The sequence below is a fragment of the Lithobates pipiens genome, unplaced genomic scaffold (assembly GCF_037356315.1).
Source record: "Lithobates pipiens isolate NorthernLeopardFrog02 unplaced genomic scaffold, aLitPip1_a1.2 Scaffold_16, whole genome shotgun sequence".
Taxonomy (NCBI): Eukaryota; Metazoa; Chordata; class Amphibia; order Anura; family Ranidae; genus Lithobates; species Lithobates pipiens.
Genome location: NW_027507748.1, coordinates 392,823,666 through 392,967,844, shown reverse-complemented (window position 1 = coordinate 392,967,844; position 144,179 = coordinate 392,823,666). Strand labels below are relative to the sequence as shown.

General features: G+C 42.7%; 2 protein-coding genes across 2 annotated transcripts in view; one reads left to right on the top strand and one right to left on the bottom strand.

Moving 5' to 3' along the window:
• Positions 1–10,064, top strand: part of GEMIN4 (gem nuclear organelle associated protein 4) — a 20,728-nt gene extending 10,664 nt beyond the window's left edge. Inside the window, exon 3 of the mRNA XM_077482294.1 lies at positions 6,349–10,064. Coding sequence (XP_077338420.1) covers positions 6,349–9,539 — 3,191 coding nt within the window. The 3' untranslated portion in view covers positions 9,540–10,064. The remainder of the gene's footprint in view (positions 1–6,348) is intronic.
• A 27,004-nt stretch (positions 10,065–37,068) lies between these two features.
• TLCD3A (TLC domain containing 3A) lies at positions 37,069–121,021 on the bottom strand. The gene is made up of 5 exons (XM_077482293.1): positions 120,819–121,021; positions 73,237–73,320; positions 52,277–52,493; positions 43,597–43,692; positions 37,069–38,620 (listed from the first exon to the last, which is right to left on the bottom strand). Exons 1-5 carry the CDS (start codon positions 120,938–120,940, stop codon positions 38,351–38,353), a joined length of 789 nt encoding a protein of 262 aa, XP_077338419.1. The 5' UTR covers positions 120,941–121,021; the 3' UTR covers positions 37,069–38,350.
• Between the last annotated feature and the right edge of the window lie 23,158 nt (positions 121,022–144,179).

The following is a 144,179-nucleotide window of genomic DNA, read 5'->3' as shown; positions in this document are numbered from 1 at the left end:
TCTGAACATAAATCTATTCCTTTTCGCATCCCCCTGAGGCAAAGCCCTCCAAGAAGGGACAGTAGCTCAATTGAGTATTAAGGCCTGGTGATAGGGTAGCATTAAGCTCAGCAATCCACCATTCTTCACGTTGGAGTAGAACTTTGTTCCAGTCACCGCTTCTGTTGTCTCGATGTACCCGATCCAAGATGGTAAAATGTACACGGGGAGATATGCCCTGATGGCAATCTCTCACGTGTCATCCAAGAGGGAGGTCGGGATTGGCACAAGTCATGCTGATGATGTGTCTTGTAGCCCTTCTCTAAAATTCGAGTTTTTTGTTTTGCCTATATAAAAACATTGGCATGTCAATAGACGACCCCTGCAGTTTTTCAATTTGCGTAATGTTTGGGTTTGTTTGTGGATTTTGATCTTTCAATGAATGGGCTATATGTATGTAATGGCTGGGGTTGTAGATATATGTTTAAAGTTGGATCAATCTGTAGCAAATGCTTATGGCTTTGTGTTGGTATAAGTTGTGATTAATCATGTAGTTTTGTGTTTTGGTATCTCATTTTTTATTGGAAAAGAGCAAGTCCTGTCGTAAATGTCCACGTGCTTGTCGAAAAGCCTTTTTAAGGCATGTCGCAATGTAGCCTCGATCAAGGAGTCTGTCTCTCTGAGTGAATTTGCCTCACAACGAAACGAATCAGTAGAACAGTTCCTGCTCGGATTCAAATACTGACTATATAGAATTGATATTCGTGATCGAGGATGCAAGCTAGATGCATGCAGGATGGTATTCCCAGCAGTTGGCTTGCTATACAGGCTGCTGGAAAGAGACCCATCCTGCAGCTTAGAGATGGTTACATCAATCACTTTTTTTTTTTTTTTTTTTTTTTTTTTTTAGATGTATCACTAAAATTCATTGTGAAATGTAGGATGGAAATCTTGTTATTCATGACCTGAACGAATGCGTGCAGGGCCTCAGACGTGCCATCTCATATCATTAAAATATAATCGATATATCTAAACCATGAAACGACATGGGTCGTGAAAGATGCCAAGTCATCTCTTAATAGAAGACAACATTCCCACTCCCCCAGGTACAGGTTGGTGTAAGATGGGGCACAGCAAGTCCCCATCCCCACCCCCTGCACCTGGAGGTAGTGGGACCCATCAAAGGAAAAGACGTGTGTTAAAATTAAATCAAGAGCCTCTATTATAAAGGTATTGAATTTGCGGTCATCTTTGTGATATGTCATGTTTTACAGAAAGAAGACCGAGGTTGTGAGGAATCCTATATCGTATAGCTCCATTCCTCACGACCTCTGTGCAGGCCAGTCAAGTTCCTCCACCCAAAACATGCTCATCCATGTCTTTATGGACCTTGATTTGTGCACTGGTCCAAATCATTTGGTGAAGGAGGGATTATGGCGTTGTTTGTTTTTTCAGGGGTTGGGCTGGACCCCTTAAATCCAGTGAAGGGAACTCTTAAGGCGTCAGCTTACCAAGACATTTTGGACAATTTCATGCTCCCAACTTTGTGAGAACAGTTTGGGGGTGGCCCCTTCCTGTTCCAACATGACTGCCCACCAGTGCACAAACAAGGCCCATAAAGACATGGATGAGTGAGTTTGGGGTGAAGGAACTTGACTGGCTTGCACAGAGTCCTGACCTCAAACCGATTGAGAACACCTTTGGGATGAATTGGAGTGGAGACTTGAGCCAGGCCTCACAAATGCGCTTCTGGAAGAATGGTCAAACATTCCCATAGACGCACTCCTAAACCTTGTGGACAGCGTTTTCAGAAGAGTTGAAGCTGTTATAGCTGCAAAGGGTGGGCCAACTCAATATTGAACCCTACGGACTAAGACTGGGATACCATTAAAGTTATGTGTAAAGACAGGCATCCTAATACTTTTGATAATATAGGGCAGTGATGGCGAACCTTGGCACTCCAGATGTTTTGGAACTACATTTCCCATGATGCTCAAGTACACTGCAGCGTGGATGAGCATCATGGGAAATGTAGTTCCAAAACATCTGGGGTGCCAAGGTTCGCCATCACTGATATAGTGTGTCTCAAATGCAGTTGGTATTTGAGATCATGTGGAGCTATGCTTTTCAAGTAATCCCCAAGGAAATTCATAAAATACAGTTCCCAAAAGAGGCAAATGGCCAGGTCATTGTAGCCTCTGCCCTTCAAAACGGGTACATGGTAATCAAACAAAAATAATTTTATTTACAGAACAGGGGCAACACGTGCATTAAGGGTACACAGGCACCACCCCCTCTATCCTCGCCACCCCCCTATATGCATAATGGATAGATTCATGCATTGCGTGAATCTAACCATGGCCGCCGCTGCCTCCCCCTATTCAGACGTCCAGCCCCTTTTCGGATGCCTGAATTACAGCAGTGTTTTTTTTTTTTTTTTAAGCACCTGATTTGCACCATAGGCTCTAATAGGCTTCAAAATAAGGTGGACTCGGAGCGCAGAGCATTCTCGGAGTCCACCCAGATGTGAAAAGCAAATGAAGTCCAGGTTGCACAGATTCCTTGGGACTACCATTGGACTTCACGTACATTACAGCTCCTAAACTTGTGTTTAGGAGCTTTTTAGTGTTTTTTTTGCTGAAGCTCCTAAACTCAACATCCTAAAAGCCTATGTGACTATGAACACATAGGGTTTAGGATCGTTTAGGAGCTGCTGCAGTTAGGGGAGGTTGAACCTCCCTCTCCTGAACGCAGAAGAATTGCGTTCAGGATAGGAACGTTTGGACTGCGATTTTGCAGTTTTTTTGCATTTTTTTTATAGCCGGTGGTAATGCAAGGTTATGTGTACATGAAGCCTTACTTATAATAGTTCCTCTGCTTATTTGTTACTTTAATCACTTTGTATTGTTTAGTGCATTTCTATTTCATATAACGGTGAAAGAGGCGATTGGATGTTATAAAGACAGCATGGTGCACATTACTTATAATATTAGCATTTTTGTCTTTTTTTAGACAGTCGTACATTTAGCTCTACTCTTACAACTACTGTCCCTGACAGTAGTGCCAGCTTGTCATCCAGTATTCCTCTGTCATACCGTTTGACTTCAAACTGGATAAAACTGTTGCATGGTCTGTATATCACTAATCCTAACTGCTGCTGCTGATTCTGAGGAATGTCTGTTGGGGGGAGGACAGGAGTAAGTATCATGTTTTATGTTCTAGGTCAGGGTGTCCAAACTTTTTTCAAAGAGGGCCAGATTTGATGAAGTGAACATGCATGAGGGCCGACCATTTCGCCTGACATTCTTTAACCATTAAAATTCGGTCTAAGTGTGTTTGTTTGAGGAGTTATACACTGCCCAGCAAGAATTCTCTTGCCTTTGTGGCTTTGTATGGTGAAGAGATGAACTCATGTGTATTATTTGGATATACCGTATTTATTGGTGTATAGCACGCACATTCACTTTAAGAGGGAAGTTTCAGGAAAAAAACGTAAAATTTTAAATAAAGAACTGTGAATCAAAATAAGGGTCAGTGCCCACCTGCAGCACCCACCATTGCCAGGAATGCAGCGCCCACCATTGCCAGGAATGCACTCACCATTACCATCAGTGCAGACTTGGAGGGAACATGGAGGGGGCAGGACGAGCGCCAAAGATATCCTACAGAAGAATCTCCTGTTTACACAGCGGCCTCTTTAAGAGAAAGTCCCGCCTCCTTTGATGGACAGTACAGTTGTCCAATGGCAGCGCCAGAGATGGGACTTCCTATTACAGAGGCTGCCGTGTAAACAGGAAATACTCCTCCTCTGTGCGCGGCACTCGTGCCGCCTCCTCCCTCCCAGGCAGCCAGCTTGTATATCTTTTTTGTGGCCCCGACGCTGGGAGATCGTCGGGGGCCACAAAGATATACATGTTTAACCACTTCAGATCCGCGCTATTGCCAAATGACGGCATTAGCGCGGACCTACATTTCCGGGACTACGTCTATTGACGTCGTCCCGGTTACGAGCGGCCTGCGCGCCCCCTGAGGGGCGCGCGCGGCGCGCTCTGTGATCGGCGAGTCCGTGAGACTCGCCTGATCACCGATCCGTGTAAGGGGTCGATCCCGACCCCTTATCACGTGATCAGCTGTCAGCCAATGACAGCTGATCATGTGATAGAACGGAGCCGGTAATCGGCTATTATTCCTCCTCGCGCTGACAGCGCGAGGAGAGAAAAAAAAAGCCGATCACCGGCGGCCGTGATCGGGACATCAGTCCCGATCACGGCCATCAATACAAGGGACCACCTGCCACCTGCCTGTGCCCACCTGCCTCCCGCAGTGCCATCCTGAAGTAAAATAAAAGCAAAAGTAAGTGCCCCCCGTCAGTGCCCCCTGTCAGTGCCCATAGTGCCCACAGTGCCACCCCACAGTGCCACCCACAGTGCCACCCAATCTGCCTCAAAGGTGCTGCACCCCAGTGCCGCCCAGCAGTGCCGCCCATCAGTGCCCAGCAGTGCCGCCCATCAGTGCCCAGCAGTGCCACCTATCAGAGCCACCTATCAGTGCCCATCAGTCCCATCTATCTGTGGTACCTATCCGTGCCACTTATCCGTGCCACCCATCCGTGCCATCTTATCTGTGCCCATCTTTGCCCATCAGTGCCGCCTTATCTGTGCCCATCGGTGCCACCTTAACTATGCCTTTCAGTGCCCACCAGTGCAGCCTATCAGTGCCCACCAATGCAGCCCATCAGTGCCCACCAATGCAGACCATCAGTGCCCACCAATGCAGCCCATCAGTGCCGCCTAATCAGCGCACTTCAATGAAGGAGAAAAATGACCCGTTTGCAAAATTTTATAACAAACTATTAAAACATGATTTTTTTTTTTTTTTTTTTTTGCATCTTTTTTTGTTTGTTTAGCAAAAAATAAAACTCCGAGCTGTAACTAAATACCACCAAAAGAAAGCTCTATTTGTGGGAAAAAAATGATAAAAATTTCATTTGGGTACAGTGTTGTATGCCCGCGCAATTGTCATTCAAAGTGCATCAGTGCCGAAAGCTGAAAATTGGTCTGGGACTGAGGGGGGTTTAAGTGCCCAGTAAGCAAGTGGTTAAATAACCAGGCGGGCCATTCAAAACCGGGCTGTGATTGGCCCGCGGGCCAGACTTTGGACATGCCTGTTCTAGGTGGATCGTCATGTCCCATAATAGTGCAGAGATAAGGTTAGCACAGTGGACCACAGTTCACACTCCTTGATCAAAAATGTCACTTATCTTGCATTCAGCTGCCATCCTTGAGTATGGGCTTATCAAGCTTTGCTCCATATTTTCTCATTTATTCATTAATGGAAACATTACCTGAATGAAACATGGTGGCAACCATTGGTGATTTCCTTCTGAAAGTGCTAGTTGCCTAATGACTCCACAGGCTTTAATACTTTTGGGTGGCTATACCAGAACAATTACTGTAAGTTGACCAGGAAAGTCAGATTAGTCAGATGTTCCAGGTCTGCAACACAGATTATTGAAGTGGAGGGTCAGCAATGGCAGCCGCCACGTTTCCCTAGAAATGTCTCCTTTAACCACTTCACCGTTTTCTGGTGATCAGGGGTTTTTTTTCTTTGGGATTGCTTGTTACAGTGATGAACACTGTAACGGGAATCATTTGAACTGTCATGAACGGCTTTCATTCATGACTCATTGTTTGCAATTGTGATGCTGTGATTGGCCCACAGTTATCACTGTACAAGGTGCTGTGATTGGTCACCAGTGATCATATGGTACCTGGGCCAATCACAGATCACATACAGAAGTAAAAAATGATGTCATTCCATTAATGGCTGTTGTCCCGTGACTTTTGGGTACATTGTGGTGCCTGGGGGAGATGCTAGCAGTAAGCAGTAAATGTACTGTTGGTGGTCGGCAAGTGGTTAAAGCAAACCTGTCAGTTGTTTTCCATTCTCTAACCAATACTTCATTACGGGAAGTGGAAAAAATCTGAAAGAGGCTGTGGCATTAGAATAGAGCTATGGTAAGACAAGCCGACTGAGTCCTATATCGGTGAACTCTCATTTCAGTTTTAAGTAACCTGATCTTAGGTTTTCATGTTTTCTTCTCAGTACTTCTGTTTCCCCCTTTAGGTGTTCCCTCTGTCCTTATACCTACTCCCACTAACTCCCATAAAGTAACCATGTCTATTCATGAATATTTCGTATTCTTTCTTTTGAGTCTAGCAGATGTTCTGAGATGGGCTCTGATTATGTAACATGCAGTTAAACAGGTTCTTCCATGTTTATTCATTGTCTATTAAGTATAGACTTGTATAGAAATAATATAAACATTATCTGTGGTAAGTAAATCACTATGTGTGTTTTATTATACAGGATATTGGAATGTATGTGAACAAACCGTTGTTCTCCAAGGAGCACTGCTTCTAGCAGAGAAACTTGCTGTACACAAATCATTACTGGAATTTAAGAAGCCTGACTGGCCTCTCATTGAGAAGCCAATAACTGATGCTCTAAGGGAAATCAGCTCAGGTACCTGGTCACAAAGCCATGGATGGAGGAAAAGAGCCATTGCTATATTTTGGGCCAAAATCATTTCTTGCCAGTCACAGCTGTCCCAGGATGCCGAACTGGACATCGAGAGGAAGTGGAAAGAGGATGTTTTCTTTCCAGTGGGAAACATGATGCCAAAAATAAATAATGCATTTCTGTATGAACTGCTGAAAGCTACAAAAGCAGCAGATATATTTGCAGAGCTGCTCTTGGCACTGCCAGCAGATTTTTGGGTGAATGAACTATCCTTGTTGCTAGACCATCTTTGTGATGAAACCTCTATAGAGGATGTGACTTTCTTTTTGGATGTTTGGTGGGAACTAATGAAAGGTTATAAGCACAGACAGGATGAGACTGTTAGGTTATTTTCAGCTGTTACATATCAATACTTGTCTAAAACAAATGATGAACTTTTGCCAAGCTCAAAGAGATTTAAACCTGACCCTGAGCAAGTTTTACCTCCAGATAGTAGTTTCCTTGCAGAAATTCTGGATAGACTTCATAAAATTAGGCCATACATCGCTAATGCCAAGCTGAAGTGCTACACGATTGCTAACTTAGCAGACATGTTATGCTCCTCTGCATTCCTGGAGAAAGAGTCCGGGCATCTTCCCGTAAGGCAGTATTTGGAGAAACTGGTTGCTGTTCTTTGTTTTTGTAATGCTGGAACCAAAAACCTCCATCCCCAAAGCTACCTCCCAAAAATGATAAGGGAAGCAGAGAGGGTTGTTCAGAGTGGAAACATAGCTTCCAAATTTAGATTAACAAAAGAGGCTCAGCACTTTAGTTTAAATTTACTCCAAGATCTGCTTCTTCAGTGGGGAGAAGAACTGCACAATTATATTAATAACAATGAAGATATTGGGTACGAGTGTTACAGGATGAACAGCAGCCTAGCATCCTTGCAGAAAATTCTGTTTGCATCGGAATGTCCAGAGCAAAAGGAGAATGGTTTAGAAATGGCAAAGTATATCACCAGCCTACAGGAGAAGACTGCAATGGGTCAAATAAAATACACAAGAAATGACGCTGATGCAATGGCAGCCGTTGCCATGAACATAATTAAGGATAAGATGGACCGCTATGAAGAAGTTTGCGACTTATTTGCTTCCGAAGTTGCCTGGGCATTTACTAATTACTGGTTCGATTGCCTTAACAAGAACAAGGAACTGTTTCGGGATGCAGACCTGATTTTTAAATTACTGGAAACTGTGGATAAAGCTACATCGACGCAAATCAATCAAAATATCAAGCAAATTGAAAAGTGTGCCAGTATTGTTTTAGATCTGTACTGTGATCTCCCTTTAGAAAAGATGAATAATGTGCTTCTAAAAGTGTTATGTAGATGGGGAAAGAAAGGGCTGTCTCATTGTATGATGGCATTTACAGATCACTTCCAGGAAGAGCTCAACATGACATTCAATCAGATCTCCCAGAAAGTAACAAATGACAACCCGGTTGCTAGAGTGGCCAGACTGGCTTTGTTGCACCCTGAACAAGTGGTCAGCAAAGCATGTCACATTGCTGTAACCAACCTTGGTGCTCATGTCTTTTTATCAAAGATACTGATTTCACTTCCTGCCTTAGGTTTTAGGAATTCTAATAACACAGAGGTGTCTGACTCATTAATATGCCAGTGCTTGATGGAAACCTGCTGGGGCAAACTTTCTTCAGATAAGGAAGAAAGTCAATTTTTATACTTGCTGACTTATTTAATGGGATCTTCTGAAAATGCAGAGAATAACACAGCATCTCTACTGCAGCCAGCAGAAGTGGTAAGGACATTTGTTCTTCCATACCTACTTGATGAATGTGTTCATTTGAAGTCCTGTTTACATATTCTTCAAAAGGCACTTGCTGTAGAGAATCCAATAGATACCTCTGGCAAGCACTGGGTTCTCTCCTGCTCACCATTTCCACTTATGATGTCTCTATGTAAACTCCTCAATAGCTATAGTAGGTGCTGGCAGCATTCTGATCAACCATATTGCCTTACGTTGGAATCCAAAGAGTTAATCATTGAAATTCTTACTCAGCTATATATTGTGATCTTGCCAGAGGCTAATAATAGTACAGAAACCTGGAATAAGTCACTCTTCTGGCTACACAGAAAAATGGAGCACTTAGATTGGGTTGTACGGTTGAGAATGAAGCCAATATTTGGAAAGCACTTCAAGTATGAAGTCCCAGCTTCTTTGTTTGAGGTTTGCAAACTTTCAGAGGATGAGTGGACGACACTTCATCTTCCAGAGTATGGACTGGGAACAGGTCTTTTGGCTTGGATGGAATGCTGTTGTATATCAAGAGATATGAAAGACCAAATGCTGTCCCTTTTGTGTGTTAACATAGAGGACCCAGAGGAGGTAAATTTCTTTAGCAAGGGGTTCTTGGTGGCCATGGTTCAAGTCCTTCCTTGGTGCAGTTCAACTGAATGCAAGCTTCTCAGTGAAGTTGTGAGGACTCTCCTGGAAAAACAACTTCTCCATGTGCCATATACTCTTGAATATGTGCAGTACATGCCTCTTCTTAACCTCCGGCCATTTGCCTACCATCTGCAGTACTCTGTCCTCCTCTTACGAGTTTTCCAGCTCCTCTGCAGCTCTAGCTGTTCTAATTGGCTTACCCTTGATGGCCAAAAGCATATCGCAAGGCTTTACAGCGGCTGCGTCTCAGATATATTAGATGGGGTTAAAAAGCAGTTGTTGGACTGTAGTCTTCAGTTGCAGAAGGAACAGAAAGAAGCAGAATATGTTCAGGAGGTTTTGTTCATTTATAGTCAAGTATTCTGCCATGTCCTCCATATTATAGCAATGATGTTGGAAAACACATGTGAACCTCTTTTCTTTTTGTCCCTTGAAATTCTTTCCTTGTATGAGACCCTAAGAGCTAGTGATACTTCTAAAAACAGCTTGCTGAGAAAAGCAAATGATAGACACTTCTTAAAGTCCATCACTGCAGGCGTGAGTAATGAGCACCATCGGGCCACTCTGATGCAGAAAATTAACAAACTTTAAACAGCAGGTGATTGAAAAGGATCTGTAAGTGTACAAGCTAAGAACTATTACACAGACCAGTTTAAATCAGCCATAGAAAATAAGTCATAACATTTGTTACCTCATTTAGCATATGCACATTACAACTCATGACATGGTTTATACTCCTAATGCAAGCAATCAAACCAGTGTCTGATTTAAATACTACATTATAACATCCATTTGAATAAGTATGCAAGTTAGAAGCCCTGACTTATGCTTTGCATAAGCATTTTCAAATATTGCGGCTACAAACAGCCAGTCAGCTAGAATTAAGAAGTTAAGCATAGGTTAAACCCATATTTCTGTCTTTTGGCTCCTTAGTTTTAACATTTTACTTAATTAATTTTGCTTGCCACAAGTAAGTGTCCACTAGCAAATTATTTGAATCAAAAGGTGTTTTTTTTTTTTGTTTTGTTTTTTTGTTACTATGAATGACTTTGTTTTGAATACCATGCACTGTTTATATCAACTTGTTTGACTAAATAAAATATTGATAACTGTGAATGTCGTTATTCAAAATTACAACATTCATTTTATTTGTAGTATTTAATTTTAAAGTGGACCTTTGCCTTCTTTCACTAAATCACACATCAGCAGACAGCTCGGCATGCTGATATGAAATCATCTTACATTCATTAAACATTTTTTCATTTTACTTACAATTACTGTTTCATGCTTTCTGGTTGAGTGAGGCGATGGTGATATATGCAGGTCCTCAAAGATGCATCCTTGGAAGGCTTCATGACCAGTGCCTTCCCCCTTGAGAGGGATCAAGATCAGGCTCGGGTAAGTGTAAAGTGGGGCTACATGCAGAAGGTTTTTTACTTTAATGCAGAGAATGCATTAAGGTTAAAAAAAAAAAAAAAAAAAAAATATTCTGTTTTTAGAACAACTTTAAGTATACATGTTATCAAGCTATAGGGGGATTATTGAGGGGAAACTTTTTTTTTTTTAAACGAAAGTGTGTTTCTGCACTTTAGTGTAATGAGTTAAAGAGCTGCACCTATATATCACCCAAATACCAAAAGTTAAGTGAAAACATGTACTGTAGCTCACAAAAGTGCGTACAACCCTCACATTTAAAAAAAAAAAAAAAAAAATTGTATTCTATCTTTTCATGTGACAACACTGAAAAAATGACACTTTGCTACAATGTAAAGTAGTGAGTGTACAGCTTGTATAACAGTGTAAATTTGTTGTCCCCCCAAAATAACGCAACACACAGCCAATAATGTTTAAACCACTGGCAACAAAAAAAAGTACATCCCTAAGTGAAAGTGTCCAAATTGGGCCCAAAGTGTCAATATTTTGTGTGGCCACCATTATTCACAAGAGCTTCACAGGTTGCCACTGGAGTCCTTTTCCACTCCTCTATGATGACGACACAGAGCTGGTGGATGTTTGAGACCTTGCGTTCCTCCATCTTCCGTTTTTTTTGAGGATGACCCACAGATGCTCAATAGGGTTTAGGTATGGAGACATGCTTGCCAGTCCATCACCTTTACCCTCAGCTTCTTTAGCAATACAGTGGTCATCTTGGAGGTGTGTTTGAGGTAATTAGAATACTGCCCTCCCCTACTCCTGCTTCAGTATGTCTCAGTAAATGTTTGCATTCATACTGTTGGCATTCATAGTTCCCTCAATGAACTGTAGCTTCCCAGTGCTGGCAGTCCCAGACCATGAGGCTCCCACCACCATCCTTGACTGTAGGCAAGACACACTTGTCTTTGTACACCTCACCTGGTTTCCTGCCACACATGCTTTACACCATCTGAACCAAATACATTTATCTTGGTCTCATCAGACCACAGGACATGGTTCCAGTAATCCATGTCCTTTGCTTGTCTTCAGCAAACTGTGTTGCGGCCTTTCTTGTGCGTCATCTTTAGAAGAGGCTTCCTTCTGGGAAGATAGCCATGCAGATCAATTTGATGCAGTGTGTGACGTATGGTGACCCCCACCCTTTCAACCAATGCAGCAATGCTGGCAGCACTCGTACATCTATTTCCCAAAGGCAACCTCTGGATATGATGTTAAGCAAGTGCACTCAACTTCTTTGGTCGACCAAGGCGAGGCCTGTTCTGAGTGGAACCTGCACTTGTAAACTGCTGTCTTGGTCACCATGCTGCAGCTCAGTTTCAGAGTCTTGGCAATCTTCTTGTAGCCTAGGCCAGGGGTCGACAAACTTTCCAAGCAGATGGTCATTTACTGTCCGCCAGGCTTTAGGAGGGCAGACTGTGATCAGTGGGTGTAGAAAATACCCCGGCATCAGTGCCTCCATCAGTTTTAATGGAAGGAAAAGTGCTCCATTGTTGATATCATTGAGGAGAATAGTACCCCTTTGATGGTGTCGGTAGGGAGAATGGTGCCCCTTCATTGATATCAGTTGTTGAAATAGTGTCCCAAGGGCCAGATCCGGTCCCCGGGCCACATTTTGGAGACCACTGGCCTAGGCCATCTTTATGTAGAGCAACAATTCTTTACACCTGAGACTTTGTAACACTAACAAGTCACGTGACACGGGAGGGAAAATGGCTAATTGGGCCCAATTTGGACATTTTCACTTAGGGGTGTACTCACTTTTGTTGCCAGCAGTTTTTGACATTAATGGCCGTGTATTGAGTTATTTTGAGGGGACAGCAAATTTACACTGTTATTTAAGTTGTACACCCACTACATTACAGTACAGCAAAGTGTAATTTCTTCAGTGTTATCACATGAAAAGATATAATAAAATATTTACAAAAATGTGAGTGTTGTACTCACTTTTGTGAGATACTGTACATTAAAACCTTGGAGTGCGAGTAACTTGGTCTTACAAGACAAGCAACATTTTTTTAAATAAACGAGCGAGGGCTTGCAATTCGAGCAGCGTCAAGTCACAATTCAGTATAATAGAGAAGAGAAATCCCATTTTAATCAATCAGAGTTGTCTTTAACCACTTGAGACCCGCGCTATAGCCAAATGACGGCTACAGCGCGGACATCCTTTGCCGGGACTATGTCTATTGACGTCGTCCCGTGCACGAGCGGCCTGCGCACCCCCTGAGGGGCGCGCGCGGCGCGCTCTGTGATCGTCGAGTCTATGAGACTCACCTGATCACGGATCCGAGCAAGGGGTCGATCCCGACCCCCCTTACCACGTGATCAGCTGTCAGCCAATGACAACTGATCATGTGATACAACGGAGCTGGTAATCGGCTATTATTCCTCCTCGCGCTGATAGCGCGAGGAGAAAAAAAAAGAGCCGATCACATCAGTCCCGATCACGGCCAGCTTACTAGTGCCCACCTGCCCCCCTCAGGAATAAATAAGTGCCACCCCACAGTGCCACCCATTAGTGCCGCCCACAGTGCCACCCATTAGTGCCGCCCACAGTGCCACCCACAATCTGCCTCAACAACGGTGCTGCACCCCTGTGCCACATATCCGTGCCCATCAGTGTCATCTACCAGTGCCCAGCAGTGCCACCTATCAGTGGTACCTATCCGTGCCATCTTATCTGTGCCCATCAGTACTGCCTTATCTGTGCTTATAGGTGCCACCTTATCTGTGCCTATTAGTGCCGCCTTAACTATGCCTATCAGTGCGCCTCATCCGCGCACTTCAATGAAGGAGAAAAATTACCTGTTTGCAAAATTTTATAACAAACTATTAAACATGATTTTATTTTATTTTTTATTTTGCATCTTTTTTTTGTTTAGCAAAAAATAAAACTCCCAGCTGTAATTAAATACCACCAAAAGAAAGCTCTATTTGTGGGAAAAAAATGATAAAAATGTAATTTGGGTACAGTGTTGTATGACCGCGCAATTGTCATTCAAAGTGCATCAGCGCTGAAAGCTGAAAATTGGTCTGGGCAGGAGGGGGGTTTAGGTGCCCAGTAAGCAAGTGGTTAAAGAGGCGTTCCAGCCAAAAGTGGAACTTCTCTGCTTTAAGGTATCTTTCTCTGCTCCTGTTTGTGAAACAGAGCTTTTGAGGAAGAGGGGGGTAGCAGGTACCTGCTCTCACTTTCGTTCCGGTTGCCTAGGTGAACGGAAGCAGAAGCTTTCCCTCCCTAACGCCCCGTACACACGGTTGGAAATTCAGACGAAAAAGGTCCAATCGGATTATATTGTCTGAAAATCCTATCGTGTGTGGGCTCCATTGGAGTTTTTCAGTCAGTCATTTTGGCTGAAAAAAATTGAGCGCAGGATCTCAAATTTTCCAACAACAAAATCCGATCAGACTTTTTCCGATCGTTTGTAGAGAATTTCCGATCAAAGTGCCACGCATGCTCAGATTAAAGTACAAGAGCAAAGCTATTGGCTACTAGCCTGAACGTAGTCCCATCGTAACTAACGTCATCACGATTAGATTTTCCGACATTTTGGAAAAAATCAGACGGAATTGGAATTTCTGACCGTGTGTACGGGGGCTAAGTCTTCTGGGACATATGACAGGTCCTAGAAGACTTTGGGGCCAGTAACAGACCACAGCGCAGTGGGCACCAGGCTGTGAAGCAAGCTGTCACAGCTGGATGCCCATAGTAGAGATTCCAGAGCCGCCGAGGGCAGATACTGGGTGAACACGGCTGCAGGGTGAGTACACCGCTGGATCGCGGGACAGGTGAGTGGCTGTTTATTGAAAGTCAGCAGCTAAACTTTTTATAGCTGCTTACTTTTGATAAACAAACAAATGACTGGAATTCCACTTTAATTAGCACTACTGAAGTCGCTCCGACTTTAGAAGTTTCCTGTACTACTTCAAGGTGACTTCTATCTGACTTGTGCCCATAGACTTTAATGAGGATTTGTGGGAAAGAAAAAAAAAAAACGCCTATGCTCAAAGAAGCTCAATAAAAAAAAGCACAAAACTGCACAAGCTAATTCAAGCTAAACTAAAAGCTCAAATATCTGTAAAAGCAGCTTCTTCTTTTTTTGAGCTGCAGTGTGCACGAGTCCCAAGTCGGATCCTCATCTTAATTGATGTGATTTGGATCCAACATTACAGGAATATTACCAAGGCATTCCCTGAAGTTGACTCAAACTCGCATTGCTATAATCTTTTTATATGGCTTATAGACTGAAGGACTTATGAATAAATGGTTGTGGAACGAATAATCTGACTTTCCATTATTTCTTATGGGAACATTTGCTTTAATATGCGAGTGCTGTGGATTACAAGCATGGTTCTGGAACGAATTATGCTTGCAATTCAAGGTTTTACTGTATATACATCTAATAGTGCACTTCTGGTAACAATGCATGAAATTAAATACTGAAAATTTATCAATATACAATAGGGGTGCGCTGGTCTCACAATTTGATTCTGATTTTTCTGTGCACGATTAGATTAGATTCCGCTATGCATCACGATTACTGCACAAATGCGCATGGTTAAAAATGGTTTATTCAAAAATTCAAGCAGTCAGAAAAACTAAACTTTTCTCCAGTGGCAGAGGGGTGGTTGCGATCAGTGGCAAGAGGGATGGTTGGGATCAGGCAGGGGTAATGACAATGGAGGGATGGGAGCAGTGACACTGGTACTCACTTGCCCTGTCAGTCGATTCTCCCTCCTCCTCCGCTCAGTGTATCTACCCCCTTTCCGGTGCCTCCAGTGAAGCTTCTCCTGGTGTTGGGTATTCTCGAGCTACTCCCCCTGCACTGTACTAGTTTCAGCTCATCAGATGACTTTCTGGTTCAGTGAAGGGGAGGGTTTTTTTTTTTCCATCGGGCAGGCTCTGCCTCTGTGTTTCTCCTGGAGTGGCAGAGCACTGCATGGAGAAACAGATGATGTCACCAGACATCTATTTGTCCGAGGCACAGCCCTCATGTACGTCTGAATTGTGATGCATCAATGCTGCGATTAAATTCAACACCCCCAATATACCAAATATCAAATAGTGAATCGAATAGTCCATAAGGTTCAATATGGAAACAAGTCCATGTACCAATAGCAATGAAAGCTTATAGTGGAATGAAGGTGTACCTAATTATTCTCAAGATAATGATATATCCCACTGGCTGGCAAACCACATGAATTGTTAAGGGATTCCACCATGCACACATGCCCTCCACCGTAATCAAGCCTCTTACCAGATGGTTGTGATCTCCAATTACAGAGATCAAACACACATGGGAAATAATGGACCCCTTCGGGTGTCTCTAAATAGGATCAGTCTGATCCACTGGGTTTCAACATATGATGTTGTCCAATACCAACACCACAACTTCGGACCCAACTCTGACAGCCACCACAGAGGAAGAGGAACAGAGGAACAAGAAACTCACATAATTCAGGACAATAAAAAACATCCAAACAGCATTGAGCCTCGCTGACAGCCGGCATCAGCAGATGTGAAGGACGTCACGTGTTTGTGGCAACACCAAAATCAGGAAAAAAAATGGCGTGGGGTCCCACCCAAGATCTCATACCAAACCCTTAGGTCTGGTATGGATTTTAAGGGGAACCCCATGCCAAAATGTAAAAAAAAAATTGTGGTGTTCCCCTCCCACAATCTGTAACAGACCCATATCCAAACATGCAGCTCAGCAGGCCAGGAAAGGGGGGGGGGAGCAAGACCACATGCCCTCAATATGGGGTCCCCATTTTAATGAGGATAAGGGCCTCTTCCCCACAACCCTGGCCTGGCCTCCCATTCCCTATGCGGTTATGGGATACATTATACCCCTACTCATTCAATCAAAAAGTGCAAAGTAAATATAAACAACAGTTTTTGGGAAAAAAAAGTCCCTCGAAGTAGTTCCACTTCATGATTTTGATTGACGTGATCATGATTCGTCAATCGTGATTGACATTTGATCTACTTGGGGGTACATTGATTTATTTTTTAACCACTTGCCTACTGGGCACTTATACTCCCTTCCGGCCCAGGCCAATTTTCATCCTTGAGCGCTGTTGCACTTTCACAATTGTGCAGTCATGCAACACTGCACCCACTTTCACACAAATAGAGCTTTTTTTTGGTGGTATTTAATAACTACTCGGTTTTTTATTTTTTGATAAAGAAAAAAAAAGATTTCAGTTTGTTATAAAATTTCGCAAACAGGTAATTTTTCTCCTGCACTGATAGACACCGAGGCGGCACTGATGAGGCTGCACTGATGGGCACTGACAGGTGACACTGATGGTGAGGCACTGATTGGCGGCACTTATAGGTGGCATTGATAGACACTGATTAGCTGCACAGGCGGGCACCGAGGCAATGACCAATGTCCCTGTAACAGAAGCCGGTTACCGGCTTTCTGCTTCTTTCCTCACACTGATCGTGAGGAGAAAAAAAGCTGATAACCGGCTTGTTTACTTCTGTAATCAGCTGTCATTGGCTAACAGCTGATCATGTGGTAAAAGGCCCGCTGTGATTGGCCCTTTACCCTGTTCTATGGTCAGCCGAGTCGGAAGGACTCGGCAATCACAGAGCAGCGCGATCATGGGAAAACCTCTATTGGCGTCCTCCCAGCACTGGAAGCATGCACTGTAGCCATAATTCGGTTATAGCGTGGGCAGAAAGTGGTTAATAAAGAACTTGTCAAAAACTTGCTGTGTTTTTATATACTTTTTCCATTTTCCGATAAGTCTTCCCCACAACCACCGGGCCAGGGTTGTGGGTAAGAGGCCCTTGTCCTCATCAACATGGGGCCTTTGGCTCAGATCAGGGTATGGTATGGATTTAAGGGGGCTCCGTACATTTTTTAAATTTTGGCATTGGGTTCCCCTAAAAATCCATGCCAGATCCAAAGTGCCTGATATAGGCCCCCGCAATTCTCTTATTTTTTAATTTGAGGCCAGTTCCGTTTACATTCGTCTGTCAGCGGGTAACCCACTGCTTTTATCTTGTAAACAAAATTGTTAGGAAATGGTTAAAAATAAAATTAAAATGGCTCAAAGTCACACTGATATGGACACAGGCATGACTTCAGTGTGATTTACATTACAGTCTATGAGATATAAATCGCATTGAAGTCGGGAAAAAGTAATACATGAAAAGGAACTGCAAAAAATGCTAATAAAATGCAAATGCTCCTAAACGCTACAAAAAAACACTATTACTACTGTTTTTCGTCCAGATTTTTTTTAGCTTAATTCACGTGAGCGCTGGGAGACGCTCTGATATGAAGTATAATCATATTTTTTTTTTATACAGCACAGGCACTCATCACGTTATTTAACGGAGGGGATGGCATGCTTATACCATGGTGGGTTAACAACCACTTTAAGTTCAACTTTTCACAACTTCAGCAGGTTGTAGGGGTCTCTAAACTTTCTAAACAAATTGCTAGTTTACTGTCTTCCAGAACTTAGGGGGCTAGACTGTGGCAATTGCAAGTAGAAATTATCCTGGCGTCAGTGGGAGTAAACAATGCATCTTTGGAATTAGGGGGAGAAATGGTGCCCTATCAGTGGAAGTAATAGTGCCCTATCACTGGTGTCAGTAGGAGGAATAGTGCCCTATCATTGGTGTCGGTGGGAGGAATAATGCCCCCATTGATGGTGTCATTGGGAGAAATAGTGCCCCATTGTTGGTGTCAGTGGGAGAAATAGTGCCCCATTGTTGGTGCCAGTGGGAGAAGTAGTGCCCCATCGTTGGTGTCAGTGGCAGAAATAGTGCCCCATCGTTGGTGTCAGTGGGAGGAATAGTGCCCTATTATTGGTGTCACTGGGAATAATACTGCCCCACTGTTGATGTCAGTTTGAGGAATAGTGCCCCATCATTGGCGTCAATGGGAGAAATAGTGCCCCATTGTTGGTCTCAGTGGGAGAAATAGTGCCCCATTGTAGATATCAGTGGAAGGAATAGTGTCTGGTATCAGTGGAAAGAAAAGTGTCCCAAGGGCCGGATAAAGGCAAGCAAAGGGCCACATCCAGCCCCTGGCCCGTGGTTTGGAGACCCCTGGTCTAGAGGAAGACAAAACAGTAATCCTAGGGAAAAGAAAATGTAACGTCTTCCTAACCCCTAGGAACAGTTGGATCAACTCCCTGGGTCCATATATTTCCTTTTTTTAATAGTTTGTTATAACTTTAGTTGTTATTGCAAGAACACAATTTTATTTTATTTTTTATTCTAATTTCCGTTGTTGTTTTGGCCATTAATGTGGTAAAGCTTTCTGGAGCATAACTATGCGTGTATAGACGCTTTTTTTCTGGACCGATGGGGAAAGCATTTTATATGTATTATATATGTATATTTTCCATATTGAACTGATGCTCAGCTGTCAATGTGCAAGATACATTGTTCATTTACTGTGATTGAATGTCACTGCAAAGAGCTTATTCACACTTGTTCATTGTAGAAAAGTGAATTAAAATGTGCATTACCAAGCTTTCCCACAATACACCAGCTCTATGTGCAGCATTTCGGTGTGTGTATTTTTTTTTATCTGTTGTAGGGTATTGGCAGCTCATTCATAATGAAGCAATACAGGCACAGGAAGGCTAATTAGCAGTGTCACAGGCAGCAATATAGCTCAGCAGAGGATAAGTACAGAGTCGCAGGGAAAGTGTTCCGGACACAGCAACGTTAAGCAGGGCTTTGAACAAATCTGGCATAGCAAAGAATACAACACAAAGCTACAAGGATTCACAATACAAATGTCTGGCAGTCCCTGGGTAGCTGGCTGAGTTGGCTTGGCGAAAGGTGATTCAGGCAGGATGATCAGCAGCATGAGGGGCTTTCAGAGTCCTTCCAGAAGGGGGAATAGTTTGGTGCTGGGAGAGACCAAAATCTGGGTAGTCTGAGCTGCAGCTTTAGGTCCAACGGGCAGAAAGGTGGCACAGGATGCAGAGGACAGAACCCAGCTTGGGGTCTCCTTAGGCAGCAAGCAGCACTGGACACAGTGGGGCTTTTTTTCCCCTGCTAACCCTTGTACGGGGTGCAATCCTGCTATCATATTGTCTGTCTCTGCCACAGCATGGGATGAAGAGTGTACTGTGCCTGCTGGGAATCCACGTACTGAATGAAGGTAGTGTGGGGTGGCAGGAGCTGTTTGTAAGGCACTGGGGAAGGATTGGTGGCTCTGTCTGGCAAGTTTTCCTATACATGAGACGTAGGATAAGAGACATGCAGGGACCTTCTGGCATAACCTAATAAATGCACGTATATTTGTATGACAGGCCATGCATCATGCGGGGCAGACATGGGCTAGCATGAGGGGAATGCTGCTGCTTGTTTCTTTGCAGGTTTGCTATTGGTCACAAATGGTTGGGAGCAGCGCCCGATTGGATGATTTGGCCGGCAGGGAAAAGCCTGCAGAACAGGAGGTTTTATAAAGGGTCCGTCCGCCCGTTACCATCAGTCTGCCGCCACAAGACCGGGATTCCCATCCCCCCCCCCCTTTTTTCTTCACATGTAGTCTTGGTGTTATTTAGTGGGGGATTAGTCGTCCAGCATTGTCTGGATGGACAACATATAAAAGATATTTGGGTTGTTGTGTTATAGCTTTATATTATTTGAATTTTCATACCTTAATTTATTAGGTTACCCCTTGAACAACACCAGGGCCAGAAAATATTTACCAAACGAAGAAATGCTTGTTAAAAGAAATGCAATGTGTCTGTCAATTTGTTATTACGTTATGTTAATGACTCCTTGGTGCTAGCGAGAGTCACATTAATGAAAATCACACTCAGAATTAGGAAAGACCATTTTATTAGGTGTTGCACACAAAGATGGAGCTTCATAAACATATACTCAAATGTAATGTCCACCACAACTTTACTTAGGTATATTAATTATAAAATGGCAACAAATCTACAAAGTACAATGTGTATATCCTAAGTATCACACTGCAGATAAATGCACATTATTAAGAAATGTATCCATCAATAATATCAAATACACAAGTAAATATTTCTTAGTTACTAGCCCTATAACAGGCTTCGTAACCTCACAGTGACTGACTGAATTAAATGATGCTAAAGGCATAAAAATTCCATAGGATTTCACCACTTCCCCACCTTCCCCTCCTGAGTGCACACCACATGGCATTTTAGGTCCACCAGCCTCAACAGGAAAAGAAGAAATTCAGCAACACGTCCTTGTTTATGACAGTTTATTGTGATAGCTGATCCTGTATTCTGCTGAAAACTCCAACTCACCAAAATCTCCAACCGCGCCACTTCTCTGACTCTCAAGCAGCAATAATTGCAGATTTCCACGAGTTGGATGTTTTCACAAAACACCGGCAGGTACACAATAATGAGTCAACATCGCTAGTCTTCTGGTAGTAACCAACAACATGGCCGCCTCTAAGGCGGCGACATCTTTTTTTTTCCTCCTTAACCGGTGTTCTGTCCAAACAGCCAACTCGTTGCACACCGTAGTGTATAAGCTGCTGGTGTTCTGTGAAAACAGCCAACTCGTGGAAATCTCCAATTATTGCTGCTGCAGGGTCACCGGAAGTGATGTGGTTGGAGATTTTGGCGAGTTGGAGTTTTCAGCAGAACACCTGCACCAATCTGGCTCCTCTCTCTAATGCATTTTATAAAGGCCCATTCACATCAGTGCTCTCCAGTGCTCCGCGCACGTTACCACCACGCACAGTAACACTAACCTGTTTAGTGAGCTGCATTTCATTTATTATGAATGGCACCCCAAGGTACCCTTCACTGCACTTTTGAAAATGCAAGCAGATTTATGTCCAATGTAGCACTACCTTCATCAAAGAGTGCAATGGCACAGGAGGACTCTTTACACACTCATGTTATAGTTCTCTGATTACATAAAAATTATATTGTCTAACAGTCTTATGAACTTTTATTTATTTTTTTTATCCATGGAGAAACCCTTCAAAAAAAGTTTCAGATCTCGGGGAATCCCTGAAATAATTTAAAATTTTCAGGTCACAGTATGTTTTTTTTTTTTTTTTTTTTTTTTTTTTTTTTTTTTTTTTTTTTTTTTTGCCACATCAGCGAATCTTTACCTGAGACTATGAATCAACTTAACGTTCATTGTTGTCTCTTAGAATTAATCTTCACATCATTGTGGCTGTTTTCTTGTTGCTTACTTGTATAATTAAATGTAAAAACATTTATCCAACTTTTATTTCATATTTCTTAAAACAATTCTTATATCTTACTCCCAATATTTCACTGAAATTATATTAAAGTTATACTACCCCCCCCCCCCCCTCCCCTTTCCCCTTGTCAGTAGTGTCCCTGCTCCTGATATTCTGGTCTTTATGGTCTTAGTTGTGCGGAGAAACTCCAATCCCACTTAAATTGTTTCCAACCTCTCCATTTTTTTAGAAATATTACCCTTTCCTCTTCTTCTCTCAAACACAGGCTTTCCATATTATATATTTCTTCTACCGCATCTACCCACTCCCATGTTGTTGGGCACTCTACCTCTCGCCATTTTTTAGGGATCAGTTTTTTCGCAGCGTTTAATAGATGCGGGATGATTGTGTCTTGGTATTGTTTAACCCCAACCTCCGTGCCGTGAAAGAGTACTACCCAGGGGTCTGATTTCAATGCTGTTTGAGTTATTTCCTTAATCATTTGAAGGATCTTTTCCCAGTATAGTTTAATTTTAGCGCACTCCCACCAAATGTGTGTCATGGTACCTGTTTTCCCACAGCCCCGCCAGCACTCGGCGGTCCCGCCTAGCTGGAATTTAGATACCTTATCCGGGGTGTTATACCATCGGGAGATAAGTTTGTAGTTCATCTCAGCTGTTTTATTGTCCCTTGCCGAGCGGTGTGTCATTTTCAAAATTTTATTTATTGTTTCTTTACCTTTTTGTGATCCCAATTCCCTTTCCCATTTATTTATATATGGCGGCGTATCTTTCCAGCTGGTCCGCATCAATAGCCCATATAGCTTTGATATTATACCCTTTGTACTATCAGCCGTACAAAGTTGTTCCACCCCTGTCAAATCCTTTTCAGACCTAATCGGCTGGGGAAGTTTTTCTATGAAACGGGTCAGCTGGAGATATCGCCACCTATCCCTTCTCATAAATCCCATGTGCACTAACTCTTCATGTGAAAGAAGTTTCCCTTTTTTAATTATATCTTTTATTTGTGACCCCTCTAATCTTATCCAGTTCCCTCCTATCACCCCTCTACCCGGTGGGAAATATTCGTTATCTTTTAAGGTTATCAGTGGCGAATTATAGTGTCCATTTAATCTTTTATATTCCTTATCCCATATCTTCAGTGCAGTCTGTGTTAACTTATTTGTGTCTATATCTAGTACCCTGTATTTTGGGGGATTCCATATTATCTTATTTAATTGTGCTTTACTGTATGTATATTCTAAATTAACCCATCTTTTTTCCTCTTTTTTTTTCCCTTTTACCCATTCTACAATTCTTGATAAGACCACCGCCTGATAATAATATTGTAAATCAGGGACCGCTAATCCTCCCCTCCCTTTTTCTTGTTTTAATACTCCATAGGAGATCCTAGGTTTTTTGTTATTCCATATAAATTTGCTCATTATTGCTTTTAATTTTTGGAAATAGCTGGATGGGATTTCAACTGGCAACATCTGGAATTTATATACAATTTTTGGAAGAATAAACATTTTATACACGTTTATTCGACCTATCCACGAGATCGATCTATTACTTGCTCTTCTGAGTTCAGTTTTTATTTCATTCAATAAAGGGATATAATTTAGACGGTATATCTTATCCAGAGTGTTTGCCAATTTTACCCCCAGGTATTTCAGCTCTTTTGTCCATTTAAATTTACTTTGTTCTTGGATTAGTTGTACTTCCGTCGCACCTACATTTATATTAAGGATTTCAGATTTTGTTTGGTTAATTTTGAAGTTTGATAATTTCCCGTACTCATCCAGGGCCTTTGTTATCTTGGGCAGAGAATCTACTGGGTTACTTATATAAAACAACACGTCGTCTGCATATGCTGCAAGTTTATGTTCCTCTTGCTCAGCCTTAATTCCGCTTATTTCCGGGTTGTTTCTGATTGTCGCGAGTAGGGGTTCCAACGAAAGCACAAAAAGAAGAGGTGATAGTGGGCATCCCTGTCTGGTCCCATTTTCCATCTCAAAGGAAGAGGAGGGCAACCCGTTGATGTTTACAGTCGCTGTCGGGTGGTCATACATCGTTTTAATCCATCTGGCCATCCTAGGGCCTATGCCCATTTTGTCCATTGTCTGGAACATGAATCCCCAATCGACTCTATCAAAGGCCTTTTGGGCATCTATTGATAATAGTAGCGCCGGGGGTTCCGTCTTCTTCCTTTGAGATAGAATCAATAAAGTTCTCACTCCATTGTCCTTTCCCTCTCTCCCGGGGATAAACCCAGTCTGATCTGGATGTACTAGTATATTCATTACTTTTTTCATTCTATTTGCTAACACCTTAGCAAATAGTTTAGTATCCTCATTAAGGAGTGATATTGGTCTGTAACTTGCGCACTTGGTCTCGTCTTTTCCTTCTTTCCGTATGATCGTTATTGAGGCAGATAGCGCCTCTTTACTCATGGCGTACTCTGTCCCAATCCCGTTCATATATTTACAGAGTTTCGGTACTAGTATATTCTTAAACCTCTTGTAGTGACTAATTGTCAGACCGTCTGGTCCCGGGCTTTTCCCAGGAGCTGATTCCGCTAATACCTCGTTTATTTCTGCTTCCGTTATGGGGTTTTCTAAGTATTCTTTATCAATTTCACTGATCCTGGGGAGTCTCGCCTTATTTAAATATTTAACAGTTTCTTTTAGTTTACCTTCTTTATCTATCAAGTTGTTTTTTACCGCATATAATTTCCCGTAGTATGTTTTGAATGATTCGGCTATTTCTTTTGAAGCGTATACCATGTCCCCGGTTTCTGTTTGAATTTTCTCTATGTAGTTCGTAGCTTTTTTCTTTTGGAGCGTCCTGGCTAGATATTTAGTAGGTTTGTTTTCTTCTTGATACCTCACTTTATTGAGTTGATTAAAAAATTTTTTAGTTTCTTGTTCCATTAACCCACGTAGTTCTTCTCTCCTGGACGTTAATTTTTGATATAGCTTTTTATCTGTAAGCCCCCTTTTATGTTGTTGTTCAATTTTGAGGATTTCCTCTCTGAGTTTATTACCCCTCTCTATACGTTCTTTTTTTTTCTGCGAGCCTCGTGCAATCAAGATCCCCCGAATATACGCCTTATGGGCATCCCACAGGACCTGCCCAGAGATTCCTTCGGTCTCATTCATCAGAAAGTACTTCTCTAATTCCTTACTCACTACTTCCCCCCCCTCCTTATCAAGAATCAACGTGTCATTTAGTCGCCACCTAGAGAAACATTTACTTTGTCCGGGAATCTGCATTTTCATTTTTAAAGGCGCGTGATCTGACTGTGTTGTTATTTCTATACTTGTTTCTAGTACCATCTCTAGGGCTCTGTGTTCCACAAGAATATAATCAATCCTTGAGTACGACCCGTGTACTGGGGAGAAAAATGTGTAGTCCCTTATTTTGGGGTGTTGTGCCCTCCATACATCAACTAGTTGGTTTTTATTCAAGTTTTGAATTAACCTTTTTAATTGAGTGCTATTCCCTCCCAGTACCCGGGACGTACTGTCAAGTATGGGGTCTAGACAGAGATTCAGATCTCCCATTATAACTACATGGCCACTTTTAAATTCTTGTATTTTGGCCAGTATTCCCCTCAAGAAATTTATAGGGTTTTTATTTGGAGAGTAAATGTTAGCCAGTGTATACCTAATATTTCCTAATTTTCCTTTCAAAAATAGATATCTTCCTTCTGGGTCTGCTACTCTTCCTTCTACAGTGAATCGAATATCCTTACCGAATCCTATTGCTACTCCTCTTGCCCTTTTTGAGATCGTATCCCCATAGTACCATTTCGGGTGGTCTTTAGAGTAAAGCCTACTCCTTGACGTATGTGTTATATGTGTCTCCTGGAGAAAGATCACATCTGCCTCTAGTTGTTTTAATTCTACCAGGATTTTATGCCTCTTTTTTGCTGTGTTGAGCCCCCTAACATTATAAGATAGGAAGTTTAATTCCAGTTTCCTTTTATCCATATTCTCTGTCCTGACCATGTTTTCGTTTTTCTTTTCCTTCCCTCCTTTTTTCCCTCAGGGTTTCACTACTGACATCTTCTTCTCCTTCCTCCCTCCCCTTCCCCCTCTCCCCCATACCCCCCTCTCCCGCCCATCTCCCCATCCCCCTCCCCCCCCCCTGTTTTGGCCATCCTGCGGCCCTCGACTTATCAATTGGCCTCAAATCTCTGGCCATTTCTAAGTCTTAGTGCTCCGAGGTGGGGTTCGCCAGTTGCCTCCTTTCCCTCCCTACTTTGGTATATCTCCTCATAGGGATGGGAATGGGACTGCCCCACCCAACCGGTCCGACCACATACATCCCCCTACCTCTCCACCCCTCCCCCCCCCCCCCCCGTCTCCCCCATGATCCCAGTCTCTTCCACTTCTAATTTATCATTTAAGTTGGGTGGCATTTTAAGGTGATTCCTCTGACTCGTCTGTCCAGCCGGGTAAACTTGGAGTTGGAATCTCCAGTTTTTCACAAAATTCTCTTAACTCTTCAGGGAAACTTAATTTAGCTGTTATTCCATCTTTAAATGCCAACAGGCAAGCCGGGAAGCCCCATCTGTATCTAATGTTTCGTACTCTCATCTGTTCCAAGAGAGGTTTCAGGAGACGTCTTCTGGCTAGGGTCTCAAATGCTAGGTCCGGGAAGATTTGTATTTCTGTTTCCGCATACTTTAATGGGGGGTTTCCCCTTAATTTCCTCCAGATCTCCTCTTTATCTTCATAGTGTTCAAACCTTACGATAATATCGCGGAATCTTCCCCTTCCTGTTTCTTCCGATCCTATCCTCCCAACCCGATGCACCCTCTCTAACAAAGGGAGTACCCCCTCTGCATTGTCTAGTATGGGGCGAAATATATCTTTCAGAACCTCCCTTAAATCTTCTTTCTTGTTCTCTGGGACATTTCTTATTCTCAGATTTAGTCTTCTATTTCTATTTTCTTGGTCTTCGAGTCGGTAGAGAATTCTTCTCTGGTTCTGAGAAATTGATTTAACTTGCGTCTGTACTTTCTTTAACTTCTGTTCTTGATTCTCAGTTCTTTCTTCTACAGCTTCAACTCTCGCTAGCATATGACCAAGGTCACTTCTTAGGAGACTAATATCTGATCTTATAGAGTTCTCCAGTTTTTGGAGCATCTCCCTCATGAACCCTTTTGTTATTCCCAGGTCTTCCATCCTCTGATCCTCATTTTTACTTAGTTCTAATTCGCTTTCCGTTGTCAGTTCGTCTCTAGACTGATCCGGGGTCTCCCCTGCTGTTTTTTCCACTCCCCTTTTTCCTCCATGGTTTGTGGGTATCTTTTCCTTCCCTCCTCCTCTTGGGCTAGCTCCTTGGGTCATATATTGTTTTATGGTGCTTTCCGTGTTGGGATTTTTTGGGGTTTTAAGGCCCCCCTTAGTATTTTGCTTTGAGGCTCTGCTCATTTTGGTTTTTTTTGCTTCCCGTGGTCGTCGCCCCAGTTTGCTGGTCTTCTCACGTTCTCCTTCTATGGCTGGTGCTTTTTCTTCTGAGAATTCCCTCCAATCAGCCCCTTACAGTATCTACCAGGGTAGGATCCCTTGGTTATGGCTGAGCGGTTTTCCGCCCTAAGTTTGTCAGTCTGCTATAAGTGTTTCTCCCCCTTCTTTATGGTCGATCAAGGGCAGGTACTTTCAGTCCAAGCATTTATTCTTATTATCTCCTCTCTTTCTTCCTCCCTCCCTCCAACACAGGGAAAGGGGGTCCGGGAGAAAGAGGGAGAAGAAAGGGGTAACAAAAAAAAAAAAAAAGAGAAGACAGAAAGTAGAGAGAAAAAACCAGTGGCACCACAGTTAGCTTTATCTATTGAGCAATGACGTCTTCCGTCCCTATATCTTTAATAGACACCTGTAAGTCGCATGTCATAATTTCGTTATGCGTTAAATATGGGGTTTCTCCCCTTATTGTGCCTCTCCTGATATTTTACCTCTATATTAGCTGGTCATCGAATTCTATAGGGACGTGCGTACTATGTAAGGTTATGTTTACTCTTGAGAATTCTGCTGGGCTCCCAGGAAAGTATGCAGCTGCAAAATGGGATCGCTTTCCATGCGTGTACTGTCCTTCATGCAGTTTCCTACATGCTATGAATATATTACTCCACCGAGTTACATCACTGCTCATGCGTTTAGAAAATATGCGATTTTTGAGTAGCTAAGCAGGAGTGCCGTGGGGTTCTTTTCCAGGGGGTTACCTTATATTAACCATCTATCATTACATTTAAGGATCCGGATTGATTTTCTGAAAGCAGGCAGCTAAGGAGTTATTCGTTCATTCCATCTTGAGTGTCTTATATAATGCTTGTTTCATCCTCACTGGCCGCTTTCAGTCTGGTTAGTAATATTTCAGGCTATTTCTCTGGGCATTTCCCTCACTCCCACCTGGTATCTTATAATTTTTTTTTTTTTTTTTTTTTTTGCAGAGAATCTCAGCGACGAGTATAGTATTAATCTGAATTATATATCCCAGGGTAAAAGTATGTCATCATTCATACTATCTCTTTACTTTTACTCCAGTTTTAATGACCATGATAGTTTAAACATATTCTTATTTAAGACAGATGAGTTTTGCAGACATAAGTATCACTTATCTTATCTCTTATACTCGTTTATCTTCCTTAGTTCATCCCTTAGTGCGTCCCAGCTTACAAAGAAAAACTGCTGTTATGTTGCATCAGAGAGGTGAAGGGAAAAGTCTAATATCCTGCTGACCACTTCAGCGCATTTATAGTGTTCATACAAATTTTTCTAACACAATGCAGCCTGGTATCTTTATATCTTATATTTGTTTATGTATAGTTCCAGCAACCAGCGCAAAGCTGGTCTGAATTGTCTATCCCAGAAAGAGAAACACCTCATCATTCATGTTGTCCCATCATTGTTATTACAGTCCTTTCTATTCCCCTGGCAGTTTAGACATACGGTCATTTAAGACAGCTATGACTTGCACCGGGATATAGTACTTAGCTTATCTGTTGCTCTCCGTGATCATGCTCTCCTTTTATCTTCGAAATCCCGAGAGGTTGGGGGGGAGGGCGGCAGAGAGGAGGCGAGGTGGCAGCTGTTATTTATGGCCGGTAGGGTAGACAGGTTCCGGAGCGGCGTCTTGCGGCGGTGTCTTTCATTACTGGAGCCTCTCACCTTCCAGCATTATTCCGCTCTGCATTTCTCTTCCACACGCCGCACGCCTTCTCCTGCTCAGCCTCCTCGTAACCCCTCCCTTCCGTCGGAGCGTTCCTACGTCATCCCCCTGACCAGGTCACAGTATGTTAACACAATCAAGATGTGAATATAATAGATAACACAATACATAATAAAATGTAACACTTTAATGAGAATGTTGGGTTTGTTTTTTTTGTTGCAAAAATCTTTGTTTCAGTGTGAAAAACAGGTTGCATTTGTGTTTAGTGGCAAAATATACAACTGCATTGGTGTGCACTGCACTCCGTCTTGCACTGCTAATTATACCAGCACTATAGGAATATAGGCGTTAAATAATATTATTTCAGACACTGCCTATTCTTCCTATTGTGATGACAATGATCATGACAGTTATCACAGTTATAACAAAAACAATGATGGGAATAATACTGGCTACTTGCTGTACAGTAACCTCCTTTTGAGAAATTAATATTCTGTTTGGAAGGTACAGGTAGGGGTGTGCAGAGGACATTATATTTCCAAAAGTATTGTGGTACCTGCCTTTGCACGCACATGAACTTTAATGGCATCCCAGTCTTATGCTCTGTACACACAATAGAATTTTCCAATAACAAATGTTGGATGTGTTGTCAGAAAGTCCGACCCTGTGTATTCTCCATAGAACATTTGTTGTTGGCATTTCCGCCAACAAATGTTTGAGAGCAGGTTCTCAAATTTTCCGACAACAAGACTTGTTAGAAATTCAGAGCGCGTGTACACAGTTCTGATGCACAAAAGTCCACGCATGCTCAGAATCAAACAGAAGAGCCACACTGGCTATTGAACTTTTTTTTTCTCGGCTTGTCGTACGTGTTGTACATCACCGCGTTCTTGACATTCAGAATTTCCGACAACTTTGTTTGACCATGTGTATGCATGACATGTTTGAGCCAACATCCTTCGGAAAGAAATCCACGGTTTTGTTGTCGGAAAATCCTATTGTGTGTGCATAGCTTTAGTCAGTAGGGTTCAATATTGAGTTGGCCCACCCTTTGCAGCTATAACAGCTTCATCTCTTCTGGGCAGGTTGTCCACAAGGTTTAGGAGTGTGTCTATGGGAATGTTTGACTATTCTTGCAGAAGCGCATTTATGAGGTCAGGCTCTTATGTTGGACAAGAAGGTTAGGCTTCTAGTCTCCGCTCTAATTCATCCCAAAGGTGTTCTGTCGGGTTAAGGTCAGGACTCTGTGCAGGCCAGTCAAGTTCCTCCACCCCAAACTCGCTCATCCATGTCTTTATGGACCTTGCTTTGTGCACTGGTGCGCAGTCATGTTGGAACAGGAAGGGGCCACCCCCAAACTGTTCTCACAAAGTTGGGAAATTGTCCAAAATGTCTTGGTATAATAACATTTACGTAAGAGTTCCCTTTGCTGGAACTAAGGGGCCAAGCCCAACCCCTGAAAAACAAACCACACCATAATCCACACAATGATTTGGTGGAGGGGAGATTATGGACTAAGACTGAGATGCCATTAAAGTTCATGTGCATGTAAAGGCAAGCATCCCAATACTTTTGATAATTTAGTGTATAATGCAGCTCACAGAACAATGACCTGCACCACAGCTCCCTGCTTCACACTTTCAGGTCAAGCACACCAGTGATTTAAATGCTGATATCCAATACCAGGAACATGTCTCCAGTTATATGAACTCTGAAGACCAGGTCATGAATGGAAAATAAATATGTCCTCTGGGGAACAGCGCAAGCACAGTGCATGTATAAACTGCTAAGCTCATGTGCTTTGGCAGATCTACCTTCTGGAGAAGTCCCTGTTCTGGTTTCCAAGCACATTCAGCCCTGTGGACATATTTGAATGTGCTCAGCCAACACCAGTCCTGCTACTCCTTTCCTCCGAAGCACATTACAGCTTCTCCCTGACCCACTCTGCCACCTCCAGCAGTGGAACCCCGATAGAGAAAACCTGGTCTAACATTTAAACTTTTCCTCCAAAAATTATAATAACATTGCATGCGGTATTAAGGTGATCTGACACATTTTTCCCAAATGCCGCATTCAATGATGAAAATGTCAATTCACTATCCTTTTATGCCTTATTTACTGTACCTCAGAAAGCAAAAACGCTTGGTAAATACCACATAAGACCACGTTAAAGTGGTTGTAAACCCTTACAAACCACTTTGACCTACAGGTAAGCCTAGATTAAGGCTTACCTGTAGATCCAAGAAATATCTCCTAAACCGTGTAGGTTTAGGAGATATTTGCCAAGACACAGGCACCGCTGTCAACGGCGATATGCCGCGAGTGGCGGCTCCCGTGCGCATGCGCGGGAGGGACGTCATTGCGGCTTCATCAAATGACAGCACCGGAGCAGGCAGACCCATGAGAAGATGGAGGCTCCATACACAAGGGGACAGCGGTGACTTCGCTGGCTCCTGTGTCAGGTAAGTGATGCATAGTAGTCCATTATGCTTTACCTTTTCAGGGAATCAAAGAGGAAGTAAACCCATCAGGGTTTACTTCCTCTTTAAAGTCAATTTACTAAAGGAAATAAATAAATGCATGGGGTAAATAAGTAGTGGTCTAAGCATGCGATAGTTTAGGAATGTGTTTCATTTTGGCAGATTCTTAAGGAGCCAGCATCCTTTACAAGTAAATAGTTGGTTGTTAAGAAGTGGACAGCTGCCACGTCCTTAACAACCATAACTCATCTGACAGCAGAATGTAAACAAAAGAAGTGCTGACAATAAACATAAAAAATCCAATCCATACCAGGCCCAGGCCCAATCCATACCAGGCCCTGCAAGGAAATAATCTACAAGTGATGTAGATATAAAACAACTGCTGGTTTGATTAGGACTGGTTGGTCCAGCAAATTCAACCCAAAAGCTCACAATATGATGCTAATAGAAGTCTCCAAGAACCCCAAAATTTCATTGCAGCATGTACAGGTAGCCCTTGCAACTGTTGAGGTCAAAGTGCATACACCTACAAGCAGACACAGACTGAACCACTTCATTCTGCAAAAAGTTGTGTTAAAAAAAAGCCTTTGCTGTCCAAAAAGAACATTAGAGAAAGATTTGTTTGCCATTGAACATATAGGCAAATAGCCTTTTGGAACAATTTAGGTTTCTGTGATGTAAAAAATTGAAACAAAGATAAATAATTTCAGAACTTTTTCCACCTTTAATGCGACCTATAAACTGTACAACTCAATTGAAAAACAAACTGCAATCTTTTAGGAGGGGGAAGTAAAATTAAAAAACTGAAATGATGTGGTTGCATAAGTGTGCACACCCTTTCATAACTGGGGATGTAGCTGTGTTCAGAATTAAGCAATCACATTGAAACTGATGTTAAATAGGAGTCAGTACACACCTGTCATCATTAAAAGTGCCGCTGATTAACCCCAAATAAAGTTTAGCTGTTCTAGTAGGTCTTTCCTGACATTTTCTTAGTCGCATTCCTATAGCCAAAGCCATGGTCCACAGAGAGCTTCCAGCAGAGGGATCTAACTGCTAAAATGTATCAGTCAGGAGAAGAGAGAATTTTCAAGGAATTAGATATACCATGGAACACAGTGAAGACAGTCATCAAGTGGAGAACATATGGCACAACAGTGACATTACCAAGAATGTGACGTCCCTCCAGAATTGATGAAAAGACGAGAAGAAAACTGGTCAGGGAGGCTGCCAAGAGGCCTACAGCAACATTAAAGGAGCTGCAGTAATATCTGGCAAGTACTGGCTGTGTGGTACGTTTGACAACAACCTCCCATATTCTTCATATGTCTGGGTTATGGGGTAGAGGGGCAATACGGAAGCCTTTTCTTACCAATAAAAACATCAAAGCATGTGATATAATGTGTTATGGTCTGATGAAACCAAGGTTGAACTTTTTGGCCATAATTCCAAAAGATATGTGTGGCGCAAAAACACTGTGCATCACCAAAAGAACACCATACCCACAGTGAAGCATGGTGGTGGCAGCATCATGCTTTGAGGCTGTTTTTCTTCAGCTTGAACAGAGGCCTTAGTCAAGGAAGAGGGAATTGTGAACAGTTGCAAATACCAGTCAATATTGGCACAAAACCTTCAGGCTTCTGCTAGAAAAAGAGGAACTTCATCTTTCAGCATGACAACAACCCGAAGCATACATTCAAATCAACAAAAGAATGGATTTACAAGAAAAAGATTAAAGTTTTGGAATGGCCCAGCCATGTGGGATGATCTGAAGAGGGCTGTGCACAGGAGATGCCCTCGCAATCTGACAGATTTGGAGTGTTTTTGCAAAGAAGAGTGGGCAAATATTGCCAAGTCAAGATGTGCCATGCTGATTCAGACTCATACCCAAAAAGACTGAGTGCTGTAATAAAATCAAAAGATGCTTCAACAAGGTATTAGTTTAAGGGTGTGCATACTTATGCAACCATATTATTTTATTTATTTTTACTTACCTCCACCTTTCAGTTTGTTGGACAATTGAGTTGCACAGTTTTTAGGTCACATTAAAGGTGGAAAAAGTTCTTGTATCCACTGTGTGTGTGTATGTATGTGTGTGTATATATATATATATATATATATATATATATATATATATATATATATATATATATATATATATATATATATATATATATAATATTGGATATATATCTATTTATCTCATGGTGGGGAGAAAATAGTCCAAGGAAGTCCATAACCTGGGTGGTAACCACAGGAGATAAAGGCTGACACAGGAGAGGCAGCACGCTGAAGAGCAGGAGAGACTCTGGGATAAACACAATAAACAGACAAGCAGTGTCAGTCTAAGTGTAGCAATATTAGTAACACATTTAATTGAGCAGTAATACACTCATTAGAAGGTAGATTAAAGTAGGCACATCTTTGAGGCAGCAGATGGGTTTCAGGTATCCAGAGCGGTTTCCATGGAGCGCAGTGTCATTGTGCTCGGCAGCGCCAGTGGTTTCCGGTGTCCCGGGCTAAACAAGAAGGGCACAGAAGCAAGCCATCATACAGAAGGTCCTGGTCTCTGAGGGAGGAAGCTATGACATGCGCGTGTTCGGAGCATGCATGCTCCTTCATGGGCGTCAGGAATAAATTCAGTGAATACTGAAATAGTGAATGAAGAGAGAGAAATCGGAATTCCGGCTTTAGAAACTGGGATTGAAAGGCTGGAAATATCCCTAGATGAATTTGAGTTAAGAATCAAGGCAAGTCTGGACATCCTGGCCCCATTGACAACAGCAAATAGGCACCAAAACTTTCTAAGTCAAGCCCTGGGTACACCCCTAGTCTCAACTTACTTAAGGTCTATTGTTGAGGTAACACAAAGGCTGTAAAACACCATAAAAGATCCTATAACGATCAAATAATGCAAGCCTTAAACAAGCCTCTGAAATTATTCACATTGGTTAGGGACATATTTGAACCAAAAAAAATGTATTCTAAGATTGTCCTATCTATGGAATTATGCTCTGCGCTTCAGTCTTCCTTTGGGGAAAAAATTGAAAAAATCCATAACCAGGAAAAAATGTTGCCTGATGACTTTGACCCTCTGGCACTAATAAGAGCTCCTCCAGCTTTTAGCTCATTTGCATCCACCTCAGTGGCAGAGATATCAAATATTATGCCAAAGCTTAAACCGTCAAGTTTTCCGAATGACATCTGTCCCGCATGGTTTATGAAGAAAAATGCTGATACATTGGCCCCAGAAATTACAAAGATAGTGAACCTATCTTTAAAAACAGGGCCCGTTCCAACACTACTGAAGCATGCCATTGTCTCCCCCTTGTTGAAGAAGAGCACACTCCACCCTTCTTTGCTCACTAATTTTAGACCTATATCTCTTCTTCCCTTTCTGGCAAAGATCCTGGAGCAGGTCATCTTTCAACAAATGCAAAGCTTCTTCGAGGGTAACGACCTGTTCCATGACTCTCGCACTATATATACGCGAACACCTGTTAAAGGTAAAAGATGCGGGGGGAAGTCGGCAGCCTTGGTGCTGCTTGACCTCTCCGCAGCCTTTGACACTATCGATCATCAAATTCTGGGAGACCGCATGAAATACCTTTTTGGATGTAGTAGCACTGTCCTCCCTTGGATCAACTCCTTTTTCACGGACAGGTGCGGATGAACGCATGCAGCTCGCCAATTGAACCACTTCTCTATGGAGTCCCACAGGGCTTGGCATGGTCACCCCTGCTATTCAACTGCTATATGCTCCTACTCGCTGACATTATTGCTACACACAAACTAGCATGTCAGATCTACACAGATGACACGAAGATGGTTTCCAGATGCGTCAGAACAGACATCTCTCCCGTGCTGGAAAAACTGCACTGGCTTCCTATCGCCAAGCGAGTACCATTCAAGGCAATGTGCTATATGTATAGGGCACACCTCAAACTGGGCCCTATTTATCTGTCTGAATGGGCCTCTCACCATGTACCGTCCAGACCACTCCGATCGCCAACTTACTTCTCACAGAACCGATAATTAGCAGACTAAAATTTACTGGTAACAGATGCCTGGTTACAAAGGGCAATGAGCTTTGGAACTCCCTTCCAGTGTCTCTAAGGTCCTTACCCTCCCTCCTAAGTTTCAGGAAGGGTTTAAAAACCTTCCTCTTTATCCAGGTCTACGGATAATCTGATTAAGAATAGGAATCGTGAAAAATCATGGATTTTGTATGCTCTTTTTCCTCTCCCATCTGGAGGTTTAGCCCCTCCCCCTCCCCGGTTTTTCTCTGTTTTACTTTACCTCTTTCATATTGGGCACCCTAGGCTCCTTTCTTAACGTTCTACTGGAAATCTCAACTTGATTTTAGGGTCTCTGTGTGCCTAGACACGCTCCTAACGGAGTGCATTCGGCGCAGTACAAATCCCATATCAAATCAAATCAAGAATAGCTTGAAGAGCGCAACAAAGAGTTTGATGTGTTGCCTCCAAATTCTCCATATCTGAATCCAATCGGGCATCTGTGGGATAAGCTGACAAAAACAAGTCTGATCCATGGAGGCCCCACCTTGTAACTTACAGGATTTAAAGAATCTGCTACTGATGGCTCAGTGCCAGATACACAGAATGTCTTCAGAGGTTTAGTGTAGTCCATGCCTTGAAAGGTTATGAAGAGTAGTCATAATAATAATGTTATGGCCGATTTGTGTGTTCTGCATCATATTAAAGTGGCCTGATGAAAATCGGAATCCATCTGTCAAAAGGTTAAAGATGAACCAAAATCTTTCAAGACTTTCAGAGTCTTTCAACATGACAATGATCCAAATCACGCAAGCAAATCCACCAAGGAATGGCTAAAAATGAAGAAATCGAAGATTATGGACTACCTAGTCAAAGCCCTGATTTGATTCCTATTTAAATTGTATAGGGGGATGTTTAAATAGGCAGCTCATGCAAGGAAACCCGCAAACATCTTGAAACTGAAGGAATTCTGCATTAAGAAGTGATTAAAAATGTTACTGGGTCAAAGCCACAGACTGCTAGGTAGTTGCAAATATGTAAGATGCCTGCAAGAATGTCTGTTAAAGGAGACAATACCAATTTTGTACTTTCTTTTCTGCAGTACACCATTACATATTTTGATTGAAGAAATTACCAAAAAGGCGACCTTCTCTTTTGTTCTTATTTATGTATATCATCTTTATCTGTAGGCACTATTTGAATAAAAATCTAATGTTTGCCTGTTCACATATGATGAAGAATTAAAACATGTCATGGAGTTTATTTCGTTTTGCACTTCACTGTAGGTCCTGTGTGTTGCCAGCAACTGTGTAAATATATTTTTTTCTCTTCTTTATGTTCTGTTAAGTATCTTTCTTTTTTCCTGTCCCATACTCATTCTTCTAGACTGCTAACATTGCAATAAATACATGTAAAATCACAGTTGGTTTAGCAATTAAAGCAGCTGTAACCCTAAAAAGGAAAAAAAAGCTTCTGTTCCTTTAAGGCATGATCTATATCATTGTGCTTCTGCAGTCTAATTTGTCCCTTTCTTTGATCTTAAATACCTGGTTGATCCTGCCTATTCCTGTGTTCCCCTTTGAGCTGACCACGGCAATCATGGCTGCTGATCCATGCTACCATGGTCAGTTTACGTGCCTCCATCATAATGCTCTATGCTTTGAGTCTCCCCCTCTCCCCTGCCTGTCAGTTCCAAAGCCTGTGTGTGAGAGCTGATCTTCTCCCCACCCCTTCCATCCTGCTGCTATTGCCTGTGGCTTGAAAGTAACATTTAAAACAAACTTGCATCCCCTCTGTTTTATCAATATACAAAGTACAGTGTGTACTTTTTTAAAAAATTTGAATCCTAAATACCTTCTTGCACAGCACCGATGTGTGCAGCCACATGACCTCCCTCTGCTGAATAGCTGACGTCAGAGGGGTATCTCAGCCCCTACCTCTGCATTCTTTAGATCGGGGAAGGAAAGCAGAGGTGATGTGAGAAAAGGTACTTAGGATTAAAATTTTAGAAAAACAGACTCACAGTACTTTGTATCTTGTTAAAAGAGAGGTGATGGCAGCTACTGAGGGCTATGACTTTACAACCACTTTAACTATTCAGAAAAAAAGAATACTGAGTGACAGAGGATAAGGTAGGATCTGCCTACATACTGTCCACTGTGAAAATAGAGTATTAGAGGTATACACAAATACATTCTACTGTATCACAATCTTCTTGCTATAATGAAAATAATTTTTCAAGGAGAAGTATATAAAGCCAAAGCAATTTTTCGTTCTGCACTCCTGTGACCTGCTTTCAGCCTTTTTAGTCCACTGTTGGCTGAGACCACTCAGCAGGAAAGTGCTTTACATCTGGGCTCCACCCAAATGCCTGGACTGGCAGCTGGCTAGGCCTCTCACAGAGCCACTGGGAGATTGAGCCACCCACTCCCGCCCCCACCACAACCCAGTGCTCCAGTGACAGTCACAGGCTCTCTGCTCACTGAAGGCTGAAAACCGAGCGATCAAGGGTGTTTGCTCGGATCTCAGTCTTAGAGCCTGTGGGGGACAGATGCAGCTTAGGATTGATGCTGCATTCATCTAGGTGAGTATATATATATTTTTTTTTTACAACCCAATACTTCTCTTTTAATGGTCTTCCAGCCTTATTAATTTCAGGATATCAGGAGTTATACAGTATATACTAAGTATGAAATGTTATGTTAATTGCACATAACATACTTGCTAATATTGGTTCAAACAATGCAATCTTCTAATAAAATACATCTTTAATTTACTTATTAATCAGTTACTCTATGCAACTGTAATAACGAAAGCTACACCTCAAACACTTGACAAATTAGCTATTAAAAATATAGTGCAATACTGATGTAGAAATTGTGACTTACAAAACTTCCTTTTTTTTTTTAGATCTGACAAATCTGTGTTTGCATTAGCTTATAAGTTTGTAACACATTTCCATGATTGTTTCTACACATATCAAGTAGTCTGCAGGGCCTCGCAGGGCTAGTATGACACAGTTAGTTGCAGTACCATCAGTCTCTATCCCTTACAAGGGACCGTACTTGCCAAATAAAAAGACTGCTATGTGGCATGACTTGGTCATACAGGTGACTGTTATCTGTCTTTGCCGGAGCTAGAGCTGGTATAAAGTCTTAAGGCTTTTCTGCAAATGAGCCAAAACCAGTATATCTGTGGAGCCATAATGGAGGCATTTATAATGTTGCAGTGCAGGGGAATGTTGAAAGGTACTTTATACAACGGAATCCCATACTGCTTTCCGTAGGCATTGTACATAAAAGGAAAGAGCAGGATGCGGCAGATGAAAAACGTTAAGAGCACAAATGCACCATTTACTTTATGCAAGAAGGAGTTCTGCAAATTCAACTGTTAAAAGAAAAAAGGAAATAAATTAGTGTCTTTCAATAAATTACATTATGTACCAGTTCTAAAGTCAAAAAGAAACCACATAGCAAAGTGAATATGTCAATAGATTAAAAATAAAAAAAGCACTCACTATAAAGAAAAAGGATTAATACCCCCTGTGCGCACCGCTGATCTTAGCTTTATTGAATAGCTACATTGTCTTAAAGTGTTACTATACTAAGAACAGACAAAAAACAGTTTGTATATATATATATATAAAAGCATGTTTGTGATACTCTGTGGAACCTAAGGGGTTAATCCCCTGCATTGTGTAATAAGGCTGTTTGATCCTGTCTTCTCTGAACCTCCCCTTGTGCATGTGATCAACACAAGGCCAATCAGCACTGTCTTGAAAGAAAGTCAGGGGTCATGCAGCCTCATAGGACAGTCAGAGAAGAATGAAAACTCCTACAAGCTTTAACCAGTGCTTGGCCGGACACTGATAGAAGTCACAAGACTGCTATATACTGCTGATGAGAAAAGGTTTTTATTAGTTTATATTTACTAAAATGATTGTATTTCCATGTTCTGTGTACTGTGGGAGACCAGATATAATGAATGCAGGATCTGGGTTTAGTAATACTTTAAGAAGCTGTGTTCTGTAGTGATGTAAAATCCAGTTGGTAATAACGATGTGCTTCAAGGGGACTAGGCACCCGGAAGTGTGATGGATACAAAAGATTCTTCAGCAAGCTAAGTTCTTCAAGATAGCTAACACTGAGGTTTCCAGCAGCAAGACAGTTATTCATTTTTCCTATATAAGCAGTTTTTTTTTCATTTTAAATCTAGTGACAGAGTCCCTTAAAATAAATCATAAAATACTGTAAAATAGCATATAATGATGAAGAAGGTATGTCCTTCTGACCCATGGTTGCAGGAAAGAAATTCACTCCAGCTATGGCTGGCCTAAGACTCTCTGCTCTAAAACATGGCATATGTGAACAATGAACATGCTGACAATAGAACAGCAATGACCTCATCAGTGTACCCCTACTGCTTCATCGTTCAGTTGGAGATTGAGGACAGGGTGGTGACCAAGCTGCACTGATTAACTACAGTTGAGGAAAGTAAACACACTAATTTGGATGTGCTGTATACTGTACATCTCAGGACTGGCCAAACAAAATTACAAATACTTTGCCAGCTAAAAGAGCTGCCAAGTATACACTTCAATTGTGCACTTAGCTATTTGACCGAGGATCAGCTCTAAGCCAATAAAACAATAACACTCCCCCTTGGGTCAACATGACTAGATCTTGTTTTTATTAAAGTTTTCCAAAATACATTTAGAAAAAAATCCCAGCAGGATATATCCCAAGACCATTTCAATTACGCGACCAACAATGTGTTTTTTACAGATGCAGATGTATATATACTATTAAGCTGTATATTCTTACATAAGGATTTATTTAGAAATGTAATATTGAAGATAGAACAAGGGTTCACCACATAAAAGGGGTTGTCTATGGCAGGAACTGTGTCACTTGGTGGCAGATTTTTTTTAACAGGAGATGCATTTCACACTTCCTAGCAAGGTCTACCCCTCGCATGCCTCTCTTTCTCTTTAATCAATAGTTCCATGCAACGTATCCTATTTCAGGGGCAAGGTGAGTACTGATAACATTAGGGAAGTCATGCCCCATGTCCCTTACGTCAATGCAAGTGTACCCAGAGGTCGCTTTCTTTTTATTAAGGGCATGATGCATGGCCGTTGCTATCACACCCAATATGCTTACTGTTTCTTGCGAAAACCTTGAAGATTTTGTAGAGATTTAGGGAGGGCTTTCTGATTTCGGGAGGGGATTTTAATCTTACCCTGGACCCCAGTATGGATACCTTGCCAGGTAAAACTTCATTATCATTTAGAGCTAAGCAAGTGTTTGATCTCTTCATTTGGTGGATAGTTGGCGGGTACTACATTCTAAGAATAAAGATTATAGTTATTATTCAAAGATCTATGATGTCTATTCCCATCTCTACTTAATTTGGGTGAATCAATTCTATTTGAACTATGTACAGTATCCCACAAAAGTGAGTACACCCCTCACATTTTATTAAATATTTTATTATATCTTTTCATGTGACAACACTGAAGAAATGGCATTTGCTACAATGTAAAGTAGTAAGTGTATAAGCTCGTATAACAGTGTAAATTTGCTGTCCCCTCAAAATAACTCAACACACAGCCATTAATGTCTAACCTGCTGGCAACAAAAGTGAGTACACTCCTAAGTGAAATGTCCAAATTGGGTCCAAAGTATCAATATTTTGTGTGGCCACCATTATTTTCCAGCACTGCCTTAACTCTCTTGGGCATGGAGTTCACCAGAGCATCACAGTTTGTCACTGGAGTCCTCTTCCACTCCTCCATGACGACATCACAGAGCTGGTGGATGTTAGAGACCTTGGACTCTTTCACCTTCCATTTGAGGATGCCCCATAGATGCTCAATAGGGTTTAGGCCTGGATACATGCTTGGCCAGTCCATCGACTTTATCCTCAGGTTCCTTAACAAGGCAGTGGTCATCTTTCAGGTGTGTTTGGGGTCGTTATCATGTTGGAACACTGCCCTGCGGCCCAGACTCCTGAGGGAGGGGATCATGCTATGCTTCAGTATGTCACCGTACATGTTGGCATTCATGGTTCCCTCAATGAATTGTAGCTCCCCAGTGCCAGCAGCACTCTTGCAGTCCCAGACCTTGACACTCCCACCACCATGCTTGACTGTAGGTAAGAGATACTTGTCTTTGTACTCCTCACCTGGTTATCGCCACACACACTTGACAACATCTGAACCAAATAAGTTTATCTTGGTCTCACCAGACCACAAGACATGGTTCCAGTAATCCATGTCCTTAGTCTGCTTGTCTTCGGTAAACTTGTGCATTATCTTTAGAAGAGGCTTCCTTCTGGGACAACAGCCATGCAGACCAATTTGATGCAGTGTTGCGGCATATTGTCTGACCACTAACCCCCCACCCCGTCAACCTCTGCAGCAATACTGGCAGCACTCATACCTATATTTCCCAAAGACAACCCCTGGATATGATGCTGAGCACGTGCACTCAACTTCTTTGGTCAACCATGGTGGGGCCTGTTCTGAGTGGAACCTGTCCTGTTAAACCGCTGTATGGTTTTGGCAACCGTGTTGCAGCTCAGTTTCAGGGTCCTGGCAATCTTCTTATAGCCTAGGCCAGTGATGGCGAACCTTGGCACTCCTGATGTTTTGAAACTACATTTCCCATGATGCTCCACTACACTGTAGAGTGCATGAGCATCATGGGAAATGTAGTTCCAAAACATCTGGGGTGCCAAGGTTCGCCATCACTGGCCTAGGCCATCTTTAAGTTCAGCAACAATTCTTTTTTTTTCAGATCCTCAGAGAGTTCTTTGCCCTGAGGTGCCATGCTGACCTTCCAGTGACCAGTTTTAGAGAGTGAGAGCAATAACACAAACTTTAACACCCCTGCTCCACATTCACACCTGAGACCTTGTAACACCAACGAGTCACATGATGACAGGCATGGAGAATGGCTAATTGGGCCCATTTTGGAAATTTTCACTTAGGGGTTTACTCACTTTTGTTGCCAGTAGTTTAGACATTAATGGCTGTGTGTTGAGTTATCTTGAGGGACAGCAAATGTACACTGTTATACAAGCTGTACAAATAAAAATGAGAAATAATCAAACAAGGTTGATACCTCTCCCTCAGCGCTCATGGAATTTTTTACAATAATGATTCAGAACAATGTAAGCAGCCACTATAACAACAAATCAATAATCTCAAAAATATGTTACAGATAATCCCATAATATTAGTGGCGCTAAACAAGTACATTTTTTGTAATTAGACGTATGTAATTAGAAGTATTAGAGTGTAATTAGAGTGTAATTAGAAGTATGCATATGCTGTGTGTGAGAAATAGCTTGTTTTTATGACAATTTTGTGGGGGAAAAAATAAAAATTCTTAATTTTCCCAAGAATTGTGGGAAAAAATTCCAACTTCAAAAAACTCACCATGCCTCTTACTAAATACCTTGGACTGTCTACTTTTCAAAAAGGGTCATTTGGGGGGTATTTGTACTGTCCTGACATTTCAGAGCCTCAAGAAGTGAGATAGGCCGTCAGTAGGTGTGATCAATTTTCAATGATTTGCACCGTAGCTTCTAGACTCTAAGTTTTACACAGACCAAATAATACACACTAATTTGGGTTATTTTTACCAAAGATATGTAGCAGTATAAATTTTGGCCCAAATTTCTGAACAAAAATTACTTGTTTGCAAAATTTTATCATAGAAACTAAAAAAAAGTGTTTTTTTTTTCACAATTTTCACTCTTTTCGAAATCATGTCACAAAAATAAAAAACCCAGTGGTGATATAACCCCTTCCCGCCGAGCGTACGCAGATGTGCGTACTCGGCTTCCGGGGGTTATACCGGGATGATGCCCGCACCTTTTACAGCGGACGATTGGCTATCCAGCCATAACAACCGAAGCGGCTGAAAGCCACTCGGCTGTTATGCCGGAGGAGCGGGAGGGGACGCCCCCCCTCCCGCCGCCTCCCGCTGTTCCCGATTGAGCGGGAGCACCGATTCACGATCTGATGCCTCCGGCTGCTGGGGAGGAACTGGAATGACACCGTAATCTGCGTCATTCCAGTCTCCTAATAGTAAACATGGAAAGTGGTTAAATAAGGGAATAATGTTTTGTTACCAATTATCATTAGTTACAATTAGTAACAATTATTGACTTGGAATTGGTATGTTTCCAAATAAAGTAACATAAGGATCCGAGAATGTCAACAATAACATGAAAATTCCATTCCACATCTATATACGGTGCTAAAAAAAAAGTTAGAATGTTTACATCAGCTAAACTCTAGACATTTAAATAGTATAATAACTATAATTATGTAATAAAAAAGAAGAATCATACCTGTATTAAAACTTTTCCAAGCGATACAAATGGAGTACTCATTTCTACCACAAAGAGGCAGCCTACAAAGAAATCTCCAATGTCTCTCCTTAAAAACTGTAAAATATAATAAGTAATTAGACTTACAATGAGTTAGGTTGACTGTTAAAGATTATTGACTGATAATCACACACAAATCCAACATTTCAGCTATTGTGTGCGGTCAGATGACTGAATCAACTTAAAAAAGTGGCTTTGAAAGATTTCAATGATAAAAGCTAAACTGGCCAGTAAAAAGGAGGAATGAATGTCTTCACATACCTTCTTTTATCTTTATGTGTGCTGTAAGTTCCCAAACCTGAAACACTGAATATGCTAATCTAGAATGCCCGTTAAGAAATTGAAAACCTGGTGTGCTCCCAAAGGTAACTGATAGCATTGCAACCTGACTGTACAATCTCTGCACACTCAATTTTAGATCTACCAAAAATCTGTAATAGAAGGACTATCCTACCAATTTGTATCCAATCAGACAGGCAGGAAGCTGTCCAATCGGCTTTACCCCCAGCAACCTCAGCCACTGTGATGTTTAGGACACATCAATGAGGGATTCAGGAAGGGGCAGGTATGGCAAAAATCTCAGCTTGAAGCTGGAGGCCGACAATGGCAAACTCAAGGTTTCCAATGAGCTCATAAAATCAAAGGAAGGTACATGCACACAAATCTCAATGATCTCTTTACCTGTATTCTTTTACAGGCTGAATGCCACTTAAAGTTGAACTCTGGGCAAACACAGTATTGGGTAGAGGTTGACCGATATGGGTTTTTCTCTGGCCGATGCCGATATTTAGAAATCATGGCGGCCGATAGCCGATATATGATGCTGATTTTTTTGGGCCGATATGTTAGGCCGATTTTTTTTTTTATCTCCCTTCATCTCATAAAACCTTAGGCCGCGTACACACGCGGGGACTGTTCGCTGAAACTGTCCGCTGAAACCAAGTTTCAGCGGACAGTCCGCTCGTGTGTGGGCTTTCAGCGGACAGTTTCAGCGAACAGTCCGCTGAACAAGGTTTTTCGGAAATTCCGAAAAACTGTCCGCTGAAACCTTGTTTCAGCGGACAGTCCCCGCGTGTGTAGGCTTGTTCGTCAAACAAAGTTGCGCGCATGCTCAGAAAGGATTTTCACGCCGAAAGTTATAATGCAGTGTATAGGACGTCGTATTTTTCGTCCCGTCGTACGTGCCGTTCACGTCATCGCGCACGGTTTCAGCAAACTGTTCGTCCGTCGTGTGTGGCCATGTCCGTCCATGCTAATTTTGAGCGGACTGTTTGCCGAAACTGTTTGACGGACAAAGTTGGGCGAACAGTCCCCGCGTGTGTACGCGGCCTTACAGACACCTTTCCCACTGGGGCGTTTTTTTTTTTGGCGCTTTTGGACTAAAAATAGCACCTGTAAAGTGCCTGCAAAATGGCTCCCCTGCAGTCTGTGTGAAAGACAGAGTGCTTTCACACTGAGGCGATGCGCTGGCAGGTTGTTAAAAAAAAGTCCTGCAAGCAGCACGTTTGGAGTGGTGTATACCCCGCTCCTCCACCACTCCTGCCCATTGATATTAATGGGCACCACTGCCAAAGCGCATGCAATGCGATTTGGCAGCGGTGCTTCATGGGCGCATTTAACCTCTTCTTCGGCCGCTAGCTGAATTATATGCGCCCCACTAGCAGCCGAATAGCAGCGATAAAATGATGGTAAAGCGCTGCTAAAACTAGCAGCATTTTACCATCAATGCCTGCCAGCTCCAGTGAAAGCAGCCTATAAAATAAAAACAGGTAGTCAAAACTTTTGGACGAAAAAAAAAAATAGGCTAACTTTACTGTTTTAGGTTTTTTTAAATCATTTAGTGTATTTTTTTTCCCCAAAAAAATTGCATTTGAAAGACCTCTGCGCAAATGCCATGTGACATAAAATATTGCAACAACCGCTATTTTATTCCCTAGGATCTCTGCTAAAAAATATATATAATTTTTTGGGGGTCTAAGTGATTTTTTGGCAGAAAATACAGGACTTTTACTTGTAAGCAACAAGTGTCAGAAAAGATTTAGTCTTTAAATGGTTAAACTGAGAACTCTACACACTGAGATGAGTTCATTCATTGAAGTGTAAACATTGTATCTTTTTGCTCTTTTCTTGGCATACTGCCCAGAGAGGAAACAAGTGCTTCTATGAAGACTCAGGCAACTTGCATTGACTTCTATTACAGAAGTCATTTCCAAGTCGCGCTGTAGTTCTAAATCGGCCTTTTTATCAGCTCAATCGGCCCATGCCGATTAATTAAAAAACAGCAAATATCGGCTGATATATCGGCCGACCTCTAGTATTGGGTATTACATAAATACCAATAACATACCTGTTCCTTTTGCGGCTGCTGTTTCATTCCTAAAAAGTTTCCGGACCTCCTGACACTAATGTAAGTGCTAAACTTCCATCGGTGAAATGGACAGGCGGGGCTGGACCACAGCAATCACAGCGTATTACTCGCTCTGTAGCAAATCCATTCAACGTAGGGTTGCACCAATACTGATATTAGTATCGGTGCCGATACCGAGCATTTGCACGAGTACTTGCTCCGATGCTTGACCCGATACTTGTACAGTCAGGGACCATCAGTGCGGCGGTGGGGGGAGTTACAATCACTGATCTCCCCGTGTGGTTTTCAATAAAGCATCTGATCTGCCACTTCTCCTCCTCTTCCTCCTGCGGCTTTCAGCTGCTTTATTAAAAGCCACACAGGGAGATCGGTGATTGTAACTCCCCCCACCACTGCACCGTTCATTCCTGACTGTCCCCTGTGTCCGCCTCTGTGTCCTCATCCGGTCCCCCTCTGTGTGCTCCTCCAGCCCCCCTCTGTGATATATATGTAATATGTCTAAATGTCATTTACAAGCTCCTTCCTTTGCTGAATGGACAGAGTCAGTGATCATCTCACCAATACCACTCTCCCCCCCCCCCCCCACAGGGTTGATTAAAAAAATTATGAAACGTAATAAATAAATATTTAACCACTTTCAGACCGGACCATTTTGCTGGCTCAAGACCAGACCACTTTATGTGATTCGGCACAGCATCGCTTTAACTGACAATTGCGCGGTCATGCGACGTGGCTTCCAAACAAGATTGACGTCCTTTTTTTTTCCCATAAATAGAGCTTTCTTTTGGTGGTGTTTAATCACCCCTGCGTTTTTTATTTTTTGCGCTATAAACAAAAATAGAGCAACAATTTTGAAAAAAACACATTATTTTTTACTTTTTGCTATAATAAATATCCCCCAAAAATATATAAAAAAATTTTTTTCCCTCAGTTTAGGCCAATATGTATTCTTCTACATATTTTTGGTAAAAAAAAAATCGCAATAAGCAATTATTGATTGGTTTGCGCAAAATTTATAGCGTTCACAAAATAGGGGATAGTTTTATGGCATTTTTATTAATAGTTTTTTTTACTAGTAATGGTGGCAATCAGCGATTTTTATTGTGACTGCGACATTATGGCAGACACATCTGACATTTTTGACATATTTTTGGGACCATTGTCATTTATACAGCAATCAGTGCTATACAAATGCACTGATCCCTGTGTAAATGACACTGGCAGTGAAGGGGTTAACCAGGGGGTGGCAGTGTATGGGGTTGAGTGTGTCCTAGGGGCGTGTTACTAACTGGGGGGGGGGGCTGGGCTGTGTGTTAATGAACACTGATCTCTGCTCCAATCACATCGAGCAAAGATCAGTGTCACTTGTTGCTAGGCAGAACGGGGAGATGCTGTTTACATCGGCATTTCCCCGTTCAGCCTCCTCGTGAGACGATAGCGGGTATCCCTGTGACAATCGAGTCCGCGGGCCCCGTGACCGGATTAACGGGGGTCCCGACCGGCACACGCGTGCACCGCTGGCAGCGCAAATGCGATGGCAGGGCGACAAATACAAATGGACGTACCTGTACGCCAATTTGCCTGCCCGTGCCATTCTGCCGTCGTACATCATCGTGCACCGGTCGGGAAGTGGTTAAAAGTAAAATTGTAAAAATGATAAAAAATAAAAAAACAAAAACATTGACACTGTCCCCTCCCACCATAAAAAAGAAAGCATTGTGAAAAAATATATATAAATTATAAATATATAAAATAAGCAAAAAATTCAAAAAACGGAATTGTACATTTTTTTAAAAATAAAAATCAAAAACTACTAACACAGCCTACGACTCATCAGTGAGCATCAGTGCTGCATATTAGTGCCACTGTCGCATGATAAAAAGTATCGGTAATCGGTATTGCCAAGTACTTGAAAAACTTATTGTTTTTTAATGAATATAAGGATTCTGTGATAGAACAAGAGAAGCTAATGACATTCAGGCACCCCAATTCCAATCAGAGAACACCCTATATTCATTGAAAAGAATAAAAAATGTTTTATGAATGGAGGAGCTGCAGAGGAAGCAACTCTCTGTGATCACTGTGCTCCAGGCCCTCTGTCCAGTTTCAGTGGTGGAAGTTTATTGCCCTCATCACTGTCACATGGTACAAGAATCAGATGGAAACTGTTTTCAGGAATGAAGCAGCGGCTGTGAGTGGGACACACATCATTGGACGTTTGGCATTGGTACCCAGCTTTTGCTCAGAGTTCAGCTTTAAGCAGGCTCAAAACCACTGCCATATACTGTATGTATTTAAACAGTGTATTTAGCTGTTTGCCTGGTGTTCAGCTTTAAAGTAGAATTCCTGGTTTCAATTAACTTTAAATTGTTTGTTTGGGCCATGCTGGTCCAAACCAACTATACCCATTACTAAACAATGCCGCTGCTATGTACGCTATAATATACTGTAGTAGTAATAGTTCCATACAGTAAGTGGTGCTAAGTTCTGGTAGCAGTACGGGTGACTTCCAGTCTGATGCTGGAATAAAAGGAAGTTAGGCTGAGTGCTTCTCTGCCAATCAAGAGAAGCTTTGTGTTTTTATTAATTAATACAAGGCTTCCTCTAGTTGGCCAAGGAAGAGAGGCAAGTGGCTGACATCATGAATTCCACCTCAGCCAATCAGAAAAAGCCTTGTATTTATTGATAAAAATACTAGGCTTCTCCTGAATGGCGGGGCCTGGACTAAAACCTAGGACCTCTGCTGTGTCTGGCAATGACTCTGCTTGCTGAGTTACCTGGAATGCTGGACAGTTCCCTGGACAATTCCTTGAATGATCCTGCCTTGAATCTTGTTTGTCTTGAACTCATTGCCCCTCCCATGAACCACCTCCTGATTTAAGCTATGTCTCTGCACTGTTTGTCAGATTATTGTGCTCTCTCTCTAGCCAATATCTCGCTCTTGTCTCTCCTGCTGCCATCTGTATCTTTGCTGCCATTCATTATCGACCTGTGGCTTGCTCCTTGACAACACTTCTGCTCAATCCCTACCTGCAACCATTCGTTACCAACCTTTCTCTTGTTTACTGACTATGCTTCTGCTTGATCCCTACCTGCTTATATGCTACTGGTCCCGGCCTTTCTCACCTCATGGTGAGGTGATCCTGAGGCCCGCGAGCTGGTACTAACACACAGCAAAACCCATTTCCACCATCAGGAGCTCTGGTGAACACTGGTTAGTACTTAGGCTTCGCACTGCAGGTAAACCCGTGTCATCCGCCATGATGACCTTCCTGTATACCTGTCCCACTTGTCAGTGGGTGCTGCTCCACTGCTATAGCTACTGGCCTCTTAGCCAGCCTCCAGAGCATGACACCGACTTTAATTCCAGTAGCAGATGGAAAGTCACTCATACTGCTGCCAGTACCACTTATTGTATGGAACTAATACTACTACAGTATATTACAGCACACACACTGGTTGCATTGTTTAGTAATGGAAATAGTTTGTTTGGGCTAGCTTTAGCTTGCCGAAAAGTGTATGAGCTAATATCTTTCTGTCCCTTCTGTCTGTATTGACAATTGTCAATTCTATTTTTCTCTGAGGACTACAGATCCACACATCTCTGTTATAGACCCCCTGGTGCACAACATGCAGGCTGTGCGTTAATAGCACTTTATTATTGTGTCAACTGAAACCAATGCTGTGGTTTATCATTGCACTCGCTGACATCAATGCTGTGGGTTATTATTGCACTCACTGACAGCAATGCCTTGGATATTATTGCAAAAAAATGTAGCACTGAGTGCGTGTCGAAAGCTTGAAAGTGCTTTGCTATCGTGCAGACCTTTGCAAGTGTCAGGAGCCGCACTTGAGGTCCTCTATTAAGTTGATTACCACTGTTTAAACAATAGGAGGGGGGGTTCCCAAGTCCTATATATAGTTTTTGTCCTGATCCAGAAGCGCAAGTGAGTATTTTCATCCTAGGGCAGGACATGTGTTAACAAAGGAAAACATAAGGAAAAAAATAAGCTTGAAAAAAAAGAGAACTAATGCAGCCACCACATCTACGGACTGGCAAGCTATAATAGATTACATTTCTGTTTTGGGTTTAGATAAACTTTTACGTATAAGCTTAAAAAATTTAACTGACCTAAAACCATTACAGTTTCCCTTTATTACTTTTCTTTTATTGCAAGCCACCTCCTTATTACCTGCCAGTGCTAATCTTTTATGAGAGGTGTGGTGCTCTGCTGTAATGTTGAATCATTATCTTCATTGTCCTTGAAAAAATGTAAAACAAAACTGAAAGTATGCAAACATGGCAGAATACTCAAAATCTCAGAAGCCCTAATTGTGTCCTATTCCCCCAGCTTGCATAAATGTGATCTGTAAGATGGGATTTGGTTTGCAGCTATGTGGCATACAAGAAAGACAGAGTTACTTAGGCCAACCCATTAAACACTGTGAAAAAAATGTGAGTTTTCATTGGCAAACTGGCCGCTATAGCAATTTATTTACTTTAACAAGTCACTGATTTGAAACATGAAGCTAAATTGTAAGATCATGTGATGACAATATAACCTCAGTAACTTGTCAGAAAAAGTAAAGGCCTTAAAGAGGAAGTAAACCCTGATGAGTTTACTTCCTCTTTCATTCCCTGCAAAGGCAAAGCATAGTAGTCCATTATGTGTCACTTACCTGACACAGGAGCCAGCGAAGTCACCGCTGTCAACTGTAGTCCGGCGGATCCATCTTCTCAGTGGGGTCTCGCAGCTCCGCCGCTGTCATTCGGCGAAGCTGCGATGACGTCACTCCCGCGCATGTGCACGGGAGGCAAAATGCGCTGCAGCTCCATCGTTGGAAATGCCGCACTCAGTGCGCCTGCGCGCCGCTGTCTACGGCGCATGCGCTGTAGACAGCGGTGCCTGTCTCCAGGCAGATATCTCCTAAACCGTATAGGTTTAGGAGATATTTCTTGGACCTACAGGTAAGCCTTAAAAGTGTGTTGTAAGGGTTTACAACCACTTTAAAGGATAAGTTCCCCTTTCTGAACATGCTACACCCATATTTAGGGTGTAACATGTTCAGCATCTGCCCCCTCTCCCCCAGATCCCTCTCCGCCTTGTGACAGCAGGCCAGGGATCGTTTCTCCGCATCCATTGTCACTATTCAAAAAAAGCACGGGTGTGCGGAGTTCCACACACACAGCTGTGTCATTGATTCACAGATCCCAGTGAATCAGTGAACTACAACCATCAGCCAGCAATGAACTACCAGGGTGCTGATAAGCGCTCTAGATAGTTCATTAAGTTTCCTGCCATTCAGTAACTGCATTAGAGGTATTGGCAGACAACTGCATAGACAGTCTGCAGGAGCCTTGTATTACACCTGTGTTTTGCTGATCATGGGCACAATGTTTTTCAGACTCCTAACCCAAAAAATACTAAATGCACATTTTGTTACTTGCAAAAAATGTGCATTTATTATTATTATTTTTTTTGTAAAGGTGAACTTATCCTTTAAAATGACCACACACAGATTGATCAATCAGATTAAGTTAATGTATGAATATATAAGCAGTTCTCTGATCTTACCTACATAATTTATTTAAAACTGAAGTTTAGGAATGGCAATTTTTTTTGGTCTAATTTGGACCAAATTAAGTATGTACATTATGTGCCATACATGTGAGCTCCCTGTGGAAGCTGGAAAACATTGTAGTAGGCACTACTACTACTACAGGGATTGCCATAAGGTTCCAGGTTCCATAACAATTGGTTATCCAGCTGCTTATTGAGCATAGGAGTTCCCCCACTCAGCAGTGGCACCATTCAGAGAACACCTTGCATTTTCTCAATGATTGCAAAGTGTTCCGTAATTGGATGAAGTGGAGATCATGATGTAACCGCCTTGCCTTTCCGCCTCATCCAATCAGAACAGCTCCCCACCTGCACCGCCACTTCTACATTGAGAAATGTTCTCTGAATTGCACCGCTGCTACAAGAAACCTCCTGTGTTCACTGTGCAGCAGGGCAGCTGCTCGGCACGGGACCCCTAGTGGCAATCACTGTTGCAGCAGTGCCTACTACAGTTTTCCCAACTTCCACAGGGAACCCACAGTTATGGCATATACTGTATATATTTACATCGGCCCAAACTGGACCGATGTAACTATTTGAAAACTACAATACCTAAACTTCAGCTTTAGGCACATCTAATCAACATCTGTCTTTATATGGCCAGAAGTATAAGTATAGTATAATATAATATATGAATAAGAAAAGATCTTACCAGTCCTATAGGAATGAGAATGGTCAAGATAGCTGTGTGATGAACCAGCATGAGGAAATCTTTTCGTAGTAAGCTGTTTATTGCAGAAGAAAAGTGATCTTTTCCATTTGATGTGCTTTTGTCTTGACATCTGTACCAGTGCCGAAGATACATTGTGTAGGTATCATATACCATGTAAGGGATCATGAACCATAAATAAGATGTAGCCAGCCAATGCCTAATGAGAAATGTGTAATATTAGTATATCCATATTTTACCATCAACAGTCACAATAAAAGAAAGGTTTACACAAAATGCTTTAGTATAGGAAGCAGGCACTTAGGGAATTCAATGTGCACTCCTATGAACCTGTCATGGCACTCTAAAGCTGGAAATAGACGGGTTTTCTTTTTCATTCAGCCAGCAAGCTGAATGAAAAAAAAATGAACAGATTTCTCCATCCACACAAACAAGGTGGATGATGGAATCTATCCTGCTGAGACATTGAGTTGAAGACAAATAGACTGCCCACTAAGCAAAGGCAGTTGCACTCATTTTCCCCAGAGCTTAGTGTATGTGGTGACGCTCTCCTGATTTCCATCATCCAAGCATGTGCAAGCAAATATATGCCGATTTTTTTTTCCTTGTACCAGATTGGGAATGAAGCTTCACCACATTCAGTAAGCAATGGGGAAATTGTGCAATCTATTTGCCTTTAGTAAATCAACGCGATTGCATTCTGACAGCAGGACTCTCTGCTGTCAGAATACAATGATCGGAGGGCGCATGTGCAGGTGCGGGATGTGGACGGATCTCTAACCCACTCTGCACCCCTTAGGCACTTTCTTGCTTCTGACAGTGCTCCCGCGGCTCTAATCAAACTACCGCCCACACACTATATCCCCGGAGATTACTTTTATGTCCTCAAAGCCTGGTAATAAGTCCCAGAGTGGCCGCCCGACCTCCTCTTCATTTTATACCCACGGTAGTGGACATAAAATGGTGACAGCTTCTAGCTGTCCTGGCTCACCTCGCACCACGCAGCAGGCTTTACATCAAAAAGAAAAACACTCTCCTCTTGTTGTTGCTCCACCCTTGATCTCCTCCCACAAGATACCAGCTCCTGAACTTAAAAAGACAGGCAATCTTGTTTTATTGAATTCTGTTACTTCTTCTTCTCCACAAGCTTTCAAGCTACATGGAAAACACAAGAATTTATCTCCCTATGTGCCTATGGAAATGTCTGATGATGCCTCTCTTGTCAAAATATATGACCAACCATTAATTACTGACAATATAATTTCCTCAGCTTCTATAATACGATTCTGTACTTTATTCAGGTGAGTCTCTTTTTAAATGTTTCACTTGTCTATTACAAAATTAACTAAACTAAATGGCCTCAAAATTAACAAATTAATTCAAACAGGATTTTAATGTATTAGGGCAGGGTTGCCCAACCAGTGGCCCGGGGGCCACATGTGGCCCGCGAAGCCCTCTGATGTGGCCCGCTACCCCCTGCTCTGGGATGACGGGTTGCCAAGTCCAGATTGTGGGTTGCCGACCCACCATCCCAAAGCAAAAGTGTTATGAATGAAGCCGGCAGTAGAGGAAGCAAGTGGTTGTGGAGCAGAGCCCCATAAGCTGACCTGAATGGAAGACTGTTATTAAAGGTAAGTTGATTACTAAAATCAGTGTGTATATGGGCATATCTGGGCTGCTTCCAAATTGATCCGCAGGTGCAGCGCAGAACACCTGCAGGTTACCTACACTGAGCCATAGCCTTCTGCTATTACCTGCGGATTTGGTGCACTTCAGAAAGTGCACCACCCCTGCAAGATATTGTAGAGGTCTATGGCAAAGTACAGCTCAGCCACAGGTGCACTGCGCTGCACCCTCAGTGTGGGTAAACCACAGCATGTCAGTGTGAAAGCAGCCTTAGGCTGCTTTTGACACGATCAGTTCCAACACGATCACAACCTCCGTTCACCTCTAGTGAACCACAGATGTAAACGGACTTGTGGCCATTTACACCCACCTACCACCAATCCGATAAAAAAAAAAAAGAGACAGAAGGGGAGGGGTCCGTCCCCTTCCATCTGAGCAGATCTGAGGGCCCATAGAGTTGAGTGGGCAGTGTCTGTGTCAGCTCTGCATTTGTGGAGTGGACTTGGATCTCATCATTGTGGCCCGTGACTGGTTACCAAGTTGCTTATGTGGCCCTTGCTGTTCAAAAAGTTGGGCACTCCTGTATTAGGACGAGTAGATACCATTGAAGTTAAAATGAATGATGCGTCAAGCAAAGTTAACCAAAATTCCTCTCAGATTTCTCTTTTACAACGACAACTTGAAAAATGTTTTACTTGGAGAGATAAACCAGGTTCTCTCTTAGCAAATAAATATAATCCTAGATCTCATATTTCTGCTTTACCCAAGATTAAACTTGGTGACGGAACACTTTCTCAAAATCCTAAGCGCCTTCTTAAAGAATTTCATTCATATTATAACAAACTTTAGCAAAAGATTCCAATTGATTTGAAAGATCTAGCCATAAAGTTCTAGAACAAACACATCTTCCTAAACTTACTATACAACATGTTGAAATTCTGGATAAACCTTTTACCCAAGGAAATTTATCAAGTTTTTTAAGACATTAAAATTGAATAAATCCCCTGGACTTGATGGTTTGTCCAAAATATGCTGATCTATTAATATATCACTTGGTCTTGTATTTCAACCATCTAAGAAAAGGAAATCATATTCTCAATGATGAAAACAGCATTCATTAGCGTTATTCTCTAACCACATAAAGATCATACCAAAATATCAAACTATAGGCCCATATCCCTAATTAACTGTGACCTTAAAATTCTTACGAAAGCCTTAGCATTTCAAATTAATTCTTTCTTAGAACATTATATTCATAAAGATCAATCGGGTTTTATCAAACATCGACAAACCTCAGATCAAATCCGTCGAAGCCTTAAACCTCATTACTGCTGTCCATTCACATTGGCACTCCCCATTAATTTGCCAAGCTATGCCATTATCATTGGATGTTCACAAGGCCCTTGATTTGTTCTCAGTAGTAAAGACTATGCAATTTGGCCCTTCTTTCTTATGCATTCTACCTGCTCTATACCACACTCCCACTGCACACATTCTTCTTAAGGGTTATAAATCTGACTCCATAAATATACAACGTGGCACAAGACAAGGTTGTTCTCTTTCGCCCCTTCTATGTGGGATTGCAATAGAACCACTTGCTATAGCTATACGTGATCATCCAAATATTAAAGGCATTCATTGTGGACATGATGCTTTGATGTATATTACTTCCCCTCATTCAATATCTAACCTAATAAAAACTTCTAACCTAATTTTCGAGAATATCGGGACTAATGGTAAATAAAAACAAATCAATTTCCTTAAACCCCAATCTCTACAAATCTACAGTTAAGTCACTTAAACATAATTTTGAATTCAAATGGGCCACTCATTCTTTCTTAGTTAGGAATTCAATTAACCTCTTCCATACATACTTTCTATTCTACGAATTATCCTCCTATGTTTAGATGGCTTTAAGAATATTTGAATAAATGGTCAAGGTCAAATATTTCTTGGTTTGGAAGAATTTCATCAGTCAAAATGAATATCTTACCAAAAATGTTATATCTTTTTCAAAATCTCCCTATCAAAACTGCTAAGACCTCCTTTTATCCTTTTATTTCAAAGAAAAATCTTACATTTTATTTGGGGAAAAAACACCCTAGAATTAATAATCTAACAATTTACACTTCAAAAAAATGTGGTGGTCTAGTGGTCCCAAATTTAATAGCTTACTATCAAGCAGCTCAAATAGCCCAACTAGCAGTCACTACAATTCCTGATCCAACTCCACACTGGGTTGATATGGAGGCCATTGCATGCTCTAAAGGTTCGATTGGAGATTTAATGTGGATTCCTAGCAATTTGAGACCCTCTATTTTATGTCCTAATCTTTCATTCTCTTTATCAATTTGGGATAGATGTCGATTAAGGAAAAATCTTTGTTCACCTCATACACCTTTATCTCCTTTATTTAATAATCCTGAATTTATACTTGGATTGTCCTCTGATCTTTTTCAGTGGTGGGAAAATAAAGGTTTGTCACGTATTATGAATTTTTTATCTGGAAATAAATTATACTCACTAAACTATTATCAATCCATATTACAATTACCATCCTCAATACAAATTGATAAATTTATTCTTAGAAAATAAACAATGGAATTAGTCGCCCATCCATCCACGTTATCCCTATTTGAACAATCTTGTGTTACTAGAAATCCCACAAAAGGTTGTAAATCTATCATATATATTTTAATTGAGCCGACACATAAGCTCCCATATATGACACAATGGGAACAAGATCTTAATTTTTCTTGGGAAATCTCAGAATGGTATAAAACGATCAATAATATGTCTAAAATCTCAATAAATACGTCTATAGTGGAATCTAATTACAAAACTCCATTAAGATGGTACATGGTTCCTTCAAGAATAGTTAAAATAAATCAACAAGTCTCTTCTCAATTATTTAGAATTTGTGGTCAAGAAGGTTCTATTGTACACATCTGATGGCAATGTCCTAAAATACGTAAATTTTGGATAAAAATATTTGACTTTATACATGAAGTTACCAAAATAAATATTATTAAATCCCCTGACATTGCTTTTAAAAAAAAAAAATTAATATGAGTTTACCTAAACACACCAAACGCTGAATTTGTTATATAATTTTAGCTGTTAGAATATCTATTGCATTTTGTTGGAATCAACCTAGCATAACATTTGAATATGTTATACAAAAATTGAACTGGGTTATGATCAACAATAAATTGACTTGCATTTTGAATAAACACCTAACTACTTTTGAAAATACATGGCAACCTTGGTTACATTACTCATCTTTGCGTGCTAACAATTTATGAAATATAACCCTTAAATGTCCTTATCTTACCCACATTCTTCTTATGTATTTTATATATATATCTATCTATCTATCTATCTATCTATCTATCTATATATATATATATATATATATATATAGATATATAGATATGTATATATAGATATATATATATATATATATAGATATATATATATATATATATAGATATGTATATATAGATATATAGATATATATATAGATATATATATATATATATATATATATATATATATATATATATATATATATATATATATATATATAGATAGATAGATATAGTGATTCACTACAATAATACTTATTATAACATAAGAATTAATTATTAAATATTACATTTTGCTAAATATCTTATTGAATTATTTTTACCTTATTTGTCTGATATATCCCTACTTTCTTTTTATTAGGGATACCTTTATATGTCTATTGTATTTATATATATCATTCTTTATTTGATGTAACAATGTATTTATTACACTATGTAAAAAAACAATAAAATTCTTGAACCTGAATATAACGATCAATGGTTGCAGCTGCTGATTAACAAATGTTATCCATTTCCATGTGACAGAGATTGATTTAACAATCGACTCATGTTGAACAGGGATGACAGCACATGGATCGAAATTTGGCTGGTGAACTGTTCATATTTCGATCCATCTATTGCCAGCTTAAAGTGGGACTAAATCCTCCTATCATTTTTAGGAATCTGCCATCTTGGCCTCTGTTTAATCTTCAGCTGCCATGATGTTGCACATGTGATCAGTTATGACACCAGCCATTTTTATGGTTTGACAGTTTGGTTGAGAGCACAACCAATGTGACAGTTATATTCTCGGCAAAAGTATACGAATGAAACTTTAGTTTGTATCCTAGCGACAATGTGGAAATGACCCATCTGTCCTGGATTTCCTCCCGATCCTGAAAATTGCTGGAGCCTTCCCCCCACTTGATCGAGCGTTGGCACCCCTTCCTAGGAAGGCCTTGGGATTCTACTTTGCAGACTTCTGCCCTCAGGGTTTCTTTTGGCCCTGTGTTTGGTTCTGAGGCCTTCCTTTTGGGGTTGACGGAGGAGGCCGTCAAAACTGCCTGGAGGCTGTTATGCCTGGAGACGGGGAAACAGAATGTTTGAAAGAGAGACGTCTACTCTTTCTCTTAACAGGAAGGAGAGTACTTTTTCCACCTGAGATTTTCTGGATGTATTTATCCAAGTCATCCCCGAACAATCGTTACACATGAAAGGGAAAACCGGTCAGCAGTTTTTTTACAAAGTAGCTCTACTGACCAATGCTTAAGCCATAGAACCCTGTATCAACAGAAGGGCAAGGCGGGACGACTGATGAATGGAATCTTTAATAGCGTCTACTGCAAAACAAAGGGCCTTGGGTAGTTCTGCTAGGTCTGGGATTTCTTTCCTTTTGATAACTTGTTTCAGTTTGTCCTTAAAGTGGAAGTAAACTCCCCTATCGTTTTCAGCCAAGGAAGCTGCCATCTTTGCCTCTGTTTAATCTTTAACTGCTATGGTGCTGCACATGTGATTCGTTATGACACCAGCCATTGGATGGTTTGATAGTTTGGCTGAGAGCACAGCCAATGTGCAGTTAGCATTCCCGGCATGCCTTTTTTTTGAACTGTTTAAATCTATGGGTTTACTTCCACTTTAAGGGACTGACAAACGCCAATTGCTGCAACCACAGGCCGTGCAACTGCATCGGCCATGGAAAAAGAGGCTTAAGCAATGACTCCAGTCTCTTATCTGCTGGGTCTTTAAACACCTGAACATTGTCTACTGGACAAGTAATGCTGTGTACACACGACCGGACTTTTCGACAGCAAAGGTCAGACGGAAGGAATCCGTCGGACAATTCGATCATGTGTGGGCTCCATCGGATCTTTGCTGTCCAAAAATCTGATGGACTTTAGAAATAGAACGTTTCAAATTTTTCGGCCGGAACTCCGCCAGACCCAGTTTTTATCGAGAAATCCGTTCGTGTGTATGCTTGTCCGACGGACAAAAAATGACGCTAGAGAAGCTATTGGCTATGAACTTCCTTATTCTAGTCCAGTCATACATCATCATGTTCGAATCCATCGGACTTTGGTGTGATTGTGTGTGTCCAAGTCCGTTCATTCAGAAAGTCCGCCGGAACTCCGCCAAAAGTCTGTTGGGAAGACCGTCGGACCTAGTTCGGTCATCTGTATGCGGCATAAGACTTTTATTCAGAGAAGAAACAGCAGCATCCACTGCTGGTACACTCCACTTCTTAGTGAACTTCTCCTCCATAGGATAGATTTGAGAGAATCTTTTAGGAGGAATAAAATGCCTATCTGGGTGATCCCAGTGAGAATATATAAACTGTTCCAGCAACCGGTGCATAGGAAAAGCGTGTGAACTCTGAAGGCGGTTTCAGTGAACCCAAAGAAGAGAAGGGAGCTTCGGTCGTTTCTGTTAAGGATAATTTATAACCAAAACGCAGTGTTTCAGTGAGTGATTGGATTAACACCCTGGAGCACATCCCAATCCTCTACCATCCCTATGGTCAAGCATGGAGGTGGAAACATTATGCTTTGGGGCTGTTTCTCTGCTAAAGGTAAAGGCTGACTTTGCCGCATTGAGGGGCCAATGGACAAGGACATGCCTTGTAAAATCTTGGATGAGAACCTTATTCCCTCAGCCAGAACACTAAAGAAGGGTCATGGATGGGTCTTCCAGCATGATAATGACCAAAAACATGCCACCAAGGCAACAAAAGAGTGGCTCAAGAAGAAGCACATTAAGGTCATGGAGTGGACTTTCCAGTCGCTAGACCTTAATCCTATAGAAAATGTATGGAGGGAGCTGAAACTTTGAGTTTCCAAGAGACAGCCAAGACACCTTAAGCATTTAGGGAAGATCTGTAAAGAAGAGTGGACCAAAATTCCTCCTGAGATGTGTAAAAACCTGGTCAAGAAATGTCTTACTTCTGTGCTTGCCAACAAGGGTTTCTCCACCCATTACTACGTCATGTTTTGCTTGGGGATCAAATACTTATTTTACTTACTGAACTGCAACTCAATTTGTATCATGTTTTTTTTTTCTGGATTTTTGGTTGATATTCTGTCTCTATCATATAAAATATACCTATGATAAAAATTATAGACCCTTAATTTCTTTGTAAGTGAGCAAACTTACAAAATCTGCAGGGGATCAAATAATAATTTTCCCCACTGTATATATGTCTCTGCATAAATTGTCAGCGCTATATAAACCAGTAATAAACATGTGACCTAAATACTGGCAACAGGGACATTATGGTCTCCACCCTTAGCTTCTTTATATATACAGAAATCCCTTGTGATGTCACTATTTTGCTGTCATTTACTCTAGTGTATACTGAAAGTATAATTAACGTGCAAATAACACCTGGAAATGTATTTTAGAATCACCATACCGATGTTTGACATAACATACATGTCAGTAATTACATACTTGTTGACATGATTCATAAGCAAGATCAAGGTGATGAAAACTGTGTCAATACCTTAAGAATAATTTCAATGGAATCTAATTTTGAAATGCATATCTTTTTATGCTGATCTAATTTCTAGAATGAATACTCCCATTAAAATTTAAGCGGGACCAACAAAACAAAGACATGTAACAAAAGAATGCATGATACTGCCTAACCTTATCTGATTAGCATCAGCTATTGTATTCATTTTGTTACAATGCAGTATGTGAACGATGAACGATGGAAACAGAAACTACCCATATGACCCTGATCAAAAGTTTACATACCCCAGTTCTTAATACCGTGTATTGACCCCATTAACATCAATGACAGCTTGGAGTCTTTTGTGGTATTTGTGGATGAGGCTCGTTATCTTCTTGGATGGTGAAGCTGCCCGTTCCTCTTGGAAAAAAGCCTCCTGTTCCTGTGAATTCTTTGGCTGTCTTGCATGAACTGCACCTTTGAGCTCTCCCCAGAGTGGCTCAATGATATTGAGGTCAGGAGACTGAGATTGCCACTCCAGAGCCTTCACTTTATTCTGCTGTAGCCAATGACTTGGACTTGTGTTTTGGATCATTGTCATGTTGGAGTGTCCAAGTACCGTATTTTTCGGACTATAAGGCGCACCGGATTATAAGGCGCACTAGCAAAGATCGGCTGATAATGGGATATTTCCATATATAAGGCGCACCGGACTATAAGGCGCACTGGATTATAAGGCGCATTTAATGAAACAAAACTCTGATGCGGTACTGTAAGTCAAATTTTATTCAACTCTTTAGCAATAACCATAAAATGGTCTATAACAATAACTCTTAACACTGTTCAGTTAAATACAAAACCAGACACTCACTTTTTCACTTTATTCTTCAATAACTCTTAACACTGTTCAGTTACCGGTGAATACCGTACAAAACCAGACACTCACTTTTTCACTTTATTCTTCTCCCGCAAATCCATCAAATTCTTCATCTTCAGTGTCTGAGTTTAACAATTGGGCGATTTCGGCATCAAGCACGCCCGTATCCCTCTCATCATTCTCATCAGTATCCGAGTCAGTCTTGTTGCTGTCATCGGTACCGGTACTTAGCTGTTCAGTGATAATTCCGGACTTCTTGAAAGCTCGGATTACACTGGTGACTGATACCTTCGCCCAGGCATCCACGATCCACTGGCAGATAGTGGCGTAACTCGCCCGGCGTTGCCTCCCTGTGTTGGTGAATGTGTGTTCGCCTTCTGTCATCCAATGCTCCCACACAGCTCGCAATTTAACTTTAAATGACCTGTTGACACCTATATCTAGTGGCTGCAGTTCTTTGGTTAATCCACCTGGAATGATGGCAAGCACCGAATTAGTTTTCTTCACTTGGGCTTTGACAGTATCTGTCAGATGGGCGCGCATGGAGTCACAGACCAATAGGGATGGAGATTCGTGGAAAAAGCCACCCGGTCTCTTGACGTAAACCTCTCTCAGCCACTCACTCATCTTTTCCTCGTCCATCCAGCCCTTCAGGTTAGCCTTGATGATGATGCCAACCGGAAACTTTTCTTTTGGCAGAGTCTTCCTCTTGAAAATTACCATGGGTGGTAGTTTCTGGCCATTAGCCTGGCAACCGAGAACTACAGTGAAGGATGACTTCTCGTTTCCTGTAGTGCGTATAGATACCGTACTGGTCCCTGTTCTCTCGACAGTACGTTTACAGGGATATCAAAGGTAAGGGGGACCTCGTCCATGTTGGTGATGTGCTCTGGCCGGATCTTCTGTTCATTGATCTTGTTCTTGCAGTAGGTACGGAAAATGGCCAGCTTTTCTTCGTAATCCTTTGGCAGTTGCTGTGACATAGTGGTTCTTGTGCGGATAGAGAGATTCCGCCTTTTCATGAAACGGAAGCACCAAGAGGGACCTCCTCGAAAGTCGTTGATCTCCATGTCGCGTGCGATCGCTGTTGCTTTGAGTCGAATAGAGACAGTAGAGACACTTCTAACTGCGGTTCTCTGTTCAATAACCCACTGTTCAATTTTGTCCTCCAACTGTGGCCATCTTGCTTTGTTTCCTCGGAAACTCAGTTTGGTCTTCTTTACCTGGCGCAGGGCATCTTCTTGCTTCCTCCACTTCCGTACCATTGATTCATTAATGTTGAATTCTCTCGCAGCTACTCTATTTCCATGCTCTACTGCATGACTGATAGCCTTCAGTTTGAAATCCGCATCATAAGCATGTCTCTTAACAGGAGCCATTTTTGGGGCAGCGGGTATACCGTAGAAAATTAACGAATGAATGCGCACACCTCCTGACTAAGATGGCCGTAATGCCCAATCCAAGCAGTGCAGCTTCCTAGCTTTGGTAATCCCACGAAGCTGCACTGCTTGGATTGGGCATTACGGCCATCTTAGTCAGGAGGTGTGCGCATTCATTCGTTAATTTTCTACGGTATACCCGCTGCCCCAAAAATGGCTCCTGTAAAGAGACATGCTTACGAAGCGGTTTCAAACTCATCGCTATCAGTCACGCAGTAGAACAACCTGAGAGAGGTTTACGGTACGTCGGTTTACGGTAAGAGACCGGGTGGCTTTTTCCACAAATCTCCATCCCTATTGATCTGTGACTCCATGCACGCCCATCTGACAGATACTGTCAAAGCCCAAGTGAAGAAAACTAATTCGGTGCTTGCCATCATTCCGGGTGCATTAACCAAAGAACTCCAGCGATGTCAACAGGTCATATATAAGGCGCACCGCATTATAAGGCGCACGGTCGATTTTGTGAGAAAATTTAGGCTTTTAGGTGCGCCTTATAGTCCGATAACGTGGCCCCCTGTAAGCTCAGTGGACTATGCACCCGCCCAGAGGGCGCGAGGGGAACATGTGGCAGCGATGGGATCATTGGATGGCTATAATCCTGCAATGCCGGTTCATGCGACACGTCCTCATGTCCGCATACACCCATTGGTAACTATATCTCTATATGCATGGAGACATATTTTTGCTTAATTTGAAATATTATACCTATATTTATTTCTATATTGTCCAAAGTTTTTAATTAGATATTTTGACATTCCCCTAGAATATAAATCCCCCTGAAGAGACCGGAAATCGCAAGGGTCGAAATGCATCAGGGTTTTTCATGTGGATACATATATTACGAATACAATTGGCAAACCATGCTTGTACATAGAGTCTTTTGCTATGAGTGATGTTCCATGTTTGTATTTGTCGCACTACCTATATGGATGATGTATTATTGTTCATTTGGAATTACTATTGTTTGTCAAATAAATTATTTTTTTACATCTATTATTCTCATACCAACTCTCTGCTGCTAAAAAACCCCTGGGGAAATTTTCTTGTGTTTTTGTTGTATACTTATGGGGTATGCAGCTTTGGGGGCTCCCTTATTGTGTTATACTTTTTCTATTTACATATACCAATTGGGTGGCTAAACACCCGCTTCCTTTTTACATACAGTAACTCAAATAACCACTCGTTACAACTAAGGTATGCAGAATACCATCTAGAAGATTGGAAAAACGTTGCCTGGTCTGATGACTCTCTATTTCAGCTGTGGCATTCAGATGGTAGGGTCAGGCATAAACAACATAAAAGCATTGATCTATCCTGCCTTGTATCAACAGTTCAGGCTGGTGGTGTAATGGTGTGGGGGATATTTTCTTGGCACACTTTGGGCCCCTTAGTACCAATTGAGCATCGTTTAAAGGCCACGACCAACCTGAGTATTGCTGCTGACCATGTCTATCCCTATGACTACAGTGTACCCATCATCTGATGGCTACTTCCAGCAGGATAATGCACCATGTCACAATGCTCAAATAATTTCAGACGGGTTTCTTGAACATAATGACCTCCACAGTCACCAGATCTCAATCCAATAGAGCATTTTTTGGATGTGGCGAAACATGAGATTCTCATCATGGATGTGCAGCTGACAAATCTGCAACAACTGTGTGATGTTTTTATGTCAATATGGACCAAAACCCGCTAATAGCAAGGTGTACCTAATAAAGTGGTCGGTGAGTGTATATTGAGTTCATTTCTGAACAGCAATTACAGTTCAGCAGATGTGTAAAGTGCACATTACTGGCTTGTTTAATCAAGCTAAGAAAACCATACTAAAACCATATTAATAAAGAAAATATGTCAACACAGGAAAAAATGGCTTTGCTAATTTCCTTTTAAAAAAATGATACTTCCCTGGTTGTCATTGTCTTCATTACTTTGTGACCCTGCCCTGGACTTCAGTTGTTGAACACTTTTCCTGGGTTAGAAAGATTCACATGCAGGAAACTAGCAAGTGTGTGCCATTTGTTTATGGTGCTGCATTAGAGAAAACTGTTACTTTTGTTTAGCCCTTACAGTACAGACAATGCCATATGGTCAGGGCTGAGGCTCACAGTTCCAGCTGGTATCTCGTCCATTGCGAAAATGTTTAGACCAGGGGTCTCAAACTCAAATTACCTGAGGGCCACAGGACAAGTTTTCATATCCCATGGGGGCCGCATGCAAACTTTCAAACTTCAAAAACAACATTACACTAGTATATACAGTGGTAGTTACTGCTTGCTACCAGTCACTGCTTACTGCCAGGTGCTCTGCAGAAGCCAGCAGGACCCACAGGTCAGCTGCCAGCTTGTGGGTCCAGCTGGGAGCTGGCTGTGGACCTGTGGGTCCTGCTGACCACTGACCTATGGGTCCTGCTGACCTGTGGGTCCTGCTGGCCTGTGGGTCCTGCTGGCCTGTAGGCCATGGCCAGCAGGACCCACAGGTCATTGGACAGTGGCCAGCAGGATCCCACAGGTCAGAGGCCAGCAGGATCTCACGGGTCAGCGTCCAGCAGGACTCCACGTGTCAGCTTCCAGCAGGACCCCACAGGTCAGCGGCCAGCAGGACCCCACAGGTCAGGAGCCAGCAGGATCCCACAGGTCAGGAGCCAGCAGGATCCCACAGGTCAGGAGCCAGCAGGACCCACGGGTCAGCAGCCAGCAGGACCCACGGGTCAGCGGCCAGCAGGACCCACGGGTCAGCGGCTAGCATGACCCACAGGTTGCTTGGCAATGTTACCAGATGCTTGGAAGTGTTGCCAGATGCTTGGCAGTGTTAGCCAGCAGGATCCACAGGTTCGCAGCCAGCTTCTAGCAGGATCCACAGGTCATGAGCACTTGGGCAGCTCCCAGTGGTGAGGGCTATTTTTGAGGTTACTGGATAGGCATTGGGACAGGGTAAATGAGGTGTATTGGGGGAAGATAGATGGGATGATCATGTTGGGGTCAGCTGGGGGTGTCAGGGTCTCTCTCCGAGACCTCAGTGATAGGCCGATGGCAGCTGCCAGCTCAGGTCCTCCTCCTTGCACGCGGAGCCAGTGAGTCAGATACAGCCATGACAGTGCCCATGAAGCAAGTATTTGGAGTTGTAAGTTGTATCTTTCACCGGGCTGTCTGAGCCCGCTGCTCTCCAGACTCCACCCACCAGGTGCAGGGAGCTTGAGCGCGCAGCCATGGACTAAAACTCCCAGAAGCAGCAGCGGCAGACGTCACTGACGTCAGCTATCCCCAACTTTCTCTGAGTCCACCAGGAAGAAAAAAAAACATTGTAAGCAGGCGGCCGCGGCGGCCATTATACCTGTGCGGCTTACCAGGAAATGTATCAGTATCCTGGTGGACCAGTCCTGCGGGCCAATTGTAACCGCTCCACGGGCCGTAAATGGCCTGAGGGCTGGTACTTTGAGACCCCTAGTTTAGACCTTCTATGAATGAAGGAGATATGGATGAATGTTAAAATCTGCCGTTCTCCAATCACAATATGCCTTGCATTTTGTGAAAAGAATGCAAGACGTTTTCTCAATGGATGAGGAGTTAAGCGGGCAGTCTTAAGCAGTAAACACGCTTTAAAAAAGGTCCACACTGACCACTGTACTTGCAGGCACTAGAGCAATTGATTCTCAAGGTAAAAATAAAACAACTGGACTTTCTCTCTGTAGCATGTTTTGCTATTCTAACCCCACAGGGACTTAGCAGCCCATCCAGCCTTTCATCTATAGTGGATAAAAGCAGGTGCACAGTAAAAGGGGGAGCAGGGGGAGCTGAGCTTCGGAGAGAACAACTTGAATTGCTTCAGCCCTTGTACTGTGAGGATGAATTGCTCTTCAGTACATGCAGTTATATAGGTCAGTTGTTTCTCAACCTTTTTTCAGTCATGGCATGATTTCAAATTGTACACAATCTCGGGACACACCAGTCTGAGTGCTAATTCACACCAGGAGGTGCATCTGAGTGTGTGCACTTTTTGTGCATTCCGACACGGTGCATTTTTAAATGGGCTGCGCTATGCATGGGGAACATGCAAAAAGGTGCCAGACCAAAATGCATGGTATTGTGGTGCCATGCATTTTAGTGGGTGTGAAAGCACGCACATTAGCTAGAAGCATGGGGGTGCCATTAAGATGTACTGGAACCTGCATGCGTCTGCAAAGGGCAGAAAAATTTTGTGCACTGTGGGAAAACTAGTGATTTTGCAGGCAATACTGCACTGACATTGTGTAAGAAGTCCTAAAATGTCGTTTGTGAGAGTTCAGTGGTCTGTAGGTCCTAAATCCTCTCCCCACAAATCTCCCTCACCCTCACTCCAAAATGCCTCCCCCAGCACAAATTCCCCCTCTTAACACAAATTACCCCTTTTAGCATAAATCCCACATCCTAACACAAATCCCCTCTCCCCAAATCCCCCTCCTAGCACAAATTACCATCCATCCCCCGTCCAACACAAATTCTGTACACCCCCTTTAAAAGCCACCCTCCCAGCACAAAACCTCTCATGCCACCACATCCTTCTAATCGATACAGAAAGCAGAAAGAGCTGGGAGGAGGTGCAGGCTGCGCTACCCCCCAAGCTCCTCTCCCTCCTGTCAGTATACAGGAATTAAAACAGAACACACTTAGCCCTTGTACACACGGTCAGAGATTCCGACAACCAAATCCGTCGTATTTTGTCCAACGGATCTTGTCTGAAACTGTTGCATACACACGGTCGGACAAAGTTGTCGGAAAATCCAATCTTTCAGAACGTGATGACGTAACATGATCGGAGTATGTCCGATCGGAGCAGTTTGTCGGAAAATATTTCCAGCAAGGTGGAAAATTTGGACCGACGGATATTCCGACGGAAACAGTCCGATGCATACCACACACAGTCGGAATATCCGACAAACCGCTCCGATCGGACACATTCCGACGGAATCTCCGACCGTGTGTACAAGGGCTTAGATTGGAATGTACAGTGTTTGATTACCACCCTCTACCCCAATTTCTGGACAGGAGAGCAGTCTGAGGTGGGGGATAGGGGGCAGTAATCAAATTCTGTTTACTCTGATATTAGTGTGTTCTGTATAACTCATGTATACAGACAAGAGTAAGGTAGCATAGCCCGCACCTCCGCCAAGCTCTGTCCTCCTTTCTGCTGCTACCTCTACTCCTGTCAGAAACCCAGAAAGCTGTGCGGGCCGCCCGACATATCCTTAGCAACCAATGATGTCGTTGGTTGGTGGGATGCGTGCACCCCAGTTCAGAAACTCTGAAATAGGTCAGTAAGGGCTTATTTTAAAATGTGTTTACTACTTATTAAAAATATGTTAATTTTTTAAAGTCCATTGCCTTGCCACAGATCTACATTAAAATATAAACTCCAGCCATTAGCCAGAGACAAAGAAGGGTTAAAGTATACATCTTTGTAAAGTACCAATACCTTCCAATTTTCTAAAATGTGAAAGAGGGACACCTTTGAGTAAAAGTATGTAAGCAAAGGATACACCCTCAGTAACATGGACCACAACAAATAAATAAGCAAAAAATTTAATTACTTCAACTCAAAAGTTCTTTTCAAGTCTACTTCTTTTACATTGGCTTTTCAAAATAATAATTACAAAAATGTAGAGGTTGAATGTTTAAAGCCCCAACAACCATTCTTACATATATAAATGTGGGTACATTTAAAATTATGTTACTTTTTGTAGCAATGGAATATGCGTGGAACAGTCTAGAGATAGTGCTTTTAATACAAATGACAATTGCATACAGTTTAAAGAGGAAGTAAACCCTGATGGGTTTACTTCCTCTTTTTTTCCCTGCAAAGGTAAAGCATAATGGACTACTATGCATCGCATAGTAGCTCATTATGTGTCACTTACCTGACACAGGAGCCAGCGAAGTCGCCGCTGATCCCTGTAGTCCGCCGCGTCCATCTTGCTGGTGGCGTCTCGCAGCTCCGACCAATGACAGCGGCGAAGCCGCGATGATGTCACTCCCGCGCATGGGCACGGGAGTCGCGTCTCGCAGCTCCGACGCTGCCATTCGGCGAAGCCGCGATGACGTCACTCCCGCGCATGCGCACGGGAGTCGACAAATTAGGCAAATCCATTCTTGGACTTGCCGCATTTAGTGCGCCTGCGCGCCGCTGTCTACGGCGCATGCGCCGTAGACAGCGGTGCCCATTTTCGGGCAAATATCTCCTAAACCATATAGGTTTAGGAGATATTGCTTGGACCTACAGGTAAGCCTTAATCTAGGCTTACCTGTAGGTCAAAGTGGTTTGAAGGGGTTTACTTCCTCTTTAATCACACTGTATCATTTAGCCTATGCTTTTTTTTTTGAGGGATTGGAGTAGGGTGCAATCCCCTATCATGTGTTAATTCATTTCAGTAATTCAATTTAAAACATGAAACTTATATATTGTATAGATTTATTACACAGAGTGAAATACATCAAGAATTTATTTCTTTTACTTTTGATGATTATGGCTTACAGCTAATGTAAACACAAAATTCAGTATCTCAGAAAATTTGAATATTACTGTTAGAAAAGTTTTAAATGTTTATTGTGTGACTATTAGAAAAACAATATTCCTGAGATTGATTTTTAAAACTTACTTCTGAGCACATTGTTGTATTAACTTGTTGTATTGATGAATGATTATTCTATGGCTCTATGGAGATATATTGAAGGAGGAGAGTGGAGTTGGAGAAAGGTGTCTTAAAGGGACCCGCACCTGTGCTGAGATTGCCTTAAGTGTTCCCACAAAGAAAGTGAAGGAGGAGTGAGGATCCATAAAGAGGAGCCTTAAGCCGCGTACACACGAGCGGACTTTTCAACGTCCAAAGTCCGACGGACTGAGTCCGTCAGACTATTCGATCGTGTGTGGGCTGCAACGGACTTTTGACTCGCCAAAGTCCGAAGGACTTTAGAATATGGAACATGCTTCAAATTTTCCCGACGGAACTCCGCCGGACCCGGGTCCCTTCGAAAACTCCGCTCGTGTGTGTGCTATTCCGACGGACTAAAACCGACGCTAGGGCAGCTATTGGCTACTGGCTATGAACTTCCGTATTCGAATCCAGTCGTACGTCATCACGTTCGAATCCGTCAGAGTTTAGTGTGATTGTGTGTGGCCAAGTCCGCTCCCCCGAAAAGTCAGTCAGAACTCCGTCGGAACTCCGGCAGAACTCCGACGGAACCCCCTTCGGAAGTCTGTCGGACATAAGTCCTCTCGTGTGTACGGGGCTTTAAAGAGACCCTCACTTATATGCTCTTGTCCCCTCGCCTTAAGGTAAGGGGCCATTACTTACTTAATTGTGTGGAAGAAACACTGGGAAGCGGCCACTTGATCTGCATGCACATCCTCTGTTATAGAAAAGCACCTTGCACTTTAAAGAGACTACTCCCCCTCTTTTTTTGGACTTTTGGGTTTTATTATATTTTTATATACTTTTTTATATACACACTCTGTTCTACCAGCTCTGTAGTGTGTTCACTAATTTGCTTTACAGTGTATTTATTTACTTATACCTTTACCGATTGAGTTTTTTTTATATATATACCCGTAATAGATCAGACCCGTTCATCCCTTTGGTCAGTATATCTGACCACAAACTGCAGTTTCATATGCACATTTGTCTTTGGAGTATATTTTCTCTTGTAAATATTCTTTCAATTTTTTTATATAACTGGCACCTTATTTAGATAATATTTTATACTATTATTCATTTGATCATCCAACACCGCTGAGTGTTAGCACCTCTGTAGTGGGTTTATAATTTATCGCTGTGCACTTTATATCCATTCAGCATTCTGTTTACGATATAGACTGATATTTATTTTGATATGGTCACTATTCTAATGCTATTTAAGTAGATATTTCTTGGTTTTGACTCAACATATTGGAATAGCTGCACTTTGTTAATGAGCACTTGGCACTTTTTTCCATGGGAAAGTGTATTTTATAGATAGATCTACATAGTTTATCACTTATAGTATTATATGCATAAGTTGCCTCTGGCGGGCGTTTATTTATTTTAATATTATTTTATTTTATATAAGTGTTACTAAATTAGATTCTAATACAACTATATTCTACTTATTCACGTATGCACTACACTGTTTGGTGTTAGCACCTCTGTAGTTGTTTTTGCAGATTGTCATTGTACACTTTTTTATATATATATATATATATATATATTTTATTTTTATTGATTTTTTCTCTTCTCAACATCAGGCCATACACAATTATCTACTGTACACTCAAACATTGTCTGTTTGGAACTATCCATGCCCTATTTTGTATGGGGATTAGACAGAGGAGGAAGTTAGATAATCCCCTTTGATTTATTGAATTAGAATAGTGCGACACCAATTCACTGCATACAACTTGTATTGTTTTGTCTTAACTAACTCCATAGTAAGTTGTAGGATGACTAGGTTTAACTATATATGATAGCATAAGATTGTACAGGAAACCTGGATAGCCAAAATAAAGTACCAGTCTGTACCAGACATACTATCTATGTTTCCTCAGCCAATAGAAGCATAGAGGTAGTATTCTTGTAGGGTATGAGGAGGGGGGAGTCACATTCTTTTGTGGGACTCTTACTGCAGCTTTTGTCTTGTAAGCATGTCTCCCTTTTGTGGGCCACATCAGAAATAAATTCTCTTCTTCTCAATACATCTGGAGTTTTGACTGATCACAAGAGAAGATTCCTAACAATTACATAAGACCAAAAAAAAGGATTTTTAATACAGAAATGTTGGCTTACTGAAAAGTATGTCGATGTACAGTATAGTATGCACTCAATACTTGGTCGGGTGTTCTTTTGCATCAATGTGGTGTGGCATGGGGGGCCATCAGTCTGTGGCACTGCTGAGCTGTTGCAAAAGCCCACATTGGTTTGATAGTGGCCATCAGCGCGTCTGCATTGTTGGGTCTGGTGTCTCTCATCTTCCTCTTGGCAATACCCCACAGATTCTCTATTGGGTTTAGGTCAGGCGAGTTTGCCGGCCAATCAAGCACAGTGATACCATAATCATAAAACTAGGTATTGGTATTTTTGGCAGTGTGGGCAGGTGTCAAGTCCTACTGGAAAAATCAGCATCTCCATAAAGCTGGACAGCAGAGAGAAGTACGAAGCTCTCTAGAATTTCCTGGTAGAGGGATGCACGCTGACTTTGGACTTGATAAAACACAGTGGACCAACACCAGCAGATGACATGGCTACCCAAATCATCATTGACTGTGGAAACTTCACACCAGAACACATGCAACTTGGATTCAGTGCCCCTCCACTCTTCTTTCAGACGCTGGGACCTTGATTACCAAATGAAATGCAAAATTTAATTTCATCCGAAAAGAGGACTCTGGACCACTGAGCAACAGTCCAGTAATTTTTCTCCTTAGCCCAGGTAAGAAGCTTCTGACGTCTCTGGTTCAGGAGTTGCATTACACAAGGAGTGTGGCAGTTGTAGCCCATGTCCTACATACATCTGTGTGTTGTGGCTCTTGAAGCACTCCTTGTGAATCTCCCCCAAATTCTTGACTGGCTTTTGCGTCACAATCTTCTGAAGGCTGCGGTTATTCCTGTTGCTTGTGCAACTTTTTCTACCACACTGTTTCCTTCCACTCAACTTTCCATTAATATGCTTGGATACAGCACTCTGTAAAAAGCCAGCTTCCTTAGCAATGACCTTTTGTGACTTGCCCTCCTTATGGAGAGTGTCAATGACTGTCTTCTGGACAACTGTCAAACTGTCTTACTCATGATTGTGTAACCTACCAAACCAGACTGAGAGATCATTTAAAGGCTCAGGAAACCTTTACAGGTGTTTTAAGTCAATTAACTGATTTGAGTGTGACACCATATGTCTACAACATTGAACTTTTGCACAATATTCTGATTTTCTGAGATACAGAATTTTGGGCTTTCACTAGCTGTAAGCTATAATCATCAAAATTAAAAGAAAGAAATGATTGAAATATATCACTCACTATATTACTGTGTGTAATGAATCTATATAATACATGAATTTCACTTTTTTAATTGAATTACTCAAATAAATTAACTTTTTGATGATATTCAATTTTTTTTAAATGGACCTGTATTTGTGTTATTCCTAAAGACTAATTAAATTAAATTAAGTATCAATTAATATTACTAAAGTTTTCTCAATTACCTGCCAAATTTCACATCTTTGCAGGATGTAATAACAATGATGCCAGAGACAGCAGCAAGAACCCCTTGGACCGAGGAAACTATTCTGAAATGTAAAGAAAGGAAAAAAATTAGTGAAATAAAGGAGTACATTTTCACTTTCATTCAGTTAAGGTACCCAACACATGATAGTCTCATTGAAGTATTCAGTCAATTCCAGTTGAATTGAAAAACCTAGATAGCTGTCTCTTGGCTGATCACTCCCGTAAGTCAATGGTGTCAGGAGTTCCTACATAGTACCTATTGTAACCATGCATGCTGGACTGATTTAAACAAGTGCTCTTGTGGCAAAATGGTCCCATAGACATTAGTTGGCCTTCTCATATCTATGACCACCTTAAGTGAAAGCCATCTAAACTACATTCTTTTTAGACTGTTGTAAGAAACTTGACCTTGAGGAAACCCATACATATAATTTTTAAATTTTGCATGGTAAGTTAAGCAACACAATTGCTTGATTTTAAGTAGCTAAGTAGTAGAAATGTATTTTTGTTGGTTTCCTACACATCAATACTACGCAAGAGATTTACCAACCAGGGTCGGATAATCACCGATTCCCTACTCTATAGAAGCCATTGTTTTCTATATACTGCACTGATGATGGCCCACAAACCTAAATCAGTTGTGTGCAGTTTAGATAAGCACGTCATAAAATCTACACTGAACACTGCATTACCTTTCCACCATGTCAGTGTAAAACTTCATGGGAACCGCTCTGACCCCATGACATATGTCAAATTGTTAATGGGGAAGATAAGTCTTCCCTGACTGCTTAACCAAACTGAATTAACTGAAGGAAAGCTCTTGTATAACATAGTTACATAGTAGGTGAGGTTGAAAAAAGACACAAGTCCATCAAGTCCAACCTATGTGTGTGATTATATGTCAGTATTACATTGTATATCCCTGTATGTTGTGGTCGTTTGGGTGCTTATCTAATAGTATTTTGTAGGGCTGAAACGATTAATCGATATTATCGATAATAATCGATAATGAAAATCGTTGTCAATGATTTTTCATAATCGATTAGTTGGTCCGCACCATGCGATCCGCAGAGCGGTCCGTGGCCTTAGGAAAGGTTAAGGCTTCGGCCTAGCTCCGGAACGGGCGGCCATCTTGGTACACCCAGCGGCCGCAAGCTGCGCACTGACGTCACCCCCAGCGCAAGTTGTTCAGCCTGTGTCAGCCCAAGTGAAGGGATTCTGGAGGAGTCACGCTGAATGCCTTGCCTGCCCTCATTCAAAACTTCTTTTATGCAGGTACCACTACATCTATTACCTAATCTAACCTAATAACTAACTACTATCTATTAGATAGTAGTGAGTTATTATGTAAGACTATCTAAGCCTTTCCACTTGCTCGGCACAGCCACATTGTTTATTTAAATAAAAGGTATAACACTATCTCCCCCCAATAAAATGCAGCTTATTACAAGCATAAAAACATAGCATATCACTGATGATTTGCGCCAATAGGTGTCATCCCGGGACTCATCATGGCGGTCTGTTTGGAGGAACTTTGATCGGTGGTGAGCTTACTATGTTTTTATGCTTGTAATAAGCTGCATTTTATTGGGGGGGAGATAGTGTTATACCTATTATTTAAATAAACAATGTGGCTGTGGGGATAGTGTTTTTTTTTGCTGATCCGAAAATTGATCCGATCCGTGACTCTGATCTGAGGAACGATCCGATCCCTGAGTTTTTTAATCCGTTGCACCCCTAGTCCGCACCTTCCCCCCTGCCGGTCTGTTAGAATCCTGTGTATCATCCTCCTGTGTCCTACGCATGCATCTCGTCCACGAGCACGCAGCTACGCCTGCTCGCATTCTCCACCCAGTTGACACCCCGCCAGCAACGTGCCTGCGCTGCTTTCGGCTCCTCCTCCCCCCTCTACCCAGCAGCCTTCCGATAGACCCGCCTCAGAGTGCAGGCGCGGCAAGCCCTCGCCAGGCCACTTTCCAGCGCTGCCGTGACTAGAGGTTGTGCTCTGCACATGCGTACATCCATCTCCTGGCTTCGGGGTGCCTTCACGCCATTCGGAGGAGTCGGCTGAGTCACGTGTGGCGGGTCCGGACTGAGACTTCACCCCACACCACCCAGAACACCGAGGAGGAGCCACTGTCACCACCATATTACCCTCCTCCTGTACATATTACCCCCCGTAGATATTAACCCTCCTGTACATATTACCCTTGTGCATATTAACCCCTCCTGTACATATTAACCCCTCTTGTACATATTACCCCCTGTAGATATTAACCCTCCTGTACATATTACCCCCTCCTGTACATATTAACCCCTCATGTACATATTACAACCACCTGTACATATTACCCCCTCCCTGTACATATTACACCCTCCTGTACATATTACCCCCCCTTCTGTACATATAAGCCCCTCCTGTACATAATACCCCCTGTACATATTAACCCTCCTGTACATATTACCCCTCCTATGCATATCACCCCCCTCCCTGTACATAATACCCCCCTATATTACACCCTCCCTGTACATATTACCCCTCCTGTACATATCACCCCCCGTACATATTATCCCCCCAGTACATATTACCTCCTCATGTACAAATCACTCCCTACTGTACGTATTACCCCCTCCTATACATATCACCCCTCCATGTACATATTAGTCCCTCCTGTACATATCACCTCCCTTCCTGTACATATTACCCCCATACATATTACACCCCCCTGTACTTATTACCCCCCTCTGTACATATTACTCCCCCGTACATATTACCCACCTCCCCTGTACATATTAACCCCCCTCCCTGTATGTAGTACACCCTCCCTGTACACAATATCCCCTCTTGCCCACATTTACCCCCCTTCCTTTTACACATCCCCCCATGCATTGGATCCTCCATGTACACATTGGCTTGCATCCCCCTACAGATTGCCTTCTTGCACTTGTCCACTGTCTCCAAAAATATGGCTGAGATGTTGCAGTAATTACTGCTCAGCCTGGCAGGGGTTAAAGCTGATGCTGTCTCACTGACTCACATTCTCTCTCCTCACATTCTTGAGATACCTAATCTGTGACCTGTCACTTCCTTGGAGTACATAGGAAGAACCTTGGAGTACATAGGAAGAACAGCAGAGCTGAGAAAACTCCCATATCAAGTCATTAAAGCCAGAGTACTATGTGCCGATTACAGGCTTCCCAGAGAGATGTCTGATGCTTACCTGGGGGCAGTCACAGCGCGAGAGACGTCCACCTGGAGCAAACCTATGTGTAGGAGCTGGAGGACAGGGAGGGGGTAGGCTGGGAGGAGGAAGATCTGCTCTGTACCACCATAGCGAGTGACGTCACTGCTCGCCACATAGCAGTGAGCTGGGAAACCGGAAGTGAAGCGGCAGTGGCCACAAAAAGCACCGCCCAGTCTTTCTCTGTCCCCGCCAATTAAAAATCGGAAAGGAGGCCATGTACAAATCAGTGAGGAGTGGGGGTGTTTGCGGGCACACCACTTACACCCCAGACCCTCCCTTAACACAGGCAAATCAACTTCCCAGCTTGCAATCAGCTGATTGCAAGCTGGGAAGCTTCCCATAGACTGCCGTGTGTCCGGCACCTGGACACTCTTAAATGGCCCCTTTTTTTAGGTTAGGGAGGTGACACCCATGCGCCCCCTATGGATGGGCCACCACTGCCTGAGACCGGGAAATTATTTCAAGGGTTCCACTGTGGTTGAAAAGGTTGAGAAAGGCTGATCTAGAACATGTTTACCGGGGGCGTGGGCGGCACGTGACTAAGATGGCAGCTTGAGGAGAGCGCTCTCCACACCAACGGCATCCGCAGCAACATTTGGCGAACCCAAACCGCCTCTCCAGCTCCGGGCATCCTAAGGGAACACCCGCTCCACCTCACGGTGATGTCGCTGAAGCGTAAGGACAATCGGCTTCCCCGCAAATTAACGGCTTTCATGTACCAGCCGTCCGCGCGGAAGAACCAAAATGGCGCCGGCGCAGACTCACGGAGCACACAGGCAGAGGCCGCAAATCACACGGACGGAGGGGGGAGAATCATGCCTGGCAACACATCCTCTGGTAAGCAGGGGGGATCCTTCCCTCTCACCCCCAGGGACACCCACAGCCCAAAGCCCAGCTAAGGCTAAAATGCGCCTGGACAACACAGGCACGGCCCAGTGCAGAGATCCCGCTAGTGGGATGCCTCAGGCCTTCCCTCAGCAGAATCAACAACCTGATGCCATAGCAGCATTCCCTACCATTGGGCAGACTGTCATAGACACCACCTTAAAGGACATGCTCATGTCTCTTAGGAGCTCGCTGCAGTCAGACATGCTCTCCCTCATGCACAGTTTTGGCAGTAAAATAGGAGCAATGGATGACAGGATCACGCAAATGGAAGTTACTGTAGGTGATATCACAGGCACAGTAAATGACATTATTGATACTCAGGTGGCGCAAACTCAGGATATTACTTGGATAAAGGACAAAATGGCGGATTTAGAGGACAGGGCCAGACGTAATAACTTTAAAATCCGAGGGGTCCTGGAATCTGTCCAAAATACTGAGTTACCTGCCTATGCGAAAGGTCTTATTAAAACAGTGCTCCCTGAGGCAAAAAATATTGAGCTTGTCATTAACCGCATTCACAGGTTACCAAAACCCGCATTCTTACCAGACGCTGTGCCTAGAGATGTCATCCTTAGAGTGCATTTTTATCACATTAAGGAGCAGTTCATGCACAAGGTGCGGGGGATGGAAAATTTACCAGACCCGTACAATCGTCTCCAAATCTACGCTGACCTCTCACAGCATACTCTAAGCAGAAGGAGGCAGCTTAATACGATCACCAAAGCCCTACGCAATCACCAGCTCCAATACCAGTGGATAGCACCAGCCAAGTTGTCTGTCTACCGCGAAGGGAGGAAATATGTAGTAACGTCTCTGCAACAAGGATTACATCTATTACAGAGATGGGGCATCATCCCTGCTTCCCCTGACGAAGCGCCTATGGATCAAAGTAATACGGGCTCTATAATAGCCCAACCTCTGCCACCCAGGAGCCTTTAACATTAAGGAATGGGCCCATGCACTCTATTTGCCGTTCGGTGATGCCATCTGCTCACGCCAGGTCTTAAGACTCGTTACCCCAGTTTAGTGTTTCTAGGCGCTGTAGCGCTGAGGTGTATCCTAAATAGAAACACTTTTTACAGTTTACGGTTTTTAGTACTTCAAAGCTTTCCAAGCTACGACCACTTGCAAATCTCTCTGCTTTTTGGTCCGCCCAGCTACGATTGTGTGTTTTTTGTTTTTTTTGTTTGTTTTTTTTTTGTCTCTCCCCCTTCCCACTTCTCTTCCTTCCCTACTTGTCTCTCTACCATACAGAGCACCCCGGGAGCCTCAATTCACTTGACAGGATGTGCCTATTCTGGATCTACCTCGCCTCCATCACAGCTAACTGAAATCTCGGATCCCTCTAGACCACCGCCTTCCAAGGCAACAACTTTATCAGTTATTTTTTGTTTTGTTTTTTTGTCACTCGCGCACCCCACATGCCTATCACGATTGTCACAATCAATGCAAAGGGGCTTAACCACCCTGTCAAGAGACGATCTCTGTGGACATTAACCAAACACACCAAGTGTGACATTCTATGCGTACAAGAAACGCACTTTCAAGCAAGCAATCCCCCTGTATTCACTCACAGAGAATTCAGCAATATCTTCACCGCCAACGCGGAAAAAAAAAGGAAAGGGGTACTTATAGCCTTCAAAAACACTCTAGCATTTCATCTTGTCCAGTGCACTACAGACCCTGATGGTCGCTATATAATTTTGTCTTGTACCATCAATGGTGCTCCCTATACTTTTGTTACTGTTTATGCGCCTAATACACACCAAGCTCGTTTTTTACGTAAGCTATATAAAAAAGTTGAAGCACAAAAACAAGGAGCTACAATATGGTGTGGAGATTTCAATAGCACTCCTGATCCTGACCTGGATTCGACCTTCCAGTCCAAGAGGAGTAGGCTAGCGCTGAATCCTCTGTTGAGCGATTTACGACTTCTAGACATCTGGAGATGTCAACATGCAGAAGAGAGGGACTATACGTACTTTTCCCCAGGTCATAACTCCTACTCCCGAATTGACCTCTTTTTAACAGACCCCTGGACTCTTCAAAACATATCCTCTTCTAACATACATCTAACTACATGGTCAGACCACTCCCCTGTGAGTATAACCTTGGAAGACAAAATCAAGCACTCACCAGCGTATCTTTGGAGAATGAATTCCAGGATTTTACAATCGGAACCCTATACTCAAATACTGAAAGATGAATTAGAGGAATATTTCATTCGTAACAAAGACATATTCTGTGGGCCTCGCATAAAGCATTTATGCGGGGAATTTTTATTCAACTTGGGGCTAGGGACGGTAGGCAAAGGAGGCAGCGGATGGACACCCTTCTTACGCGTATCCAAACTGTTGATTTGCTTAAAGCAGTAGTAAACCCGCACATTTTTTTTTTTTTTTTAAACCTGCAAAGCAAAAGGCATAATGAGCTAGTATGCACCGCATACTAGCTCATTATGAAATACTTACCTTAGAACGAGGCCCCGACATCTGGCCCGATCCACGCCGAGGGAGCTGACATGCTCCCTCTGCGTTTCTTCCGGGTAATGCGCGCGGGAGATTTCAGTCCGGCCGCTCGGCTGCTGCCGGATTTTGACGGCGAGAAACCCCTTGTACGCATGCGCCGCTGCAGTCAGCGGCGCATACCGAGGGGAATATCTCCTAAACCGTACAGGTTTAGGAGATATTTTTTTTTACCTACAGGTAAGCCTTATTATAGGCTTTCCTGTAGGTAAAAGTTAAAAATGTGGGCATACAACCACTTTAACAAAACCCAACCTACCCAGACACTTAGATCTGAATTAATATCACTAAGACTGGAGCTTAGGGCTCTTTTACTAGAGAACCATGACAAAATCCAAAGGAGACACAAAATGACATTTTACGCTGCAGGTAACAAATCTGGCAAACTACTCTCCCACCAAATTAAAGGCCATATCACTAGATCTCCCATTCCTTATATCTACCATCCTGACTCTAACTCCAAACTGACTAACCCACAAGACATTGCTAATGCCTTTAGCGTTTATTACGGCAAACTATATAATCTGAAAACTGATCCCAACCAAACCCAACCCACTCATTCGCAGATACAAGCCTTCTTAGACTCAGTGAACCTCCCCCGCCTGACTACACAACAACTGGAGGTACTCAATGCTCCTTTCACACAAACAGAAATTCAATCCGCTATCCAAGCAATTTAGTCCAATCCTCACTGCATACATGACACCCCTGTTTAATTCTGCTGCCTCCTCTGCCTCCTTTCCACAAGAGATCTTGAAAGCGTTAATTGTAACGATACCAAAGCCAGGGAAGGAACCTAATCTAACTCAAAATTTTCGTCCCATCTCACTATTGAACCATGATATGAAACTGTACGCTAAAGTTATTGCAAGGAGACTGAATGACATATTGCCAATGTTGATCCATCCTGACCAATCGGGCTTTGTTAAAGGTCGCCAAACCTCAGATGCTACCCGGGGCATGATCAATCTTATCCATCACGCAGTGGCCCATCGGGTGCCTTCTCTGCTTCTTTCATTGGATGCGGAGAAGGCATTCGATAGGGTTCATTGGCATTACTTAAAATTGACCTTAGAGAAATTTGGATTTCAAGACCATATCCTCTCAGCTATTCTAGCCCTTTACTCTAACCCTTCGGCCCAAGTTTACTGTTCCTCAATGTTATCGACTTCTTTTCATATTACAAACGGCACCCACCAAGCATGCCCCCTGTCACCCTTGATCTTTGACCTAATGATCGAACCCCTGGCTGCTAAAATTAGATCCCATCCCAACATTTTCGGTATTAACATTGGCAATACAGACCACAAAATCAGCCTTTTTGCTGATGATGTCATTTTTTCTCTGACTCATCTCACTTCCTCCCTGGCTTCGGTACAACAGGTACTTGATGAATTCAGCCTTGTTTCATATTATAAAGTGAATGTTTCTAAGTCTTATGCACTTCTCTTACTCTTGCCAGAACAACAGTGTCTGTCCCTGAAATACCATTACCATTATGCGTGGGCCGCTGACTCTCTGACCTACCTAGGTATCACTCTCACCTCTCGTCCTAAAGACTTATTCAAGGCCAATTTCACCCCCTTTCTCAATCAACTCCCATCAGAACTAGATAAATTGTCTAAATTGATGCTCACAAGCTCAGGTAGACTAGCAACATTTAAAATGCTCCAACTTCCCCGGCTACTGTATCTGTTTAGAGCACTACCAATCCCCATACCTACACCTTTCTTCGCACAAACCCAAACATTACTCAGGAAATTTGTATGGCAAGGAAAAAAAGCTAGAATAGCACACACTACCCTATTGAAACACAAGGCGGTGGGAGGTATGGGTTATATTAATATTAGGGACTACTACAACGCAGCCATACTAGCACAACTCAAAGAATGGTTTAATCCTGACCCCAATAATCATTGGAGCTCCATAGAAACCTGCCAAATACCTGGTAAAAACTTACAAACGTGGCTCCTCTCTGCACCTAAAATAAGGGCGAATGATACCCTCCTTTCCCCTCCCATAAGAGCATCAGTGACGGCATTCGCCTATTTGGTCAAACACACACGCACGAACATCATCAATTGCAATGTTCCTCTACCAATTGATATAATTGGTCTACTGATCTCTGACATGCATTTGCACTCTTGGAAAGACACTGGGATCACACACATAGCGGACCTTTATAAAGATGGTTTCCTAAAACCCTTTGCCTCCTTGCAACAGGAATTTAATCTCCCCCCCCCCCCCCCCCCGCGACTATTTCAAATATTTCCAAATAACCCACTGCCTAATACGAAATCCCCATCTCCACATACGTATACCACGGCCAACCTGGCAATATCTCAAAGGTAATAATACATCAGCCAAAGGTATCTCCCTGTTCTATGCCACACTTAACGAAAAGACGTCCTTTGCCAAACTACCCCCCATGGTACAATGGGAACAAGACATGGACACCTCATACTCATCGCACCAATGGTCACTTGCCATAAAAGCTGTTAATTCAGCGACCAAATCTGCTAATCTCTGGGAACTCACGTACAAAATTAATCTTAGGTGGTACCTCACCCCAACCCAACTCCACACATACTATAAAACTACAGACTCAACCTGTTGGAGACAATGTGGCCTCCCAGGAACCCTTTATCATATCCTCTGGTCCTGTCCCAAACTGGTCCCTTTTTGGACAGATGTATTCAATCTCATATCAGAAATCACGCACATTGTTACCCTACCAAACCCTGCTCTAGCTTTATTCACCATTGGCATTGAGCATTACCCTCACAGGCTTAGATGCATAGTAACGCATATTTGCCTAGAGGCAAGATTAACAGTGACCCGAAATTGGAAATCCCCCGCCCTTATTTCCTGCGCTGACATTGTAAGAACCACTCACCTGCATGGGATGTATGAATGTATGTATGCCACTGCAGAGGGACACCTACCCAAAACTGAGAAACTGTGGAAAGCGTGGACAGAGTGGTTCAATAATTCCCAACCCTTACTTATCTGATAATTACGACTCAGCAAAGGCTTCCTTACCCACTCTTTCAACCCTTACTCTGTCATCTTCCTGGACCTCTCCCCCCCCACCCCCCGAGGGGAAGGGGGGGAGAGAGAGATGGGGAGAGGGAAAGGAAGAGAAATTCCCCCCCCCCTCCCTCCCCTTTGTTTTTTTTGTTTTTTTTTCTTATCTTCCACTACCAAGCTCGGAGCTCATTATGTTTTATGCCTACCCACATCCGGGTGCACTTAAGATATCTGTTATTTGATGTTATGTTTGCTTCATCCTGGGTGATTGGATATTTTATCTGTTTCTTCTTAAAATCAGTTTTATGTGATTTGAACCATTCAATTACAACCTCAGGGATAATTTTTACTGCTACCCTCCTAACTACATGTTGATAGGAGGCTGGTCCTCAATCCTGGACACAGTGAGAGCCCATATGGGGTGTCTGGAAAGAGGTTAGTCTCTGAGGACTGTTATTCACTTTTCTACTGTTATACCTTAGTATTATATCCAGTCCTAAAATTTGTTGGTTAGTCAATGCACCTACTGTGGACTGTATAGCTACTGCAAGCAATGTTAGCACTGTATCTCTCTTTTACTTAACTTTTTTTTTTTGTTTCCTGTATTATTGCTAACTTCAATAAAAATTATTGAAATATAGAACATGTTTACCATGGTGTAGGTAAAGTTCTCTAGGTCCCAGTGATAGCCCAGACGTTTGACACATTTCCTTAATATTAAATGCTGAATACCCTAAAGAACATTTCAGCTTTGGATAGGAACCAGTGAGTTTAGCCATTTATATCTTGAAGACCCTAGTTTAAAGATTTTCCAGCCACAGTGTGACTACAACTTCCTTAAAGCGTATTTCCACTTTTGCGGTCAAGTATTAGAAAACCGCACTATATGTTTGTTATGTGTTCCCATTTATACAACATGCCTAAACATATTTTTTTATTATGTCTTACCATTTATATATTTCTAAGGAGAAAATGTAATGAATGATTAAAGGATAAATTCACTTTTATGGAAAAAATAAGAAATGCACATAAAAAAAAGTGCATTTATCATTTATTTTTTTCCAGCAGCAGCCTGGAACGCATTGCAGGCTTGATCAGTAGATCACGGGTGCAATGTGAGCTCCTGCACACCAATCCTCCAGCTTTCAGCCTTTTCCTCTATACAGCATTTCTGTTTGAAAGCCAGAGGACATGTCAATGGACTGTGAGAGTGATCATCAGCACCCCCACAGAGACTATACTTTAAAGAGGAAGTAAACCCTGATGAGTTTACTTCCTCTTTCATTCCCTGTAAAGGCAAAGCATAATGGACTACTATGCATCGCATAGTAGTCCATTATGTGTCACTTACCTGACACAGGAGCCAGCGAAGTCACCGCTGTCCCCTGTAGTTCCGAGCGTCCATCTTCTTGGTAGGTCTCTGTGGGTCTCGCTGCTCCGGCGCTGTGATTCACCGGAGCAGCGATGACGTCACTCCCGCGCATGCACACGGGAGCCGAGACTCGCGGCATTGCCGTCATCGACGATGCCCCGCTCAGTGCGCCTGCGCGCCGCTGTCTACGGCGCATGCGCCGTAGATAGCCGTGCCCGTCTTCGGGCAAATATCTCCTAAACCGTATAGGTTTGGGAGATATTTCTTGGACCTACAGGTAAGCCTTAATCTAGGCTTACCTGTAGGTTAAAGTGGTTTGTAAGGGTTTACAACCACTTTAAGTCAGTAATAGCGAACCTTGGCACCCCAGATGTTTTGGAACTACATTTCCCATAATGCTCAACTACACTGCAGAGTGCATGAGCTTCATGTGAAATGTAGTTCCAAAACATCTGGGGTGCCAAGGTTCACCATCACTGCTTTAAGTCCATCTGCCGCAGTGGAAGACGGTACTTGTAGTTCATTCATTTGCAGGAAACTGTGACTGAATGACATGGTTGCATGAGCGGAGCCCCGCACAGCCACGCTCTCTTAAAAAAGTGACAGCGAGGGTGGGGTGAGAAACCCATACCTGCTGCCATGGGGGAAGAGGGAGAGGCGACAGGAGCTGGAACATGTTACATGTTCCACCATAAATAAGGGTGGTACAAGTAACATTTTCCAAAGAAGAACTTATGCTTAAAGAATTTCTGGAAAGTCTAGCACAATCTGGGCTAGCCCTCATTAATATACAATGCAGGAGGGTGATTTCTACATTTTAACTCTTTGTTAGGACAGACAGCGTTCAATAATGAAAAACTGCCAATACAGTACAGACAGGGTTAATTATGTTAAATGTTACTCCACAGTCCCTCCTAAACATTACAAAGCAGAGGGCTCTTGTAAGGATTTTTAGGCAAGTAAAAAGGACTTAGAGTGGTTGTGACAGCCCGTTCACACCTGAACGTTTTGTAGCCCTACGCCTGAAGCTACAAAACGCTGGAGGGGAAAAAATCCATTATTCTCAATGGAGATGGTTCACATCTCCACTCCATGTCGCCTGAAGCCCTACGCCTGAAGCTCAAACAAGTTCCGGACCCTTTTTTGTCGCGCGAATTGGGCTGATTTGGGCGTTTTCATTCCCATAGAAACTAATGGAAACGCTCGATTCGAGCGTTTAGCGCGACAACGAGCGTTTCTACGGGCGTTTTGACGCTGTATCTGCTCAAGAAAAAATAAGCAGATGAAAAATATTTTTCCTATTGGCTGAAAAAAAAAAACGCCGAAGTTAAAAACGCTCGTTGTCGCGCGTTGTAGTGTGATAAAACGCTCGTTGTCGCGCGTTGTAGTGTAACAAAACGCTCGTTGTCGCACGTTGTAGTATGACAAAACGCTCGTTGACGCGCATTGTAGTGTGACAAAACGCTCGTTGTCGCGCGACAAAACGCCGGTAAAAACGTTCAAACAAGCTACGCTCAGGTGTGAATGCAGCCTAAGGGTTTGATTTTAAAACAAAAATAAAAATAACAAACATGTCATACTTACCTCCACTGTGCAGTTGGTTTTGCACAGAGTGGCCCCTGATCCTCCTCTTCTGGGGTCCCTCCTGGCTCCCCCTCTTCTTGAGTGCCCCATCAGAGAATCGCTCTCCTTCGTGGACACCCATGCGGGCACTCTCCCGTGTCCTGCTGCTGCGTCCATAGACATCAGCAAGACTCGGCTCCTCCTTCCTGCCAAGTGCTCCCATAACAAGCCATTTGCTATGAGGGCCTTTGTGCATGCTTGCTCCTGAGCCAGTTCTGTGCATCTACTGAAACACAGAGCATGGCTCCAAATGAATTGAAATAAACAGCTCTCACAGGATATAGTGCAATAAAAACCCTTTGGGGCAATTGACAAAAAGGTGAAATGAAATAAAAAAAATATTTCGCAGCTGCTATCGCACAGGTGCTAGACCCTGAAGTATAGCAAAAACAATATAAACAGCGCTTGCAAATGGGTGAATCAATACAATTAATAAACCATAATATACATAATTTGCATGAATGACTCTATAGATAAAGTGCTATGTGTTCAAAAAGTGCATAAGTGTTCCAATATTGTTGCTGGTGCTCCACAATTAGAACGGTGTCATGTGCCAAACTCCCCTGTTGTGACCCCACACACCAAACGGTCAGAAAAGCTTGGATCCAATAGGATCAGCTGGAAGACAAAACATTTTCTCTAGAGCCTCTGACTTGGGCTGCACCCAAACATTGAGAGAACAGTTCTGGAAATTGGATTGAGTTACTAGCTCTCATATGCAGTGAACAATGAAAAATCATCTATTCAGGATTATGATCGAGCAACTTTGAACACTTATGGAAGTCAGCACAGTCAGGGGCACCAGAGAAAAGTTTTGTCTTCCAACTGATCCTATTGGATCCAAGCTTTTCTGACCCCGAGACTGCAAATCTGTGGGTCCATGCCATTTGGTGAGTGGGGTCACAACAGGGAAGTGTGGCACACAGCACCGTTGTAATTGTGGAGCACTAGCAACAACATTGATACACTTATGCACTTTTTGAGCACTTTTTGAACACGTAGCACTTTATCTATAGAGTCATTCATGAAAATTATGTATATTATGGTTTATAAATTGTATTGATTCGCAGAGCATGGCTTGTCCCTGCCCCAGCAAAAGAAACCAATGGCTCCTGATGCTGCCTCTCTGTCCAGTGAGGAGAGCTGCTGCTCTCGTGCACACCGCTGGATCGACATTGGGCTCAGGTAAGTATGGGGGGGGGGGGGGCTAAGGGGTAGCTGCTTGCGGATGTTTTTTTGTACCTTTAGGGCCACTTTAACCACTTCCCGACCAGCGCACGACGATGTACGTCGACAGAATGGCACGGGCAGGCATATTGGCGTACAGGTACGTCCAATCTTCAATGCCGCCGTGCCATCGGGAGTGCGCCGGCGGCGGCGCACTCCCGCGCTGGTCGGGACCCCCTGAGTCCAGTCGCGGGACCTGCGGACTCGATCGCCGCGGGCATTCCCGCGATCGTCTCACGGGACGGCTGAATGGAGGAAATGCCGTGTAAACAGCATTTCTCCATTCTGCCTAGCAACTAGTGACGCTGATCTCTGCTCCATGTGATTGGAGCAGAGATCAGTGTTCACTAAATGAAAGCCCAACCCCCCCACAGTTAGTAACACACTCCTAGGAACACTTAACCCCTACACTGCCACCCACTGGTTAACCCTTTCACTGCCAGTGTCATTTACACAGGATTCACTGCATTTATATAGCAGTGATTACTGTATAAATGACAATGGTCCCAAAAATGTGTCAAAAATGTCCGATGGGTCCCCCACAATGTCGCAGTCACAATAAAAATCGCTGATCGCCGCCATTACGAGTAAAAAAAAAAATAATAAAAAATTATTAAGAAAAATGCTATAAAACTATCCCTATTTTGTAAACGCTATAACTTTTGCGCAAACCAATCAATAATCGCTTATTGCGATTTTTTTTACCAAAAATATGTAGAAGAATACGTATCGGCCTAAACTGAGGGAAAAAAATGTTTTTTTATATATTTTTGGGGGATATTTATTATAACAAAAAGTAAAAAATAATGCGTTTTTTTCAAAATCGTCGCTCTATTTTTGTTTATAGCGCAAAAAATAAAAAATTGCAGGGGTGATCAAATACCACCAAAAGAAAGCTCTATTTTTGGGAAAAAAAGGACATCAATTTTGTTTGGGAGCCACGTCGCACGACCGCGCAATTGTCAGTTAAAGCGACGCAGTGCCGAATCGCAAAAAGTGGTCTGGTCTTTGACCAGCAAAATGGTCCGGTCTGAAAGTGGTTAAACAGGTAACCATCTTTTCTTTTTTTTTAAAGTTATGCTATGAAATGGAAACCCAGTTTGGCTGCAAAAGTGGCAATATACTTTAAAGTGGTAAACCCTTACATGTACCCACAGAAGTAACTGGCCTGAAATGATACACAGAGATTAAATACATCTTCCTACATAGGCTGTACTAGTTTATCTGCAGCCCTCTCTCCTCTGAATCCAATTAAAGTGCATCTGTTGTCACATCATGCACAGCTCAGAGAGAAGAGCTGAGTGTATTCTGAGACCTGAGTGGTAGGAAGGGACACACACCCTCATACAAAATTTCATAGGTAAGCTTGCAAAGGCTTGCTGTGTGCTGGAGCTCCCCTCCCTGCCCCCCATCAATCTATTAAAGACAACACAGCCTGTCAGAAATGACTCATGCAGGTGGCAGAGGAACACTTTAGGGAGCAGTCAACCATCATTTTTGTAATGGCCAAAGCCATTGGGTGGAACCAATAAGTCTGTGGCGTATTCTTCTCAGGCCTGGTTCACATTGGTGCCGTGTGGAATCTGCAGTGATTTTTGTGCGTTTTCCACATCGCATCAAAATTGCACCCTGTTCATGCGAACCGCTGCGGATGTGTATGTTAAGTTAACAACTCCCATAAATCAGTTTGCAAAATGCAGAGTGGTTTGCAGAATTAGATTGCATGGGTGTTTACACCCATGCGATACAATTCTGGCGTGGCAAAAAAAAAGGGCTCCTGCATGATTTTGGTGCAGATGCGGAGCGAATTGAGCCATACAAAATGAATGGTGCAAATCGCATTGCTGCAGAATTGCATGTGATTTGAACAGGAATGTGGTGCGATTCCTGTCCAAATCACTTGTGGTTCAAGCACCGCACCAGTGTGAACCAGGCTTTAAGCCAGCCATACAACGAGCAAATTTGCTTGATTTTCTCATCAACACCGACACTGTTGATGCGGGAATCCCTCCTGCCATGCCATTGTCTTCTCCTGGTGGGGGGGCTGTTTCTGCCATGAGAAGACAGTGATTATCACTAGACGCTATAGTAGCCGGTTGCGATAATCGCAAGAGAAACCCAGCAGGCTGATTGTACCCAGGTTGATAGATCTATCAACTTGGTACATTCAGCCTTCCCATTAACGGTTTGAATCTCAGCTGGTTCCTGCTGAACAGGCCGACAGTTGAACCGGGTATGGCTGGCCTTATGCCGCGTACACACGACCAGACTTTTTGACAGCAAAGATCCGATGGAACGAATCCAGCGGACAATTCGATCTTGTGTGGGCTCCATTGGACCTTTGCTGTCCAAAAACCTGACGGACTTTAGAAATAGAACATGTTTCAAATTTTTTTGCCGGAACTCCACCGGACCCAGTTCCTATTGAGAAATCCGCTCGTGTGTATGCTAGTCCGAAAGACAAAAACCGACCCTAGGGCAGTTATTGGCTACGAACTTCCTTATTCTAATCCGTCGTACGTCATCATGTTCGAATCCATCGGACTTTGGTGTGACTGTGTGTGGCCAAGTCCGTTCATTCGGAAAGTCCATCGGAACTCCGCCGAAAGTCCGTTGGAAAGACCGTCGGACCTAGTCCGTCAAAAAGTCTGCTCGTGTATACGCGGCATAAGTCATTCCTGAATCAGGCTTAGAGCTGCCCACTACTAAGGACTATGGGCCCCTTAACGGTTATGACCTTAGCTATAGCACAGCTTGAGTGTATACAATTTATATAACTTGTCAGCCTACTGATAAATGTTAACACCACAATGAATATAAATGAGTAATTTGAGATGGTCTGCACCCAAGGCAGTCATTCAGAAAGTCATTTTGCTACAACAAAGTGTTCCAGTGATGTTTGCTTAGGTAGAAATTGACCTTAAAATGACTGACCCTATTTGTATTTGTTATCAAAGCATAATAGTAATCTATCACGTGAAAAAAAAAGATAGAATACAGGCGCTCTGAATCCATCATGTTCTCCGAAATACATGTAATTACATTTCACACAGAAGAATCCCAACGGTATTCCACCTAGGGTTTTCACAGCCAGTGAGTTCTGTAAGTACTCTCTTTACAACACTTATAAAATAAAGTCTGGTATTCTTTTTATAAAATGATAAAGCAGAACAAAACCTAGTAATGATAATAAGGAATGATTTGCATACTTCATGTAACTGAGGATTTGTCTCTAGGTACTGTTTGATCTAGGTGTCTGCACTAATGAAATACCTATATCATAAAGTGATATTTTTTTTTTCCCAGCAATCTTTACACCTTTTTCTTTAATTAAAATGTAAAATTTGCTTAAGTAAGGAACTTTTAGGAGGAACACAAAGTAATGCAGTAAATGAAACAGTTATCTGGGCTACAAATTAACCTCAATACCTAAGCCGAAAATAATAATTATTCTGATTCTTTAAACCGATCCATGATCGAGCAAGTCCTACTTGAAGTAGCACCAATCAGTCCCCATAAACTAATGATAAATCTGCAAACTGCAGACTGGTATATGCTCCTGAAAGCATTTTATGATATAAAAAGGAAAAGGTGAGGTTGCTTTCCAGTAACATTCCTTTCCATAGAGAGAGTATAGAAGTGACCTACTCCCTAAAGAAAGGGTACCTCTTTTGTGTATAAATGACCATACCTGCCAGTGTATATACTCATTATACAACTATTTTTGTAGTCTCCAGCACAAGTCTAAAGCTCAGTTTGAGTGCTAATTAGCCAGATTTAAATTTACTCAGGTCTAGGGTTGCCACCTCATCCCTTTAAAACTGAACACATATTAATTACACAGGTTGTGTAGCTGATTAAGGTAGTAATTAAACTCACTTGGTGCCTTATCTGCATTAATTTATCCTTAGAACCTGTGTAATTCATATGTGTTCAGGTTTAAAGGGATGAGGTGGCAACCCTAGAATTAAATCTGTGAAATACTCTGTTGCCAAATGGGTATGCCAGACCAGCCTTATGCCCCGTACACACGAGCGGATTTTCTGTCGGAAAAAACTTGGATGGTTTTTCTGACGGAATTCCGCTCAAGCTTGGCTTGCATACACACAGTCACACAAAAGTTCTCTGAAAAACACGTGACGTACAACACTACGACGAGCCGAGAAAATGAAGAACATGCGTAGGAATTTTGCACGTCGGATTTTTCCGACCGAAAAATTGAGAACCTGCTCTCAATCGTTAGCTTTTCCCTCCAGCAAAAGTCCGATGGAGCATACACATATGGAGCATATATACACACGGTGGGAATTTCCGACCAAAAGCTCACATCGGATTTTTGCTGGCGGAATTTCCGATCATGTGTATGGGGCATTAAAGTGGGAGTAAACTCCCATGGACATTTTTTACCTTTAGGTAAGCCTAAGGATACCTTTAGTTACAGTAAATATCTCTTAAACGTACACGGTTTAGAAAACACTTACTTGAAGCCACCGGTGACATCAACGACGTATGCTATGCGAAGGAACAGCATACGGTGCCGTTCCTTCAGAGCCCTGTGCCGTGAACAGGGGCTCATGAGCGCATGCCGGCCAACCCGGATGGAAGCCCTATTAGTGGTGACAGCACACTGCTGGAGGGCTTCGTTTTAAAGTGTTACTAAACCCAGTAATATGAAAATAGTTCATCCGCCCCCGCCCCAGGATGCCCACAGCTTAAAACATTTTTTTACATTAAAATACTGCCACTATGTAGCTTTTTGGCTGATCTGTATACCATGGTCAAGTGATAAATTGTAGGGTCTGCCTGAGTGTTCAGGTAGGAGGAGATTTCCACTATAGACTGTGTCCTCATGCTGTTATGGGAGGCGGATCATCCACCAAGATGTGACATCCCACCCACTGTGTTATTTTTTTAGTTACTGTGCATGGAGGAGGAGGGAGGGACTGGACTGTCATTTAGGATCTGTATACATGCCCAAATGTTTGATGTCAATATTATGCGACCTGAAAAGCTCAGCTCAACAAGGAAATATTCTCTCCAGCAATAGAACAGGCATTGACTGAGCAGGCATAAACTGAGCGTGTGCAGCCTTACCACTCTACCTGTGTATTATCTGGCCTTGCCAAGAGAGACCCTGCAGGAGGGGGAGGATCTGTCCATATAGGATCAAAGACTCTTTTTACATAATGCAAAGAATTGACCCCTTAAGTTCCATAGTGAGTATAACATGCATGCTATTCTGCATATACTGACAGATTTTACTGTTGTGGGTTTAGTAACACTTTAAGGTAAGTTTCACACAATGTGCTAGTATGCGATGCATTAACTAGCACATTATACCTTTGACTTGCAGGTTTAAAAAAGTGGTTGTAAACCTCAAACATGAAAAAAGAATATCCCTTTATAGCGTATACTTGTCTCAATTAAAAGCACTAAATGCAATTTCTGTCTGCTGCTTCATTCCTTTGCTATCCGCATGAATCACTTCTGACAAGTTTTCCTGACACCAAGAGAATAAAGGTGACGGGAGGAATCTCCAGCTGATTGACAGCCTCAGCTCTGCTCCTGTATTCGCTGTGTGAATGGGGGGTGTCCTTTCCCTCCAATCAGCTCTCAGAGCTCTCATCACTGAGCTCTGCAGAGTGTAATTTCAGCTCTCCACCCCCTTTTTTCTAGGCTATCAAACAAGCTTTAAAAAATTGTGGACTTTGAATGGCTGTAGAGAAAAGAAGACTGCTGATCACCTAAAGCTAGTCACTTCACTGGGTATATGCAAGGGTTTACAAAGACTTTAAAGCTGAATTCCCCCACCCTTTGCCCCTCGCCTCTCTTCTAACCAATCACAGTGTCCTTTGACATATACTTCTTACTGGTTGTCCAGTGGTGGTGTCCTATTAGGCCACAGAAAACTGGAAAGCATGATGAAGTCACAAAGAGGTCACTGGTCAACCTAGGCATAGGCTGCAGTGCTGAACCACCAGTCATCCCTCCTAAATGCTTTGTCAGCAAGGGAATCAAATGGCGGAGTTAGGTGAGAATAAAAGAAATTAATGCTTAAAACCCCTTTCACACTGAGGCATTTTTCAGGCAGTTTTGGGCTAAAAGTAGCACCTGAAAAACGGCTCCCCTGCAGTCTCAGTGGAAAAGCCCGAGTGCTATCACACTGAGGCGATGCGCTGGCAGGACGTTAAAAAAACTCCTGCAAGCAACATCTTTGGAGCGGTGTATACACCACTCCTGTCCATTTAAATGAATGGCCAGCGCCACCGAACCGCTGGCAAAGTGACACTGCATCGGTGGTTTGCAGGTCGTTTTAACCCTTTTTCGGACGTTTGCAGGGGTTAAAAGCGCCCCCGCTCGTGGCCGAAAACCTCTGCAAAAACGACAGTAAAGCAGCGCTAAAAATACTGGCTTTTTACCATCAATGCCTGCCCACTCCAGTGTGCAAGCAGCCTTACTGTAATGTACCTTCCCTTGTTCCCCTCTCATTAACATGTAATTCAAATTTCAATCAAATCATTTTGCAACTATTCCTTCTCTCGCTCTGAGACAGGAAGTGAAGAGAAACCCCCTGAACACAGACATCTTTACTTTAAATGCATGCCATATTGGCGGCGCTATATAAGTGCCTGAAATAAATAAATACATAAATTACCCTGGTTCATATACCCAACAGCATTTAGTGCAGTTCAATTAAAGGCCTAGTAATAACTCTCAAGGCCTTCACTTCATAGCCTTGTAAAAGGGTTTTCCGATTGTGTTATGCCTGATACTAACATTTCAGTTATACAATACTACATAAAAAATGAAATTAACAAAGTTAATTTGTCTACGACATGGACTCCTTCTACCTGCATGTTTAAACATTGTCCGTGAAACTAAAATGCTGCACACAGACTTTTTCTGCACGCTCCATTTACACCACCCTTTGTAATCAGCCTGTACTATCCCTATTTCCCCTTTATTGACACTTCAGTGCTTTTAACATTAGAAAGGTTGATAATGTTTCTGCTGCACAGACTACACTACTAAAAGCCCAAGATAAAGTCATTGTTCTCATGTATACAATGTATTAGAGTGGAATGCAGACATTGCTCAGGATCACTGGTGCAACTTTATAGCTGCCACAATTCTACAGCAAGCAAGAGACTTCTGCACAACAACCCTGCACTTCACATACTAACTTATTAAGATTTTTATTTTATTTTTTATTCAAATAAAAATCTTTTTGTACTCAATTTAAATCTACAAGATGACTGGCATGTTTGCGAACACCAGAGGTTAAAAGAAAAAAATATATATATCCAGGAGAAAATAATGGAGAAATCAGCAAGCTGGGGTGTCTAGTTCTGGCCTTCCTAATATTCACTTTCTCTATTCTCAGACTAAAATGTAACATAAGTAAAGGATACAACACTTCAAATGTGGCAATGATTATGGAAGGTGGACAGGGCTGGGAATAACAAAACACCGGAAGAAGTACCAAGTACTAAAGTCAGATTCATTACATTAATTACAAAAAACATTAATCACTGACTTAAATGCTGTAGTAATAATAATGTTGAAATATTTTCTTATTTTGAAACTGTGTACATTTCCTCAGTCCATTCTTAGCCCTTGTACACACGATCGGAGATTCCGACGGAATGTGTCCTATCGGACCGTTTTGTCGGATAATCCGACTGTGTGTGGTATGCATCGGACTGTTTCCGTCGGGAATATCCGTCTGACCCAATTTTCCAACTTGTTGGAAATATTTTCCGACAAACTGGTCCGATCGGACATACTCCGATCATGTGTAGAGAATTTTGATCGGACAAAGTTGCACGCATGCTCAGATCAAATTCCTACATCAAAGCTATTGGCTACTAGCCTGAACGTAGTCCCGTCGTAACGAAATAACGTCATCACATTCTGAACGATCGGATTTTCGGACAACTTAGTCCGACCGTGTGTATGCAACAGTTTCGGACACAATCCGTCGGACAAAATCCAACGGATTTGGTTGGCAGAATGTCCGACCGTGTGTACAAGGGCTTTAGGGGAAGTTATACACCATCTTCCTGATGATTGCAAAAGTGAAAGAACACATCCCCAGGCACCCTTTAATTAAAAATGCATGTTCCAGAGAGAGGGCTAGCCACTGGTTAGTGTAGACCAGGGATATGCAATTAGCGGACCTCCAGCTGTTGCAGAACTACAAGTCCCATGGGGCATAGCCAGACTGACAGCCACAATCATGACACCCAGAGCCAGAGGCATGAAGGGACTTGTAGTTTTGCAACAGCTGGAGGTCTGCTAATTGCATATCCCTGGTGTAGACTTTTACTTTGCAGTCTGTTCATCAGTTGCTTGGTTACATTCCATCAGACCACAAGATAAAGGTAATAAGTGTATCAATTGCTTGTCCCCAAATGGGACCGTTATACATATTTTTTATGACTGATATTATATGTTTTTGGATGGATGTATTATTACTATATGAGGGATCATGTTTATGGCTCAGTCAGAGCTCTTATATAGGTTTTTAACATTCACATGATGATTTTATAATTGTTTGTACAATAAAGTATATCTCTTTTCCACATTAACAAACGTGTGGTATATATCAAAGTGTTAAAGTCGCAAGTGGCATTCTATCAGACCTGCTTCTGGAATAGTAATCAAGCAACTGGTCAGCACAACAAAAGTCTACACCATCCAGTGTCCAACAGGGTGGAACATGCTCTCTACTCTCCCGTCGATCTGAATAGATAGCTACAAAGGGCATATTTAAGGCTCTGTTCACATCTAGATGTCCCAGATCGCAGGCGGAATCACCAAAAATCGCGGTACGCCCTTCCGAACCCTGTCACTTTCAATGGCACCTCATTGATGGTGTGATTTTGCCGCGACTGTCGGCCAACGAATCGTGGTAAAGTCGTACAAACAGAATCGCGGTACGCCTGTTGCCCAAACGAAGTTCCATAACTTCTTTTGGGCGACAAGCGTACCACGATTCTGTTTGCACGATTCTACCACGAATCGTCAGGCACCAATCACAGCAAAATCACGCCATGATTGTTCCGTCGGACCTTTGATGTTGAAAAGTCCGGTCGTGTGTACACGGCATAAGTCTTCAGCACACAGCAAGTTTAGTTTTTTCTCTGAATGGCAGAACTCCTGGCATCACAAAAGCTGGCTAAAAAACAACTAAAGCAGCACATTGCACATGCATTTAGGCACGTCAAACATTTAAATGTTATAGAATTCCACTGGCCAGAATATTAAAGGGATTGTAAAGGTAAAACATGTTTAGTCAATATGTGTTCTCTGTGCTATATACATAGTGAATATAGTTGTTATTTCTGCTTAAAATATTTAGTTACCTGTTAAATAATTATGCTATTTCTCCATTTCCTCGTTCCCTCTCTTGATTCTCTCCTCAACTTTCGGGTTTTGGAGCGTGTTCACTAAAGCTACATCACGCCATCAAAGGAACTCCAATTTCCTTAAGGCTTACTGGCATCGCACATGAGCAGTGCCGCTTTTTCGCCGTGTCATATAACAAGAACAGGCCTAGTTCTCATTTCAATTTCTGGCTTGGATGAGCATATGCCACCCATTTAACATGCCCATTCCTTCCTCCCCAGCACGCCCATAACATAAATAAACAAATACTAGTAGGAGGTGGCGCTACAACGTCTTAGATACACCCATGGATCCTCTGCCCTCCATGCCTGTGAAGGTACACAGCATCTCCCAGCAGGGATGTAGTCCCAAGGGAGGGGGCGAACACACTGGCTGACCCCCAGCCAGAACGGCTCGGGTGATGGGGGCAAGCTGACAAAGGAGGAACAGGAAGTGAGAAATTTAAACAAAGAAAAAATACATTTTGAAGGGAAATTGAAGGAAAAGGTGCGTGAACCAAAAATGCACTAGCTTAAAGGAACCTAATTAGAAAATAAAAAACAAACCTTTACAACCCCTTTAATTCATTCTGGCAATTGAAATGCAGTAACGCTCAAATATGCCTGAACACTTCTAGCATTTCGGTACGTTCAGCTTTTTTTTTGTAACTCTTCAGCTCTTCTCCTGAATGTGCTTTTGACATTTTTTCAGCCTGTTATAGCTCCTCTTCTAATACACCTGTAAATGCCTACTGCTAATATAGAGGTGCTTTTACTGGCTGAAAAAAAATTCCAAATGCCTGTAAAAGCCCAGTGTGTATGAGGCCTTAGAGAGCAGAAAGAATTGTAGACACGGCATAAAGGGAATGAATGCAGAGGGAAATTAATGATTCTCAGGTGTTTATGGGGACTAACTGTGCACATCATTTTGAAGGAACAGGAATAAACAACTGAGAATTTAATATTCAAGTATATATATGTAATTTTCATATTTTGACTTAACTCCTACCTGAACTTAAAGTTTTATAGACTGACCCTTTAAAAAATGATTTATTGTTATCTAAGATTTGTCCAACCGCCTTCCCAGAGTGTTGGAGAAGCAGCAGATCACCAGGTTCTCTAATTCATATCTTGTGGTCTTGTCTAAGATTACACTTACTTTAGACCCAAGTAGCAAACATTATAATCAAAATCACAGTTCTGAACCTGGAATATCTCTAGGAATGGCGATTCTATCCCTAGAATTAGGATCTATTGCCATATCCCATAGAACTCTAACTTCTCATGTACTACTGGCAGCACGCCTAACTATACTAAGGCACTGGAAAGAACCAAAAGCTATTGAGATAGCAGAAGTAATGCAACATGTTTAAACCCATGGCGTGTATGAGGTCCTTTTTTCCTCATCTACCAGGAATTATGAAGTAGTCTTGAATTTGTTGGCACCCTGGCTCAAATAGTACTCAAAAGGCTTTAGCCTTTAAATCTATATAGATAGCCTTCTAGTTGTGGTCCTCAACTATTACTGAACATGTATAAGAAGAGTATAGAATGCTTATTCTGATACAAAATGACTCACAATGTCTTAGTTCTAATCATCATCATTCTGACTGGTATGTTTATTGTATTTTATTTTTATTATTCCTTATTTTTATTTATACTCCCACTCTTTTCATTGGTGGTACACAATTTATAAGGGCTACACAATTTGCATGCCTAATCAGGATTGTACTTAAAATCTATGTCGGATATATTGAAAAGGGAAAATGGTATCCAAACACAACCCCCCTGGCCACGGAAGAGAGATCAAGAGTGGGCCTAATATATAATCTTTAAATGCACCACACAATTTTTCCTCTTGGAATCGAAGTACAACCAGAAATATATATATATATATATATATATATATATATATATATATATATATATATATATATATATATATATGTGTGTATCTGATAAATCTTTGTTTGCTGAATATAACTGTAGTGTACCACTATGTTGTATTGTATTTTGTTCACCATTTCTCCTTTGTCCGATGTAAAATATAATAAAAATTATTGAAAGAAAAGAGAATTATTGTTAGCCGTTATGATTAACCCAGATATTTTCTTTCAGATACCTTCTTTATCCCTCTCACTAGAGGCTGAAGCCTACACCAAGATGAGAACTGAGTGGATTGTTGTTGGGTTGTTCATTATATGCTTTGAGCTGATCTGCAACAAAGCCTACTTCATTCAGGGCCAAGTGATACTATCGCTTGAAAGCCCACCCCAAAACCCACTTATATTCATAATATAAACCTTTGTTGGGCTCCCCACCACTTTAGGCAAATTTCATCTCTGCTTGAGCTCTCTCTGACACCCAAATAATCACAGCCATAGCAAAAAAAAAAAAAAAAAAGGTTTAAAGGTTTTCTTTAGTGCACACATAGTGTCAATAAACCACCGAGTAAGTTTTAATAATAAGCAACCAAATTCTTCAAGTAGTGTAGGAGGTGTCAGGTCTCAGAGTGATTTCAAAGACACATTAAAATAACCATCCTTTTCCTCTACTTTTTCCTGCCCTCAGGGCCATCAACTGTGGGAAAGGAAGTACAATTATCATGGACAATAGAAGGCAACACAACAAAGCTATTTCTTTCTCTGTATCTGCGGGTTTGTTTGTTTTCGCACCAAAATTTTCAGTGTATCACTTTCTTTACTTTTTTACCACATATTTTCCATAGCATCTATTTCATCTTTGTCAATGTACGGTATATTCATAGATGTTTTGCTTTCTCTGAGCTCTGAAAGGTTTGCCCGAAAAAGCCAGGCACAGGGCAAACGACTAATCACCAGTATTACAACCAATCACATCTGATAACAAAGTATAATGAAATGAGGCAGCGCCAAGATGATAACATACAGCATACCCTTTAATAATATGTGAATGTTCCACACAAATCAAAAGTGTCACTCAAATAGTCCAAAGTAAAGAACAATCCACTCCACCAGTGATGCAATGTGTAAGTCCAATAACATTTCTAACAGTCACACTTTGAAGAGGTTTGTTCAACGTGATGCACTCTGCCGCACCTTGCCTTAAAGTGATTGTGAAGTCAATTTTGTTTTTTAGTTAAAATTAACTAACATGCCATACCTACCTCTTCTTTGCAGTGGATTTGCACAGAGCAGCCCAGATCCTCCTCTTCTGGGGTCCCTCCCCTGTGCTCCTGGCCCCCCCTCCTGTTGAGTGCCCCCACAGCATGCAGCTTGCTATGGTTGCACCTGAGCCGATTCACAGCTCCCTGTATCTATTCAGACATGGTGCCAAGGCCCACCCCATCCCCTTTGTTTCCCCATTAGCTGACTTTGATTGACAGCAGTGGGAACCAATGGTGCTGTGCTGCTGTCTCGGCCAATGAGGAAGGGAGTCCCTGACAGCCAAGACAATCCTGCAACATTGCTGGATCTAGAAGGACATTAGGTAAGTATTAGGAGGGCTGACTGGGCTGCTGCACACAGAATTTTATCTTAATGCATAGAAGCCCTGATGTCACTTCCAGTTGCCGTGCAATCGGATCCTTAATGCATTTCACCTAACAACTTCATCAAAACCCCTTTGAATCACATTGAACATAGAGTGAACTTGGTGTAAAGTTATACACTGTATTCACTTACAGTGAATAACTCTACACCAAGTTCACTACGTATATGAACCACTTATGTATTTATACATGTTGATCATGAACTCAGTTCAGTTAACCTTTCCTCACAGTTGAGCATGTCTCTTATCAGTTTCATTGCCCTTCTCTGCACTTTCTCCATTTCCCCTATATCCTTCTTGTTGTGAACTGGTCCCCAAAACTAAACTGCATATTTCAGATGAGGTCTTACTAATGATTTGCACAGGGGCAAAACGATATCTCTCTCTGCAGTCCATACCTCTTTTAATACAAGAAAGGACTTTGATCGATTTGGAAACCGCAGCTTGGCATTGCATGTTATTATTGAGCTTATGATCAACCAAAACCCCCAGATCCTTCTCCACAATGAATTCCCCCAGTTGTACTCCCCTTAGTATGTATGATGCATGCATATTCTTAGCCCCTAAGTGCAAACTTTACATTTATCAACATTAAACCTCATTTGCCACTTAGTTTCCCAATTAGACAGAGCATTGAGGTTGGCTTGTAAATTGAAGACATCCTGTAAGGACGTTATTCCATTGCATAGCTTGGTGTCATCTGCAAAGACTGAAATGGTAATTTTATAAATATGATAAAAAGTAAGGTTCCCAACAATGAACCTTGGGGTACACCTCTAACAACCCTAGACCATTCAGAGTAAGAATCATTAACTACTACTCTCTGAATTCTGTTTTAGACAGTTTTCTATCCATTTACAAAGTGATTTTTTCAAGCCTGTGCATGATGTAACTATTATCTGCATGACTTTCCTTTTAATCTGTTTAGTTTCTGCTATGATAACATCTTCCCTAATATATGCTGTTAATTATAAGTCTCTGTCTTTGCCATACACTGTATGCAGAATGTAGGTGTGTTCAGATTTGCAGCTTTTCTCTTTTTTGAATCCCTGATTTAAGGGTTCCACCAAAATGTACAGATAATAAAATGATCTTAAACGGCCAGAACCCATGTAGATAACTTTGCTTAGATACACCAATATACAAATATATGAAAAGATGTCAAGTGAAGACACCATACGTGTTACATAATTTTCCAAGGGGGCATCGATAGTTTCAAAAAACTATTAGATAAGCAACTGAACGACTGCAACATACAGGGATATACAATGTAATACTGACATATAATCACACACATAGGTTGGACTTGATGGACTTGTGTCTTTTGCAACCTCACCTACTATGTAACTATATTCAAATTCCAGTTATATGTCATTCAGTCAGCTTGGTATATTTAAATGTTTATTAATGTGTAAAGCATACCTGTTGTTGTATTAAAGAGGGAGTCCGCCGGGACTCCGCGTTTTTTTTTTTTTAAAAGCCAGCAGCTACAAATACTGCAGCTGCTGACTTTTAAAATAGTGACACTTACCCGCCCAGCACGCCCGCGATGTCGTCACTCGAAGCCAATCTCTCGATCGTCTCTCGGGTGCTGCCGCCGCCATCTTGGGTATGGGAATCAGGAAGTGGAGCCTTTCGGCTTCATTTCCCGGTTCCCTACTGCGCATGCACGAGTCGCGCTGCGCAATAAGGATGGACCCGCTGCCTCTGGGATCTTTATGTTTCCCAGCAGGCAACGGGGGACTTTCAGAAAGGGGCGTAGTCTACGCCCCTTTCCGCGGAGAGCCATCCCGGAAGTGGGTGCAGATACCTGTACTGTACAGGTACCTGCACCCCCCTCCCCCCTGAAAGGTGCCAATTGTGGCGCCGGAGGGGGGGAGGAATCCAATGAGCGGAAGGTCCACTTTAGGGTGGACCTCCGCTTTAAAGATACTCTGTTGCTTTAAGTGTTACTAAACCCAGAACCTGCATTCACTATATCTGGTCTCCCACAGTACACAGAACATGGAAATGCAATTATTTTAATAAATATAAAGTGCTAAATACCTTTTTTCATGAGCAGTTAGGGCAGTCTTTTGACATTGATCAGTGTCTGGGTAAAGCTTGTAGGAGGAGTTTTCATCCTACTCTGACTGTCCTATGAGGCTGCAGGACCCTCGACCCTCTGGACAGTGCTGATTGGTCCTGTGCTTATCACATGCACCTTCCCAAGAAAAAAGAAAACTCTCTAGCTATACACACCAAACTGAGCATGTGCAGAGTGCCCCCAAGGCTCTGTTCTATCAGGAGACAGATTGAGGACTGTGGAAGAAAAGGAGGAACAGAGAAGACAGGATCAAACCACCTTTTAACACAATGCAGAGGATTAACCCCTTAGGTTCCAGAGTGAGTATAACAAGCATGCTTTACTGCATATACAGACTGATTTTACTGTTGTGGGTTTAGTAACACTTTAAAACTGAACTAAAGGCCCACATACAGTGCCTTGAAAAGTATTCACACCCCTTGAAATTTTCCACATTTTGTCATGTTACAACCAAAACACAAAAATGTTTTTTATTGGGATTTTATGTGTTAGACCAACACAAAGTGGCACATAATTGTGAAGTGGGAGGAAAATAATAAATGGTTTTCAAAATCTTTACAAATAAATCTGTGAAAAGTGTGGTGTGAATTTGTATTCAGTCAATACTTTGTAGATCCACCTTTCGCTGCAATTACAGCTGCAAGTCTTTTTGGGGATGTCTCTACCAGCTTTTCACATGTACAGAGTGACATTTTAGTTCATTCTTCTTTGCAAAATAGCTCAAGCTCTGTTAGTGGGAGCTCTGTGGGAGCTTTTAACCCCCGCTAGGGAGCGAAAAAGGGTTAAAATGACCTGCAAAGCGTCTCTACAGCGGCGCTTTACCGGCGGCTCTGCAGCACTGCCCATTCATTTCAATAGGCAGGAGCGGTGTATACACCACTCCTTCACCGCTCCAAAGATGCTGCTTGCAGGAGTTTTTTAACGTCGTGCCAGTGCATCGTCTCAGTGTGAAAGCACTCGGGCATTCACACTGAGAATGCAGGGGAGCCGTTTTTCAGGCGCTTTACAGGCCCAATTTTTAGCCCAAAAACGCCTCAGTGTGAAAGGGATCTTAGGGGTATCAGAGTAAAGGGGTCTGAATACAAATGCATGCCACACTTTTCACATATTTATTTGTAAAATGCTCTGAAAACCAGAGGATTGTAAATAGGCAGGTAAGTGTACTTTACTGCAGAAGAGAAGCATATCTCTTCTTCAATAAAAAGCATTCCTGTTTTTTTGTTTTTGCTTTATTTATTTTTTTTATTTTTTTACATTTAGTTCCACTTTAAATAAAAATGGCAACATAAGAGTTTCCTAACTAAAAGGTAAGTAAAGCCAACACTTCTGGGAGTGTCAATCTTGTGTGTTCCCCACAGTGCTCAGTGGTTCCTTCCTGCCACTGAGCACTGCAGGAAAAGCAGAAGATCGACACTTCCTAAAGTGTCAGCTTCTGCAAATACTTTTGGAGGAGACTTTTTGTCATCAGAGAAGCTTGGTGAGGGAGGTAAGTATTTATGTTCTTTTCAGGTGCCTCTTGTGGTGGCATATTTATTAAAGCAGCAGAATATTTTAAAATATTCCTGCATGGGTTTCCTCCGGGTACTCCAGTTTCCTCCTACAATCATGCTGGTAAGTTAATCAGATCCTGTCTAAATTGGCCCTAGGATATATGAATTTGTTAGGGACCTTAGATTGTAAGATCCTTGAGGGAAGGGACTTATGTGAATGTTCAATTTATAAAGTGCTGTGTAAATTGACCGCGCTATATAAGTACCTGAAATAATAAATAAAACAAAATCCTGGTTCGCCCAAGACTATTGCTAGACCAAGGTTTCTGCTGAAGTCTCTATCTGTGTCCCTTTATCAAAAGACCACTTCTTCAGTGCCTGGGCACTGCTCGTGTGACAGGGGTACCCAGATTCCAGTGGGAGAATATCTACTAACCTTCTAAGAAGCAATAGAATGCCTCTGAAGTAGAGCTGCACGATTCTGGCTAAAATGAGAATCGCTATTTTTTTGCATAGAAGATTCTCGTAGCTTAATATCTTTCACATTAAAACAAAAAAATTGGGCTAACTTTTTTTTTTTTTTTTTTTTTACTAATTGATGTGCATTTTTCCCACAAAATTACATTTGAAAGACCGCTGGGCAAATACAATGTGACATAAAATATTGCAGAAATTGACATTTTATTCCCTAGGGTCTCTCCAAATATATATATAATGTTTGGGGGTTCCAAGTAATTTTCTAGCAAAAAATATTGATTTTTAACTTAAGAAACAAGTGTCAGAAAAAGATTTAGACTTTAAGTGGTTAAACTTCCTGCATTTACACACTTGGCAGACTGCCTGGATTTTTTCTTTACACACAGAAGTTTAGCCTTTTGATCTAAGCCCTTGTACACACGGTCGGAGATTCCGACGGAATGTGTCATATCGGACCGTTTTGTCGGATATTCCGACTGTGTGTGGTCTCCATCGGACTGTTTCCGTCGGAATATCCGACGGACCAACTTTTCCAACTTGCCGGTAAAATTTTCCGACAAAATGCTCCGATCGGACATACTCCGATCATGTGTAGCCTACTCCGACGGACAAAGTGCCATGCATGCTCAGATCAAATTCCTAGACCAATGCTATTGGCTACTAGCCTGAACGTAGTCCCGTCGTAACAAAATAACGTCAACACGTTATGTACAATCGGATTTTCCGACAACTTTGTCCGACCGCGTGTATGCAACATCACTTCCGGAATGAATCCGTCGGAATTACTCCGACGGATTTGGTTGTCGGAATCTCCGACCGTGTGTACAAGGGCTAAGAAGGAAGAGTTAGTTACAATGTTTCATGTTAAAAACTTGGCAGACTGCCCAGATGTTTTCTTTTGACAGCTAAGAGTAAGCAGATAAGTCTCTCCACCTATTATATGAAAGAATCGACAAACTCTGCAATAGAGATGGTCAGGGGGGTTGAATTGAGATCACGATTTTTTAACGATTAATTGTGCAGATCTACTTTGAAGGGCTAGTTCACGCCACAAACACGCACTCCAGATGCGTTTCTGCATGTGCGTTTTTAACCTGTTCCAATGGCTCCTGCTGTTCTCAGTGTAGCCTGCGAGACCAGGAAGAGGAGAGAGAAGAGCTGCAGCCAGACAAAATGCAGAATCGATAGACAACCCAAGTAAGAACTTGGGGGAGGGGGAATAGTTAGTGGGGTGTTTTTTTACCTTTATGCAGAAAATGCAATAAGGTAAAATTTGCCTGGATTTTAGAACCATGTTAAGCCTTCCTCACTCAATTAACAAAAAAAAAAAGTGTCCTTAGTAAAGAGATATCCCCCTCACTTTTTGCCTTGCAAGGGAGCAATCTGATATCTCCCCAGCAGGAATACAGATAGCAGTAGAAGTCTGACAAAGGTGTTAACCCTTTCACTCTCTACCCAGAGTAAATGATGGTTGGGATTTCACTTTAAATGGTAAATGCACTTTTAGTGCAGATCTGTTAGCTGTTCATATACCTGAAGGCCACACAGAGAACCAAATGGAACACATTCAGATCTATGCTCTTTTCAGCCACTGCATTTTTGGAAAGGGTCAGGGACTTTTTTAAATGCAAAACGGTGCTTTTTTTCCTTTTTTGTTCAATAGACTTCAATGGAGAAGCTGCAGAAAAGCACGTACTGTTGTTTTGTCAAGATTTTGCGTTTCGCAGTTCTTAATCTACCCAACAACAAATTGGTAAAGAAAAAAAAAAAAGAAGCAAAATCGCATGTGCAAAAACGCAAAGCACTCAGCCAAAAGAACTGAAAAAACGATCAAAAGCAAACTGCATAGGTGTGAACCAAGCCTTAAGCTGGCCATACATTAGAAGAATTTCAATCGAAAATGTTTGTTTCAGGAACATTGTTCAAGTTTCTAGTTGCTAGGGGGGTCAAACTGAAGTTAGTTTTCAACCGCAGTGATGAGAAAAATGGAAAGAGCAGGATGGAAAAATTTTCTCCAACATATTAATTTCCAGCAGTGTAGGTTTTTCATTCTAGAAATTATAATTATTCCAAAATCAAATTTTAAAAGCATAAGAAATGATATATATGTTCGAATGACATTCGCCATGTCACTGAATGTACTGATAAGAATATTTGTACAAATGTTCCTACAAACGTATATTTGTAAATCTACTGCAGGCTGCAGGATCCCCCCCATGGCCTGCAGCATCCCAGCATTGGTCTACACCAGGGGTCTCCAAACTTTCTAAACAAAGGGCCAGTTTACTGTCCTTCAGACTTTAGGGGGGCCAGACTGTGGCTATTGGGAATAGAAAAGGTCCCGAAGTCAGTGGCAAAAACATAATGCCTCATCGTTTGTTTTAGGAATTGTGCCCCATTGTAGGTGTCATTGAAAGGAATTGTGCCCTATTGTTGGTATAATTTGGGAAGAATTGTGCCCCATTGTAGGTGTCACTGGGAAGAAGTTTTCCCTATTGTTGGTATCATTGGGAAGAATTGTGCCCCATTGTTGGTATCAGTAAATGAAACAGTGCCCCAAGGGGCAGACAAGCAGAGGGCCACATCTGGCCCCTGGGCCGCAGTTTGGAGACCCCTGGTCTATACTTTACATCCTGCAGATACTGAGGAAGCAACAACAAACACTGCTAGAAAAAGTTTTTGTGAGATGGGAGAGGGGCTTTTTATCTGCCTGAAAATGCATTTCAACTTGTCTCAAGAGATCCTTCTAGTGGTATCTGTCAGCAACTTCTCTAGCAGCACAGCAGAATCGAAATCAGTGGTTGTCAACTTATAAGCTAAAGGGGCACCTCAAATGTGGCCCCCTATATCACCAAAGGGCTGCACATAATGTTCAATATATGTAATGCTTGAGAGGATTGACAAAGGCTGCAGACCTAAAAAAAAAAGAAATGAGGGTCAGAGAGTGTGGACATCCTACATTTTTGGGAATATGCTGGAAAAGACAATACTAAACTAGGAACATGTTACAGGCTGGTAGAGATTAATGCTATTAACCCTAATCAATGTTCCAGTCTACTGAGCTTGCTGAGGTCCGAGGGCCACACATCATATACCAAAGGCCACAGGTTGGGCACCAGGGATCTAAATAGAAGGTAGGATGGGTAGAAAAGACTGAGATCTTCAAGTAAGCTACAAAGAAGGATTTTTTTTGACAGCATGCATTGGCAATGACAACTAAACGATGTGCACTGAAAGGGCTCTTATCCTTTACACTCAAATTGCCTGGTGAACAGAGTATTTTGGAACTTTTCCTGTAATTAATAGCCTGCCTGACATGCCACTCCAAGATATGTCACAGAACTTCAGGCCAAAGCAAGAAAGATAATACATTTCACACCTCTTTGTCAACTGGGAAGAGCAGATGACAATATGTTCCTAGATTCCTGTTACCAGACATAGAGATTAAATATACATGATAAGGTATGTGTATGGTATATTACAGTATCTCACAAAAGTGAGTACACCCGTCACATTTTCGTAAATATTTTATTATAACTTTTCATGTGACAACACTGAAGAAATGACACTTTGCTACAACGTAAAGTGGTCAGTGTACAGCTTGTATAACAGTGTAAATTTACTGTCCCCTCAAAATAACTCAACACACAGCCATTAATGTCTAAACTGCTGGCAACAAACTTGAGTACACCCCTAGGTGAAAATGTCCAAATTGGGACCAATTAGCCATTGTCCCTCTCCAGTGTCATGTGACTCATTAGTGTTACAAAGTCTCAGGTGTGAATGGGGAGCAGGTTTGTTAAATTTTGTGTTATCACTCTCACTCTCATATATTGGTCACTGGAAATTCAACATGGCCCCTCATGGCAAAGAACTTTCTTAGGATCTGAAAAAAAGAATTGCTCTACGTAAAGATGGCATAGGCTATAAGAAAATTGGAAAGACCCTGAAACTGAGCTGCAGCACGGTGGCCAAGACTATACAGCAGTTTAACAGGACAGGTTCCACTCAGAACAGTCCTCTCCATGGTCAAAAAATTACAATTTGAATCTGATCGGTTGCTTCGTGCAAAAGTACCACTTCCATTTCTCCACTTTTAGACCCCTTTCACGCTGAGGCAGTTTAGCTTTCAGGCATTTTAACGCTAGACATAGCACCTGTAAAGCTCCTGAAAACTGCCTCCCATGCCGCCCGAATGTGAACGCCCAAGTGCTTTCACACTGGGCGGTTTGCTTGCGGGACATTAGAAAAAGTCCTGCAAGCAGCTGCTTTGGGGCGGTGTGGGAGCAGTGTATACGCTGCTCCTAAAACACCCTGCCTATTGCATTGAATGAGCAGAGTTTCCAAAGCATGTGAAAAGCACTTCGGTAGCACCGCAATGTGGGCGTTTTAAACCCCTTCTTCAGCCGCTAGCGGGGGTTAAAACTGCCCCGCTATCATCAAAAAGCGCCGCTAAAATTAACACTAATGCATGGGCAGCACCAGTGTGAAAGGGGTCTTATAGAACACCTGTATGTACAGTCTATGTATCATAATAATTATTTTAGTACTGATCATTACGGACCTCATATTCCTCTTAGTAAGCCCTAAGTTCTTACAGTTTATCCAAAACTTAAAGCTCCATTCACATTTGTATTTGCAACTTTAATGTAACTTTGACACAACTTTGGATGGGCACAACTTGGATGTGACTTGTCCTTCTGCAAAGTTGGACCCACTGTTGCATGCAAAACAGTCAGGTACAACTTTCATGCAACTTTTGAGGAATAACATTAAAGTCTAAAGCTGACTACACACTATACAATTTTTATATAATTTTCTTGTTTAACTTACCTTTAGATTTACCAAAACCATGTAAGATTAGGTCAAACCTAAACACTTTCAAATTGCATGCAATCAGGCAGGCCTTTGCTCTACATAGCTGAAGGTAAATCTAAAGGAAATTGAACAACAAAAATTGTATAATGTGTATGCAGCTTTAGGCCCTCAAATTGCATGTTAGTCAGACCAAAGTAGTGCACGAACTTTGAAGTCGCTGCAACTTTAAGTCGCACATATATGAATGGTTATCATTGAAAAACATGGGGTATGCTTTGTCATGCGACTTTGATGTCCAAAGTCACATAACAAGTTGCACGCGTGTGAATGGGGTGTAAATTAGGACTCCATTAGGACTAGATGCAAGTATCCATATCTATTATCCTGGGGCAACTCGCCCAGTCTGTTCAATGCAAGTATGTGCTACCCAGCTGTAAAATAGTGTGGCTTCAGAGCATTGATATCACTAAATTATAATAAGCTTGTGTTCATAACTAAACATTAAAGTCTACATAATAAATCATAGTTCTCAGCAAAGTAAAAAGATTTCTGATGAAGGTGTTTATCCAAACAAATGACTCCCAATATTGTTACATTGAAAAATGACTCCCAATATTGTTACATTTAAAAAAATCACTCCCGGCATCGTTACATTGAAAAATCACTCCCCATATTGTTACATAGAAAAATAACTCCCGATATCGTTACATTGAAAAATAACTCCCAATATCGTTACATTGAAAAATGACTCCCCATATTGTTACATAGAAAAATAACTCCCGATATCGTTACATTGAAAAATAACTCCCAATATCGTTACATTGAAAAATAACTCCCAATATCGTTACATTGAAAAATGACTCCCAATATTGTTACATAGAAAAATGACTCCCAATATTGTTACATAGAAAAATGACTCCCAATATCGTTACATTGAAAAATGACTCCCAATATTTTTACATAGAAAAATGACTCCCAATATTTTTACATAGAAAAATTACTCCCAATATTGTTACATAAAAAAATGACTCCCGATATTGTTACATAAAAAAATGACTCCCGATATTGTTACATAGAAAAATGACTCCCGATATTGTTACATAAAAAAATGACTCCCGATATTGTTACATAAAAAAATGACTCCCGATATTGTTACATAGAAAAATGACTCCCGATATTGTTACATAGAAAAATGACTCCCGATATTGTTACATAGAAAAATGACTCCCGATATTGTTACATAGAAAAATGACTCCCGATATTGTTACATAGAAAAATCACTCCCGATATTATTACATAGAAAAATCACTCCCCATATTGTTACATAAAAAAATGACTCCCGATATTGTTACATAAAAAAATGACTCCCGATATCGTTACATTGAAAAATGACTCCCAATATTGTTACATAGAAAAATGACTCCCGATATTGTTACATAAAAAAATGACTCCCGATATTGTTACATAAAAAAATGACTCCCGATATTGTTACATAGAAAAATGACTCCCGATATTGTTACATAAAAAAATGACTCCCGATATTGTTACATAAAAAAATGACTCCCGATATTGTTACATAAAAAAATGACTCCCGATATTGTTACATAGAAAAATGACTCCCGATATTGTTACATAGAAAAATGACTCCCGATATTGTTACATAGAAAAATGACTCCCGATATTGTTACATAGAAAAATGACTCCCGATATTATTACATAGAAAAATCACTCCCCATATTGTTACATAAAAAAATCACTCCCCATATTGTTACATAAAAAAAATCACTCCCCATATTGTTACATTGAAAAATCACTCCCAATATTGTTACATTGAAAAATGAATCACAATATTGTTACATTGAATATTGTTAGACTGAGACATCAAAAAGTGTTTGATCCCACTGACAGTCCAGAGGAGAGAAGTAGCAGTAGCATGGGAACATTTCCAAAGTGAGCGTTTCTAAACATCTCTCTCTATGTTTACAAACTAGTAAGCACACAGGAACAATGTTTGAGTACAAGATTGACATAACTGTGAAGAGCTCGGTCTCTCCAGAACACAACAATCTGGACGTGTCTACCAGAGACATATGTAGGTGGGGGATGTTATGGCGATTACCAGATTTCCAGATCTACAATATGATGAAATGAGAACAACATTTGTTGCATTTGGGCTCTATAAACACAATCAAACTGGCTCCTTTGACCACAGAGAAATGCATACCCATGCTTCAAAATGCAGCATGCAGACCACTGATGGACACTTTGCTCTTCTTGCTTGCAACCTCAACTTTAAAGGAAAGCTGTACTGAGAGAGATCCATGGGCTGGTTGTAGAGAGCTCATTCTACCTAAATGCTAGTCACTTTGTGCTGGTCACTGATATGAAACAAACACGCTGATTAGAATTCCTGGTCAGTAATCAGCCAAGCAACACAAATGTTCAACATTGGTTGCTTCTACATTGCTCATACAAAAGGTTTCCCTTAAAAAGAAACCATAATCAGATGACAGTATATATATATATATATATATATATATATATATATATATATATATAGGTCTTTATGAATGCTAGTGTTTGCCAAGTACCTCCTGGTGCACTGGTGCAGGCATCTGATCTTAAAGCGGTAGTAAACCCGCACATTTATTATTATTTTTTTAAACCTGCAAAGCAAAAGGCATAATGAGCTAGTATGCACCGCATACTAGCTCATTATGAAATACTTACCTTAGAAGGAGGCCCCGACATCTGGCCCGATCCACGCAGAGGGAGCTGACATGCTCCCTCTGCGTTTCTTCCGGGTATCGCGGCTCTGGTGCTGTGAGTGGCCGGAGCCGCGATGGCGTCACTCCCGCGCATGCGCGCGGGAGATTTCATTCCGGCCGGCCACTGCCGGATTTTCAGGCCGAGAATCCCCTTGTGCGCATGCGCCGCTGCAGTCAGCGGCGCATACCGAGGGGAATATCTCCTAAACCGTACAGGTTTAGTAGATATTTTTTTTACCTACAGGTAAGCCTTATTATAGGCTTTCCTGTAGGTAAAAGTTAAAAAATTGAGTATACAACCACTTTAAAGTCTCAGGGTTTTTAGCCTTAATGCATTCTATGCATTAAAGTGGTGTCCCACCCACAAATTTTTTTTTTTAAAGTCAACAGCTACAAAGGGTAAGGGTCCGTTCTTCATCCGACGTTGACTCAACGCGATCTCCTGGTGTAATGCTGGGTCCACCGTGTGCAATGACTTATAATGGCATGGGGCGGGGAACATGCTGACGTAATCCAGAGGCCCCACCCCTTGTGACGTCATCGTCACAATCATGTCAGATATGAGTAAGCGCTGTTTGTAGCATGAAACGCGTCAGCAACCTTGTTCAAAAATCTTTTTTGTTCCCCTTTGCTGTGATGTGTTGTTCAATGGAGTTTTGCACTTGCATTTGAAGAAATAAAGGCACCTAATTTTTACTCAACCCGGAGTGCGGCTATCCAGAGTTTTGTTCTGCTTCTATACATCGTCACAATCATGCATTGGCGATGACGTCACAAGGGACGGGCCTCCGGATAACATCAGTGTGTGGTCCTGCCCCATGCCAAGATAAATCATTGCACACGGCGGACCCAGCATTACACCAGGAGATCGTGTCGAGTCAACATCAGAAGAACAGAGGGAGAAGACAGCAGGGAAGACCCGGCAAAAGAGCGAGATGACAGCGGAGAAGACCCGGCAAAAGAGCGAGATGACAGCGGAGAAGACCCGGCAAAAGAGCGAGATGACAGCGGAGAAGACTCGGCAAAAGAGTGAGAAGACAGCGGAGAGAGAAGACAGCGCAGAGAGGAGGAGAACCGCAAAGGGAGAAGACGTTGCTAGAAGAGGGAGAAGAGCTGAGGAGGGAAGAAGAAATAGGAAGAGAGGCCGGAGCTGCCTTAATAAATACTTTAAAAACCTGTGTACAGTAGAGCTGCACAACTCTGGCTAAAATGAGAATCACTATTTTTTTGCTTAGAAGATAGATCACGATTCTCTCATGATTATCGCGGCGTAAAATCATCTTTCACATTAAAACAAAAAAATTGGGCTAACTTTACTGTTTTTTTTTGTTTTGTTTTTATTATTCATTGAAGTGTATTTTTTCCCAAGAAATTGTGTTTGAAAGACCGCTGGGCAAATACAGTTTGACATAAAATACTGCAACAATTGACATTTTATTCCCTAGGGTCTCTGCTAAAATATATATAATGTTTGAGGGTTCCAAGTAATTTTCGAGCAAAAAATATTGATTTTAACTTAAGAAAGAAGTGTCAGAAAAAGATTTAGGTGGTTAAACTTCTTGCATTTACACGTTGTTACACATTGTTAAAAACTTGGCAGACTGCCTGGATTTTTTTCTTTAAACACAGAAGTTTATTTCTTTGATCTAAGAAGGAAGCCTAAGTTACAATGTTTCATGTTAAAAACTTGGCAGACTGCCCAGATGTTTTCTTTTGACAGCTGAGTAAGCAGACAAATCTCTCCACTTGTTATATGAAAGAATAGGCAAACTCTGCAATAGAGATCATCAGGAGGGTTGAATCAAGATCACGATTTTTTAACAATTAATTGTGCAGTTCAAGTGTACAGTATTTATTTTTGACACTTTAGCTTCATACACATGATCGGACTTTGTACAAACTTTCCCGTGGACTTTGGTAAAAAGGGCGTTGGCCGTACGTTTGTATTACATACACACGATCTGACTTTTTAGGCAACAACCACGAATGTAGTGACGTTTCAACGTACTGACTTCAAAAGACACTCCAGCGCCACATTTGGTCAACTTCTGTATTGTTGTCTGATCTTTTGCATTGGTTCTGAGCATGCAAGTCCGTTGGTTTTGTGTACACACGATCGGACTTTGCTCCATCGGACTTACGTTGTCAAAAAGTTTGTCAGTTCGCACAGCCAACAAAAGTCTGATGAAAACCGAAAAAGTTTTTTTCCGATGGAGCGTACACATGGTCAGATGTTGCTCCAAAACAGCTCATTTACATGTTTGTTGTCAAAAAGTCTGATCGTGTGTACGGGTCTTTTCGTTTTAGGTGAATGGGCAGATCCTCAAGATCCTTCAAGATCCTCCACACACAAGTCATCATGATCCGACTTCTGGTACGACTTCTATTCAAATCAATAGGTTCCCATAGGGAACAACTGATTTTGTATAGAGGCAGAGAAACGCCTGATGAGGCTTAACGCTGTGTATACAGGGTTAAGCCGAGTTTAACAACTTTTACCAACGTCTGGCGTTTTTACAGCTCTAGCGCTGGAGCCTTAGAACGCGCTGGTCCTGGGGGTTATTTTCGAGCTTAAAAACGCCCATGCCACTTACAGCTCAAAAACGTCTGTGTGAGTATGAGGCCATTGAATAACACGGAGAGTCATTTTTAAGCTGTAAGAAAAGCTCCTAAATGCGTCTGTAAAAATGTCTGTAGCATGGGGCCTAAAGCTTAATTTTTTATTAAAATAACAAACATGTCATAGTAAACTGCTCTGTGCAATAATTTTACCCTGAGTAGCCCCGATCCTCCTTTTCTGGGGTCTCCTGCAACTGCTCCTAGCTCCCCTGCCCCCCACCACCAAGTGATCCTACAATCCTGAGCCGGGCTGTTTGCATCTATTCAGACACACAGCCCAACCCCACTCTCTGCTCACAGGTCTTGACTGACAGCAGTAGTGTACAATAACTCTGCTTCTCTCAGCCAAGCCTGTGAGAGCTGGGAGAAGAGCTTCTGCAGATGTACAAAGTGCTAGATCAAGCTAGGGGTGAGGTAAGTATTTGGAGGGGCAGGGGGAGCTACTATTAAAAGGGTTTTTTTTTCACCTTAATGCAGTGAATGCAGAGAAAGGTAAAAAAAAACTTTTAACTTTACAACCACTTTAAGGTTGCTATATTAGATACAGAGAGAGCTTTTAGCAGTAGTGGCGCTCCCCCAATCCATGCACCCGGCCCCTAATCTACATGCAGGGCTCCGGACTCAATGATTTTAGAAGCACGTGATTAGAGCCAGAGGCTCTAATTGGCTTAAAAAAAGGGTAGGCTCAGGGTGCAGAGAATTATTAGTGTCTTCCTGCTTCTCCTCCCAGCCAATCAGGAATCAGGTCCAAAGACCCGATTGGCCGAGAGGAGAAGCAACTATATTTACCGGCAGGGGGGAGGATGGCAAGGAGATCCGGGAAATGGCCGCTCCCTGCATCGGCACCAACACAGAGCTCAACCACGTGAGTACCACCTACTGGGGGGTGGGGGAGGGTGGATTGAATGCAGCTCTACTTTGCAATTGTGGTTTGTTTACCACACTCCCCTCCACCCCACTGGAGCACTAGTCCCCACTGTCACCTTCTATCAGATGGGAATGTTCATCTCCTAGGAAAGTGATGGCGAACCTTGGCATCCCATGATGCGCAACAACACTGCAGAGTGCATGATCATCATGGGAAATGTAGTTCCAAAACATCTGGGGTGCCATGGTTCACCCTCACTGTCCTGTTCTACATGACATTTACACAAGGTGTAAATGTCATGTATACACCGGCAGTCAGATCTGCTGCTGCTCACCTATCCCTCTGTGGGCTGCCTGTAGTGAAGGGGAATGAATGGGAATGTCGGGCACAGAGTGACGATTGTGTGTCGCAGGGGTACGGAGTGACCGTTTAGGAAAGGCACGGTTTGACCCTCATGGCAGGGTCCCCCTAGGTCCCCTCCTTGCAGAGAATCCCCGGGATTGATGGATGGATGGAGGATGACAGCAGCTGTCACAGATGTCTCAGATGTCTGAGCTCCTATTAGGGGCAGCTCGCCACTCCACCGTCATCACCTGAATCCAAAATCCTTCTTTCCAAGCAGGTGGAAGGCGATGGCAGGCAGGAAGGTCAGAGGGAGCAAGCTAAGCAGGTCTCAGAATCACATGGACGGATCCTGGCAATGTGTGCCCGCCTCCTTCCTGGATTTGGGGGGGAATCCCGGTCTGCCCTTGTCCTTGTGCTGATACAGTGTGTGTGTGCACTCAGCCTTCCTCCCTGTCGGATCCTCTATCTATCAGACTGGTCCAGCTGCACCTCTCAGCAACTGCTGACTACAGAGATGTTGTGTTCTATCACCATGTGCTTCCTGGTCTCTGTAGTCCTGAGCTGTCATCTCCATGCATCCTCAGCTCATTGGCTCCTAGCAAACTGATTTTGGGACCATACAACTTCCTAATCTTTCTTATGTGCAATGCATTCTGGTCAAGGTTTTTCTTGACCTCAGAACCAATTGCAATGCATGCTGGGCCCTGTGTTGCTCTGGTTCTGCATTACATAATGCCATTCATGTAATGATCTGATCGAACGATTCTTCACAGAATTGAGCAATAAGATGTAATCGTTAAATTATTGAAAGGATACATGCTTGGGTGAATTTAGTAAAACTGAAGGGGTTTGCACCCCACCAAAAGAAAAATTTCACCAGTCATCACTGGCTTTTAGTGCCCATTTTATATGTACATGGTGTATAAGTGGTACAAGATAGGAAGCTACTCTTAGTGGTCTACTTACTTAAAGCAGAGTTCCACCTAAAAGTGGAACTTCTACTTTAAGCACTCCCTGCCCTCTTACATACCACATTTGGCATGTCATTTTGTTTTGGGGGGAGTGGATAACAGGTTTTGACAGGTACTTCCTGTCCCACTTCCTACTTCTGTCACTTGGCCGCCTAGGCGACGCCTCTTCTCCCCCTAGGTGGCCCCTCCCTCTCTGAAATCTTCTGGGACACATCACAGGTTCCAGGAGATTGCCTGGCCACTAGAAGAGCGCAGCCCGGCTGTGAATCAACAAGTTATCACAGCCGGACACCCACAGTTGCAATGACAGCACCGCGGAGATGAGGGGGAGAGGAGCGAAGGCTTAGGGTGGCCGCATCGCTGGACTGTGGGACAGGTGAGTGTCTGTTTTTTAAAAGTCAGCAGCTACACTTTTTGTAGCTGCTGACTTTTAATAAACTGAAAAAAGGCTAAAAACTCAGCTTTAATATGTTAATTTCCTATGGTTGTCAGAGCCATCTTGTGGCCATAATGCAATATGACCAGTAGATGGAGCTGGTGATAATGGCAAAGCGATGTATTAAAGCTGAACTATACTCGCCTTGGCTCCAGCGACGGTAGTGTCTTGGAGCTCCCCGCGGCAGCTAACATCTTCTAGTGGCTGGCTTCCAGGGATCGAGTGGACTGGTGATACACTTTTACTGGCTGGCTGATACAACATCATTCCTGCGCATGCGCAGGACTGCAGTCAGCTTTGGCATTGCTGAATTTCTACAGTGGGAGGTGCGTGCATGGGTGGATAGGCAGGTGGGTCTTCTGCAATAAAAATCTTGCCTGTTTGCCCATTTTTGTTTTGTACATGAAGTTCTACTTTAAGCTAAATATGGTCACAACTCATGGCAGCTGGTTGAATGCTTGTGAAAGTCGTCCAGTACATTTTTTTTATAAATAGACCCTGAAGTGTATTAGATAAAAGTTCTTCTGTACGTATAATGGAAATATTATGAAGTTATATTAGGGTATCAGATGCAGGATATATATACAGTGAGGGGAAAAAAAGTATTTGATCCCTTGCTGATTTTGTACAATTGCCCACTGATAAAGAAATGATCAGTCTATAATTTTTAATGGTAGGTTTATTTTAACAGGGAGAGACAGAATAGCAACAAAAAAATCCAGAAAAATGCATTTCAAAAAAGTTATAGATGGATATTCATTTTAATGAGTGAAAAAGGTATTTAATCCCCTATCAATCAGCAAGATTTCTGGCTCCCAGGTATCTTCTATACAGGTAACAAGCTGAGATTATGAGCACTCTCCTAAAGGGAGTGCTCCAAATCTCAGCTTGTTACCTGTATAAAAGACACCTGTCCATAGAAACAATCAATCAATCAGATTCCAATCTCTCCACAATGGCCAAGAACAAAGAACTGTCCGAGGATGTCAGGAACAAGATTGTAAACCTACACAAGGGTGGAATGGGCTACAAAACCATCACCAAGCAGCTTGGTGAGAGGGTGACAACAGTTGGTGCGATTGTTCGCAAATCGAAGAAACACAAAATAACTGTCAATCTCCCTCGGTCTGGGGCTCCATGTAAGATCTCCCCTCGTGGAGTTTCAATGATCATAAGAATGGTAAGTACTAGTAGTCAGCCCAGAACTACACAGGAGAAGCTTGTCAACGATCTCAAGGCAGCTGGGACCATAGCTAACAAGAAAACAATTGGTAACACACTACGCCGTGCTGAACTCAAATCCTGCAGCATCCGTAAGATCCCCCTGATCAAGAAAGCACATGTACAGGCCAGTCTGAAGTTTGCTAATGAACATCTGAATGATTCAGAGGAGAATTGGGTAAAAGTGTTGTGGTCGGATGAGACCAAAATGGAGCTCTTTGGCATCAATTCAACACGCCGTGTTTGGAAGAGGACAGCTGCCTATGACTCTTACACTTAATTACCTTAATCTGATAGAACTCCATAAGTGTGTGTATAGAGGGAATTATACACTGCCTGGGTGTCACAGAACACATTCCTATCATGTACCCCTTACATCTCCTGTATAATATTGTCTGCATGTGATAGAGCTTCCTTCTTAGAATGTACCTCCTATATATGAGATGCACTTAATTACCTTAATCTGATAGAATGTACCTCCTAGAATATTCCTTCTTAGCATGTAACTACTATATATGAACTGTATGATAGGAAGGTGATTTATCGGAATCTATTGGTATACAATGTTCTATATATACATACATGCAGGAGAAATGACGGGAAGGTGATCTATCAGTTCCTAAGAGTATCCAGTGCCTTCTATCTATACAGGAGATATAAGGGGTAGATGAAGGGAAGGTGATGCATCAGATCCTAGTAGAATATAATGTTCTCTATGCCAACAGGAGATATGATGGGAAGATGATCTATCAGATCCTAGGAGTATTCAGTGTCTTCTATCTATACATATAGGAGATATAAGAAGTATATGATGGGAAGGTAATGTATCAAATCCTAGTAGTACCCAGTGTCTTCTATCTTTACATACAGGAGATATAAGGAGTAGATAATAGGAAGATAATGTATCAATGTATCAGATCTTAGTAGTATATAATGTTCTCTATACATACAGGAGATATTAGGGGTAGATGCTAGGAGGAGGATGTATCAGATCCTAGTAGTATATAATGTTCTCTATACATACAGGAGATATTAGGGGTAGATGCTAGGAGGAGGATGTATCAGATCCTAGTAGTATATAATGTTCTCTATACATACAGGAGATATTAGGGGTAGATGCTAGGAGGAGGATGTATCAGATCCTAGTAGTATATAATGTTCTCTATACATACAGGAGATATTAGGGGTAGGTGAGAGGAGGAGGATGTATCAGGTCCTAGTAGTATATAATGTTCTCTATACATACAGGAGATATTAGGAGGGTAGATGATAGGAGGAGGGCGTATCAGATTCTAGTAGTATATAATGTTCTCTATACATACAGGAGATATTAGGGGGTAGATGATAGGAGGAGGGTGTATCAGATCCTAGTAGTATATAATGTTCTCTATACATACAGGAGATATTAGGGTTAGGTGATAGGAGGATGTATCAGATCCTAGTAGTATATAATGTTCTCTATACACACAGGATATATTAGGGGGTTAGGTGATAGGAGGATGTATCAGATCCTATTAGTATATAATGTTCTCTATACATACAGGAGATATTAGGGGGGTAGGTGATAGGAGGATGTATCAGATCCTGGTAGTATATAATGTTCTCTATACACACAGGAGATACTATGGGGTTAGGTGATAGGAGGAGGGTGTATCAGATCCTAGTAGTATATAATGTTCTCTATACATACAGGAGATATTAGGGTTAGGTGACAGGAGGATGTATCAGATCCTAGTAGTATATCATGTTCTCTATACACACAGGAGATATTAGGGGTTGGGTGATAGGAGGATGTATCAGATACTAGTAGTATACAATGTTCTCTATACATACAGAAGATATTAGGGGGTAGATGATAGGAGGAGGGTGTATCAGATCCTAGTAGTATATAATGTTCTCTATACATACAGGAGATATTAGGGGGTAGATGATAGGAGGAGGGTGTATCAGATCCTAGTAGTATATAATGTTCTCTATACATACAGGAGATATTAGGGTTAGGTGATAGGAGGATGTATCAGATCCTAGTAGTATATAATGTTCTCTATACACACAGGAGATACTATGGGGTTAGGTGATAGGAGGAGGATGTATCAGATCCTAGTAGTATATAATGTTCTCTATACATACAGGAGATATTAGGGGGTAGATGATAGGAGGAGGGTGTATCAGATCCTAGTAGTATATAATGTTCTCTATACATACAGGAGATATTAGGGTTAGGTGATAGGAGGATGTATCAGATCCTAGTAGTATATAATGTTCTCTATACACACAGGAGATACTATGGGGTTAGGTGATAGGAGGAGGATGTATCAGATCCTAGTAGTATATAATGTTCTCTATACATACAGGAGCTATTAGGGTTAGGTGATAGGAGGCTGTATCAGATCCTAGTAGTATATAATGTTTTCTATACACACAGTAGATATTAGAGGAAGGTGATAGGAGGATGAGGATGTATCAGGTCCTGGATGATAGGTGCTGAGCCTATAACTCTGTAGACAAGTTGTGTACATGAGAAGAGTGCGGTGGGGTGCCGGGCCCCCCATCCCTGTCCCCCTGAGGTGTGTACAGTCCAAGCTCCAGATGTTGTCAGGGAGGAGGAGACAGATGTTCGGAGCAATCCCTTACCTGGCGCTGATGAGTGAGCAGTCTGCCTCCGACCATGCCGGCAGGGCCAGGCGGGCACAGCGACTAAACAGTAGGTAGAGTCCCGGGAAGAAGAGACATCCGGCAGCCAGTACATGCCACATCGTGCCCGCTAACACTTCGGCTGGTGCCCAAGTCCGGGAGCCGCCTGCCAACACCGCAGCCCGCCCAACCTGACGTCACCGGCCCTCTAATCCGGCCCACCGCCGCCGCACCAATGACACGGCCACGCCCACCGCCTGTCAATCTCGGCTCACTCGTCCGACCACGCCTACTGGATGCCTGAGTGCTGCTCCGCGGTATGGTGGCGGGCGGATTGCTGCGTGCGGCTATAGAGTGGTGATCGCAGCCGCTGATGGTCATGTACACGTATTGTGGGCTCAGTACAAGTCACGTCTGCTCTATTCAAGGTCACAGCACACAGTGTATGTGGCAGAGCATTATATGGATTTCCACACCTATCTAAACCCAGAAGGGTACCTTGGCCATGTGATTTCCCATTTTATCAGTCAGGTGACATTTTCAGCTATCATTGCTAAGAAATAAAGTCATGTCAAATAGTGATCAGCAATGGCAATCTATAGGTATGGTGTGTGCAGGTTACTGCAATTTATGTCACATGCATTGACACACATTGGGGGGCTATTCAGAGCCATAGATGTTTCCTGAGTGGGGGGTATGGGACCAGGGGAATTTATAAGCTGTATGCCATGGCAGATTGCTGAGGAGGCAAAAGTGCACAAACAGCAGGAAAGGCTTAATATGAGTGCCTAGTGCACAGGGGTCAGAAAGGTGTGATGCCCAAAGGAGCAAGAGTGATTAAAGCACAGAGATGAGGTGTCAGAAGTGTGTAATACAGAGAGTGCAGGAGTGTGTAATATACAGAGTACAAGGGTCAGTAGTGTATAATATAAAGACTACAGGGGTCAGGAGTGTGTAATACACAGAGTACATTGTTCAGGAGTGTATAATATACAGAGTACAGGGGTCAAGAGTGGATAATATACAGACTACAGGGGTCAAGAGTGTGTAATACACAGAGTACATTGGTCAGGAGTGTATAATATACAGAGTACAGGGGTCAGGAGTGTGTAATATACAGACTACATGGGTCAGGAGTGTGTAATATACAGAGTACTTTGGTCAGAAGTGTGTAATATACAGAGTACAAGGGTCAGGAATGTATAATATACAGACTATAGGGGTCAGGAGTGTGTAATATACAGAGTACATGGGTCAGGTGTGTATACAATACAGAGTATAGGGGTCAGGAGTAGTGATGAATGAACTTCCGACGGGACGTTTCGCGAACCTCGAACCTGGCCAAAAGTTCATGAACTGCAATGTTCGCGGTGGGCCCCATTGACTTTAATGGCAGGTGAACCTTAAAAACCTACAGGTCATATTTTCAGCCACAAAATACTTACTAGCTGTGCACACATAGTCCCACAACATGGACGCTGACATAACAAAAGTACTAAGTGAATCTGGGATCGACAACGACAAGCATTCTTTTTTCATCTGTGAAATTTTGACAATTCAGGAGCGCATGAAGGCCATGGAGGAGAGGCAAGGTCAGGGCAGGCTATGAAGGGGGTGCAGGAGATGATCAGTGCCACATTCAGGACAGCGCAGTCCTGTGCCAGTGTCCCAGTGTTCCAACCTGTGCTTGAGCCCCTCCCTCTGCCCGGCCCTTACCCCCACCTATGCAGGGCTCCACTGCGGTGGTCCGCAGGTGCCAGTCCAGTGCTGATCCTCAGCCATGGTGCTGGCACTGCCTGCTGATTGGCTTCTCCGCTGATATCTCCCTCACTGTCTGAAACCAGCACCGCGATAGAGACTGAGCACTGACACCAGCACCGTGATAGAGAGCACTGACACCAGCACCGTGATAGAGAGCACTGACACCAGCACCGTGATAGAGAGCACTGACACCAGCACCGAGATAGAGAGCACTGACACCAGCACCGTGATAGAGAGCACTGACACCAGCACCATGATAGAGAGCACTGACACCATCACCGTGATAGAGAGCACTGACACCAGCACAGTGATAGAGAGCACTGACACCAGCACAGTGATAGAGAGCACTGACACCAGCACGGAGATAGAGAGCACTGACTCCAGCACCATGCTAGAGAGCACTGATACCAGCACCGTGATAGAGAGCACTGACACCAGCACCGTGATAGAGAGCACTGACACCAGCACCGAGATAGAGAGCACTGACACCAGCACCGAGATAGAGAGCACTGACACCAGCACCGAGATAGAGAGCACTGACACCAGCACCGAGATAGAGAGCACTGACACCAGCACCGAGATAGAGAGCACTGACACCAGCACCGAGATAGAGAGCACTGACACCAGCACAGTGATAGAGAGCGCTGACACCAGCACAGTGATAGAGAGCACTGACACCAGCACCGTGATAGAGAGCACTGACACCAGCACCGTGATAGAGAGCACTGACACCAGCACCGAGATCTTGTGGGCACCCACGTGACATCACTAGACACGTCATCATCGACGTCACCTTCCCCACTGCTCTAATTAGAGATCTCGGAGTAGGCAGCAACACCGGGGACCAACCTCCTCCTTGGGCTGATCTGGGTACTGTCACCAGGCTGCTGAGTGGTGGTTGTTGCTACCTCCTCTTCCTGATCCAATGCCAAGAGTGGCTGCACATCGCCAATGTCTTGTGATTGATCGGAAAATAATTCTTGTGACTCAAGCGGAGGGTATATGGTGGTGTTGGTGGTAGTGTCTTTGGGGGTGCACACAGCAGAGAGTGAAGAAGAGGGTGCAGATCGAGAGGATGAGGAGGGTGCAGAAGAGTTAGGCTGAGTGAGCCACTCAACCAAGTCTGGTGCGTCCTTTGAGGTAATTGAACGCACCTTCTGCAATTTTCCACTTTGGCTCAAGCCTGTTGCTCCTGCCCTACCCCTACCACACCTGCGGAAGGGCCTGCCTCTTCCTCTGCCTGTCATTTTTTAAATGATCCTGTGACAAAAGTCTCTAGAGAAGTGCAGTATATGTGGAAGAAGGTATATAACACCCCGCTTCAATCTGTCGTTTTGGGGGGCCACTGGTCTATCACACCACTTATAATACTTTTTTCTAATTGCTTTTGTCACTCTTTGTAGTATCACTGCAGAACCGCTCAGCAGTCACAATGCTGCACAGTGGAAATGCACTATACTATGCTTTCTATATTTGAAAGTATTTTATACGTGTATTACACCTCTGTATACTGCACACCAAATAGTACACCTATACCAGTCCTTAAAAAGACCTTTGTGGACCTAATAGTAGCTAGCTAGTAGCTAGTGAATTGTAGACTGTCCCTGCTCCAAAAAACAAACTGTCCCTCCCTACACTGAGAAACAATAGCTGCAGAATCGGTCAGCAGCACTGCATGCAGTGCACTATAATATGCTTTCTATATTTGAAAGAAAGTATATTATATGTGTATTACAACCCTATATACTGTACACCTATACCAGTTCTTAAAAGGACCTTTGTGGACCTAGTAGTAGCTAGCTAGTAGCTAGTGAATTGCAGACTGTCCCTGCTCCAAACACCAAACTGTCCCTCCCTACACTGAGAAACGACAGCTGCAGAATCGGTCAGCAGCACTGCATGCAGTGCACTATAATACGCTTTCTATATTTGAAAGAAATTATATTATATGTGTACAACCCTATATAATGTACACCTATACCAGTACTTAAAATAACCTTTGTGGACCTAGTAGCTAGTGAATTGCAGACTGTCCCTGCTCCAAACAGCAAACTGTCCCTCAGTCCCTACACTGATAAAAGACAGCAGCAGAAGCGGTCAGCACACAGCAGCACAGCAGTGAAGTATTATATTCTTTTTATATTTGAAAGAAAGTATATTATACGTGTACAACCCTATATACTGCACACCTATACCAGTCCTTAAAAGGACCTTTGTGGACCTAGTAGCTAGTGAATTGCAGACTGTCCCTACCAGGGCAGGACTCAGGGTGGTGGGGGCCCCTGGGCTTGAGTCACTTTCAGGCCCTACTGTCTATACATTACCATATTTATCAGCGTATAACTCGTGCCGGAGTATAACACGCACCCCAAGTTTTGGAGGGAATTTTAAGTAAAAAAACTTTTAGGAGGGAAGTTTAAGGGAAAAAAAACTTACATTTAAATGCCCATCAATGCAGCCTTATCAGTGTCCATCTGCAGCCTTGCCCATCCATCTGCAGCCTTGTCCATTGTCATTTGCAGCCTTGTCATTGCAGTCTTGAATTTTAAAAATGGCTCTCGGGGGCTCTCGGCGGCTCTCAGGTCCTCTCGACGGCTCTCGGGTCCTCTCGGCGGCTTTCGCGGTCCTCTCACAGTCCCTAGCAGAGCCAAGAGTAGCTGAGAGTACTCGGCTCGGCTCACAGTCACGCCCAGTCCCTGTGTTATGTCCATCATAGGGATGGACTGTGAGCGGAGCCGGCCCGAGTACACTTGGCTATGCATCTCAGCTTGGCCTGCGGGACTCCCTATTGGGCGGGGCCCATGGGCTTGAGCCCAGTCAAGCCCAATGGTAAGTCCTGCCCTGGTCCCTACTCCAAACACCAAACTGTCCCTCAGTCCCTACACTGATAAAAGACAGCAGCAGAAGCGGTCAGCACTCAGCTCAGCAGTCAAGTATAATATGCTTTCTATATTTGAAAGAAAGTATATTATACATGTACAAACCTATATACTGTACACCTATACCAGTCCTTAAAAGGACCTTTGTGGACCTAGTAGCTAGTGATTTGCAGACTGTCCCTGGCTCCCTCCTCCAAACACGAAACTGTCCCTCCCTACACTGATAAAAGACAGCTGCAGAATTGGCCAGCACTCAGCAGCACAGCAGTGCACCATAATATACTTTCTATATTTGAAAGAAAGTATATTATAAGTGTATTACAACCCTATATACTGTACACCTATACCAGTCCTTAAAAGGACTTTTGTGGACCTAATAGTAATAGCTAGTGATTAAACTGACTGTCCCTGCTCCACACAACGTCCTTACCCTACACTGACAAAAGACAGAATGTAAAATGGCCGCCAGATCAGGTCTATTTATAAGGTATGTCTAATTGTCCATGTGCGAACGAGCAAAATTTGCCGCGAACCGACCGCCGGGCGAACTGCAAGGCCATCTCTAGTCAGGAGTGTATAATGTACAGAGTACAGGGGTCAGGAGTGTATAATATACAGAGTACAGGGGTCAGGAGTGTATAATGCAAAGAGTAGGTGTCAGTAGTGTGTAATATACAGCGTACAGGGTTAAGGAGTGTGTTATATATAGAGCACAGGGGTCAGGAGTGTATAATGTAGAGAGTAGGAGTCAAGCATGTATAATGCAGAGAGTAGGGGTCAGGGGTGTGTAATATATAGATTACAGGAGTGTATAATGGATAGAGTAGGAGTCAGGCATGTGTTATTTATAGAGCAAGGGTCAGATGTGTATAATGCAGAGAGTAGGGGACAGGAGGGTGTAATATACAGAGTACAGGGGTCAGGAGTGTATAATATACAGAGTACAGGAGTCAGGAGTGTATAATGCAAAGAGAAGGGGGCCGTAGTGTGTAATATACAGAATACAGGGGTCAGGAGTGTGTAATATACAGAGTACAGGGGTCAGGAGGGTGTAATACAGAGAGTACAAGGGTTAGGAGTGTATAATGTAGAGAGTAGGGGTCAGTGATATATAATATACAGAGAACAGGGGTCAGGAATGTATAATATATAGAGTACAGGGGTCAGAAGTGTGTAATATATAGAGTACAGGGGTCAGGAGTGTATAATGCAGAGAGTAGGGGTCAGGAGTGTATAATGCCGAGAGTAGGGGCCAGGAGTGTGCAATATATAACTCCTGGCCCCTAGAGTACAGGAGTCAGGAGTGTATAATGCAGAGAGTTGGAGGCAGGAGTGTGTTATTTATAGAGCAAGAGTCAGGTGTGTATAATGCAGAGAGTAGGGGTCAGGAGGGTGTAATATACAGAGTACAGGGTCAGGAGGGTGTATTATACAGAGTACAGGGGTCAGGAGTGTATAATATACAGACTACAGGGGTTAGGAGTGTATAATATACAGAGTACAGGGGTCAGGAGTGTGTAATATATAGAGTACAGTGTTCAGGAGGGTGTAATACAGAGAGTACAAGGGTCAGGAGTGTATAATGCAAAAAGTAGGGGTCAGTAGTGTGTGATTTACAGAGTACAGGGGTCAGGAGTATATAACATATAGAGTACAGGGGGCAGAAGTGTAGAATATATAGAGTACAGGGGTCAGCAGTGTATAATGCAGAGAGTAGGGGTCAGGAGTGTATAATGCAGAGAGTATTGGCCAGGAAGGTGTAATATACAGATTAGAAGGATCAGGAGTGTGTAAGATACAGGGTACAGGGGTCAGGAGTATATAATGCAGAGAGTAGAGGTCAGGAGTGTATAATGCAGGGAGTAGGGGTCAGGAGTGTGTAATATATAGAGTACAGGGGTCAGGAGTGTATAATACAGAGAGTAGGAGTCAGGAGTGTGTTATTTATAGAGCAAGAGTCAGGTGTGTATAATGCAGAGAGTATGGGTCAGGAGGGTGTAATATACAGAGTTCAGGGGTCAGGAGGGTGTAATATACAGAGTACAGGTGTCAGGAGTGTTTAATGTACAGTGTGCAGGGGTCTGGAGTGTATAATGCAGAGAGTAGGGGTCAGGATTGTGTAATATATAGAGTACAGGGGTCAGGAGTGTATAATGCAGAGAGTAGGGGTCAGGAGTGTGTAATATATATATATATCTATATAGAGTACAGGGGTCAGGAGTGTGTAATATATAGACTACAGGGGTCAGGAGTGTGTAATATATAGAGTACAGGGGTCAGGAGTTTAAAATGCAGAGAGTAGGGGTCAGGAGTGTGTAATATATATAGAGTACAGGGGTCAGGAGTGTGTAAAATATAGAGTACAGGGGTCAGTGTGTAATGTAGAGAGTAGGGGTCAGGAGTGTGTAATATATATATAGTACAGGGGTCAGGAGCCATACGTCTACTTTCAGCAGTGGTTGTCCGCTGACATCCGCTGCCCCATAGAGAACAATGGGTGGTCCGATCGGGTCCGCCTGAAAAACCGACAGATGGACCCAATTGGTCCACTGGTGCGAAAGGGGCCTATGTTCAAAAGTTTTCCTTTCCTGAGTTGTTTTAAAAAATCTCCTTTAAGAACTAAGGCCCCGTTTACACATCCGTTGAAGGATGAAAAACTGACTTCAGTGCATCTCAATGGAGAAATGGATGTAAATGGATGATCATTCATGTACATCTGTTTTTTTGGAACAGATCAAAGCCCTATTTTTCTTCCGTTAAAAAAAAAAAGATTAGACGAAAAACATATGTAAACTGACAAACGGTCAGTTTTTGCATGAAAGAATGGCTCTGGGACTCAAGTGGTTAAGGACTCTAGTAGAAAAGATGTAGCTGGATAGCCGCACTCTGAATTATTCAACTTTATTTCAAAAATATAATTAAAATCATAGCATCTAGGCTGGTAAACAGACTAACCAGCCGCTGACATGTTTCACACCGAACATGGTGCTAGCTTAGTCATAGCTAATGAGCAGAATATACATACAGAGCTATATACACACACAAGCAATTAGACAAATGAATAAAATACGTGTATAACAAGATAGCAATTAAGGAAACATCTGTGAACATCCAAAGTCTGAGGCCTCATGCACACGGACGTTTTTACAGCCACTTTTTTGAGCTTTTTTTGCAGCTTAAAAACGGCTGTCCATGTTAGTCTATGGCTTCATGCCCACCTAGGCGTTTTTGAGCTGCAAATGGCATAGGCGTTTTTAAGCTGTAAAAAAAACCCAGGACCAGTGCGTTCCGTGGCGTGGAGCTAGAGCTGTAAAAACGCGAATCGCGGGAAAACGCGCAAAAACGCGCATAAACGCGCAACTTATTTTCTTTGTTTTCTGAGTGCTATAGCCAAGAGATGTGTTTTTTAAAAAACGCTACTTAACGCTAACGCTAAAAAACGCGCAAAAACGCCAATGCAAAACGCGGTAAAAATCACGTTTTTAACAACGATTTTTCCAGGCATCGGAGCTAGCTTTGCAGCCAGTTTTTTAAAACGTCCGTGTGCATGAGCACTGAAGATTAACATTTAAATGGATGAAATGAAAAAGCCTTTTTCACCTAAAACACCAAAATCAAGCTGACACCTTGAAAGCATACATAATGGTAATAAATGAATGACATGATAAATCTTATCCTTAGGTGAAGAGGTATAGGTGTAACCTGAAAAAAGAAAAAAATTACATAAGTAAAAACATTTTTCATTTTGTATGTAAAAAAATATTCTCACACGCATTGGCAGACACACAAAAAAAAAGAAACAAACAAACTCTCAATGCGTGTGCAGGCCGAGCATGGGGGTCATTAAATGTCAAAACCACCAGAGAAAAACACAAAAAATATTCCCTAAAAATATTCCCTAAAAATATTCCCTAAAAATGACATATCCCAAAAAAATGTTTCATAATAGAAAGATTGCAAATATCTCATTATTGGATGTGTCAATTTAGGTCTTCTCCTATGATACAATGCATAGATATAAAAAATGAAAAATAAAAGTAAATATGGGACTAGACCAAATAAGCTATTGATATTGAATGTTCTAAGACCAAAGGCAAATTCAATGCGAATATCATTATACAGAGAGATATGAGGAGCTGATGCAAAAACCCAGTTGGTTGATCACACACCTAGTATAATATATCAGCTGTGTGATCATCAAACGAATGACAAACATGTCTAATAGGATATTAATTAACCGGTTCCCGACCAGCGCACGATGATGTACGTCGACAGAATGGCACGGGCAGGCATATTGGCGTACAGGTACGTTCAATCTTCAATGCCGCCCTGCCATCGGGAGCGCGCCGCAAGCGGCGTGCTCCCACGCTGGTCGGGAACCCCGTGAGTCCGGTCACGGGACCCGCGGAGTCAATCGCCGCGGGCATACCCGCGATCGTCCCACGGGACGGCTGAATGGAGGAAATGCCGTGTAAACAGCATTTCTCCATTCTGCCTAGCAACTAGTGACGCTGATCTCTGCTCCATGTGATTGGAGCAGAGATCAGTGTTCACTAAATGAAAGCCCAACCCCCCCACAGTTAGTAACACACCCCTAGGAACACTTAACCCCTACACTGCCACCCACTGGTTAACCCCTTCACTGCCAGTGTCATTTACACAGGAATCACTGCATTTATATAGCAGTGATTACTGTATAAATGACAATGGTCCCAAAAATGTGTCAAAAATGTCCGATGGGTCCCCCACAATGTCGCAGTCACAATAAAAATCGCTGATCGCCGCCATTACTAGTAAAAAAAATAATAATACAAAATTATTAATAAAAATGCTATAAAACTATCCCTATTTTGTAAATGCTATAACTTTTGCGCAAACCAATCAATAATCGCTTATTGCGATTTTTTTTTTACCAAAAATATGTAGGAGAGTACGTATCGGCCTAAACTGAGGGAAAAAAATGATTTTTTATATATTTTTGGGGGATATTTATTATAACAAAAAGTAAAAAATAATGTGTTTTTTTCAAAATTGTCGCTCTATTTTTGTTTATTGGGCAAAAAATAAAAACCTCAGGGGTGATCAAATACCACCAAAAGAAAGCTCTATTTGTGGGAAAAAAAGGAAGTCAATTTTGTTTGGGAGCCATGTCGCACGACCGCGTAATTGTCAGTTAAAGCGACGCAGTGCCGAATCGCAAAAAGTGGTTTGGTCTTTGACCAGCAAAATGGTCCGGTCTGTAAGTGGTTAACATAAAAAATACTGATATTCATAATCACTGCAGAGAAAAATGCTGCAATATGTGCATACAGCCCTATTCAAGTCTCAATTGAATAATTGGCCTGTCCTCAATATAAAGCAATTATAATAAATGGAAAATAGTGAATAAACTCTGGCAGAAACATAATAAAATGAGCCCAGCAGAACCAGATGAAAAAACCTGTTGGCACCAGACCGACAACCAGTGAAATGGGAGCCATACACATTAGCTTACTAAATACTGGGCAGTCAATACGTGGAAAATTCACTCATAAAAGAATGAAATGTCCCACTCAAAGTTAAGGCCCATAGCCTGCCTCGTATGGAGATGGAATATCCAATAAACCTCCCTTTTGCACAACAGACTAAACCTATCACCCCCTCTTTTAGATAAAGTGACTTTTTCCACCCCCTGAATGCGTAAGCCACTGACATACTTATCATGGCAAAGATTCCAATGCTTCGCCACATTAGTGGGGTGGTTTTTGGAAATATCATAGAGGTGGTCATATAATCTGTCTTCGTGTTGTGCGTCCAACGTACTGTATGCAACATTGTTCACACGTGTGGTTAAGGACTCTAGATGGAGGAATTAAAAAAGTGATGTAAAAACAGACAATAAATGGATGACTTCAGTAACTGAATTGATGAAACAAACCTTACGCATGTGTGAAAGCCACTAAGACATTGAGGTCTTCTATAGTGAGGTATTCTATAGTGTGGTCTGTTTTAGTTCCTAAAGGGCATTTCAAAACTACTCAGGAAAGGAAAACATTTGAACTAAGAATGATAACTCTATTTGACATTAGGGCCTGAATTTAGATATGGGTTTTGTTACTCATTATCCAACAGTTATATGACCCCCTCTGTGACTGTTACTCCCCCACCCCAGTCTATAGTTTTTTCTGTCTTATTCCCACTAACTATACTAGTTTAATTATCAGTGCTGTGTAGTGGCCACAACAATTGCTGGGCGGCCTTGACTTATTGGGCTTACCAGTTACCTTCTCTTGGTCTGCTCTTCCACGTCTAGGGGTTCCCATGGTAGATACCCAACGACATGAACACTGACACAGATGAAGTCCTTTAACAAAGGTTTTATTTTGCATTAGTAATATCCAACAACACAGTCACTTGTGGGAACAGAGGGCACGGGTGAAGAACTCAGGCACCTTGAACTGCAGGACTAGCAAAGTCTCTAATTCCACCCAGAGAGTAGCTACTCGCAGCTGGGTACTTCAAGGCTGAACAGATCTCTAGCCAGAGATCATGGCAGTCAGCACGTTGACTCAAAACTTGAAGCAATCCTATGAACGTGTACAAGTTGTAACTAAGGGTGAACAGGAGCCTTTTTCTCAGTACCTGGAATGTTTCCCGTCTTCTCAGTGGTATTGGAAAAGCGTGAATTTGTCAATGTCCTTCCCAAGTCAGTAACCAGGCACTTCCCAGGATGCCACTTGCCGGCCCTCCTTCGAAGAGTCCTCCCCTTGTCACTTCCACGAGCTGTGGTGCCTCTCCAAGCCGAGAGCACACCCGGACACCTTGAATCCTCCCTCAGTTACTGCGCCTCGGACCAGCAGGTTCCGAGACTCGGGAACAGACGGATCCCCACCCCAGACCAGATGGGGCCTCTAACAGGAACATGGGGCCTCTAACAGGAACTGGATGTCAACCATCCCGTGACTGGGACCCCTCACGGGGCCACCCCGGTCCTGGAACCAGAACAGACCACACAGGTCTCACAAACTCCTCTCCCTGAAAAGTGATAGTTGCAACATATTGAACTATAAAGAGGAATTAACTTCCAATAGAGCAGTCATTCCTTCTTCGAAAGAATACATAGACCAGTAGATTTAATTCAGGGGAATTATTAGATGCATGTCTGGGTTTTCACTACCCCAGGGAAATTCATATACGGAGATTCCAATTATATTGAATTATTGCTTTTTTTAAATATTTATAAGGGACTCTTGTCCCTCTTGGAGTCCCTGTATATGTTCGGTGTATGAGGCGCCTCCGTCCGTGTATATGTTTTATGTTGGTTTATTGTTTTCATGTGTCTTTTTAATATTGGTTGTAGGCTTATTAAATTGTTGAATAGTCACATAGGTGGTGTGAAGTGGGTACTGTATGTCAAACATATTAGGATTATTCATGAATAAGTCTTTGTACTTGATGAATTTCTGCTAATGTGATATTTTTTGCTATTTAAAATAAAAAATGTTGTTTATTTTTATAACTTCAGAAAAAACTTTTTTGCCTATATTTATCCACTGCAGCCAAAAGTAGCCATCTGCTTTTTTCCCTTGTTTTCTTCTGGGAGGTGAACCTCTCTTGTGTTCCCCCCAAGGGAGATCATTTTTATGTATTGTTTTTTTCGGTTACGGCAGCAGCCTCCTATATGAGGAGGAGTGATATTAGGTGATTAGATTAATACCAGGCTATAGAGCTAATTGAAGGTTAAGGTCCTTTTTTGTGTTTGTTTGATGTTAAGGCCAACCTATGTAATTAACCCTCAGAACCCCTACTGTTCTGAGGCAAAAACTAAATTTACATGCGTATGACATTTTGTCCAAAATGTCATCCGCTACAGCTGTATACATTTGTGGGTGTTTTTTTTTTTTTTTACCTTCAGAGATTGTCTTTCTTTAACATTCTACTAAAACCTTGTGTATTAGTACTGCTTGGACATTGAAGAAGGTGACACATTTCAAAAGATTGTCCTAAAAAATTGTATGTTAGTGCAAATAAAAAAAGTACTCAGTTGTCATCAAGTGCACTAATATGGCTACAATCACCTCAAATCATGGAGCCTAATAGCTGATGATCTAAAACATGCATCTACTGTACGGTCTTTGATATTCTGGGAAGACAAATGATCATTTCTTTTAAAGAGGATAGTGTGACAAACATGGTGTCAGACCACTGCCCTTTCCACAAACTTGTGACAGCTTACTGGTCAACCTCACACTGCGCTGTCATTGATGCACAACAATGACACTCTCAGCGTCACCCTGCACATAGATTTTCAAGCTTGAGCAGGGATGTGTAGTCAAGGGAGGCTGGTGAGGAAAATACAAGCTGGCACACTCTGTTTGCAGCAGACTGAGAAGTTGAGATCACAGTGCCTCTTTTCACTTCTTGTCAGAGGCACTGAGCTCAATGGACAGCTTGGAGTCTTGGACCAATGGTAAAGTATCATTAGCCCCAGCTATCCAATAAAAATGCTGCAGTGGAGGCTGTCCTCTCACTGCAGTGTCATAGAAGGGGGCATGTGTCTAAAAGACACATGCTCCCTTCCAGCCCAGCTCTCTTAACTACAAGGAAAAACATGGGTTTATGGGTATAAGATTTACCCACAATCCCATGTTTTTCTCACACAGTTAAGACGAAGAATGAGGAATCTGCTGCTGCTGAAAAGGTAAAAGCTAAATCATATGTAGCACCCTGGGGTTTAGACAGGGAGCTCCTCACAAATGTACTTGCCAATAGTAGTCATCTTTGTCGATTGATAGAGATCTATTGATTTCTCCCTAAGTTTGGCCTTATTGCACTTTTTCTCTTCTACCACTAGGTGGCCAGGAACTTGGTGGCACTAGATATGAGGAGGGAAACCCAAGGTCAGGTTATGGGTATATGGGGTATCTCAGTCAATGGGCAGGGGTTTTCTTGAATGCCTTGGCCTGCTGGGAGAACCTATATATTCGGGAGAGGTCAGGTGATCGGTGCTGTCTAAGTGGACCTGTGTTATATGCCCCAGGCTGCTAGGCCAGAGGTTGGGCCTATCCCGGGGCCATCTGGCTGCCACGATGTGTGAGGACCTATCCAGAAGTAAGAGGGCAGCACAGTGTTGGGACTGCGGCTTGCAGTCCAACCAAAAACAACGGTTCTGCCGGCCAGAGAAACTGTTTCAGGTCGGAGGTAGAAGGGAAGCTGTCGCCACTAAGGGACCAACCACCTTTACCAGGAACCACAGTGCGGAGCAGCCTTGTATGCCAAGCTAGGGACTGAGCCAGTCGGCATGGGTGAAGCTTGAAGGTATCCAAAGTGTCAAGCTAGGGACCCAGCAGAGAGATACTACCGCAAAAGCCTTGAGGAGCTCACGGGATTCAGAGTTAGTGAATCAGAGGGTCCAGTGAGAGACTAGGAGCTCAAGGGGCTACAAGTAGAAGTTATAGTAAAGCTGAGAGAACTGTTACATTTGAATTGAACTGTTAAGTACTGTAGCCATAGGGGACAGCAAACCTGTATGTGCAGAAGTGCCACCCTGCTGGGGCCTTACCCTGTATGGCTGTCCTCCTATTGAAGTCTCAGTTTCTGCCTATTGAAATTGCAACTACTTAAAGCGGGACTGCACTGCGGAAAAAAATATTAAAAGCCAGCAGCTACAAATACTGCAGCTGCTGACTTTTAATAAATGGACACTCACCTGTCCCGGGGTCCAGCGATGCCGGCAGCCGAGGCCGATCGATCACTCAGCTCTCGGCTGCTGCCGCCACCATTCTAGGTGAGGGAATCAGGAAGTGAAGCGAAGCGGCTTCACTTCCCGGTTCCCTACTGCGCATGCGCGAGTCGCGCAGCGCAATCGGAATTGTCCGCGCTGTCTCTGGGACCCGTGTGTGTCCCAGCAGACAGCGCGCAGGGACAGGAAGAGGCATAGACTCCCGTGGGAGTCTATGCCCGGAAGTGGGTGTAAATACCTGTCTTTGACAGGTATCTGCACCCCCTCCCCCCTGAAAGGTGCCAATTGTGACACCGGAGAAGGGGGGTTCCAATCAGCGGAAGTTCCACTTTAGGGTGGAACCCCGCTTTAAGGGTGTCCTGGCCCCAACCCTCTTTCCCTTGCAAAATATAAAAGGACTGTTAAAAGAAATAAAACCCTTTTTTGCATCTAAGAAGTGTCTGGTGCCCAATTACTTTTGCCACAATTTTACCCACTATGCCTTACAACCAATTGTTTGAGTACAGTTTTTGAAAATATAGTAAATTACCTTAAAAAGAATATATAATAATTATTTGTATATTACTTATGGTAGTTAACCTTTTGCCACCCAGGGCAATTCTGACACTTCTCTCCTACATGTAAAAATCATAATTTTTGTGCTGGAAAATTACTCAGAACCCCCACAACATTATATATATTGTTTTAGCAGACACCTCAAGGAATAAAATGGTGGTCATTGCATAATCAACCAATCCCTATCCAAGTTCAAATCCCTCAATGAAAATACAATAACAAGCACATGGACTGTTCATTGTCTCCAAGGTAATTGGGAAGTGAATACTGGGCTGGGCAGGGTGACAGGTAGACCACAACTTTAAGCAGTTCCTTTTGGGGGACTGCTACAATAAGTATGCTGATAACTTTTGACTTTACAGTTCTACTTACTTACATAGTTAGTCAGGTTGAAAAAAGTCTCAGGTCTATTTTGCTCAAACAATAGAAAAATGAATGCACAGAAAACCTCCATATACACAATCCAATACCCACAGTTGATCCAGAGTAAGGTTAAAAAACATGAAACATGGTCCAAATTGCTCCTGTAGGGAAAAAAAATCATTCTGGGGGAGTAACTTATAAAGTATTAAAGCCAGTGAGTGGGTCAGTACAACAAAAGGAGGAAAATAACAATTCCTCAATACTTGTTAAAGTAGTTGTAAACCTGTCATTGTTACATTGTATATCCCTATATGCAGTGGCGGCTGGTGAAGTTTTAGGATGGGGGGGCGCAAGACCCCGCCCCTCCACGTTTGCCCCTGCCCACTTCTCATATGCCACACCCCTTATAGAATCCACATCATATACCAGGCTGCACATTATACACAGGGCTCTGCACATTATATATAAGGCTGCACATTATACTCCGGGGCTCTGCACATCATATACCAGGCTGCACATTATACACAGGGCTCTGCACATCATATACCAGGCTGCACATTATACACCGGGCTCTGGACATCATAAACCAGGCTGCACATTATACACAGGGCTCTGCACATCATACACAGAGCTCTGCACATCATATACCAGGCTGCACATTATACACAGAGCTCTGCACATCATATACGCAGGGCTCTGCACATCATATACCAGGCTACACATTATACACAGAGCTCTGCACATCATATACCATGCTGCACATTATACACAGGGCTCTGCACATCATATACACAGGGTTCTACACATCATATACCAGGCTACACATTATACACAGAGCTCTGCACATCATATACCAGGCTGCACATTATACACGGGGCTCTGCACATCATATACCAGGCTGCACATTATACACCAGGCTCTGCACATCATATACCAGGCTGCACATTATACACAGAGCTTGCACATCATATACCAGGCTGCACATTATACACAGGGCTCTGCACATCATATACCAGGCTGCACATTATACAACCCAATTCATGAAGTTGATAAGCGGGGGGGGGGGGGGGGGTGCTGCAGTCCAAATTCAGAATAAAAATTCATGAAGTTGATAAGCAGGGTGGGGGGGGGGGAGCTACAGTCCAAAATCATAAAAAAAAAATCCATGTAGTTCAGAAGTGGGGGGTGCTGCCGTCCAGACTAAGAAAATAAAAATGTTGTTTAGAAGCGTGGGGGGGGGGGGGGGGGGGGGGTTGCTGCCATCAAAAATCATTAATAAAATCCTTGTAGTTCAGAAGTGGGGGGTCATGCCGTCCAGACTGAGACAAAAAAAATACATGTAGTTTAGAACGGGGGGGGGGGGGGGGGCGTCCACAATAAGAAAATAAAACATGTAGTTTAGAAGTGGTGTTAGAACCTGGAGTATTTGATAGCTGCCAAACGTCTGAAACCACACAAGATTCAACACTTCCGGCAGTTCAGAGTACCATTGATTTCTTGACCCGTAACAGCAAGATATTGCAGGAAGCCACGACCAGGGCACAAGCAACTAGTAAAAGAATGTTCGACAGGAAAAGGAGAGGGGAATTATGCTTGCAACAAGGCAGGTTAAAGTATGGTTATCCACCACCAATCTTAAATTGGCTTGCCCCGCAAGGAAATTGGCACCCAAATTCATTGGTCCCTTCCCAGTAAAGTGGAAATTAAATGAAGTTTCCTATGAACTTGCCTTACCAGAGTCATTGAAGATCCACCCCGGTATTTCATGTGTCATTATTAAAACCTGCAGTGACTGATGCCTTCCCAGACAGGGGATCGGGACCACCTGAACCTGTGATCATTGATGGAGAGGAGGAATTCGAGGTGGAGGCCATCTTGGACTGCCGAAGAAGAGGGAACCAGCTTCAATTCTTGATCAAATGGAGGGGGTACGGTCTGGAGGAGAACTCCTGGGAACCCCAACGAAATGTTCACGCCCAAGAATTGATTCAGGCCTTTTTTTGCAGTCACCCCCATAAGAGACATTTCACATCAGCAGAATGTACACATACCACCCAAAACCTATCTATCTACACCACCCATCCTCCGGCAGCTTGACAGATGATCTCGGGAATCCTGCAAAAGAAACACAACAGCAATACGACACATTATACTATTTATTAGAGAGCAGAATTCTATCCCAGACTCAATAGAATTCTCTTCTCTAAGTTTAAAACTTTTCTTTTTCCTAAAACAACTAAGTGCTTAAACGTTGTTTTTGTTTTTTTCCCTAAAACGATTAATGCCACGTACACAGGATCGGACAATCTGGCGGACCAGAGTCCATCGGACAATCCGCCAATGTTGAGTTTTGACTCAAAATTGTCTGCGGACTCGGCAGTCCGGGGGACAATCTGCCTGTCTGTGTGCTAGTCCGCCAGACTTTTTTAATGAACAGACTTGCCCACACAAAAATCCATTCATTTTGAACGTGGCTCCAGGTAGAGGGGACAAGCGCAGGAAGTGAATGTCGCCACCTCCATCGGTGAGATTGACACCTCGCTGGCCCCGTCACCTGGTATGGATTTAAAGGGGAACCCCTACGCCGAAAAAAACAGTGTGGGGGTCCCCCCAAAGTCAATAGCAGAACCTTATCCGAGCACGCAGCCCGGCTGGTCAGGAAAGGGGGTGGGGACGAGCGAGCGCCCTCCCCCCTCCTGAGCCATACCAGACCACGTGCCCTCAATTGGGGGGGTGCTTTGGGGAAGGAGGCCCTGCGGCCCCCCCACCCCAAAGCACCTTGTCCCCATGTTGATGAGGACAAGGGCCTCTTCCCGACAACCCTGGCCGTTGGTTGTCGGGGTCTGCGGGCGGGGGGCTTATCGGAATCCGGGAGCCCCCTCTAATAAGGGGGCCCCCAGATACCGGCCCCCCAACTTATGTGAATGTGTATGGGGATACGATGTACCCCTACCCATTCACCTGGTGAAAAAAGTGTAAATTAAAAAACACAACACAAGTATTTTAAATAATTTATTAGACAGCTCCGGTGATCTTCTCTTCTTCTGTCTTCTCGCCGGACTCCTCCTTTATCTTCTGCTCTTTTGCTAACTCTTTTACTAGCGGAGGAGCCCGGCTTTCTTCTTCATCGTTGCCGCCGCTGTCCATGGGTCTTCTTCCGACTTCGGGGTCTTGTTCCACTCTTTGGGGGTCTTGTCCTGCTCTTCTGTTCATCTTGCTGGTCTTTTTATAGCTCTTTTACTAGCGTTGGCCCAGTTTTCTGTCGTCGCCGCTGCCTTCTTCTCATCTTGGCACATTTTGAGTTTGCGAAAGGCATGTGGGAGACTCCCAAAATGTACGGAGAAAGGTGCTCTGGTCTGATGAGACTAAAATTTTACTTTTTGGCCATCAAAGAAAACGCTATGTCGGGCGCAAACCCAACACATCAAATCACCCAAAGAACACCATCCCCACAGTGCAACATGGCTGTTTTTCAGCAGTCAGGGACTGGGTCAGAGTTGAGGGAAAGATGGATGATGCTAAATACAGGGATATTCTTGAGCAAAACCTGTACCACTCTGTGTGTGATTTGAGGCTAGGATGGAGGTTCACCTTCCAGTAGGACAATGACCCCAAACACACTGCTAAAGCAACACTTGAGTGTTTTAAGAGGAAACATGTAAATGTGTTGGAATGGCCTAGTCAAAGCCCAGACCTCAATCCAATAGAAAATCTGTGGTCAGACTTAAATATTGCTGTTCACAAGAGCAAACCATTCAACTTGAAGGAGCTGGAGCAGTTTTGGAATGGGCAAAAATCTGAGTGGTAAGATGTGGCAAGCTCATAGAGACTTATCCAAAGCGACCTGTGATAGCCGCAAAAGGTGGCTCTATAAAGTATTGATTTAAGGGGTGGGTGAATAGTTATGTACATTGACTTTTTCTGTTATTTTGTCCTATTTGTTGTTTGCTTCACAATAAAAAAAAATCTTCAAAGTTGTGGGCATGTTCTGTAAATTACTGTAAGACCCCTTTCACACTGTGCCCCCACCGGCGCCAGCGGTAAAGTGGCCCTATTTTTAGGGCCACTTTACCGTAGATTTACCTGCACTTTTCGTCCGCTAGCGGGGCGGTTTTAACCCCCAATAGTGGCCCGAAAAGGAGTTAAATCCACCCGCAAAATGCCGCTGCAGCGTCATTTTGCTGGCAGTATGACAGCGCTGCCCCATTGATTTCAATGAGAAGGAGCGTTGAGTTTATTGCTCCTTCACTGCTCCAAAGAAGCTGCTGGCAGGACTTCTTCTGACTCCCTGCCAGCGGGCTTTCATACTGGAGTGAATGGAGCAGCTGTTTTAGGGCGGTCTGCAGGCGCTGTTTTTAATGCTATAGCTCCTGCAAAATGCCCCAGTGTGAAAGAGGTCTTAATGATGCAAATACTCACACAATCCATGTTAATTCCAGGTTGTGAGGCAACAAAACACGAAAAATGCCAAAAGGGTCAATACTTTTGCAAGGCACTGTAGTACAGGAGATGGTCAGAGACTGCAGACATAGTACAGGAGATGGTTAGGGACCGCAGATATAATACAGGAGATTGTCAGAGACCGCAGATATAATACAGGAGATGGTCAGAGACTGCAGATATAGTACAGGAGATGTCAAAGACTGCAGACATAGTACAGGAGATGGTTAGGGACCGCAGATATAATACAGGAGATTGTCAGAGACTGCAGATATAATACAGGAGATGGTCAGAGACTGCAGATATATTACAGGAGATGGTCAGAGACTGCAGACATATTACAGGAGACGGTCAGAAACTGCAGATATAGTACAGAAGAAGGTCAGAGACTGTAGATATAATACAGGAGATGGTCAGAGACTGCAGTTCCTATGGACGTTAGTAGATAATGGTCAATCGGCCCTCTCACCTGACCCAGCAATACAGCAATAACAGTTCCTCTGATCGGGAGTCAGCTCACTCTGAATTGCCTGTAGCAACCCCACTGGGTAGCACCCAGATCTGTATTCTGGCAATGACTCCATTCCTTTCTCCAACAAGGATGGCGCTAGGCTGTGTGGCTTTCCCTCTGGTGGAGCAGGGCAGCGGTGTTCTCTCTCTGATGGTGTTCCCTCAGCACTGTGCTCTCCCTTTGGAGTCCTGGGGGCACTTCCCTGAAAGCTTTCCCAGGCTCCTGGCTATCTCTCTCTCCCATTCAGCTGGGCATGCCGCGTGGGCTGCACTTTCCGTGTTACAGTGGGGCCGCCAGTCCTCGGGACTACATGTCCCACAATCCTCTTCTCTGCCCTTTTTCTATTCTATTTCTTTCCTGGCCAGTATAAAGGTGGGGGAAGAAACATAGTGGGCGGCTGTGCTGGCAAGCGCCGCTCACTAGTACAGCAGCATGCGCGGGGGGGGGGGGGGGAGCCCGTGGCTGGTTTCTCTACACACAGAGACAGCCGCTCTGATCTATGCTGCTTTGCTCTTCTCATGTGACAGGAGGAGAGAGGGGATGGCTTGGGCAGGAAACACATAGAGTCCTCTTCCCATTGCAAGCAGTGGCAGAACAGTCTCTCCTCCTCTGATCCGCTCCTGTCAGTTGCTGGTGGAGAAAGACGCCTCTGGACACAGACAAGGACGGGAGGAGGGAGGGGAGCACTCTGGTGCTTCGGCATTCCCACCTCTGCGGCGCCCGGGTGCGCTGCACCCCATGCACTCGCCCAGGATCAGCCCTGATGCAGCTACCTACTGGAATACAGTCAGCTCCTGCCACCTAGTGTTCTTGGTCGCTAGGATGCAGGCTGCTATTGCCACCTAGCTTTATAGGTTGCTAGGAAACAGGCAGCCCCTGCAGCCTAGTGTCCCTGATTGCTGGGATGCAGGCCACCTTTGCCATATAGCATCCTAAGTTGCTAGCATGCAAATGACCATTGCTGCCTAGTGTCCTTGGTTGCTAGGATGCAGACGGCTCCTGCCACCTAGTGTCCTTGGTTGCTGGGAAGCGGATGGCTACTCAGGGCCAATACGTAACCATAAAATATGTCATCAAAAGCACAGGCTCCACTGACTACACTTTGTTGTTATTTAAATGTTATCTGGCGGTGGCCAACAGGCTGCATTAACACTGCACGCTGGTACACATGAAAATATTAGCACAAGTATTTACATGCATACAGTGTTAAATACAGCTCAAAGTATGGCCTCTTTCAATTTACAGTGTTTTGATAACGAAGCTCAAATAATTATGACTTTTGTCTTTCTCAGAACTCCCTTTGCGTTTTCTTGTCTGAGCATGGACTATTTTCATAACATTCCATAGAGTGATTCAACTATGCATGCTTTACATTCCTCAAAGCACCAGCTGCTAGTTAGCGATTCCGATTTAAAGCCAGCCACAACATTTTTTGGCATATAAACTGAAATATATTTTGGGATAAATGCTTTAAATGTTCGATTTTTCAGACATATTTTTCTTAATAAGGCATTCATAGATTACAAAAAGGGTTACAAAGTAAACATATTTGTGCTTTTTGTAAACTGACAAACACCATCATTAATGTTCAAAATGATTTATTTCTCAAGATAACAATAATAAAGATTTTTTTGTGAAAAATGTTAACAGTATTATACATTCTATGTAGGTGGTTTTAGGGAATATTATGCAGCCTGAAAAGTAATACAACATGGAATAATAGAGACGTTTATAAAACTAGCTACAATTGGGGTATTTACAGTGCATTTAAAAAGTATTCATAGCCCTTGAAATTTTCCATGTTTTGTCATGTTACAACCAAAAACATAAATTTATTTTATTGGGATTTTATTTGATAGACCAACACAAAGTAGCACATAATTGTGAAGTGGAAGGAAAATGATAAATGGTTTTCAGAATTTTTTACAAATAAATACCTGAAAAGTGTGGTGTGCATTTGTATTCAGCCCCCCTGAGTCAATACTTTGTAGATCCACCTTTCACTGCAATTACAGCTGCAAGTCTTTTTGGGGATGTCTCTACCAGCTTTGCACATCTAGAGAGTGGCATTTTGCCCATTGTTCTTTGCAAAATAGCTCAAGCTCTGTCAGTTTGGATGGAGAGCATCCGTGAACGGCAATTTTCAAATTTTGCCACAGATTGTCAATTGGATTTAGGTCTGGACTTTGACTGGGCCATTCTAACACATGAATATGCTTTGATCTAAACCATTCTATTGTAGCTCTAGCTGTATGTTTAGGGTCGTTGTCCTGCTGAAAGGTAAACCTCCACCCCAGTCTCAAGTCTTTTGCAGACTCTAACAGGTTTTTTTCTAAGATTGACCTGTATTTGGCTCCAGCCATCTTCCCGTCAACTCTGACCAGCTTCCCTGTCCCTGCTGAAAATAAAGCATCCCCACAACATGATGCTGCTACCACTATGTTTCATGGTGGGGATAGTGTGTTCAGGGTGATGTGTAGTGTTGGTTTTCTGCCACACATAGCATTTTGCTTCAATTTTGGTCTCATCTGAGCACCTTCTTCCACATATTTTCTGTGTCCCCCACATGGCTTCTCGCAAACTGCAAACGGGACTTCTTATGGCTTTCTTTCAACAATGGCTTTTTTCTTGCTACTCTTCCATAAAGGCCAGATTTGTGGAGTGCACGACTAATAGTTGTCCTGCTTTAAACTTCCTCTACAACTTTAGTCCTGACCTGTCTGGTGTGTTCTCTAAAGCTGCGTACACACGTAGCGGTATGTCCGACGTACTTAGTCTGGCGGACTTCCCGCCAGACTGTCCGTCGGACTTTCCGAACGGGCTACTTGCCCACACACGGCACTTTTTCAGCGGATTAATACGGCGTACTAAGTCCGCCGTACTATCCGCCCTACTTTTGAAATGAGCGGACTTGCCCACACACGCGGAGGAAAGTCCGCTCATTTCGAGCGCGTCTCCAGGTAGGCGGAGCCCGCGAAGGAGACGTCACTGGCCCCGCCGCCTGGTATGGACTTAAAGGGGAACCCCAACGCCGAAAAAAAATTGGCGTGGGGGTCCCCCCCCAAGTCCACAACAGACCCTTGTCCGAGCACGCTACCCGGCCGGACAGTAAAGGGGGGGCGAGCGAGCCC

Excerpts from the sequence above, each read along its gene's own strand:
- TLCD3A (XM_077482293.1), bottom strand. The coding sequence starts at position 120,940 with ATGTGGCATGTACTGGCTGCCGGATGTCTCTTCTTCCCGGGACTCTAC. Across the intron at positions 73,321-120,818 it reads TGCTCACTCATCAGCGCCAG|AATAGTTTCCTCGGTCCAAG; the intron begins GTAAGGGATTGC and ends TTTACATTTCAG. Across the intron at positions 38,621-43,596 it reads TTGGAAAAGTTTTAATACAG|TTGAATTTGCAGAACTCCTT; the intron begins GTATGATTCTTC and ends TTCTTTTAACAG.